The sequence below is a fragment of the Homarus americanus genome, unplaced genomic scaffold (assembly GCF_018991925.1).
Source record: "Homarus americanus isolate GMGI-L3 unplaced genomic scaffold, GMGI_Hamer_2.0 scaffold25467, whole genome shotgun sequence".
Lineage (NCBI taxonomy): Eukaryota > Metazoa > Arthropoda > Malacostraca > Decapoda > Nephropidae > Homarus > Homarus americanus.
Window position 1 is genome coordinate 5,960,583 of NW_024732867.1, and position 144,179 is coordinate 6,104,761.

A 144,179-nucleotide genomic window follows, 5' to 3' on the forward strand; every position below is an offset into this window, starting at 1 on the left:
TTTTCTATATATTTTCTTCACTATTTCTTTCCGTATTGTGTCCAAATAACAGTTATAATTTTTTTGGTTTCTGAAGACTTGTACAACAGTTATTTCCAAGACGCGGTACAATGTCGTATTTCTTAATGACAGTTCGGTAAAGTTATCGAGTTAGCAATTCCGGGCATCGTTAAAACGCCTTAAATTCTACCACAGTCAACCAATTTAAGAAAAACTATAAAACATATCATAAACCAAAATTTATACAAAAGTAGTAAAAAGACTAGGGACAAGTTTAGAGACGAGCATAAAAACATCAATAGATACAAACTAGTCTCGCTAATTTATACAGTTAAGTTATAAGAATATTTTAGTGATAAAGCTAAAGGAACAATATAGTGCTAGTCACAGAGGGCGTTGGGGTGTTGTTGACATCCCCAGTCCAGCAGCGTCGACTCTCCTCCCAAGGTACTCCAGTTGATGCTTAATATCCTTTTACACCTGAAAGCTTTTTTATGAGGAGACCGATTAATTTGGGTTTATGACATTACTCCAGCAGGATGGGCTAAATTGTAGGACCCCCTTTACACCCTGTACAAGGCGACAAAGCATTAGAACGCCCCAATAGGGGAGCAGCAAAATAGCCTGACAGGTTGTTTTTAGCTGTTTTGCCGTTCCATTGTTTATGTAATTGAAGTAATGATATAATAGTATTTGTTGTATTAGCCAAACAAAAGGGTATTACTATCGTCAAGGTTATGTAGCGAATATTATAATTTTAAGTTTTGTAATCAGTAGTTTAGGCAATTCTAAGGCACCTTTCTTCTATAGCGTTTCCGTCGGAAATTTATATTTGTCGAGTATGTTAACCGATAAAATTACCAACAATATAACTTGTTCAAAGTCATAGTGGGCAGGGCTTCGAAGTGGAGGGAAAATGTGGGTAAAATACTCAGAACAACACCAAACAAACCTTTGAAAACCTTACCTAACGTTTCCTAACTTGTTAAAATGTTAAGAATCACTTAAGAGTTTATGGATCCCTCCTCATCTGATCACTGAAAACAATACCATCACATACTAAACACTGAAAACATTAATAAGGTAAACCTTTTATATTTAGGAATTTTAAAGGTTAGGAAACGTTAGGTCAGGTTTTCAAAAGTTTGTTTAGTATTTTTGTAGTATTTTCCCACACATTTTACTTCTACTATCAAAGCCCTGCCCACTTTAAACAAGTACTGTAACATTGTTGGTAATTTTATCAATTAAAATACTCGACAAATATAAATTTCTGACAGAAACACAATAGGAACGAAAGAGTAGAATTATCGTTTTGGTCATCCAGAGATTTTTAGGATTTTAAGTTTTGGAGTCCGCAGTGTAAGACAATTCTAAGACACTTTTCTTCTAAGGTATTTTTCCCGCTTATTATTACTTTCAGAGAAAATCGCAATAAAATTTAATGGGGGTTTTGGATGGGGAAAAAAAAGAAGTTGTAATTTGCAATAGAAGTGAAGGTCAGAATAATCCAAAATGCAACCCAACCTGATCTAGCTTAACCTAACCCTAAACCTTACCTTAATTAGACTCGGATGACTCCACGTCGCACTGCCTGGCAGCTCTTTCAAGCTGTGATTGGTTGATCCAAAATCATACCTGGCAATCAACGTTCGGAGAACAACTGCACATGTGAAAGACTCAAGCGCATGTGTAATGACCGATGACCATAGTAACCAATAAAAGAACACACAGGAGCTCTGAGATGGTGATAACAATAACGAGGACCTAGAAAAAATACGGAGATTTTCCCATATTTATTGTGATTTTCTCTGAAAATAATAATGAGCTGAAAAAATACCTCAGAAGATAAGTGTCTTAGAATTGCCTAAACTACTGATTCCAAAACTTAAAATACCAAAATTCCCTACATGACCAAAACTATAATTTTACCAAGAAAAACATGACGATATTTACAGTATGTACAAATAATTATTTTTTAGATTTATACTTACTTTTTTTTTCTTGGCCCCGATGTGGGTCGGTGACCTGTGCCTGGGTAGGCTAATCCCTGTTATTATTTACAAGTTTACAGTGTTTCTTGTAGCCTTAAACATTCAGAATATACCCACCTTATGGTCAATCATACCAAAAACCCAACCTTTTACCCACTGAATCCTGGTTTCCGCATTATCAATTTCTGCATTAGCAGAGTTTTGAGAAACTAACCCCTATGAACATTAAGGGTCAGCTGTACAGTACTTGTATTTATAGTTTATAGTTGTTTATGGACTAATTAAATTAAGTTAGTTTGCTTGTTTGGGTGTAATATATATTTTAACATCACTACTGTACCTATATTATTTTTTCTTAATTTTTTCCAATCCTTAATAGGCTAACAGAGAAGCGCTTAACGCAATCTGACTTACACCTCACTGGCATGATGAGTGGGGATGAAGTGATGAAGGACATGAAGGAGCGAGCTAAGCTGCGTCGTCAACTCCTGGCCCAGCAGGTGAGAGAAAACAGTCTAATCCTGAACAATCCTTGCAGGTTAAGTACACTCCTCGCCATTGCATTATGAACGGGGTCGTGATGGACATAAACAACAAGATGAAATATTAATAAAAAAATTATCTGAGAAGTTAACAAACTTCCGGTAGTCTATAGGCCTCCCTTTTCTCTTGATACACTCCTGCAGGTGTGAAGGAACTGACTCTGCCAAGTTGTGGATTATTTGTGGGTCTAAATTATTCCACTCCTCACGAATGGCTGCCTCCAGCTTGGGAACAGAATTTGTGTCCTTGCCTTGTAGACAAAGCTTGCTAATGCTCCACTTATTTTCTATCGGGATAAGGTCAGGCAAATTGCTTGGCCAATCACTTATGAAGTCTACCTGACAGTCAACAAGCCATTGTATTACAGACTTTGCTGTGTGACATGGGGCACCATCCTGCATAAACACATCAGTGCGGCAGTTTTCAAAAGACCCGGGCAAATAATCATAAAGCAGCTCCAAGCAGTTAGATTGGTTCATCATCACATTCCCAGGTAGCACAAGATCACCAGTTCCAAAGTACAAGAAGCAACCCCACACCATTACTGACTGAGTATACTTAACTGTGCTAAAAGTGAACTTGGGGTCAAGTGAATCGCTCCCGGGGCGCCTGTACACATTAAAAGTACGACTTCCAGTAAAAGAAAACGTTGCCTCGTCACTCCACAGCACGTACTGCCACTTGGTCGTAGCCCACTGAGCGTTAGCTTTGGCAAAAGCGACCCTACGCTGCCTCTGGACTAGGGTGAAGAGTGGCTTCCTGGATGCGCGGTGGCTGTGAAACTGCAGGTCGTCATGGATGCGGCGTTGAACAGTCCTTACAAAAACATCACCTAGAAGTACAGGGTTTTTTCTCTCGATTCCCGTGCTGACAGACGTGGATTAGCATCAAGTTGCCTCTTAAGAACAGTTAACGTGAGTTGGGAATTTTATTGAACCTTACCTGGCCGTCCGCTGTGCACTGGTATTGCCAATCCGCCGTCATCTCAAAATCGTTTAATCCAAACCTGAGCTGATCGTTCACTCACACCAACAATTCTTGATATTTCCTTTACAGGCTTCTTGCCCTTATGCAGACTAATAATTGACGCTATCTGCTCTTTTGTTAAATCTTTCCTCTTGCCCATTGTGGTAAAAAAAGCAAAGAAACAACTGGTGTTGTGGCAATAAATAGGAGCATTGTCGGGGGGGGTAAAACACAAAAATCTTCGTTCACAAAATTTACACGGGAAACTGGCGAACGTTTTGATTGCTGGCTGACTTGTCCTCAAGTCTCCCTTCGCTGCCAGATTTACAGTGCCTGCCTCAGCCCCAGCTGGCTGGCGTGGAGGGGTGTGAGACACTTCAGCATGTCGGCCACCTCGCGCATAATTCAATGGCGAGGAGTGTAAATGCAAACAAGAACTCATCATTAACAAACTATAACCAAGAAAATGTGCAGTGTGAACATACTGAAAGCATGCATTTTTCCAGGCTTTTTCTTGATTGTTGCAGGGTGTCCAAAATTAAGAACAAGTACTGTACACACAGTATTATTTTTCTCTTGTAACCAGTAGTATGTACAGTCATGTGTCGCTTAACGTCCTAGATACGTTCTTGGAAACGTGACGTTAACCGAATTGGACGTTGTCCGAACATCACATTGTAGACTTTGTATTTATACTTACGTATATGTGGAATGTTGCAGTGTACTTGTACTGTACAATATTGGCTAAATTCACTAGATAATGTACACAACTAATGAAACACAGAGGTTAAGAAGGCTAATAAAATAACATAATGTCCACATTAGCTAATATATTGTACTGTAGTAAAAAAATACAGGCATAATACACATACAGTAAAACAGGTTCAGTACTGTATCATCATATGCCTGGCAACACAATCTATTTTGTTCAAGAACACGTGATGCATGTGTGAGCGCTTGCTCTAAGGCCACTTACGTCCGCTACGTCCCGTTGTCTGAACGGGTTTTTTTTATCCCCATTAGTTTCTTATTATTTTTATGGGCCACGGACATAAATGCGATTGGACATTGTTCGGACGGACATAAAGCAACGCATGACTGTAGTTACATTAATTTGTTAATTTACAATATACAGTATTGTACATGTACATTGGTGTTTGCATAGGTAAATCCTATGCAAACACCTATGCAGATCCTCGAAGATCTGGACTAAAACGGGGGACCACCTGCCCTAAAAGCCAATTGTCAGTATCTTCTGGCGAATGTACTGAAGTATAAAAACGATAAATAATAATTTAAAATTCACCAAAAATATGGTACAACACCAATGTACATGCACAATATATTGTAAATAAACAAATTAATGTAACTTCGTATATTGTATTGTATATATACCCTGTCCTGTACTGGCCAGCAGGACCAATACATAAGTTACCACAAAAAATACTGTATATTGCCAAATCAGTAAATAAAAGCCAAATGAAAGTTTAACACAGTCGCCATTTACATACACTCCCGATTCACCATGGTAGCGGAGACCAGCTAGGACCATGGTTCCCAAGCAAAGCTCCCCACCCCTATACTCTGGGCTCTCCTTCCATTTTGTGTTTGCCATTAGGGCAATTATTTCTTTTCCTTTTTTTCACTCTGTGTGTAGGATGGTGTGTGCATGTAACTGAGTAAAAATAAATGAAGAAAGTTGTGTAAGTAAGCCCTCGATATATACGAGGGATGTGTTCCTGATAACCCTCGCTTATATTGAATATTTAGTTAAATGGGAGAAATAGGATGCGTTCAACAACCCAAAATGAAAATGTTCCAGACCCATTTTCAAGACACATAAACCATAAACCAGTCCAATACAATATTATTTTTAAAATGATAGATAAAGCAAGTGTACACAGTACAGTGTACTTAACCCTCTCACGCACGAGATAAGTTTTAAGTTTGCCAGTTCCAAGATCACATATTTGAGGCCCCCAGGGAAGGCAAGACAGCGCACAGTGATTTTTTTTTTTTTTGCCTAATCAATTTCCCCAAAAAATGTGTTTTTATTGGCATAAATTATATATCTTAGACTTAATAACTGAATGCTCTGCAACATAAACCCCAAAAAAAAATATATATACAGGTACAATAATTCAAATATATACAGTATAGCTGTTTTTCGTTACTTCTAATAAACATGAGAGAAAAAAATACACACCAATACGTTCACAACTTCCTAGCTCAAAATTGTCTGAGCCAAATTTTTAAGAACTATACACTACTAGAAGCAGAATTTTATGAGCTGTCCAATGCAGTAGTCAGAGTTATGATATGACCCATAGTTTTGGAGAAAAAAAAATTCTTAAATGATAACATCGTTTTTCTTTTATCTTTGTGGGTTATTTTAGTGCCTATGTTTTATATTGATTTAAATTATATTGCATCTTGTAGCTAACATTATAATGAAGTTTTAAAATGGCGCTGATAAAATTCATGTAAGTTTAGATAATCATCCTCTTCCAGAGACTTTTTTAAGACAGTCACTATAACAAGGCTGTACATCCTGATACAGTAACGGCTTTTGAAAACTAAACATTTTCTCTGTACATATGAAAAAAATATTATATTACACAACCATCACTTCTCTAACACTAAAAGGAAATTATTTCAGGGAGTCGGGTAAGGTAAGCACTGTAATCAGGGGTTTCTTGCATGACGGCAGACAACTGGAAGTGGCAGGTCAGTCTTGAAATCCTTGGAGATCTCATGCACCAGGCGCTGGAAGGGCAGCTTCTTGATGAGTAGCTCTGTGCTCTTCTGGTAACGGCAGACCACACGAAGGGCGACAGTTCCAGGCCTGTAACGATGGGACTTCTTGACACCGAGTTGAGGCAACCCGCACAGACTTATGGACATGGCTCACACTCACGGTCTGGCTGCTGAGATAATACTGCGCATTTATCGTTCCGCTCTTCCCTTCCTGTGGGCCTCGAGAGTTGCCAATTAGTTTATTTAAAGTTTGGTGGCTCGATTTGCATCACCGTCAAGTTGGTCTTATCAAGAATATGACATGAATCGTGTCATCATGTGCAAGAGGGTTAATAATAAAAGCAGATACAGTACATCAACTTGGGTAGACAAGACGATGGAGGTGGTTGTAAAGGTGATAGTGGATGATGGTGTTGGAGTGACATCTGCAGAGTCATCAGGGTTGGAATCTATATCAGGGAGTATGACATCTTGCATAAGACTGAATTTTGCTCGCATTAATCGAATTCCTGGTAGGAATAGGGTCTTCCCACTTCGGTGAATTCACATATGCTGAACTTGCATATATCAAGGACATAATGTATTTACCCGAGAATGCGAGTTGAAAAACACCCACAACACCTCACAGCTTGGCACCAGTAGCCTGGTGGTTACAGTGACGATTCTAACCTGGCTACGATCCCATGATTAATCACTATTAAGCACTATTATATCAGTAAACACTAATAATAGTAGTAGATCCAGTGAAATATGGCAGGGAGTGAGGAGAGTTCCAACTGCAGACGATGCTCAACTAGCGGTCATTAATTCCCCTTACTTGTACAATTAGAACATACTGTATTTTACGGCATATAAGATGCACTTTTTTGTCTGAAAATGGCACAAAATATCACCCTGCATCCTATATGTGAAGTTACTGTCCCCTGCAAGCTAAGGAATCGCCAACCCGTTGCTATCTCCAGTAGGCTAAATTCTACCTAACCCAACTCCAGAATTAAAAATATTTAATTGTTTGCTAAGGCTTTATTATTATTTTTAATTAATTAAAAAATAATTATTGTAAATATGAAAGCTCAATCTATGACTACTCTGTACTGTACTGATGACGATAACCTGAGACGATTATTATTGTCCGTATGGCACTGTCAAGGAAAGTGGCTGCTGAAGGCTTCCAGGACATGGCAGAGGACGAGATTAGGGAGCTAATTGAAGAGCACGACACTGAGCTGACCGAGGAGGATCTACAGGAGTTAGTAGACTCAGGCAAGGAAGAGGAAGCGAAAGGGAAAGAGGATGAGGAAGAGCACCAAGAAATATCGTTGGAGAAGTTGGGGGAGATGACCAGGAATATTGAGGCACTGAAAAACCTGGCCTATAGTATGGACCCCTCCATGGTGCGTGCCCTGAAATTCATGCGAGGGATGGATGACGTTTTTGCTCCATACAAAAACATCATGGAAGAAATGAAAGAAAGAGACGACAACTCCCCATCACCATGTTCTTTGATCACCGAAGGAGAGATTTAACACCATCAATCACTGGCGGCAGTGAGGAAGCAGCTGAATCCACCGTCGCCCCCACTTCACCACCCGTTATGGAATTGAGTGACGATGAGCCCGATGACCCCCGTCCTGTCGCCGAGGATAGGTACTGTACAGTAAAGTGAAATTTTTATCTCTTTTTTTTTAATAGCTTTTCTTGCCATGTTTATTGTTTGTAAAAATGCACAGCACAGTACAGTTCAGTACTGTACATAGGAAGTGGAGGTGCAGTTATTCACAAAACATTTGTGTTCGTTGTCGGCAGTAGTGACGGGGAGGAGGCAGAGGGGGTGGAGGAGGCAGAGGAGGTGGAGGAGGTAGAGGAGGGAGCGGAGGGAGCGAGTTGGGAGGAGTGGTGACCTTGGACGCGGGAGCAGGGACGAGTGGAGATGCCAGCCAGTACATTACGGGTGTATTAATTGTTTTTATAGCTATTTTTGCATTTTAATATTAAATATTGTACATTACGTTTCAACAAAACTACCATTTATTTCTGAGAACATGGAAATGTAATATTTTTGCTGAAATGATGTACGTATTACAGTGGAAAGCGAAATAAAATTGTGACGAAAGCAATGACTTTCTCTTTCTTTCGTTCAAAAGATGTTACCGTAATCGCTTTTCGAATGGTTTTCAGTTGTGGGATTATAAGGCTAATGATAGGATAGAATATTATTGTAATACAGTACGAGTACAACAGTTTTTTTAACTGAAAACCATTCGAAAAGCGATTACGGTTAAATCTTTTGAATAACGAAAGAAAGCGAAAGTCATTGTTTTCGTCTTTCCACTGTAATATGTACGTCATTCCAGCAAAAATATTATATTTCCATATTTATTTCTGAGAATACCTATATTTATTCAGTCACAGTTAAGGTAAAATATACTTGTGATGTAATATTTTAATGAAAATACGGTATCGTAGTTTTCTTTTGTTTCAAATTTAATTAACAAAGATTGATGTTTCAAATGTAATGAACAAAAATTTATGTACAGTATCTATAAATAAACTTTAATAAATGAATACTTTGTTTTACATCGTCCTGTGCTACCATACCATGGATTTGGCTACTTTGGACTTGCTATGATGACACAAGAGGTCTGCCCTGGCAACTGTACCGACTCTCACAGCTGGTGGTGCGTTGGTGCATCGTTTCCATTGTTTACTGGTAGTTACTGGGAAATATTTTTCAACCTAACGAAACTATTACCCGTTTAGAGGTCGACCCCCAATTTTTTGCCAAATAATTTGGTCTTAAAAACTTGAACTACACACAGGTATATACGGTAAATAAGGACATGGGGGGGACCAGGTTTTTGGGGGGGGGGCAGCACATATACGCGGATTTTTAACATCCACGGGTATCTCTGTTACGTAACCCCCGCGTATGTCAAGGGCCAACTGTATTTGTTCTTCTGTATAAGGAAATTTCTTAGACTTAAATGGAGGACAAGAAATGGTGATTCTGCTGGTGTGTATTTAGTATTATTACAGTAAGACCTTTACAGATATAGATGGAGATGCCTTGTTACTGAAGTGTGTAAGTGTACGGACAAATTCAGCAGATATGTAAGCTGTTTCATCTTCCTGGAACATTTTTATTATATTTTATCTGGTGGAGAAAAAATTAGAGATTAACATAGTTAACCTTTCTATCCAGTTCTGTACATTTGCTTTCTTCTTTCAGCTGGGAGTAGTGAGTGCAGACAAGTTGGGTCAGGCTCTAGGTAACACTGGGAAGCTCCAAGATGACCAAGAACGTATTAGGAGACTCAGAAGGTCTCGACAGCAAGAGGAACTTGAGGGAGAAGAAGCAGCTAATATGGTGTATACAGATTCATCGACATTCCTTAAGGTGAGTAGAGGAGCCTGCTAGTTTTTACATATGAACATCATACTAAGTGCTTTTGGGTCCATTATGTTCCCAGCCAAGCCAAGCAGTTTAACTTAATGCCAAACTTTATTGGCTGCAGATTTTTTATTTTCATCCATCAGTAAATTAGTACTGTACTACTTTTATTTTACTAATGAATGTGGCCGTTATGTACATTGGTCTGAGATGTATTTTAATATCTTTCTTGTTGCTTTGATTTGACGGGAACCAATTATTTTTTTATTTGTGCTTTATATTACATTCACCATCATCTCAAATGTAAACATCAGGTTACAAAAAAATTTTCTTGACAGTAAGTAACTCATGAAGGCATTGGACAGATGTTCTTGAATCTTGGCAATAATGTTGAACCACCTAAAATGCCCATACATTTGATAATAGGCATAATTTGATTCTTTTATCCAGGTGATTAAGAATATTCAGGTTAAATTGGAATATTCACGTGTAAGTGATTGCACATCTGTAGTTTAGTTTGTGGAGTGGATGAGTTTTTTATTTTAACAACAGATATAAATTATAAAAGGGTTTATGAAAAGTAGATGAGGCAAGTATCAGGGAGCTAAAATAAATGATGGCCCGGACCAGCTTTTAGGAACATGGAGGATTATTTTAATTGGTGAGATGAAGACCTAGTTTTCAGTTCTTGGTAAAGGATGCATTGCTTAAAGATTAATCTCTAAATATACTCAGATTTTTGGCTCAAAGGCTGAAAATAGAAAACTCCATGTAGGTACAATACAGTAGTTTGAAACTCCAACCACCCTTCTGATAAAAAATTGAACAGTCCAAAATCTCACATGTGGTAAGACTTACATGTAAACACTTTCACCCATGCAAATTTAACATAGGTGCTCAGTTTTAGCCCAACTCTGATGTAGTGCAGTGGTGCATATGAAGTCTGGGTGTTGTTTTCATCTTTTCTGATGAAATACAGTACTGTAGTATAGTTCCTCTCTAACTTTGTCTATTTATTGGAGTGGACTGGAAATGAATCCTCACATCATTCTAAGACATTTAACTATGTACAGTATAGTCTCTATTTACACGGTCAATTAAACCCGTGGAGGTCCGCGTAAAACGAGGAACGCGTAAACGAAATAACAGAACATATGGGATTAATTGAAATAGAGACTGGGCCAACCCCCAAACTACACTTTTTCCGACACAATACGTACGTTGTAGTAAAAATAACATCTTAATTTTATGATGATATGTACACACAATTAATATTTAAGAGAAATATCAATAATATTAGGTTTTTTAAAACTTACGTTAGTAGAAGAGATGGCTGGGTACACGGATGGGGGACTGGTTCTGAGGCAGAGGGCAGATTATTGGCCCTCACCTGTATCACTATCCACCACAGAGGCTTGCAGGGCCTCTTTGTCAAACCCCTCAAAGTTCATATCCTCACTATCACTGACTTGGGCTGGCTGTGGTGGTTGAAGAACTCGGCAATGTTTTGTTGACAGGGCGACCTTGTGCGCACCCTGCCCGCGCCGCTTCCCGCGTAAATGATGGAAAATACCGCATAAATAAAATTTGTCGGTCTGGCAAGGTGCCGCGTAAATGACCAAACGCGTAAATGAAATCCGTGTAAATCGAGACTACAGTCATCCCTTGGTTATAGTGCACTTGGTTATCGCGGTTTTCGCACGCCTCCATCAAAATTTGCACACCTGCCGTTATAGTGCATTTTTCAAGCCGAGAATTTGGTTATCACGCATTTGCCTCCATGTATTGAGGATAAAATCTTTCACCTACAGATTGACAATAACACATTTGCTGTAATCAGACATATCTAGTTGCCTCAACAATTGCAACCCCAGTTGCAATTGGGGTTGCAATTTCAAATTCTGTGTCATTACTAAGGAATAACGAAGTCTCTGGTGCACTCTAAGATTGAGAGAAAACGGAGGACTCAGGCGTCCTGAAGCAAGAAAAAACGGACTCCTATGACGGGGTACTCAAGTAAAGAAAGCATAGCTACATGTTTTGTGGACTACCCACTGTACAGTATTGAACGTACCCTTTTCATCACTTTGTAATAAACCTAGCCATGCCTATGTGTGTTTCTGATAATTACCATAACATTATATCTTTAGTGGGTGTGAATGAAAGCGGTTGTACAAACACAAGCTCTCACACATGCCACTCAGACTGACAGATTTGACAAGTTTTACCAACCATAAAGACAGTTGAAAGTTGAAGCCTTAAACATCACTCACAATAGATCTTGAATATTCCAACTGTAATCAGACATATCTAAGTTGCCTCAACAAATGCAACCCCAGTTGCAATATCAAATTCTGTGTCATTACTAAGGAATAACGAAGTCTTGGGTGCACTCTAAGATTGAGAGAAAACGTAGGACTCAGGTTTCCTAAAGTGAGAGAGAACGGACTCCTATGATGGGAGAACAAATTAAAAAAGGCAGCATAGCTACATGTTTTGTGCACTACAGTATTGAGCGTACCCTTTTCATCACTTTGTAATAAACCTAGCCATGCCTCTGTGTGTTTCTGATATTTACCATAACATTTATATATACAGCATATATATACAGATTGACAATCCCTTATCTGAAATCCTTGGGGCCAGAGGCATTTCAGATTTCGGAATTTTTCGATTTTCAGAATGGTTAATTTATTTATTATTTTTATTTTTTATTTTTTTTATATTAGCCTACCCGGGCACAAGTCACTAACCCACATTGGGGCCTGGGTGGCGAAAATATAATAAAAATTATAATAACAATAACAATTCATAGGTCTAGGTTGTGTTTCTCACTTTTGATCTTTTTTTCATTCTTGTATTTCTTTATTATTATTATTATTTTATTATTACAGTATTATTGCTATTATTATTAATTTTATTATCTTATTTTATTGTTATTATTATTATTATTGTTATCATTATTTTATTTTGGTGTATTTTTTATTAAAATTTTTATTTACTATGAATAATTATTATTACTATTACATTTTCGCCCCCCAGGCCCTGATGTGGGTCAGTGATCTATGCCTGGGTGGGCTAATCCCTGTTTAAAAAAAAAAAAAAAATTGCCCTCCAAAAAAAACTTTCAGTTTTTAGAGCTTTTCGGTTTTTGGAATTTCGGATAAAGGGTTGTCAACCTGTATATATTTTGTGGGTCTAAATGGTCGTAAAATGGGAAAGTTGGGTTTGGGTCTTGGGTGCCTGGAACCAATTAGAATAAATCCCATAGGTTCTCTACTTTCATTATCGCATTTTTCGTTATCACGCACTCGGCGTGGTCCCAATTAGACGTGATAACCAAGGGATGACTGTATACTGTATAGTAATTATTTACAAAGAAAAAAATATGGCTGCATAAGTGGTATAAATCACTCATGTTGTGATGGTAGGCAAGGATGGTGTTGGAGGTTTGAGGACACTGTGAACCTTGTGTTTGCCGAACTCTGCCGCACAATCTCTCAGTCATTTTGTGTGTTGATCAGATACAGTTGTACGGTAATAATAATAATTCATTATCTGAGCAGAATATATGTAATCAGTTACTCTTGTCCTGTAATTATCCCAAGCCTGGTATGTATTATGTAAATGTTTTGAGAAGATTTTGTTGATGCCATTTACCTGCTTTTACACATTTTCAGTTTGAATGTATTATTGTCTTCACCAGGGCACGCAGTCAGCCAACCCTCATAATGACTACTGTCAGCACTTTGTCGATACCGGTCAGCGCCCACAGAATTTCATTAGAGATGTTGGTCTGGCCGACAGATTTGAAGAATACCCAAAACTTCGAGAACTAATCAAACTAAAGGTACAGTACCCAAGTCTTATCTAAATGTTGATAATACTTATTGGTAGAATTATTCCCAAGGTGTTACCATGGTTACAGAAGTCTTTTGTGCTTGTTCCCATACAGTGCTATTCATTTTCTTATCTGACTTACAGGACTACCTAAACTGGTACCTTGACTTGTCATTTTTTATCAGAGTTAATCCTTGGGCAAGTCGGAGAGTTGTGGAGGGTTAATCTGCTATATAAGTGTTTTCAAATTAAGGATGAAGTTGCTGGGTTTGGCATGTTGGGCATGTCTGGTCAGGTGCTATGGAATGTGTGTCATCATTATAGATACCCTGAGTACCAGACCTCCTGAGTAATGACATGTCTGAATCACAACATGAATTTATGGGAAAAAAAAAAAACGTAATTGTCATTATTATTGTTGAGGAGCGATGCAGCATGGACCACGTGGTCCTGCCCACATCACAACACAGCCACACTGTACTCAGTTTATTTGTGGCTATTACATGTACTGTACTCAGTGCAGGCTTGTCTTCTCGTGACATATAAATACAGTAATATCTCCGTTAGCACATTTTCCAGAATATTTTGAGAAGATTTTCCCAGTACCCGGAAAATTCCAGGGGGGGGGGAGTTTTTTTTCGGGTTTGAGAGATGAAAATTAGGTGCATTTTCTGGAAATTCCGAGAACAGTTTTCCCTTACCCATAAATTTCCGGGGATGAGGAATTTTTTCCTGCTTTGAGAGAGTTGTCTTATTACCCGGAAGTCATCTCTCATTCCCAGAAGTCCTCTGCACCAATTGTCCCCGCTAATGGAGACATCACTGTTAACACACATTGTGAGAACAATGACCAAGCAAGAATGTTCGGGCAAGGTCCCAAAGAGCAGAAAGTGCCTGACCATGATGGATACACAATGGTTGACAATGAATACTGTTCCTGAGATAATGCAGAAATTTGGAGTTGAATATACTGAAAGAATATTGTAAGTGTGATCCACTTCATCTCAACTGAAAGGGAAAGTGGGTCCTATACACACCTGCATAATCTTCACTACATAACACGCATTGCCAGGCAGCTGTGGCCTTGAGGTGGCTACACATGTTGCCACTGATTTATGTAATGAAACTGTAAATGTTGTCGGAGAATCATTTCAGTACTCTAATGTGACTTAGAAATAAAGGAAATACAGTAGGGTCAGGATATATCCTGAGATAGGGTCCAAGGATGTTCGCCATATACTAAATCGGATATATATTATTGCATTTAAACAATGAGGAAAATAGGGTTAGGTTCTGGAGGCCAATAAAAGTGACTACACTTGACTTAAGTTTATTTTCTTACTAACTAAAGCACCAGTGAACACTGGACGTGGCAAGAGCTGAATCAGAAAGACTGTGCGGGCGAACGTGACTGAGTGAGTGAGCAGCCATGACGCCTCTGATGAACAAATAACACATTTGTTTGTCATGGCGGTAAATTTGAAATATTTCCTGCTCGATTTCCCTTGCGAAATAAATAGATTTATCGCTATACAGTATTACCCCGCTTTACACGGTTTCACTTTCTGCGATTTCTCATTTACTCGGTACCTTACCAGAACCAGACTTTCACTTTCCGCGGTGCATCTACTCATATACACGGTGAAGTATAATTTTTTATTTTTTTTATTTAGCTCATAAAATTCATACAAATTACCCGGCCAGAATATAATTTACATTGCTGGAATTCTTACAATATGATGATCATTTTGAATATAAACCTCATGCATTTTGCATTAGATATACAAATTTTAGATCTTATGTAATAATTTGGTTTACACAAAGCAAATATTTTATCTTTTGTGCAAAATATATGAAGTTTACATTCAAAATATTCCCTGACCTGCAAGGAATCCAGAAATGTCAATTATATTATCCTAACTTTAGTCTGAGGTATTATTTATTACTAAACGTTAAAATCTAGTGGTTTCAACCAAACATTTCTCAGAGAGGTTGGAGCTAGTGAGCTGGGAAGAGGGGGGAGGGGGGGGGGGATTTGAGTCCATTATTTGAATGGACATTAACCTGGCGACTGTATTTCTCGTAAATATTAATTGTGTGAGCATACCAACATATAATTTAGATGTTATTTTTACTACAACATAGTTATTGTGTCGGAAAAAGTCGAGTTTGGGGGTCGGGCCAGTCTCTATTGGAATTAATCCCATATATTCTGTTGTGCACTTTACGCGGTTTTCACTTTCCGCGGTACCCTGTGGGTTCAATTGACCGCGTAAAGTGTAAATCGGGGTACTACTGTATACTATACATTTATCTCAAGGAAGTATTATGTAACATTTAGTGTCATCTGGAATAGTACACATAGCATGGTAGTAATAAGAACATCTCATAATGTTACCACGGTTATCACTTCGTTTTTTATTTATTTTATTTTTACATTTATAGTATAAGTACTGTACTGTATATGCAGTACATATTTTACTGTGGAGATGATAATTACTTGTACAAGGGTTTTATTAAGGTGGAACAAGAGAACAGAGCTGTCAGTATCATGTCCTATCAGCAAATGTAATTATTGCATTTATCTACATGAAATTTTTGGTGGTACAGTAAAAGTAGGTATATAAAGTAGGTACAGGTATTACAAAAATATTAATACAGTAATACCTCGGTTTAGCGGTTCTCATTTACGCGTTTGGTCATTTACGCGGTACCTTACCAGAACCGGGATGCCCGATTTCCGCGATGAATTTACTCATTTACACGGGTGAAGTATAATTTGTTTTTTACTGAAGATATTTGTTTTAGCTCATAAAATTCATACAAATTACCCGGCCAGAATATAATTTGCATTGCTGGAATTCTTGTAGGATTGTGATTATTTTGGATATAAACATCATGTAATTTGCATTAGACATACAAATTTTAGATCTAATGTAAGAATTTTGATTACAAAGAGCCAACATTTTATCTTTTGTGCAAAATATACGACGTTTATATTAAAAATATTCCTGATCTTGCTGGGAATCCAGCAATGTCAATTATATTATCCTAACTTTAGTCTGAGGTATTATTTATTACTAAAAATGTAAATACAGTGGTCCCTCGGTTAACGAGCACAATCCGTTCTAGAAGGTTGCTCGTTAACCGAAAAACTCGTTAACGGAAACCATTGGGTAATTGCTTCCAGCTCACCGAAAATTGCCTAAATTCAACAAAAAAGGTAGAAAAGTACACTTACTTTGAGGCGTGTATGTAGAAGGCTCCTGGATGATGATGATGATGATGATGATGATGATGATGATGATGGGAATTAGAATGGGGGTGGAGGAGAAGGGAGAAGAGAAGGCATTGGGGTGGAAGAGAAGTCACCCCATGGCGCCATTTCACCCATAAAATTTTAGTTCACTTGGTGTAATTCAAGATTATTTTCTTTAAATCAACACTTCACTGCATTATATATTGTCAATATGTAAAATAAATTTCAAAATGACCAATAATTTGCTTGGAAACACAGAAATAAAGCGTTTAGTTGAAGAGAGTCTCAAGCAAGATGTTACCTCCACTGAAAAGACACAAAGACTGACGCCTGTATGGTGTGTTCAGAAGCTGGATGGCGTGCATAAAACTAGTTTCATGACCTTCAATTATGTTCAATAATTGTTAAAATGACTAAAAATTTTGATATTAAACTTTTAAAATTATTGAATAGTATAAACTTCTTGATATTTGCTAAAATGGTAAGGAATTTAAGCCCTAGAACCGATTACTGTATTGGCGGACTAATACTACAGCTGGTGGACCGCCAAATGCAAGCAAAAACATATTCAGGTCGGCTCGTAAGAAACTCGTTAATTGAGGGATTGCTCGTTAACTGAAGTTAAGAATCTTATGGAAGGTAACTCGTTAACCGAAATCTCGTTAACCGAGGCGCTCGTTAACCGAGGGACCACTGAATATTGTTTTAACCCAAACATTTCTCTGGTAGGGAGGGAAGGTGGGGGGTAGGGAGGGACCCAGCGAGCGTGGGAAGAGGAGGGGGGCGGGAGCCGGAGGTGGGGTATTTTGATTGACAGATAGTGTCTGGGTGAAGTATAATATGTTTATTTACTGAAGATATTTGTTTTAGCTCATAAAATTCATACAAATTACATGGCCAGAATATAATTTACATAGCTGGAATTCTTATAACATTGTGATTATTTTGAATATAAACATCATGGAATTTGCATTAGACATAGAAATTTTAGATCTAATGTAAGAATTTTGATTACAGAGCCAAAATTTGATCTTTTGTGCAAAATATTTGGCATTTATATTAAAAATATTTCTGGTCTTGCAAGGAATCCAGCAATGTCAATTATATTATCCTAACCTTAGTCTGAGGTATTATGTATTACTATATACCTTAAAACCTAGTGTTTTATACCCAAACATTTCTCAGAGAGGGAGGAGCCAGCGAGCGTGGGAAGAGGGGGGGGGGAGTTGAGTCCATTATTTGAATGGACATTAACCTGGCGACTGTATTTCTTTTAAATATTAATTGTGTGTGCATACCATCATAAAATTAAGATGTTATTTTTACTACAACGTAGGTATTGTGTCGGTATTGTGTAAGAAAAAGTGGAGTTTGGGAGTCGGCCCAGTCTCTATTTCAATTAATCCCATATGTTCTGTTATTCCATTTACGCGTTTCTCATTTTACGCGCTACTCCGCTGGTTCAGTTGACCGCGTAAGTCGGGGTGTTACTGTACTTAGACCAGCAATTTTCAACCAATGTGCCGCAGCACATTAGTGTGCCGCGAAGCATCCGTAGGTGTGCCGCGGGAGTTTAAATAGCATTTGGATAGCATTTAAAAAAATAGCATTTGGGTACATTTTGACATTAATGGTACCTTTATGGAGTGCTTTAAACTCCTTTTTTTAAATGTAATAAATATACAAATGTATTGTTCATTAAAAGCCCAAATGGCAGTTTTAAATTCTCTCCTTAATTACGTAGTGTAGATCCGCCGATCAAATCTATCCTTAAATACTGATGGGGTGCCTCGACCATTTTGGTGCCTGGCTCACTGTGCCGTGAGATGAAAAAGGTTGAAAATCACTGACTTAGACAATTAATGTTTAACTCTTAGGTTGCAGTTATGAATATATGTACAGTATAGTCTGCATTTACGCAGTCACTTGAACCCGTGGAGGTCCGCATAAAATGAGAAACGGTTAAATGAAATAACAGAACATATGGGACTAATTGAAATAGAGACTGGGCCGACCCCCAAACTCCACTTTTTCCGACACATTACGTACGTTGTAGTAAAAATAGTATCTTAATTTTATGATGGTATGCACCTACACATAATATAGAAGATAAATATCAATAAGAGAATAATTTATTGTACCAGGTAAAAGAAAATTCAAGGTTTAACACTTAGGTTAGTAGAAGAGATAAGTCGGCATACGTGGATGGGGGCTGGTTCCGAGGCAGAGGGCAGATTAGTGGCCCTCAGGTGAATCACTATCACTATCCACCTCAGATGTCAGGGCCTCCATGACAAACCCCTCAAAGTCACCATCACTGTCACTATCACTGACTTGGGCTGGCTGTGGTTGTGGTGGGTTGTGGGCGAAGAAGTCGGTGATGTTACGCTAATGGCTAGCGTTGATGTGGTCGTGATACATCTGGATGTACTGCTCCATACTTTGGTCTAGAAGGTTATTGAAGACTTCATAGCGGTGATTGACAGGGTCTTTGGAAAGGATGAGCTTGAGTTTCTCTGCAAACTCGATGGACTCCTTTACATTACCATATGTTATCTTCTGTTCTTCTCGTGCTGCCACACCACCTGCCTCCTCACTGACGTCATCGTCTTTCAACATCTCGTCGGCAGTCACCTCAGGATCACCTCCATGATGTCGTCGTTGGTGGTCTCTGAGAAACCTGCAGCTGTAACATTGTGCAGCTTCTCTTGCAAGGTTCACTGCAACAGTCTGAGCCTCACCAGTCACAGGTTGACTCTGCCTCGCACCTGGGATACCTTGCAACACATGCCGCCAGCATAACGAATCGTTGCCACAGACAGCTGCCCCCAGCCTCCACTAAGAAATCAACAGCTTTCTTGACGTTAAAAATTTTCCAAAATATTTTAACTCGCACTTCATGCTCCGCCAACTCTTGTTCTTTGATCATCGGATCTCGTGTAGAATTAGGCACCCCAGGGGTTAGGTTAGGTTAGGTTAGTAGTTGTTTAATCAGGTGAAATAAGCAGTGGCTGATCAGGATCCAATTGATCTTGAATAACAACACCTAACCTAGCCTAACCTCCTCACTGTCTTCCTAGTCAAAGCTATTGCTACCTCTCAAACCATGTTATTCATCCTCTTACTTTGATCAGAACACTTGTAACAGACTTCACATCTAATTTCTTGGAGTAATATATTTTTTTTTTTCTAGGATGATTTAATAGCCTCAACTGCAACTCCTCCCATGTACCTCCAAACTGACCTTCAGACTTTTGATCTACGTGAACTACCAACCAAATTTGATGTAATTCTGGTAGAGCCGCCATTGGAAGAATATCAGCACACAGGTGTAAACAACGTGCAGTTCTGGGACTGGCAGAAGATCATGGACTTGGATATTGCCCAGGTAAAATCATTAGCTTGACAATACCCTGTACATCTTATTTTCTACTTTGCTGTGAAGTTTCCTTTATTTATTTTGTATTTATTTTGATATTTTTGTGAAAATCAGATTAAAAAGGTCTTCAATTGAGTATTAAAAACTCCATTTGCATTTGTATTGAATTAATCCCCTGGTAGTGAAACAGTCTGTCTGTCTGTCGGTCTCTGTCTATTTTTCAACCTCAGTTATCCATGACAGGTATTTCTTGTTATAAGGTACAGTAAAAGTCCAAAAATCCGGATGCCAGAAATCCGGACCACCCGAGAATCCGGACTTTTCGAAAACTAATTTTTTTTTTTTTTTTTTTAGCGGGCTTTTGTGTGTATGTGCGCATGCATGAGCGCCACAGCTGCACAGCGACAACAAGCGACCATGTGGTCGCCACTTTAAAACGAGCAATCAAACTGTGACAACATACCGTATATACTCGTCTATAACCCCCCCTCGTTTATAGGTCGACCCTAATTTCTTGACCAATAAATCGTTAATTTATGATATTCCTCGTTTATAGTTCGACCCACGTTTTTGAGGGTAATGGAACAACAAAACCTTCTGTAAAAACACTACGTCCTATAAACCGAGGCTCGCCGTGCCTGAAACACGAGTGCTGAAGGCAAATTGTTTACCATTTATTATTACGACACTTTACACTGAAACGCGGGTAGTTTCAACAAAAATATTGCATATTTCCATTCAAATATTTATTCAAGTCAATTAGGAGGGATTATTATTGTAATGCAGTTTTTTAACTAAACCATTCGAAAAGCGATTACGGTAACATCTTTTGAACGAAAGAAAGCGAAAGTCATTGTTTTCGTCACGATTTGATCCCACTTTCCACTGTAATACGTACGTAATTTCAGCAAAAATATTACATTTCCATGAATGTATTATATCAAGCACAGTATGAATAGAATATCATTGTAATATAACAGAATTTTAACCGAAAACTATGAAAAAAAACGAGTAACATCTCAAGAACATCGGAAGCTTAGGTAAAGTCTTTTGTTTTCGTCATGTATTTTATCCTATTTTATATTGAAATACATCACGTTTCAGCAAAACTACTATTTATTTCCGAGAATATATTCATTCAGGCGCAGTTTAGGTAAAATATACGTGTGATGTAATAGTTTTTAACTGAAAATGATTCGAAAAACCGTACCCTCTAGCCCTGTTCAAGGAGAGGACTGGGAGAAGCTGTTTGCTGCTGCAAACGATGACAAGGAAAATGATTTTGATGGATTTTAATGAAAATATTCAATTAGGATAGAATATTATTGTAATACAACAGGTTTTTAACTGAAAACCATACGAAAAGTGATTACGGTAACATCTTTTGAACGAAAGAAAGCGAAAGTCATTGTTTTCGTCACGATTTGATCCCACTTTCCACAGGTAATACGTACGTCATTTCAGCAAAAATATTACATTTCCGTGAATGCATTATATCAAGCACAGTATGAATAGAATACCATTGTAATATAACAATATTTTGAGTCCTACTCTTTCCATTTACAGAGTACTGTACAAGCCCATAATAATGGCTCCTAAAGTAGATAAACTTTGTTGTGTGAAGAGAAAGAACACGTTGAAATTGAGTGACAAACTAGAACGTGGTGTGAGCAATACTGTTCTAATGGAAACATACGACATTGGAAAGTCTACAATTTATGATATAAAAATGGCAAAGAATAAAATTCTAGAATTCACAGTTTTTTCATTAAAACAGCTCGTTTTGATAAATGAAGCATGCTATATTTGCTAAAGAATAAACTATCAAAATGTACCTGTTCATCTCTTCTTTATTCCTCCTTAAATTTGAATTTTAAAAGTACTGCCTGAGAATCCGGAAAATCCGAAAATCCGGACCGACCCAATCCCCAAGCAGTCCGGATTTTTGGACTTCTACTGTACTAGTAAAAATATTTCTTTGATTCTCTTTCAAAGAAGTTTTCCTGCTTGTGAGAGTGATTGATACTCAAGACGTTATATCTAGCCTTCAGGTCTCATATACTACTGTATACCTTTGTAGTGTGGATCATTAGGAACTTTCAGGTCACATCCTTACATAACTTTATTTTCATATAAACTTTCTGGTCATAGCTCCTTGTAACTTTATTTCCTTACAAACGTCCAGACTGCAATTACACATAACTTTATTCTTTTTGCATAATTACAAGTTCCAACTCCATGTAGCTTTACTTATAGGATGAAGTGTGACATGGACAACTCATAATTATTGCCATTCAAGTTTATGGGTTAAAAACCTTTGCCCCCAGGACCTTCAACATTATTTATTGGAACTCGTATGCATATTAGAACCATTGACACAACCTTATCCCTTTAATAGAAAAGAGGTCTGGGAGGCAAAAGATACAACTTAAAGTTTGAATGCAAGTACTTACAGTATTCCTCACTGCTACACTGTTGTGAGCGCTTCTCATCCCTCATATGACTTTACTATAATCAGGCCTGTTGAATATAAAAATGTTCCCCTAGCCCATCAGGCAAGTGAATTTTCAAACTAGCCCACAGAAATTTCCACTACACCATAATTGTTTTCAAAATGTGTGGTAATACTGTATCTTGTAATAACTTGCTGTGGTGGAAACAAACTTTGCTGCACAAAATGGATACATTGTAAATCTTATTGATGATATAAAATGTTCCATGACTGACAGGTCCATGCTTGTGGTGGTGATGGAGTGTAGCAGCTGTATGTGAGTGACTCTGACATGGATGATGCAATATATGCTCATCCTCTGCTCTATTCCTGGGAGGATTACTATCCTTTTTGTTTGAATTACTTTACCTAAACTCTTACCATTTTTCTGTGGCTGAATGTGTATTGAACTGTGAAAGGCTGGGCTTTCAGCTGACTAGTCAAACTTAGGCACACACTCCCATCATCACGGGTAAAGCAGGTTTTTTTTTTTTTATATTAATCTACCTTTTTTCATTATGAGTGTATAATATTAATTACTGCATGTCCACCCACCATCCTTTCCTGCATGTTGGTGGTGCCTCAGTGAGTCAGCTGATGAGTCGTCAGCAATATTCACACTTTCTCGTGCACATTGTTATTCATATCTATTTTTTATTACAGTGGTCCCTCGGTTAACGAGCACAATTCGTTCCAGAAGATTGTTCATTAACCGAAAAATTCGTTCACCGAAACCATTGTTTCAATGGGTTTTCGGGTAATTGGTTCCAGCTCACCGAAAATTACATACAAACTAAAAATAAATGCATTAAAGTACACTTAATTTGAGGTGTACATGTAGAAGGCTCCTGGTTGATGATGATGATGATGATGGGAATTAGAATGGGGGTGGAGGAGAAGGGAGAAGAGAAGGCATTGGGGTGGAAGAGAAGTCACACCATGCCGTCATTTCACCCATAAAATTTTAGTTCACTTGAGGACAGCAGTCCCCAGTATTGATGCTACCCTTTGTTCAGCAAACTACCAGCATCCCAGACATACTTACAGAGGTGTATTGCACGAGAGGACATCTGGGATTGAAATCATCATCACTGCAACTTTGTAATGTAAAGGGACCTGGGTTTTGCTGAATTAATTAATTGTTGAGCTTCTGTATATATCGTTTATATACGTGCACTACTGTATATGCCATTCAAAGCTTATGCTAATTGTCAAATATATGTGTTAAACTATCAAATCTTTTATTTTCATTGTCAATATCCATAGTGCTTCGTCAATAATTTTGTGAGTATCTCCTCTGTCAAACTATTTTGTTACAGCGTCAATTCATTACAAGGGAATGTCAAAGCCATAGGTGAACTGTCCTTTATTTTGTTGAACTGTTCGAACTGTTATGTGACAAGGTGTATTGAGGTCTCATAAATGCTGAACATTGGCAAATATACCAAGTATGTTAATGTTTTTTTTAATCCTTTAACTGGTATTAACATCTTCGGCTGATTTACCAAAATTGTGCTGTCATCGTCTCAAGACAATTGGCATTTGGCAAGCTAAGATACTTGAGTCACCTTAGCCAAGATATCAAACCATGAACAAGAGATTGATCCTGAAATCTCATTTACTATAATCAAGACTAAAGATAATTCAGTTTCTTTTATCCCTCTTTTTGGTTTCTTTTAAGTCAAGTTAAAGCTGAGGGACTGACCCACAATGTGATACTGTACTTCTTAGCCAGGTCACATAAGGATCAAGAAACCCATGTGTTAGTATGATGCCAAAGAAAACTATGGTAATCCTCAGCTTTAAATGGTAACTTTCACCCCACAGGACTAGGGTTTTGAAGGGTGATTCAACTATTTTCACAATATTTCTAGTGGTGATGGTAATCCTGAATTTTTAGGAACAATTCCTCATCCTTAAAATGGATGACATTGGAAACTTTCAGATTGCAACCCCACAAAGATTTATTTAATTACTAGCAGTCAAGTAGCAGTCCCACATAACTTACGGAAATTTTCTTAAAAACTTTCAGGTTGCTGCTCCACGTAGCTTTATTTTCTTGTGGTGTGGATCTTCAGAAGGCTTGGATCTCGGCCGTCAGTGTCTCCGCAAGTGGGGTTTTCGACGCTGTGAAGATATCTGTTGGATACGTACCAACATCAACAATCCTGGACATTTGAAGAATCTTGAACCAAAAGCTGTATTTCAGCGAACAAAGGTATTATTTTATTGTTTCAAAACAACACAGGAATTAATTTTAGTTTTCAGTTTGGACCAAAAAAGTATAGTCCTGGTCGAAAGTTCTTGACAAAGTCAAGGTGGATGGTGCAAAGTCAGCCCCCACCCTTACTGGACAGCAGGTCGTTGTCAGTGTTGCCACTTATGAAAAACAAAGTTTACCAAACTCATGTCTGCATCTTCCCTGTTGCAAAACCAAATTTGAGGTATGACAAAATTATATACAGTTAAAATTATTGTTTTTATTTTAATCAATACAATTCAATAAAATGTACAAAATATATAAAATATAAAAACAAAAATAATGCATACAGAGTAATCAAATGAAAATTTTTTTTTTTTAAATGATCGTTGTAGGAGTTTCGTTCGTTATAGCATTCTCAATTTTATAGGTAAAACCGTTCATTATAGGAATATTCGTAATAGGATCCGTTCGTTATAGCATACCCCACTGTACCTGTATTTATCATTTATTTTTAAGAAATGGAGGAAGATTCACAATGTTTAGATGTGCAAAATTGCCGAATCATGTGCCTAGGGGTTCCAAATTACTTAACAAAAATAAGTGCCAAATGAACAATGTTATATCTAAATTAACTACGATTCTTAAATATGAAAACAAAATTAATAAGAAAATATATATATATTTTTTTTTCAATGTATGGGAGGTTTTCAAAAATTTCTATCAAGTTTTTGAGGTTGGGGTATATTTTTCTAGATCTAGCAAGAAATTTCAAGCAGTGGTCCCACTGGTCATCGCCCCCAACACACAAACAAGCATTCAAGTAGTTCAACAATCAAGCTCTGATACTTCCATCTTCCAATAAGGACTGGGGAAGGATGACATTGTTTTGTTTATAAATTCACAAGACAATTTATCCAATCAAGCTCTATATTATTTGATATACAGCTCCTCCCTGACTTACGACGGGGTTAGGGACCCAAATCCAGGTCGTAAGTTGAAATGGTCGTAAATTGAAAATGCTTAAATAACACATAGAAAATCTAAAATGGGTGTCTCTTTTTTCTTCTGAGCACCACAAAACTCTCACTTTTAAGCTTGCCAGCCATTTTAAAGTGAATTACAAACGAAAAAAATTCAGTACACAGCACAATCACTGACGTTGGGACTCGAAAATATGTAATTTGAAAAAATTTTGGTACGACTGAGGCGGTCGTATGTCCGGGTGGTCGTAAATTGAGTAGGTCGTAAGTCGGGGAGGAGCTGTAATAGTTCACATTAACAGAGAGTGGGAATACTACAGAGGTAGACCAGAGCCGGTGTGAGACCATCCAGGCCAGACAGGTTACTGCCCATCATTGTAAACTAGGATGGCTGAACTGGCTACTGAATGAATCATTTTCTTGACAATATGTGTTATGCATAATTTTTATAATCTAAAGAATAGTTTGTTCGAATCATTATTTTATCTTTTTTTAACTGTTAATATTAACAAACGTATTGAGTGTATATAACATTAGTTAGGCAATATTTATGGTTACCTATACGAGTATAACTAATAATAAATTAAGGTCATGCTGCTTTAACCTTATTTTTCTATCCAACCCTAGTCAATGGTGTTGTGATCTACTTCTTGTTGTGACACACTTTTATATTAATCGGGTCGCACATATGTCAGCTATACTTCCTTCATGTCATCCATTGTAGGGATCAATATAAGTTTATGTGAGGTAAACCCCTTGATAAGGTCATTATCACGGAGGGTGATAAAGAATTATCTTATGAACCATATTATCCCTCACATTCTACTTAATATACAGTACTGACTACCATTCTCAGAGAAAATACAGCTTGGAGGATTCTGATATTATTGTTGTGAACCCCAGCCACCAAGACACACTCTCTCAACTGTATCTTCTGTATTATAAAGAATATGTCATGATTATCTACTACCTTCCTGTCACTCGGAATCGAGTATGACGATCATCCAGATATGATAAAATGATATGGGTTATTTAGAACGTCATCCACAGATGTTGCACGTGTGGGGGGCTACATTGTAGTGCAGGAGGGGCGGCGGCAGCATCTTTCTGGCATTGGCACTTGTCTGCCTTAGTTTGCAGTTGGGCTAACTTGAAAGAATTGACACCTTCTTGTGTGGTGCTCCTCTAAGCGCTACGGTTTGAAGTGATCGTCAATGTGATACTTTTTCAGGTTTGTCGTAAGACTATCCTTATATCCTTTTCAGTTGCCCGCCGGCGTTACATTTACTATTCGTTAGGTGACTGTAAAGTAGCTGCTTTGGCAGTCTACTGTCATCCATGCGAGTAACATGGCCAGTCATGTGTAGTTGTTCATGGATAATGGTAGCTTTGGTGTTCCTACAGTTGGTGTCTTCCCAGCATACTCGGAGGATGGAAAGTAGACTATGTTGGTAAAAGTTTTCAAGTGCCTTGAGGTGCCTCCTGTATGTGACCCATGTCTCGTTGCCATATAGCAGGGTGAGGAGGACCACTGCTCAATGTACGTGCAACTTTGTAAATAATTTCAGCTCCCTGCAGCTGAAGACACGGGTACGGAGTCCGCCAAAGGCTTGACATGCACATCTGATCCGATGCTGAATCTCTTCATCGATGTCCGCGGTGGTGGATAGGTGAGAGCCGAGATACTGAAAGTGGGCAACATTGGAGAGGGTAGTACCGCTAAGCTGGATGGATGGTGGAGGTGTGGCTGAAAGAATCTGAGTCGTACGTACATTCACCCCAAGGCCGAAGTGTGCACACACGTCTGTGTAGTTGTTCAGGATCTCCTGTAGGTTGCATTCGGTGTGAGCGACAAGGGTGAGGTCATCTGCATACAGCCCATAAGAGCCCGCACCGATAGATATAAGAACAGCACCATCCCATCTATTGTTAAAATAATAAACAACTCCTGATTTATGTACAGTGATCCCTCGGTTAACGAGCGCCTCGGTTAACGAGATTTCGGTTAACGATTTACCTTCCATAAGATTCTTAAATTCGGTTAACGAGCAATCCCTGGATTAACGAGTTTTTTACGAGCCGACTTCAACATGTTTTCGCTTGCATTTGGCGGTCCACCAGCTGTAGTATTAATCTGCCAATACAGTACAGTAATCGGTTTTAGGGCTTAAATTCCTTACTATTTTAGTAAATATCAAGAAGTTTATACTATTCAATAATTTTAAAAGTTTAATATTAACTTTTTTAATCATTTTAACAATTATTGAACATAATTGAAGGTAAAGAAACTAGTTTCTGGCGTGCCATCCAGCCTGTTAACACACCAGACAGGCGTTAGTCTCCCTCTGTTTTCAGTGGAGGTAACATCTTGCTTGAGACTCTCTTCAACTAAACGCTTTTTTTCTGTTTCCAAGCAAATTATTGGTCATTTTGAAATTTATTTTACATATTGACAATATATAATGCAGTGCAGTGTTGATTTAAAGAAAATAATCTTGAATTACACCAAGAGAACTAAAATTTTATGGGTGAAATGGTGCCATGGGGTGACTTCTCTTCCACCCCAATGCCTTCTCTTCTCCCTTCTCCTCCACCCCCATTCTAATTCCCATCATCATCATCATCATCCAGGAGCCTTCTACATACACACCTCAAAGTAAGTGTACTTTCTACCTTTTTGTTGAATTTAGGCAATTTTCAGTGAGCTGGAACCAATTACCCAAAACCCACCCGGTTTCGATTAGCAAGTTTTTCGGTTAACGAGCAACCTGCTGGAACGGATTGTGCTCGTTAACCGAGGGACCACTGTACTGTACAGCCATGTAAATGTATTCAATGCATATTATATCATTATGTCTAAATCAAATGTAAGTCTGTATATTTTCAGCCACCGGCTGCAACTCGATTAATAAACCGTTTATTATTATTATTATTATTTATTATTAATGGAAGCTGCTGACACCTTTGTTCCTGCCTGGAGTCGTCTTATGTTGAAAAGACCCTTCATCCGGTACTGGATGTTCATCCTGCCGGCTAAATTGGCACTGAAAATGAATAAGAAAGGCAGCCGAGAAAAAGGAAAAGAGAATTGGTGCCAGTCCACATCTTTGTTTTACCCCCATTTGGACGAAGAAGAACTCAGACTGGTTGTCATTGTGCAGGACACTGCCGTTCATGCCATCGTGAAGTTGCCTCACAATGGCGATGAATTTAAGTGGGCAGCCAAATTGGCTGAGGGTCCGCCTGAGGGCTTCCCTGTTGACCGAGTCGACACTGTTCTCTGCACTTTTCCTGTATCTGGCGGGCAGCAATGATCGTGACACTGGTGCCACGTGATGGTCTAAAGTCACATTGAGATTCTAGGAGGAAGTTTTCCACCTCAGGAAGAAGTCTGTTTAGAGGACTTGAGCGATAATCTTGCCAGCTATGGACAGCAGTGAGATCCTGGGGTAGTTGCCACAGTCTGACTGGTCTCCCTTGTTCATATAAATGTTGATGATGGAGGCATCTTTAAGAGCTTTGGGGATTTCCTCCTTTTCCCATATACAGCTGCTCCCCGACTTACGACGGGGTTAGGGACCCAAATCCAGATCGTAAGTCGGGATGGTCTTAAGTTGGAAATGCAAAAAAATAATACATATAAAATCTAAAATGAAATACAGTACAGTAAAAGTAATCAATAATGAAGAATGGATGCAGTGTGACTGTGCACTTACCTTTAATGTAATCAGCTGAATGCACACAGGGCCCCCATAATTTTCTATTTACAGGATACATGGAGACTATAGTAATTGGATGAAGCAGAGGTGGAGACAGGGCTGGGTGGGTCATCAATGTCACTTTCTTCAGACAGGTTTATGTACAGGGGAAACTTGCTGGTTGAAGGTATTGGATCATCTTGAGGGAATGAAGAGGCAGCACTGGTGGGGTGTGAGGAGACAGCACTGAGGGACTTCTTAAAATAGATGTCCAATTTAGACTGCACAGTTTGCTTTTTCTTTTCATTATTAATTTCTCTGTAGCAAGCAAGTGCATCTTGGATCATTCTGTCAACTTTGGCAAAACTCTCATAATTTTGATCCATGCCATCAAACATTTGCATTCCTTTATTAATTGTAGCAAATGCCTCTGCCACTTGCTTCACTGAAAACTTTTTGGGGGTGCAGGTCTTCTACATTTTGTCTCTCTTCTTCCTCTGCATCTTTGTATGCTTCTAGTTCAATAAGACCCTCGTTACTGAGCTCTTCTGCTACACTTTCAACCAACTGTTCAACATCTTCATTATCAATTTCTAACTGAAGCTGTTTACCTAATTCCACTATCTTGTTACTAATATCCGAAATAACTTCAGTTTCATTACAGTGGGGTATGCTATAACCCGGATCCTACTACGAATATTCCTGCGAGCAGTTTTACCTATAAAATTGAGAATGCTATAACGAACGAAAACTCCTACTTGAACATTATTTAAAATAATATTTTTTTTTTCTTTTTTACTAATTTATTGTTTTTTATTACAAGTAATGATATTCTTTATTTCAGGGGGTTTAGATGCATATTTATGCACTTTTTTACAATTTTATATTCTATTTTTCCAGTGTTAAGTGGTTGTATTTGGGGCCTGGAACAGATTAATCCTATAGCGAGCAGAATGCTATAACGAACAAGGAGTTCTAGAACCAGAAATTAGATTCATTATAAGCGTACCCCACTATGGAAATCCTCTAAAAGCTGTTATATATCTTTTCAGGACTTTCTTCCATATTCCATTCATGCAATGTTTGTAACCTGATCCACATTGAATATTTGCTCAGGCAAATAATTCCCTTCCACAATCACTTCATCTAATTCCTCTTTAAAAGCGTCGGCAGCACCAACATCAGGACTAGCTGCCTCTCCACTCACCTTAACATTGTGTAGACTGCAGCATTTTTTAAATCTATCAAACCACCCATGACTTCCTGTAAAGATTTGATCACATTCATCTCCTGCCTGCTCCTTAAGGCTTTCGAACAGGCTTCTTGCTTTAGCCTGTATTGTTAGAAGGCTTAAGGGTACACTCTTCTGTATCTGGTCTTCTATCCATATCACCAATAATTTTTCCATATCGTGAATAGGACCTTGTCTTTTCTTCGAAATTATAGTTCCCTTTATAGGTGTTGTTCCTTTCACTGCATCACGAATACGTTCCTTGTCCTTCAGAATAGTGGATATGGTCGAGTGCGAGAAACCTAGGTCGCGTGAGATTGTTGCTACTGTTTTCCATTCTCATGCTGTGTTATTATCTTCATTTTTATCTCAAAAGTAATTGCCTGTCTCCTTTTCTTTGGAGCACCACCAGCACTCTCACTTGTACGCTTCCCAGTCATTATAAAGTCAATTAAATACGATAATAACGAAAGTTCACAGCGCGATCAGTAGGATACGATAGCCAAACACCAACTAAGCGCTGTACTGAGTGAGTGTACCCACGCGGTGACCCAGTCGAGCCAGTCACCTCTCGCCTGGACCGAAACGTTTTGGTATAGAAAATGCGCTCTTCATTTGAAAAAAAATTTTGGTCACGACTGCGGCGGTCGTATGCGTGGACTGTCGTACGGTCAGAGCAGGTCGTAAGTGCGGATGGACGTAAGTTGAGTCAGTCATAAGTCGGGGACTACCTGTATTAGACTGAAATTAAAAAGAAAAAAAAAAGAGGCACCCATGAATTTTGTTTGTGCATTTGTATTTTGTAAATTATTGCAACTGCACTGTATCATCCCAAAGATTACTAAATGTCTTTTACCCTCATTTCTCCATCCAGTGACATTTGAAGAACCCAGCAAATTTTCCTTGCTTCTTTTTCTTATTGATGTTTTCACTTTCATTTATATCACAACTCTGTTTACACAGCAATCAGTGGGAGCTTTTAAACAGATCTTCAGGTCAACTCATTTTGAAAATAAACCAATATACCTGTAGCAGGGATTATCTGTGATGTCACTGAGGCTGAAACACCACATGGACTTTCTTAGCAGGTCAAATCATTGTGTGAACAGAAAACTTAGGGATCAGCTCTGCTGTGATGCCATGATTTGGCATCAGGTCGAGCACACTCACACAGCCCCCTCCTCATCATCATCTTGCTGGTTGATGGACCTCACTGGTTAAACATGTACTGAGAGGTAAGGTCACACAGTACTTGACAAATTCCTGTCTGAGTATTTTCCTCTCAAAATATTATTTGTCTGCCAGGCAATTGCTGGGCACACAGACATGAAAAAAAAAATTCTGACCCCTAGTCTGGGCACAACTTGGCTGCCAGACACTGCTAATCTGCTCAGCCTTCATTATACAGTCAGTCCTCGACTTATGACGGGGTTAGGGACCGACAACCAGGTTGTAAGTCGAAAATGCGATAATAATACATAGAAAATCTAAAATAGGTGTCTCTTTTTCTTCTCAGCACCACGAGAACTCTCACTTTTACGCTTGCCAACCATTTTAAAGGGAATTATAAACGAAAATTTTGTCAGTACACAGCGCGATCACAAACGTCGGGACTCGAAAATACGTAATTTGAAAAATATTTTATACGACTGCAGCGGTCGTATGTCTGGGTGGTCATAAGTCGAGGAGTACCTGTAGTCTATCCAACTTCCATTTACTTTTCTGCCTCAAACAGGATCATTTCTTTACTTTTTATAGCCTACCTTGCTTATGTTCTCTTTTTCTCATCCCTTTTTTGTATGTATATTTACCTTAAAGATAGAAGGGGATTGAGTTACTGTGAATGTGTTATATGAGGGAAATGCAGCTTGAGCACCGCTGCTACATATATCACTTGCTTACAATGATGCACCTACAGTATACTGTATGATACACTTCATATCTTTCAGGAACATTGTCTAATGGGAATTAAAGGAACAGTTCGGCGGTCATCTGATGGAGATTTCATCCATGCAAATGTTGACATTGATCTCATCATATCAGAAGAAGCTGAATATGGATCACTTGAGAAGCCAGTGGAGATATTTCATATCATCGAACATTTCTGCCTCGGTCGTCGCAGGTAAGGTAGAGTTAAAACTGCATAACATGGCTGAAGGTAAATTTCTTTTCAACTTCAATGTTACTTACATTGTTTAGAAAATTTTTCCTTGAGGTTCTTTAGATATTTACCCTCTGATTTTTCTAGGCATGACTTCACCCCTGATCAGGAAGTGGTTTAACAAGATGTGTTCATTACAGTACTCTTCTTGGAATTGTTAGCTTGCCTCCAATTACCCTGTTAAAGTTGATCATCCTTGGTGATTTTAGTGTTCAGAGTATTCCTAGCTTGCTCACCCATTTCTCAGAGGATATGAACTCCATGTCAAAATATTTTCCGATAACAAGGACCTTACCTAATTACAAGTAGTCCCAAATTTAAAAATTTTCAGTTTACAGAAATTTGAAGATACAATTATTTTTGTCTCCTGCTTCAGTTTACGAATGAAGACCCTGACGTTACAAAAAATTAATTTGGCATTTTCATAATTTTTTCATGGTTAATAAATACAGAAAATTTGCCAAAATACAGCGGTCCCTCAGTTAACGAACGGTTCGATTAACGAAATTTTGGTTAACGAATTACCTCCCATAAGGATCTTCAGTTCGGTTAACGAACAAAACAACGGAGCTCCATTGTTTCCCTTTTCCTGTGTGGTTTTATGGAGATTTATCTTGTCCACGTTTCCATTGTGGATCTACATGAAATATATGTAAGTAGTAGGCAGCTACCAAACAGGGAGGTACAGTACTACCACCTGGGAAGATATTGGAAGCATAATGTGTTGTCTAATGGTAGACCCTGCTGCCATATGGCATCACGAAAATTGTGACCAATTCCCAGGTTGCTGATCTGACTATCTGACTCATTTACACACAATTGTAGGGTCTCAATTGTTTCTTTTACATGACAACACAACATACTGTACATATAGCGTTTCTCACTATTGACTTTTTTCATTCTTGTATTTCTTTGTATTTATTATTATTATTATCACAGTGTTGCTATTATTATTATTACATTTTCGCCCTCCAGGCTCCGATGTGATTCAGTGACCTGTGCCCGGGTGGGCTGATCACCGTAAAAAAAAAAAAAATCCTCTACTGTAAACATTAGCCTTGTCAATAATTACTTCTTAGTCTGTACTCACCCCTGAAGATGTGAATTACACAAAAGCACTTGGGAACTTCGTGTTTTCTTGTTTCCCCTGGCCCCCCATGTCCTTATTTACTGTATATACCTGTGTGTAGTTCGAGTTTTTAAGACCAAATTATTTGGCAAAAAATTGGGGGTCGACCTCTAAACGGGTAATAGTTTCGTTAGGTTGAAAAATATTTACCAGTAAACAATGGAAATGACGGACCAACGCACCACCAGCTGTGAGTGTCGGTACAGTTGCCAAGGCAGATCTCTTGCGTCATCATAACAAGCCCAAAGTAGCCAAATCCATGGTATGTTATGCACAGGACGATGTAAAACATAAAGTATTCATTTTTTAAAGTTTATTTATAGATACTGTACATAAATTTTTGTTCATTACATTTGAAACTTCAATCTTTGTTAATTAAATTTAAAACAAAAGAAAACTACGATACCTTATTTTCATTAAAATATTACATCACAAGTATATTTGACCTTAACTGTGACTGAATGAATATATTCTCAGAAATAAATATGGAAATGTAATATTTTTGCTGAAATGACGTACGTATTACAGTGAAAAGTGGGATAAAATCATGACGAAAACAATGACTTTTGCTTTCTTTCGTTGTTCAAAAGATTTTACCGTGAAACAAACCTGTACTGTACATGTACTAAATGATTACAGTACTTAAATTGTTATGTCTATTGCAAATATAGACTGTTTATACAGGTATTCAAATAAATCACTATCTTCCAAGAATCCCAGCAATGTAAGTTATATTCACCCAGGTCATTTGGGTGGCAAATTATGAGAAGAGCTTAGTCACTCTTAAATAATGATAAGTAAACAGTAGGCCTTCAGCGCCAACTGTCACATCTTACCTCACCTCCCGCACTCATGCTCGCTGGCTACCTGCCTCCTTGTGTTCCCAGACAAAAGATTGGTGACAACTTTATTCTAAAGTTAGGAGATTATAATTTGCATTGCTGGAATCCTTGCAAGACAGCCAATAATTTGAATATAAACGTCATATATTTTGCTCAAGATAAAAAAATGTAGTACATTAGTGTACAATACTGTGTAGTACATTTTATAATACAGTATAAAGTTTTCAACTGTATTTTTGGGTAGATTTACATAAATTTCTTCATTTATTTTCATCCATTTACATGCACACACCGTACTAAAAGAAATAAATGACCTTAGTGCAAAGCTGGAGTGTACATGTACTAATTTCATTATGGTACTAAAATTGTTATGTCTAGTGCAAATTAGAGCATGTTGCTATTCAAATTAATCAGTGTCTTACAAGAATCCCAGCAATGTTAATTATATTCTCCCAGGTCATTTCACTGGCATTTTAAAATGGGAGAAGCATAGTAGGACTGTTAAATAAACACACAGAGACCTTCGCCTCAAACTGTCAAACATATTACCTCAACCCCCCCCCTCCCACCCCTCGCTGGTTGGCTGGCTCCTTCCCTCCCTCCCTCATCTGCTCAGCCAGGGGTTTATTTAGGCTTACAGTTTTTATCTTATATAATATCTCAGACTGAAGTTAGGAGATTATAATTTGCATTGCTGGAATCCTTGCAAGACAGCCAATAATTTGAATATAAACCTCATATATTTTGCTCAAGAGATAAAAATTGTTGTACATTAGTGTACAGTACTGGTTTTCAGTTAAAAAACTGTTGTATTACAATAATATTCCCTCCTAATTCACTTGAATAAATACTTGAATGGAAATATACAATATTTTTGTTGAATCTACCCGCGTTTCAGTGTAAAGTGTCGTAATAATAAATGGTAAACAATTTGCCTTCAGCACTCTGTGTTTCAGGCACGGTGAGCCTCAGTTTATAGGACGTAGAGCGCTTTTACTGAAGGTTTTGATGTTCCAATACCCTCAAAAACTTGGGTCGACCTATAAACAAGGAATATCATAAATTAACGATTTTTGGGTAAAAAAATCAGGGTCGACCTACAATGTTGATGTCAACACGAGCGTGGTTACAGCGAGACTGACTGAGTGAGGGAGCGCGGGGTGGGGTGACGACGCACTATGCATGTGTGTGTGAGGTAGCGGGAGCGAGCGGTGTCCAGTGTTCGGTGCCGCGCGTTATTTGAATGCACTTCAATTACTTCAATGTACAGAATATTCCTCCGGTGGGGCAATCCGCATATTTGCGAATCCGTGCATGCTAAACCCGCGTATGTATATATATATATATATATATATATATATATATATATATATATATATATATATATATATATATATATATATATATATATATATATATATATATTAATTATAGTAATAATAGTAATAATAATAATAATATAATATTATATTATATCATATTATATTATATTATTATTAATATTATTATTATTATTATTATTAATTTATTAATTTATTAATTTATTTATTTATTTATATATTTATATATTTATTTATATATTTATTTATTTATTTATTTATTTATTAAATGAGCATAGACAAAAGATAAGCATGCTGAGTTGGTGAGAGATGCTGGGTGGGTTAGCTCGTGTAAGGGCAGTTCAGGGGTCAGACACCTATAAGCAGGGTCACATACTCCAAGTCAAAACTGTAATTTATTTGGATAATGCCAGACGATTTATTCAGCACAGAGGGGGAACTTGTACGCAAGTGGTTATAGGTATATAACTATTACTGTACTTTACTGCATGTATTTTGATTATATTTATATTATTGGCATAAAATCATTGTACATACACCAAAAATTATCATTCAAAACTTCTTCCCCCTCATATCTTGGTTTTTATAATGGGAGTTTACCAACGAGAGAATATTCTTTGACTTATGAAAAGTTTTCAGAAGTGGGATCCTTTCATAAACCAGGGAGTACTGTGTACAGTACCTATATTCACTGACCCAACAAGATTTGTTGATCAGCCTGGTGACAAATATTCACTTTAGATTTGTAATTTTGTATTACTATACTGTACTTCTAAACCCGTATACTACTTCTGATCACTGTCCTGTTGGATAGGTTGCACGTATTTGGCCGTGACAGTACCATTCGTCCTGGCTGGTTGACCCTAGGACCAGGTCTCACCAGCAGCAACTTTGATCCTGACGTGTATGCTGGTTACTTTACGAATGGCCAGATCACAACGGGTTGCACCGAGCGTATTGAGGCCTTGCGGCCAAAGTCTCCACCTCCAAAAGTAAAGGGAGGCCCAGGTGGAAGAGGTCGAGGTGGAATGTCATCACGTGGAAGCTTCACCCGTGGGCGAGGACGAGCAAGATAACCAATTCTCCCCTGTGGTTTGAGTGTTCTCCTGCCACTTCTCTTGAGGATGCTACAAAGTGCATCCATAATGCCTTTGATACTATAAATAACTATTTTTATTATTGTATGTTAGAAATTCCATAGAGGTTATAATGATATACGTTAAGGTGATTTGGCTAATTTTATTATGCTTATATGACATTTTTATATCAAATTCTGTAAAGGAGCTCTGAGGCTCTTGTTGTTATGACTTAACTTAAATTTATGAAACAGGACCTCTCTGACTATTGACATTTTCATGATTTTTCACTTTTGCAAGGCCATTCCTGTCAGGGTTGGAATCAAGATTAACGTAGGCTACTTCATTAGCTGTCAGTTGTTCGTGGTTGCTGCCTTACCAGATGTGTTCTGCTGTGGTTTCTTTCTTTTATAACAGGGCCCTATGGTTTACTTGTGTTGCTTCTCACATTGCAACAACACAAAAGTTACTATTGATTTTTCTATTATTTTGACAGTTTCAGAAGTCGCCACCTGGAGTTAACCTAGATGAAAACAGTGTGCCCTATGAACAAGAGCTATTGTTAGTTATTCCAGACTACCTCTTTAACAGTTTCATTCACCAAATTACAGATGTAAAGTTAGTAAATAAATTATTAAGTGCTGGTTCTTTTGTTTCACTTTATTATTGATTGTCAGGCACTAAAAAAACAATTCTTTGGAGTTTTGAGTGTTAGGAGTCTTAAGGAAAATATTACACATGATTTCAGGCTGTACGTGAGAAACACTTGCAAAGTTCACAACATGGGGTTCAAATCATCTCATTGTAAAACTTCTTTTTTCCAGATAACTCTTATTTACTACACACTGTATACTATATTTAAATTTACTTGAAAATTTATAATGTACCAATGTGTTTGTGAAAATATATATAAAAATATATATAAATAAAGTATACAGGGTGTCCCAAAAAGCCGGTCTAAAAGGAAAACATATCTTTAACTCTTTTTTACTTCTTGCAGGTCGAGTAACACCCAGTGGCACTATTCTTTAATTAAAATAACCTAATGGCTTCGTTTGTCGAATTGACTTCCTGTTAATCACTGTATACCTTTACTGTTTATATTGATAAATAGTATAGGTATGCAGTGGTAAACAGTGCCCTGAGTGCAGGTGTACTACAATGGTAAACAGTACAGGTATATAATGGTTAACAGTACAGGTATATAATGGTAAACAGTACAGGTATATAATGGTAAACAGTACAGGTATATAATGGTAAACAGTACAGGTATATAATGGTAAACAGTACAGGTATATAATGGTAAACAGTACAGGTATATAATGGTAAACAGTACAGGTATATAATGGTAAACAGTACAGGTATATAATGGTAAACAGTACAGGTATATAATGGTAAACAGTACAGGTATATAATGGTAAACAGTACAGGTATATAATGGTAAACAGTACAGGTATATAATGGTAAACAGTACAGGTATATAATGGTAACAGTACAGGTATATAATGGTAAACAGTACAGGTATATAATGGTAAACAGTACAGGTATATAATGGTAAACAGTACAGGTATATAATGGTAAACAGTACAGGTATATAATGGTAAACAGTACAGGTATATAATGGTAAACAGTACAGGTATATAATGGTAAACAGTACAGGTATATAATGGTAAACAGTACAGGTATATAATGGTAAACAGTACAGGTATATAATGGTAAACAGTACAGGTATATAATGGTAAACAGTACAGGTATATAATGGTAAACAGTACAGGTATATAATGGTAAACAGTACAGGTATATAATGGTAAACAGTACAGGTATATAATGGTAAACAGTACAGGTATATAATGGTAAACAGTACAGGTATATAATGGTAAACAGTACAGGTATATAATGGTAAACAGTACAGGTATATAATGGTAAACAGTACAGGTATATAATGGTAAACAGTACAGGTATATAATGGTAAACAGTACAGGTATATAATGGTAAACAGTACAGGTATATAATGGTAAACAGTACAGGTATATAATGGTAAACAGTACAGGTATATAATGGTAAACAGTACAGGTATATAATGGTAAACAGTACAGGTATATAATGGTAAACAGTACAGGTATATAATGGTAAACAGTACAGGTATATAATGGTAAGCAGTACAGGTATATAATGGTAAACAGTACAGGTATATAATGGTAAACAGTACAGGTATATAATGGTAAGCAGTACAGGTATATAATGGTAAACAGTACAGGTATATAATGGTTACAAATACAGATATATAAAGGGTAGCTCAGGAAACCATAAAAGTATTCTGGCTTTATTTCTTATTTTTTCCTGCAGCTATCTAAATTACAGTATACAGTGGTCCCTTGATTAACAAACGGTTCAATTAACAAAATTTTGGTTAACGAATTAGCTTCCATAAGGATTTTCAGTTCCATTAACGAACAAAACTTCGATTAACGAAAGCCTTAGGAGAAACACACTGATCGGCTAGTCTGCCAATACAGTAATTGGTTCTATGTTTACATTCGTTTTCAGTGAAGTAAATGTCAAGAAAGTTGTTTTTTTGAATATTTTTGCATTTTTTATATTAAAATTATTGGTCATTCTAAAATTTAGCCATCCAAGCTCTGTCTACATAAAGTTTTTCAACTAATCGTTTGTGATCGATATATGTAACTTTATTCTTTTATTTTTACTCATTTACATGCACACACTGTCTTAAGGACAAAGCTGTACTGTACATGTACTCAAAATAATGTACAAAATGATTACTAAGATTTTTTTCTAGTGCAAAGTATAGCATGATTATATTCAAATTAATCACTATCTTAAAAGAATTCCAGCAATGAAAATTATAATCTCCCCGGTCACTTCTGTGATATTTTATGAACAAAAAACAAAAATTCAATCTAAAGGACATAAATAAACAAATAAATACTTCACTAGACCTTTGGCCCCAACTGTCAAACATGTCACTGTCACCTCCCCTTCCTCCCCCAGCCAAGGTTTGGTGGTCTTAGGCTTAGAGTTTTTATCTTATATAATATCAGACTAAGGTTACGAGAAATAATTTACATTGCTGGAATCCTTGCAAGACTGAATAATTTGAATATAAATGTCATACATTTTGCACAAGAGATAAAAATTAATCACCCATATCACATTACGGTAGTGATTTAAGAGTTCTTGTGTATATGTACGTACAGATTGACAACCCTTAATCCGAAATTCCGAAAACCGAAAAGCTCTAAAAACCTTGACCTACCTACTGCACTGCTCTGCACGTTAATTGATGAAATGCCTTTTCCCATCAACATTCATGGCCACAGATGACATATGGTTGCTCCAGGTTCCTACAGATGTGGGAAGAAAAGCAAGCTTACACTTGTCACAAGCTTAATTACACTCTATCCACCATATACTGCCCAACACCTCCCGCCAAACCCTTCAGAATAAGTGGAAGTATCCCAGGTTTATTACCACAATCAAGTACCAAAAGATTCTCTTCAGCAGTCATGAAGGAGGAGGACTGCTGTCTAATGCTCCAGTGATGTTATGTTTTGAAGTTTTTGTTACATGCTCTACACACTCCTATACCACAGGAATATCCTTTATTATTTATATTGTTTACTTTTACATAGAATAATTTCATATTTTTTATTTGTTTCTAAACAGTTGATCTTATGCACATACTGTACAAGGTGAGAGTGTAAGCAGGTTAAGGGTGGGTGAACTTAATTTGAAATAAGCTAGGGTGTCTAATCTTCAGGTGGTTCAATAATATTTAGAGGTACAGTATTCATAAAAGAAAGTACTGTACAGTTATGTACATACCAAACCTCAATTTATCATTAATATACAGATTAAGTATAAAACAAAATACGTATAATCTGTGTTTTATCTGTGCAATTTCATATAAACGTAATTTTTATAGCATTTACTTTGAACTTTCACTTTCATACACAATAAAATCTAACTGACCTTTACATGCACCCTACTGTTGGCAGCTGCTGGTCAAATGGCTTTAATTCCTACTAGGTCCTAATCTACCTATTGATTGAAGCCCATTACAACTACAATCTATTAGAACTAAGGCCTAATTCTAATGGTTAGATTAAGGCCTATTTCCTGTGTTGCATATAGAAGCTGCTGTCACACGTAACGAGTGGCTCACATAGTCTTATCCGTACAGTATACTGTATAGACATCCTTGGTCATGGGTGAATTATTAAGCGTCTTGTCGTGATAAAAGAGAACTAGTTACAACCACATGTGCATTAGGGATGAATATACTTTCTTATAAGTTATACCAAGATTTTTTGTTTTTTAGATTGCTGTGAGGGGGGCTAGTTTATTGGGCACCCCCTTACATCCTGTGCAAGGTGAAGCACAGAAGCATTTACAGTGCCCATCTGGGAAGCATGCAGAGTTCATGCTTGCCTTTATGACTCCTGCATTAAGGGGGTAAAACCCTGAGGGGTCATAGGTTTTGTCAGCAAGTTACATAAAGTGACAGAATGATGAGTGTGTGGGGGGGAAGTTCCCGGAACATTTCATCTGTTTATGGCAAAGCGTGGCAGGTCCCTAATAATGTCAAGTGCCAGGCCTGTCACTAGGAGGAGGGATATTTGGTCAGGGAGGGAAGAGGTGTTGGTAACGGCTGGGGACCTGTAGGAGGTCATAGGGCAAGTGAGGATGTGGTGAGAGTCGGGTTGGCCACAAAGTTTACAAACAGCAGATGAGAGCAGATAACACAAAATGCAGGCCCTGGATGATAGGGTTCTGCATGAAGTGGAGGACGGATTGGGTGGGCCTCCATAGTGGTTGGGTATTCCCTTCCCTTCCACTTGACAATATCAGCAGCTTGTGGAGTCTTCCCCCGGTAATGTCGACGTATACTGAGTATATTAGAATTAAAGTCACGTGCATCTTCGATGTCAGCGTATAGGGGGAATCGTTTCACTAGAATGTGGCAACATTTATCAGCATCTACTGGGGGGGGCACCAGGACAACTCCGTCAAAGCCAACAGTACTAATTGTTTCATAGACTTTAGGAGTCTGACACTTGATAAAGTTCCAGTTCTTACCTTTTCGGAATTGAATGTTGGGACCGTGTTGTCTACAGTGCTTCATCATCCAATTAAACCGTTCCTCGGCGGATTTCAATGAGCCCCTGGAAAAGTGTAGATTCAACTTACTTGATTGTTTGGCAGGGTGATAGGGTCCATGGCATTGGTGTTTCCACTCAGGCTAGTGTTTCCCATAGAAACATTACCGTCACTGTCATAATCACTGGGGACTGACTCTTGAAGGGTGTTGGATTCAGTATGAACAGGCGAGTTGGCGATGGCATTAGTGAGAGAGGGGACACCTCTTCTGGGGCGTTTACGTCGACTCCCCATGCTGGCAAAAACTTGCCGGCTGAGGGGAGTCGGTTCTGAGGAGGGCACCTTCGTGGGACGATCAGGAAGTCAAGAGCACCTATGGGCACGTCTGTCCCCTTATGTGGTCACACCACGACTTGTAACTCCTTTATAATCAGTAAGTCTAGAGGACATAACCCCAGGTCTCAAACTTGTGGGTAGTATCTAAAACCAAATAGCTAGATTATCCTTCACCTTCATACCCAAGTCCTGAACAATATCCACTTGGTACGAAGTTACAGGGAGTCTGCACTACTCGTATACTCTCTTATGTGTACAGGTACCCCTTGATTTACAATCTCCCTATCTACGATATTTTACTTTAATGATGGTGATGTATTAAGACCACCCCCTATTTATGAAAAAAAAAAGTTTGCATAAATGATGGTCATCATCCGGCGTGAAATATGGAACACATCTCTCGGTGCACTTGTCAGCAGTGGTCTACCTGCAAGGCGCCACTCAGCCACCTGGTACACTACAGTGCCAAGCATTGTTCCATGGTGATCGCACATGGCTGTGATTGTGTAGCTCAATGATTATCTGTTAGTATTGGTGTTGGTACTGATCATGTTTTTGTATTTTTTAACCTTACAGTGAGAAGACATCACTAATGTTCACATTGTACTGTACTGTGTTTTGGTGCTTGTGAAGTGATTTTTACTATGATTTTTGTGACTATAAAGTGCTTTGCCTCCATTGTTGTGAACATGATGTGAGTAGTGTCGGCCGCAATAACTTTATCATCCTTTGCTCTGTTTTTGTGACGAGTGCTTTTGCTGTTTTTTTGGGGGGTGAGTTTTCATGTGAAGTGAGCAGTGTAACTTTGAAAATGTCTGGGAAGGCCAAAGCACCCAGGAAAACTGTCTCTCTGAGGTAAAGCTTGACGTTGTCAAGCAAGCATGAGACTCCCCAGAGGCTATGTGGGAGTCAAAGTGACATCTCCACTCCACCTTCAAGAGTCCACTTAGCTTGGAGAGGAACGTGTTATGAAGTCCAGGCTTGTTCTTAATGATGTGGTGAGTGTTGTTTAATTGTGTTGTAGGTATAGTATTAGTGTAGAAATTTTATTTTTGGTGATACATGTGGGTGTTGGACTGGCTGGGAACATATCCCGCTGAACCCCACGTTATACCTAATGATCCTGATTTACGATATTTCAACCTGCGATGGGTTTTTCAGGAAAGTTATCCCATCATAAATAGGGGATACCTGTATAGTTCAACGAACACCTAATGCACATGTTGGCAGGCCTGCTGAATCTAAAAATTTTCCGTTATCTCACAGAAATTTCCACTAGCCCATAATTGTTTTCAAAAGATGTGGGAATATCATTATAACTCTTAAAGGCAGAAACAGTGGCCAAAACATCAGCTAGTCCATACCCTCATGAATTTGTTATACAGTATTCTTAAGGGATTTATTGCTTCAATAACCGTTGATTCACTGTCCGTCTGCATATGGGTCAGTTATTTTGGTGTGGCTGTAGTACAGTATTGTATTACACCTTTTCACATATATGTTGAGACATTGTTATATTCCTATTTGACATATTTCATAACCGAATGACAGAACACATATCGAATGACTTTCTAAAATAACTGTTCATTCATGCTAACAGAAATGATTGACAAAGGTTATGAAATTGACAGACGTGAACAATAAACCGACAGTCTATATGCAGACTGTCGGTGAAAAGGTGTATTACTATTTTATTTTATTTTTTATTTTTTTGCACATTCTGTATAAAAGATTGTGTAGCAGGTAGTAGGCAGCTACCAAACAGGGAGGTACTACCGCCTGGGAAGATATTGGAACATAATGTGTTGTCTAATGGTAGACCCTGCTGCCATATGGCATCTGCATCACCTCAGGCAGGCACATATTACGGGACTCGCTTGTTTCTCTTACTTTGACAACACAACATACAAACATACACATCTTTGAGGTGTGTATGTAGAAGGATCCTGGTTGATGATGATGGGAATTAGAAGTGGGGGTGGAGGAGAAGGGAGAAGAGAAGGAAGTGGGGTGGAAGAGAAATTACCCCATGCTTCATGCCGTCATTTAACCCATAAAATTTTAAGTTCACTGGGTGTAATTCAAGATTATTTTCTTTAAATCAACAATGCACTGCACTATATATTGTCAATATGTAAAATAAATTTCAGAATGACCAATAATTGTACTGTAAAAATGTAAATATAGTTTATGTTCAAGAGAGTCTCAAGGAAGATGTTACCTCCACTGAACAGAGACACAAACTGACGCCATGCTGGGTGAGTCAAGTGGCTGTTTGGCACACTAAAAACTAGTTTCCTGTACTTTAATTATGTTAAATAATTGTTAAAATGACAAAATTTTAATATAAAACTTGGAAAATTATTGAATAGTACAACCTTCTTGACAATTACTCAAATGGGAACAAATTTAAACCCTAGAACCAATTACTGTACTGTATTAGCGGACTAATATTCCAGCTGGTGAGCAAGCGAAAACATGTTGAGAGGAATTCGTTAATTGAATTTTTTTCGTTAACCGAATTGAAGATTCTTATGGAAGGTATATACAGTATTATGAAGGAAAAAAGCACACTCGATAATTTCTGTGCAATTCCTCACAGTTCTTCACGTATATTCTGAGAATGTCAATGGCATTTTGCCATCTGCGACTCCTGTCAAACTTGTCAAATTCGTATCAAGTGAGTCTGAGTGACTGATGAAGCTGCTGCCTCTCATTAGAAATGTATTTCAATATATAATTGTACATTTTCACTAACTCCCAAGAAACCGATGAAAATTTAAATGTGGACGTGTATCCTTTCTCCTCTTGCAAATAACGCAGGGATGCGATCTACCCAGCATGTTGAACTGCGTGTCCAGAAGTCTTGGCTACAGTGTTGCCAATGTGAAAATCAAAACGTATCCATAATCTTCTAAAAAGTATCCATAAAGTATCCACTTTTTTCTTTAACAAAATTACGAATTTCTTAGTATCTATGACAACAAAGTGAAACTGAAATATAATGGTGTCATCAATATTTTTACTGATTATAAAATGGCTATTCTTGGCTGTAGCCCAAGATTTTGAAAACATGCAGACGACAACGTGACGTCACATAAGTACGATTGCCGCACCATTCTAATTCTGAGCTACATAAAATGACGTCACTGCCTTGCGGTTCTAGCTAGTATTATTACCGACTATTCTACACTCATTCCTGTCTTGAGTATGTAGTCTCTTGATACGAACTTGACAACAGGAAGTGTGATGCATATACGTGTTATTTCATCCTAAGTAATTGTATGTATTATTTAAGTTGTACTTCTTTTTTTGTATACACATTATCTCTGATGGTTAAGAATGTTAAAAATACATCAATAATCTTGTCTCATTCCCACATGACCCACAGAAACATTCCTCACATCATAGCTTTAACTTGATCTTTCTTTAAAATTACAATATTTAGCAAATATTTTGGTTAATTTCATATTATGCAAAATGAATCCGTGAAAAACACGAATCCAGCAAAAACAATGGTGGGTCATCATATTTGTTTCTGACAGTCATCCCTGTCTAACATATTCATTATGTCAGTGAAAACCCTTTTATACACGGCATGACGAGGTGATTCACCGTCAATAAAGTGAATGCCCTTGACCGACTCACACATGTCGGTAAAGTGCCGTTCGTACTGCGGCCAGGCACATAATTCAAAGTACTGCTGTGTGCTCAAACTGGAAGAGGTGAACACTTTCATCTTCCTCCTCTCCAAGCACTGCCTCTTGGTCAGTGTGATAAAGTATAGGAGGTCACACATTAGAGGCACCTCTGGGTGGTTGAAGAGTAGGAACCCGTCCAAAAGCAACAATGATGGCCAATGCGACCTTTGTTTGTGTCCTCTGAATGGTGGTCTAGGTGTGTTTAAACCTTGCCCAATAACTTTACCTCTGTCTTCTAGGCCAATAAAATCAACCAAGTTAATGTCTGCACTATCTGTCAATAGGATATGCTTGATGTCAGCTATCATTTTCGTCATATCAACGCTACATAGAGAATTCTTGTTAGGGCCCTGCAGTGGCTCGGGCACCTTGAGGTGTGCTTGGTGATGGTCAGGGAGGATGTATTCATCTTGACACAGATACACGGTGGTGGTAGGGAGAGAAGCTATCAGCTGAGTGGCCAAAGTGGTCTTTCCTCCACCAGTTACTCCTGATAGGCCAATCACCAGCCACTTACAGCCACCGCTCTTAACAGGCTGATTCTGCGACGAGGGGACGGTTCTGGACGCCATTGGTTCTGAAAAATAAACCAGAATAATGGCAACTGGGGATAACTCACGTACTATACGTAATTTGCTAGGTTAGGGAATTTTTTATGGCATCGCATATCAATTACGTCGTTTAACCTGATGTTGATATTTGGAAACATTGCCTTTATTTTTTATTAAAGAATTCTTATTCAACTTACACCCTGTAGTACCATGTGCTAGTTCGTCGGCAAATAAAATTCAGTGTAAAATAACTATAATGGTTGCAGTATAAAATACAGTTTCAGGCTATTTACAGAAATCTTGCCTCAAATTCTAACTTTTTGCCCCTGCTCGCCTATTTGTTGCTATAATGTCTCCTAAGGGTAAAAGTGAGTCCCATAGGTATAACTGGCCTGTAGTGGATACTCTCCCCTACAACGAAGTTCCTCTTACAAGCCGAGCCACCTAGAGTCGCGCCAAGTTTCTCTGACAAGCCTCGCTGTCTAGACTAGGTGGGGGGGGATCGACACCAGCGACGCTTACTTCCGTTCTACGTCCACTGGACGTGTATATAAGCTCCCAGTCTCGCCATGAAGTCGACATTCTAGCTAGAGCCCTGCAACACGCAACACCTCCTCTAAAGAAGCTCCTGCACAGCAACTCTTCTACCACGCAGCAACTTCCCTGCACCAGACTGTTTTGTATACAGTGGGGTATGCTATAACGAATGGATTCTACTACGAATATTCCTTTAACGAACGGTTTTACCTATAAAATTGAGAATGCTATAACGAACGAAACTCCTACAACGAACATTATTTTTTTTTTTTTTTTACTAATTTATTGTTTTTTTATTACAAGTATTAATGATATTCTTTATTTCAGGGGTTTAGATGCATATTTATGCACTTTTTTACAATTTTTACAATTTTATATTATATTTTTCAGTGTTAAGTGGTTGTATTTGGTGGCCTGGAACGGATTAATCCTATAACGAACGAATGCTATAACGAACAAGGTTCTAGAACCAATAAGATTCGTTATAGCATACCCCACTGTATAATATTTATATAAGAGAACCGCCATAGCTGAGTTTCCCTTCTCACCTCCATCCTATGTGCGATTCCACATCACGAAACCCCACAGGCCTATCACAGAGTGGTAGTCATATGGAACAGTCTACCAGCTTAAGTTATGGAATAGAAAACCATGTAAGTGGATCCCATAGGCATGACTGCCCGTTAAGGACAGTGTGGAACTTGGATACAACACACGATATACTAATGAGGCAGCATAGCCGGTACTGCACTCGACCGCCTTCAGCAGGGTGAACCCAGGACCCAACCATACCCAGGTCAGCCAGATAGAGGACCAAAATAAGCACAGCCCACACAGTGACGTCAGGACTCGCTTCCACGTTGCCCCACTCAGTTTCAATCTTCCAATTTTTACCTCTCATTTTCTTTTTTCCTTCGGAGATAACCATATTTATGGAAGGTTAATAATAACGATGAAGATCTTGTGACTGAAATTTTTAACTCTTTATATACTGTACAGTAAGTACAGTACTATAATTCGTTAATGACCGAGAAAAATAAATCCGACATCAAATATTTTTTAGTACCTTTAATGTTAATCAATTTACACAAAGCATTTGAAAATAGTACATGGTGATCTCAGAAAATGAACAAGTGTTAAACCTACCTATATGAACCCCAGCTCCATGTGGAGTTTACTTTTATTATCTTGTTCTTGCTGATGCCAGACAATTTTATTCAACCGACAACCCATTGGTCACATAAATTAAGATCATAGTGAAGAAATAATAATCCTGCTAGAATATTAGCTATGTACACGTAATTATATATACAGGTGCTCCCCGACTTACGACGGGGTTAGAGACCCAAATCCAGGTCGTGGGAGCGGGTAAACAAAGTGAAAGATTACAGGGAAATAGTGTTAGGAATGATGACAAAACTAAAGCAGACAGGGAGTTTAAACCTAAACGCGGTAAAGGGAGGACTCAGAACACGACTAACTTAAATGTCTACTACGAGAACAGTAGAAGCATGAGAAACAAAATGAATGATATTAGGACATAATAGCATTCACTGAAACATGGATCAACCTAGACTCACGTGAGTTACCAGTCAAATACCAAATTACGGGTTACAAATTGTTACATACCGATAAGCAGACCAGGAAAGGAGGCGGAGTAGCAATCTATGTCAGGGATAATCTGAAGTGTGAAATAAATAGGGAAATAAAAACTGAGCGGAATACAGAAACAATTTGGATAGAATTAATCGACGGTAGGGAAAAATTAATCACAAGAGTAATATATAGACCTCCCAATCTTGCTTGAGTCAATGAGAGACTTATCTGGGATGAAATGCGCAAGGCTTCCATACACAACAAAGTCTGTGTAGTAGGCGACTTTAACCTTGGCCAAATAGATTGGACTGACCTTACGGGTAACTCAGAATCAGAGGATTTTCTCGAAACCATCCAGGACTGTTTCCTAAGTCAACATATAACCGAACCCACCCGGGGTAGTAATATACTCGATTTAGTTCGGTCGAACAGAGAAAACCTCATTAGCAATGTCGAGGTAGGGAACGAACTTGCAAACAGCGATCACAAAGAAATTAGATTCCAGCTAGATTTTCAGGGCAGACGTAAGGAAAATTCCACTAAAGTACCAAATTTCAAAAGGGCAAACTTAGACAGTTTAAAGAGGCAGCTGAGAGAAGGGGTGTCGCGCTTGGGCGTGAACCTGACAGATGACACCGACCTGATAACGAGATCTGAGATAGCCGAGTTCCACAACAATTTAAATAATGAGTTACTTAATGCACAAAGGCAGAACATACCATACAAAAAACTCAGATCAGACAACAATGACCCTAAATGGATAAATAATTATTTAAAGAACATCATTGGCCAAAGGAAGGCTATAGGTAGAAGGATAAATCATGGCGAAATTTACCTCCAGGATTATTATAGGGTATTGGCAAGTAGGGTTAAAACCGAGATAAGGAAAGCCAAGAGGAATAATGAGGTAAGGATAGCAAGGGAGGCAAAGACAAACCCCAAAGGATTCTACCAAATGTATCAAACTAAAACACGAGAAAAGATGGACCAATACGGTCAGATACCGGCGAGCTCACTGACAACGACGGAGAAATGAGCAATAATTTTAATAAATATTTTTCAACGGTTTTCACCACTGAAAATGTAAACATGATACCCGAGGTACCGACTCTATTCAGAGATAGTGAAGAAAACAAATTAAGCGAGATAGTAGTGACTAGTAGCGATGTTAATAAGCATATAGACAAACTAAAGCCTAATAAGTCACCTGGTCCCGATGAGATATTTGCCAGACTATTAAAGGAATGTAAGGAAGAGCTTAGTATGCCTTAAGCAAATTTGTTTAACATGTCCTTATAAACAGGTGTAGTACCAGAATCCTGGAGGATAGCGAATGTAATACCGATTTTCAAGAAGGGGAATAGATCGCTATCCTCTAACTACCACCCAATCAGCCTAACATCAACAGTAGGCAAATTACTTGAATCAATCATTTCAAACTATTCAAAACCACCTGGAGAAGCACACGTTGATCAATGATTCCCAACATGGCTTCACAAGCGGGCGTTCATGTCTAACTAATCTATTAACATTCTTTTCATCAGTTTTCGAATCGGTGGACGAAGGGCACAATTATGATGTGGTATATCTCGACTTTAGCAAAGCCTTCGACAGAGTCCCCCACGAAAGACTAATTAGAAAGGTAGAAGCACATGGCATCAAAGGTAATATCATTAAATGGATTAGGGCGTGGTTACAGGACAGGAAACAGCGAGTGAGCATTCAGGCACTAAGTCCCATTAGAGCAACGTCACTAGTGGAGTTCCCCAAGGCTCAGTACTTAGACCATTATTATTTATTATATACATAAACGACATAGATATCGGCATAGACAGCAACATAAGTAAATTTGCTGATGACACTAAAATAGGACGTGTTATTAAATCTGACGAGGACTCCGCAAAACTACAGGAAGATCTAAACAAATTTTTCGAATGGTCTGAAAAATGGCAGATGAAATTCAACGTGGACAAATGTAAAGTACTCAGTATAGGAGATGTAAACAGGGAAACCAGATACCAGATGAACAACGATGTCATAGAGAAATCCGACTGCGAGAGAGATTTTGGAGTAATGATAAGTAGGAACCTTAAGCCAAGTAAACAATGTGTAGAGCGAGGGGCGACCTGATAGAGGTGTATAAATGGAAGTCAGGGCTAAACAAAGGGGACATTATAAAGGTACTCAAACTATCCAACCAGGAGCGAACTCGTAACAATGGTTTTAAATTAGACAAATTTAGATTTAGGCGTGAAATAGGTAAACACTGGTTTGGAAACAGAGTAGAGGATGAATGGAACAAGTTACCAAATATCATCATTAACTCGAATACGCTGAATAGCTTCAAACATAGGTTGGATGCTTATATGAGCAATAGGGGTTGGGTGTAAACAGGACTGCCCAGTATGGGCCAATAGGCCCGCTGCAGTTTCCTCCATTCTTATGTTCTTAACTCCCATGTTCACACCAGTTCAGCTGTCATGTATTCTTACCTGATAGACTATCTCTTCTTTTTTCAGTGCATTTACAGTACTAGATGGAGACAAGAGTAAATTTAGAAGTGATGACATTGTCAGGACTTTGTTTTGATAATGCCTAAACATGACAGACTGGGGCGAGCTCAGTGATGACCCCAGTACCCAGTTGTGCAGGTTCTAAAGTGCCGCCGTAATCCGTGTTTATTTATTTATTCATGATAATTTCACCACTTATCGTGTGGTTGGTCGATCAAGTGTGTCCTGGAAACCTGTGATGTTTGGAAGGGTCACGTTACCAGCAACATCTATTGGAGGATTATATACTACCACACAACCCTTAGTACATACAGTTATTTGCACTCAACTGAAGAACAAAATGAGTATCAGCTTCACTCTTACCGTGATGTGATATGATCTGAATCGACCAATAATTTTTTCCCAACACCAGCAGAATAGCTCAGTACTTCCCACGCTATACCAGCATTCAGCGCAAGTCATGGACCAATAGGAACTATGATCCCTGAGTATTAGTGTTACAGTATGTTCTAAATTCCAGAATTGTCAATAGCAGGGATTAAAAATACTCTTATTCTAGCCACGCTCAAATTTATTGAAGACTAAGCATCAGTCCAAGAGAATGCTCTAAACATGTGTTAGTAAGCTTAGGAAGTGGGGTTTGGGCAATTCAGATGAAGTGTATAATAAATAGATTAATATTTGTTCACTGAAACTATATAGTACACTCGAAAACATGTGATGTCATGAGATACCTCAACCACATGTGCCAAATGTCATTGACCACTTACAAAAGTCACAAAACCTAAAAATATCATAAAAACATTTTACCGATATAGAAAATAGTAACTTTAGAATATTTAATACAATCTTATGACACAATTTCCCTAACTGGGATTTAAAAAAAAAAAAAACACCTTTGGCACCATTGGAGCGTAAATCCTGCATCCGAGTTGGCAGTTGACTTGACGATCCACGAATGTCAACAAACCACAAGTCCCAGGAAGGGGGTTTGGTTGCATTACTTCATCATCGTTTATTTACTGCAATTAATCCTGGGGTAAAGGCGGGGTTGGTTTTATGGAGGTACGTGTAATTTTGTATGACAATTAGGTCCACGATTTATACTAAAGTAGGTTTGAAGAAGAGGTAAAATGATAGGTTAAAAAGAAAAACAAAAAACTTCGGTAAATTTATAGAAAGGCACCATTCTGTCTTTGGATATTAAAAAATAAGGTAATTTTTCACTAATACACCGGTCGTTTTTCCGATGTTATTTTATGAGTTTCGAACGAATTTGATATTCATTTCAGCTCGAAGTCAATAGTTTTTTAGATCCCTCCACCCCACCTTACCCATCAATCTTAATGAAAATGTATTTTATTTTTCGAGTAAATCACATAAATAAAAAACCAACATCCTAACAAAACCTAACCTAACACTATTTTTCTGATGAAACTGCAATTGACATAAAATAATGTATCACAATGTTGGCACAGCTCTTTCCACCTGTTCAGCCATATCCGGTTATTCTGGTACTGAAAAATCAAATCTCCGCTCCCGACGCACCCACGTATTATTCATTGGCTAAGACAAAAAACTCTTGCCCAATTATAAGTCTCCTATCGCTATAGCCAATAAGAAACTCCTACACCACCACCCCTGCACATGAGCAAAAATGGAAGTTAATCTAACCTAACCCAATCAAACAACCTAGCCAAGCCAGTAAAATTGCAGTTTCACTATCTATTGGTTTGGTTAAGAGTGGTTAATAATAATAATAATAATTAACGGTTTATTGAAAGAGCTTGGCAGCCAGAAGGCTGAAAATATACAGTTACATATTTGGGGAATGGGTTTCGAATTATAAATAATATACAAGTAACATAAGTGATACAAATAAGATATATAATAACTAGATGGGGAAAAGCTCAAACTACAGGGCATTTCAACATAGTGACAGTGCAAGAAGTAGTATTTACTGGGAGTGAATACACTGGTCTATTACAAGTTATTGATAATTTTTACAATGGTTGGGACTGGGCTGTTCTTATAGCGATCAGTTCGTGCACGTATGGGCTGGATGCGGTTGTGGTGTCGAACAGCAATTCTCGGGCTAGGGATCTCAGGTGGTAGTAGGAGCCGGTGTCGAGGATGGTGTAGAAGCTTCTTACCAAATTTGCAGATGAGGTCGTGGTGATGGTCAGTGAGAGTCGAAAGGGTCAGTGTGTTGAGCGCTTCTTGATATGTGGAGTAGGAAGGGAGAGAATAATCTTGCATGCCCTCTTTTGCACTTTTTCTAGGTGTTTACGTTGTGTGGCATTTAGGGAGGAAGACCAGGTGGGGAGGCATAGGTGAGCTTGGGAAGTATGAATGTTGTGTAAACACTGAGCAGCTCGGGTGCAGGAACTCCGAGGGACTTGAGTCGGCGGAGGAGGTGGAGACGGAAACTGGAGGATTTGACAACTTCACTGACGTGTGGTTTCCAATTTAGTTTGTTGTCTATGGTGACGCCGAGGAGCTTCGTGGAATCTACAACCTGGAGTGTGTTCGGACCTAAAGTAATGGAAGGAGGTGGGACAATGTCGGAGGAGAGGTTAATGTGCATAACCATGGTCTTGGTATGGTTGATGGTGACATGGTTGTTGGTGGCCCAGTTTTGGAGACTGTGCAATAAATCCTGAAGGGCGGTATAGTTGGGAGCAGAATTGTTGACGCTGATCCCAATGGTGGAGTCGTCGACATATTTCCAGCGAGCGGGGGTTTCTCTTAGGGCATCATTGATGAACATAAGGAAGCAGAGTGGTCCCATCTTGGTGCCTTGGGGGAAGCCACAGGTGAGTGACTGAAAGGTGGAGACAGCCCCTCGGAAGCGTACAGCTTGGCATCGGTCACTGAGGAAGTCTGTAAGCCATAGTAAGCCAGTATTTGTGTTTTTCACATGAGAACTTATTTCTCTGGTGTATCTTGGTGTGTTTTCTTCAAATATGACCTTCATTTCCTTTGGAAATTAGTGGTTTTCAAAGAATTAACGATTTTACATTTTCCCAGGAACTTAAGATTTCCCATGGAAATGAAAGTCAAATTTGCTGATATTTATGAGCTCTTTTTTACTTACTACATTTGGTATTGATATCATTCAACTTTTCAGAATTGCTAGTTAACATCAAAGTACAGGTGCTCCTCGACTTACGACGGGGTTAGGGACCCAAATCCAGGTCGTAGTTCGATTGGTCATAAGTCCGACATACATAAAAAAAAATGTAATTTAAAAACATTAATAAATAAATAAAAAATATACAATGAAATACAGTACAGTAAAAGTAATAAATAATGAGGAATGGATAGTGTGACTGAGCACTTACCTTTAATGTAGTCAGCTGAATGCGCACACAGCCCCCATAATTTTCTATTTACAGGATACATGGAGACTATATTAATTGGAAGAAGCAGAAGAGGAGACAGGGCTGGGTGGGTCATCAATGTCACTTTCTTCAGACAGGTTTATGTGCTGTGGAAACTTGCTGGTTGAAGGTATTGGATCATCTTGAGGGAGTGAAGAGGCAGCACTGATGGGGCGTGAGGAGACAGCACTGGGGGACTTCTTAAAATAAATGTCCAATTTAGACTGCACAGTTTGTTTTTTTCTTTTCATTATAAATTTCTCTGTAGCAAGCAAGTGCATGTTGGATCATTCTGTCAACTTTGGCATAACGCTCATAATTTTGATCCATGCCATCAAACATTTGCATTCCTTTATTAATTGTAGCAAATGCCTCTGCCATTTGTTTCACTGAAAACTTTTTGGGGGGTGCAGGTTCTCTTCTTCTACATTTTGTGTCTCTTCTTCCTCTGAAATATTCTGTGCATCTAGTTCAATAAGATCCTCGTTACTGAGCTCTTCTGCTACACTTTCAACCAACTGTCCATCATCATCATTATCAATTTCTAACTCCAGCTGTTTACCTAACTCCACTATCTTGTTACTAATATCCGAAATAACTTCATTTTCATTCAATCCTTTGAAACTGTTCACATATCTTTTCAGGATTTTCTTCCATATTCCATTCATGCAATGTTTTGTAACCTGATCCCATGCTGCACTAATGTTCTTTATACATGACAAAATGTTGTACTCCTTCCAAAACTTCTCTGAGCGTTTTCTCACCTTCAGTAGCAGCAACAGCCTGAGCAAAGGTCGTGCGTAAATAATACGCTTTAAAGGCAGCAATAGCACCTTGATCCATGGGTTGGATGATAGAGGTAGTGTTAGGTGGAATATAGACTACCTTAACATCAGGGTGCATGTCGTCCAGGTGTGGTGGGTGTCCCGGAGCATTATCCAAAATCAGTAAAATCTTGAATGGAATCTGTTGTTGCAGACAATACTCCTTGGCTCGTGGAATGAAACAAGTCATGAACCAATCCTCAAACAGTGCTAGGGTCATCCAGGCTTTCTTATTACTGCGATAAAACACTGGCAGTGTGTGCTTGCTGACATGTTTAAAAGCCCTGGGGTTCTCTGAATGATAGATCATGAAGGGCTTTAGCTTGAAACCAGCAACATTCCCCCCCAACAGAAGTGTAATTCTGTCCTTGAATGCCTTGAATCCTGGCATTGTTTTTGCCTCTTTGTGGATGTATGTCCGCTCAGGCATGCACTTCCACAATAATCCAGTCTCATCCACATTGAATATTTGCTCAGGCAAATAATTCCCTTCCACAATCACATCATCTAACTCCTCCTTAAAAGCTTCGGCAGCACCAACATCGGCACTAGCTGCCTCTCCACTCACCTTAACATTGTGTAGACTGTAGCGTTTTTTAAATCTATCAAACCACCCATGACTTCCTGTAAAGGTTTGATCACATTCATCTCCTGCCTGCTCCTTCAGGCTTTGGAACAGGCTTCTTGCTTTAGCCTGTATGGTTAGAAGGCTTAAGGGTACACGCTTCTGTATCTGGTCTTCTATCCATATCACCAATAATTTTTCCATATCGTGGATAGGACCTTGTCTTTTCTTTGATATTATAGTTCCCTTTATAGGTGTTGTTCCTTTCACTACTTCACGAATACGTTCCTTGTCCTTCAGAATAGTGGATATAGTCGAGTGTGAGAAACCTAGGTCGCGTGAGATTGTTGCTACTGTTTTTCCATTCTCATGCTGTGTTATTATCTTCAGTTTCATCTCAAAAGTAATTGCCTGTCTCCTTTTCCTTGGAGCACCACCAGCACTCTCACTTTTACGCTTTCCAGTCATTATAAAGTCAATTAAATACGATAATAACGAAAGTTCACAGCGCGATCAGTATAGGATACGATAGCCAAACACAAACAAAGCGCTCCACTGAGTGAGTGTACCCACAAGGCGACCCAAGACACCCCTCCCTCTCGCCCGGGACGGAAACGTTTCGGTATAGAAAATGCGCGCGTCATTTGAAAATATTTTTGGTCTCGACGGTCGCAGTCGTATGTCCCGTATGGACGTACGGTCAAAGCAGGTCGTAAGTACCAATGGACGTAAGTCCACGTAGTCGTAAGTCGGGGTCTAGCTGTATATCACAAGTGTTGTCGAATTACCACTAGCTGTCCCGCCAGTCTCCGGTGATTTCCCGACAATTGAGGTCAGTGAATAGACAAAACAACAGGAAGGTAGATTTCCACACTTGTGAACTGTAGTCTTCTTTAATAATCACGAGGTCTTCACAAAACTGTTCACAGGATATGTCTTCACAACTGAGCTTCTCACTTCATATATATACTTTTAAGTGGCAGTGCTTGATGTAAACACTTCTTGGCATGTTTTTTTTTATTGCTGGAATCAGGTATACAGGTACTCCTCGACTTACGACCTACTCGACATATGACCACCCGGACATACGACCGACTCAGTATGACCCAAATTTTTTCATTTATGTATTTTCGAGTCGCAACGTTAGTTATTGCGCTGTGTACCCTACTGACAAAATTTTCGTTTGTAATTCCATTTAAAATGGCTGGCAAGCTTAAAAGTGAGAGTTTTGTGGTGCTGAGAAGAAAAAGAGACACCCATTTTAGATTTTCTATGTATTATTTTTGCATTTTCAACTTACAACCAATTCGACTTACGACCTGGATTTGGGTCCCTAGCCCCATCGTAAGTCGGGGACTGCCTGTATACTGTACACAGATATAATCTGAGAGAATATATTGTGAATTCTCTCCAGGAAAGTGCTGTGAATATCACTTTGAGATTACAGTCCACTTCTGTTAAGTGTTAACTTCCCTGTCTAGTGGTATGAAGTGAACTGCCCCTCTCTGGGGCGTGAGAGAGTGATAGCGAGCGAGCGGTGTTTACAGAATCAGCTGACACCAGCTCGACCCCTGTGATAGATGCAACCTCAGTGATCTGGTCGTAAATAACATGGTGAATCATTTGGTGAATAACTTGATGAATAACTTGGCGTTATTCATTTGGGTGTACATATACACTGTATTTATATAAAGCAAAGGTGCCCTTACACCATTTGGCCACCTCCAACGGAGTCTTTGCGGCTTAAATTCTAGGTATTCCTAACCATGTTACAATAGAGTCAAGGAAACGACAAATATAATAGCAGGTACAGTATAATGAAACCAGGTATGGGTATTAGTTCAGAAGTAATGTTTGATACAAATGCAAGATGATGGTGAGTAGGCAATGTTGTGATTGCATTACTGCTGAGCTCACAATAATCTGGTGCTATATGATAACCTTTTACTAAATGTTTACATACACCCTGACATATGAGTATTACACTGGTTTGGTTTGGGAAATAAAAATATTGTACATTATTGACATTGTGTGTGAAACACTAACTTGTGAGGTATTGGAGTGTATTCTCTGCTGCAGAGCTGTAGAAGCATTAGTTTGTTCTATAGCTAGTTCACAAGTAGCTTTTGCAGCCCGGGTGAAAGCGAAAGCATAGGCAGGACATACATGTAAGTATAAGTATGTTGACTAATAAAGATTTAGGACTTCATGCTTAGTCACAGCAAATGACGAAAAATCTTCTGAAACCACAATTAATTCAGTTTGTTAAGAACCAAAAGATCATATGCCTTCAATGGAAATGGTTCCAAATGCCATGCATTAAACTACTGTGATTTTAGTGGAATGTGTATTAGTATTTCCTCAAGCATTATGGATGCCTCCAATAAGGGGTAATAATATTCCATGTCATGTTCCTGAAAGATAGGAGTTAGATGATACAGTAGACCCTTGCCATTCCTGAGGGATAGGTTCCAAGAAATGGCCCGAATTGGCAAAACCGCGAATAGCCACTAATATACAGGTAAACCAATACCTGTACTGTGTATGAGAAACTTAAGTCACAATACTGTTCTTACATTCTTATGTGGAAGTCTGGAGCTTGATGAAGTGGTGCACTGTACATAGGGAGACATCTGGTTACTGAAGCATAGGTGGATCATCAGGATCACTGGTGGAAGAGGGTGATGCAGTGGTGGTTGGTGGAGTGGCGGGCGACCAGGAGGTGGTGCATGGGTGGGATTTGGCGGGTGGTGAGGTGGCAGGTAGCTGGGAAGAAGAGGAGGGTGGAGCGGCAGCGGTAATACCTGGTTCTTTCTTGGAAAACATGGTGATTGGTGACTGTTTCCTCTTGGCTTTGAGGTCTTTAAACATATCCTGGTCGGGAAACAATACCTGGTTTATTCTTCAGACCAACATAAGGCTGTGTTCCATGGAGAGGTTGTGGTCAACAATGAAATCATTCACCACCTTTACCTGATGAAATAGTTCACCAAAACTTTCCAAGCTCCAACCTTCCTGTTGTAATTCCATAATGTGTTCCTCTTCATCTTCCTCGGCACTTTTTACCAACTCTTCCAAATCCTCTTATGTCAGTTCCTCTCCATGCACGTCATCTAGTTCTTCCACATCTTCAACACCCAACTGACTTGCAACACTCACAATGTCATTCACATGCTTTACAATGGACAGAAATCCCTGAAAGTTATTCACACACTCAGGCCATAAGGTGCGCCAACAAACATTCGATGTCTATGGTTTGAGTCCATTGAATGCTTCACAGATATTGGTAATGCAGACTGCAATGCTGTACTCCTTCCAACACTTTCTAACATCAAGGTCAGGGTCTTCATTCATTGCACTACAGATACGACCAAAAGAGCGGCGTGTATAATATGCCTTGATTGAGGGGCTGAATAAGAGCAGTGGTGTTAGGGGGTAGGAACACGACCTCTACACCTAGATGGCTAATGTGTAAACTTTCTGGGTGGCTTGATGCATTGTCTATCAATAATAACACCATGAATTCCATCTTGGAAACAAGGTATTTTTCCACTTCCGAGATGAAGCATTTATGGAACCAGTCCAGGAATGCTTGCACCGTTACCCATGCCTTTTTGTTTGATTGCCAAAACACCGGTAAAAGGTTCTTGTTTTTTCCCTTTAAAGCCCTAGGGTATGCTGAGCGGTAAATCAAACCAGGCTCTATCATGTGGTCAACCGCATTGCCACAGAAGATAGCGTCACTCTGTCCTTGGCTGCCTTGAACCCAGGAGCACACCTCTCCTGCTTGTTTATGTACTTTCTACCAGGCATTTTCTTCCAATATAAACCAGATTCATCAGCATTAAACACTTGCTCTGGTCTATAGCCTTTCTCTTCTATTATTTTCTTTAGCTTGGCAGTAAATGCACCTGTGGCTGTGTGGTCATCTGATGTGGCCTCCCCAGTCAGCTTCACATTATGGAGAGAGAATCTTTTCTTAAAATTCTTGAACCAACCTTTACAGGCACTAAAAGTTGGTTCAATCACTGCACTAGCCCTTTCACCACCTGTTGACTCAAAAATGAGCATAAAGACTTTTAGCCCTTTCACCTGTTGGCTCAAAAATGAGCATAAGACAGCCCTTTCACCACCTGTTGACTCAAAAATGAGCATAAAGACTTTTAGCCCTTTCACGAATCACATTGCTGTCGATCGGAACATTTTTGCGGTGCTGGTCCTCAATCCAAATGTTCAGTACTTTTTCAGTTTTCACAATGTTCTTGTCACGATTAACTTGCACCGCTTTAGCACTTGCAGGAGCACTCGCTTGAACAATATCACAAATTGCTTGTTCATTCTTTCTTATATACCGCACTGTGGATTCGTTCACACCAAACAAGCGACCAACCACGGCAACACTCATCCCCTTTTTTAACTTGTCTAATAATTCAACTTTCTTTGCCAGGGTCATCACTGACTTTTGCCTTTTATGTTTCACTCCACTAGCATCACTAGCACTGACACTAGGCAATCTTTTAGGGGCCATTTTCACAAAGAAACAGGAAAGTTTTGAGAGTATGACACAGGATGCTAGGTCACGGGTACTGGGTGAGGGCAAACAGAGCGAAATGAGACGCCGCTGGCGTGTGGGGTGACTCGTTGCGCAGAGGGAGAAGGCTCGCATGCTAGCCACCAGAGCCCCCAACTGCTTACCGCGAATCGTCGAAATTGTGAATCATAAACCCGTGAATGGGAAGGGTCTACCGTAGTCAGATTCAGCTCTTATGTAAAGCAGCAATACGTTGACCACCCGACAACAGTTGTGCATCTACACGACCTAAACCTGCATTCACTATATCACCTATGAGCCTATCATTGGTAGCAGAGGCTTCAGCTGAATGCATGTAGTATTCTGTGAAGCAGAGTAGCCATTCTAGTGTAGGCACTGACTGTGTGAATCCATGGACAATACTGTACATGCGAGTTGATTAGTTTTGTCAACAATAGCATTCTGAGAGTTCTGAGTCTGTGCCGCCTTGTAGGACTGCGCAATGGCCCTGTTCTGTTTCTTGACCGCTTCTGAAACCGCGTTCATTCGTTTCTCTAGTTTAGCTACATCTGCGGTTGCCGTACAAAACAGGGTGTTACTTATTAACCCAAGAAAATTAAATAGATCACGTTTTTGACGCTGATGAGAGTGCACATTCTTCCCATTGTCTTCAGGAGACGTAGCTAGCTTTCCTTCAAAGTGCATTACGTGCTTGAGTAGACTTTTCAATCGGGCGTTTTGAAATGAGATGGTTTGTCGAAGGGTTGTAGAGATGGTAGACTGTTATTCGAGATTGTAGGGTTTCGTGATATTATGTTGTCTAGCACTCAGGATGGATGGAAACTCTAAGGTGGTGGTTTTCTTATATAATATAAGTTATATGGTAGACAGTCTGGTGCTGGAGATGCCGTGTGGTGAGGAGCTGCTCAGTAGACACGTTCGGTGAGTAGCGTGTTGAAGGAGGTAGATGTGCAGGAGCTTCGTTAGAGAAGATGTTGCCTGTTGCTGGCCTCCAGGTTGAATGAGAACGGGACAGCGAGGAGCTTGCTTGGAGGAGGTGTTGCGTGTTCAGGAACAGAGAGCAGAATGAATCTTAATTGGAGAGACAGAGCTTATATACACAGCAGCCGTGAGTAGACCGTGGGAAGTCGCCGGTCTTTTGACTCCGTTGCTAGGGAACGGTAGTAGCTGGTGGCTGGTTGCTAGGATACTGTGGCATCTGGTGACGCCCCCTTGGGCCGCTAGTTTGGTTGCTAGGGAAGACGTAGCAGGTGGAATGCGGCTACGCAGTTGTAGGGGAGACGTCCACTACAAGATATCGCAGGGTGTGCATAGCTGTTTCAATGTGGCTGTTGTTACAGCACTCCATGCCAACAGGAGTACAGTAGTGATATCCAAGCCATGCCTGAAAGGGGTGAGGATAATTAATTTTTCTTGTTGCTGATCACAGTTTTTGATGATACATATTGTCTATTGTTGTGTTGTGTTGAGCAACTGTCGTAGTAGAAGTAGGATGTAATTGACTGACATTAATGGTTCCTACTAAGTCTTTGTTGACTTTTTTCATTTGTTTACATGTACTATGTCTGTGACGTTTGTTGTTGGCTCAACTACTGTACAGTACTTAGAATTTGTTTCCACGTTCTTTTGATCTAATCAGGTACGGACCTGTGAATTTAGGCAAAAGTTTTGATATGCGATCCGGCACTTTTTATCATTACTGCATCTCCTATTTCTAGAGTTACAGGCTTTGCGTTTTTATGTTGCTTGCAGATCATTTCAGCACGTGAGACTGCTTAATGTTTTCGTAGTTTCTCATGGATACTTGTGAAAACATTGATTAGCTTCTTGGCATAGTCATCAATGTTGTACACAGGATTGTGGGGTTCCTGCTAGTTGATCATAAGGCAAGCATTTATCGGTACCATAAATTATGAACTATTCTAATAAATTTAAGGTACTTTTAATTACATAGTATATTAAATTAGGTTAATTTGGTCAGTCACCATTCATAAATTACTTTTTTTTCTTTCTTTTTTATCCTTTTCACTACTGATCTGCTCGTTAGCTGTTTGAGCGGTTGGTGACATCTCTGTTACGCACCGTTGGCAAGTACTGAGCATGCACTGGCTCCTGAATGTATCTGAACCTGCTCCATTGTTGGCCGTCACAACACTCTGGCAGATTGTTCCAAGAGTTCACAATTCTTACTCCGAAAAAGTTTGCCCTCACAGTTTTCTGGACTTGTGCTTCTTCATTCTTGAGCTGTGAACCCTTGTGGGGCAGGCGTCTGCCAGCTTCAGGTATGGACACCTCTTGCCTGTCTGTAGTATAAGTTAGGCAGTTGCAGGCATTCGAATCTCTCTGGATAACTGAGGTACCAGAGTGCAGGCACCAGTCTGGTGACCCTCCTTTGAACAAATTCAATCAACTGACAGTCCCTAGCATATCTCGGGGACCAGACAGGGTCACAGTACTCCAAACAGGGAAGCACCTCACTCTTGAAGATTGTTGCGAGGGACGGACCATCTAGATATCTGAACGACCTTCTTGAAAGACCTACTAGTTTAGTTGCTTGATTCACCTTCTTCTCACAATGGCCCAAAACTTCAGTTCATTGTCAACATACACACCCAGATTATTTTTGCATTTGGTCTCTATTAAGGCAGTTTCTTCATCCCGTTGCGACATGCACTCCCTGCTTCACTATTGTAATGAAGATCAGCTGGGACGCTGGTTTCCCTCCTACACTCTGCGCACTCCTCCCGTTACATGCTTGTCCTTAGGACACAGGTCATCGACCCACAACTGGGCCAAGGGGTGAAAAATTAAGGATAAAAAGAAATAAAAAATAGAAAAGATTGATTATATTAATCTACACCACGAAGATGCCGGAAAAACAGCTTTTTGAAATGAGACATTGTATGAGTATGGAAACACAGAAGAAGGCAGAGCATTCCACAGTTTGGCTGTGTGAGGAAAAAAGGATATACTATAATGGGTTATTCTAGTGTGACCCACAGAGAAATGGTGGGCACCGCAGGCAGACAAGTGTTATGAGCCCACAGCCTTGCCGGCGGTACACAGGATGCCAAATCCACCGAACATTGCCCGTTAAAGTTCCTGTAAAAGAGATAGAGTGAAGCAACATTGTGGCAAAGAGAAAGGGAAGAAAGATTTTCAACTAAAGGAGGAGAGTTAATAAGACGATATGCCTTTGATTCCACCCTATCTAACAGTTGGACAGAAGAGCCACCCCAGATATGAGAGCAATACTCCAAGTTATATACTTGAAGCAACTGCTCAGGAGTGAAGTGGCTACAGCATCTGTACAGCATTCCCAGCTTTTGGGAGGCAGCTTTAGCAATGTTGAGGATGTGTGGCTTCCATGACATATGAGAGGAAATGGTGAGGCCTAGCACATATATTTTAGAATTTGGCCGAATGATTGCATCCTGAAATGTGATTGGTGGGGGATCATCTAATATGGAAAGTGTAATTGGTAAATACTGAGTTTTATTACAAATGAATTTAACCAAGTTTCTACCTCCCCATTTGGAGATGCTGCACAGATCCACATTGATAGAGGAAATGATATCAGCTCTAGAAACAGATCTAGTTTGAGAATTAGGAGGAAGGGAAAAATGTGAAGAAGGGTGAAGAGTAGAATCATCAGCTTAAGAATGGATAGAATTAGTCGTAGTGTGAAGTAAATCATTGATAAAAATACAAAACAACCATAACAACACATATTGGCCCAGCAAATGACGCGGACTGGGTCCATTTTAGCAGTGGATGAGTAAACACGGCATACAGACTGAGAGAAAGGGAGACTGGATAGGAATTTGCCACATCCAGATGCCGATCCACACCAACCGAAATCCGGATCTGAGAGATCTAGAGGTGTGAGAGTTTATTGTATTACTTAGTCTTAGAACACCATGCTATTACAGGGAAACATATACCAGCATATCAGCTGTGAGTATCGCTGGTTCACTCACATATATAACAAGCACTAATTCTGATGATAGTAATATTTATGGTTTCGATACTCAACCCGGGGCAATTGCATTCCCGATAACCCATCTACAATAATGTACACAATAATCATTAACACATACAGTCAGGATGAGTACACCAGGCTTACACTGCTGGTATTCAAACAAATGCTATCGATACTCGATAGCAACAACATACACAGTGCAGGAAGGCAGGTCAAAATGTGCAAAGTCAAAATACAAACTCTCACAACACATGTCTGGTAAGGGGAGACATGGATCATTCAACATGGAAGGTGCCCAGTTACGTTACACTATCATTTGGCACATAAGATGTTCAACTACTTTAAACATGAACATTGATATATTCAACTGAGTTAAATTCACTTAATATAGTGGTGTGAGGCACTACAGTATACCTGGTATACAAGGAAGGCGAGTCAAAAAAGGGACTGCTCTTACTTGTTATACTGTATAACCGTGATGGCACATCAAGAACTTACGTACACATTCATTTAACTCGATTGCAGTATACATTGGACTGAAAATCAGTGTTCTGGGTTAGATCAATTTCCTAAGGCTATCGCTTACAATCTAATCAGTGTTCGAGTTTGCAATGCAATAATTAAACTACAAAAAGTGCGTAGACTGGCATTCTCACTTTGGTCAGTCAGCATAACCCTCACAGAGGTCTGTTGACGCCCGGCTGCTACGATTTCGAGCCTTGAGCGGTTGACAGGTTCCTCTGAAACGATTAATTACATTCTTAAATATAAAACTGACAAAAATTTCAATGCAGTCATCAGTTTCTTTGGTGATTGTGAATCAAAACAATATGACTTGAGTGGCGAGTAGAACTCTAGTACGTCCCGCAGGGCAATGTCCGTATATTTCACTCTTCCTTGTAAAACCTCCACTCGACTTACTTGACAATTTCACTAAAATTAAATTCAGTTGAAGCTTTCAACATCACTCACAATGGATCCTGAATGTTTCAGCTGTACACAATCATTCATAAATTTAAATCTACAAACAACATGAAATTTATTAACTTTCTGAACGGACAAATAGAGAAAACGGACATCTCAGTAGAGTACTGAAGTTGGCAACAGAAAATGGATGTCTCGGTAGGGGGACGCAAGAAATATGTTACAGCTACATGTGTTTTGGGCTATTGAGCATAATATGAATAATCTGATTTTATGTTAACTAACACGTATGACTGTGGTCATTGCACAACCAGCCAACACAATTTTCCTTTCCTTGTTCATGGAGAATGGTGTTTACTGTATATTTGGATTTCATGATGAAGTCATTTGTGAACTCTAGGGCTCTGTAGCAAGCTCAGAGAGGCTTGGCTAATGTAGTGCCTCTGATGAGGATTAACTGGAGTTATACCCCAGCTATCTGCAAATCTTAAGTTTCCCCCATAGACCATGTGCTGTACTGTACAGTAATCAAAGCTATGGGACCTATTAGCTCCTTGCAGAACAAAGGCTTTGTTTACACTGTACAGTACTTAGAACTTCTAAGTACTGTACAGTACTAATGAGGCAGCATGGCCGGTACTGCACTCGACCGCCTTCAGCAGGGTGAACCCAGGACCCAACCATACCCAGGTCAGCCAGATAGAGGACCAAAATAAGCACAGCCCACACAGTGACGTCAGGACTCGCTTCCACGTTGCCCCACTCGGTTTCAATCTTCCAATTTTTACCTCTCATTTTCTTTTTTCCTTCGGAGATAACCATATTTATGGAAGGTTAATAATAACGATGAAGATCTTGTGACTGAAATTAACTCTTTATATACTGTACAGTAAGTACAGTACTATAATTCGTTAATGACTGAGAAAAATAAATCCGACATTAAATACTTTTTTAGTACCTTTAATGTTAATCAATTTACACAAAGCATTTAAAAATAGTACATGGTGATCTCAGTGATCTCAGAAAATGAACAAGTGTTAAACCTACCTATATGAACCCCAGCTCCATGTGGAGTTCACTTTTATTATCTTGTTCTTGCTGATGCCAGACAATTTTATTCAACAGACAACCCATTGGTCACATATAATAAGATCATAATGAAGAAATAATAATACTGCTAGAATATTAGCTATGTACACGTAATTATATATATATATATATATATATATATATATATATATATATATATATATATATATATATATATATATATATATATATATATATATATATACTGTATATATATATATATTTTTTTTTTCCATCATGACTACTTATTTATTTATAATATATATCAACTTTCCAAGTAGTTTTCATGTAACTGTTTTCATGTTTGTTTTTATCTTTGGAACCCTCTGCACGCATTATCCTTTTGTTTGTTTACAGAATTGATATAGAATCCCTAGAATGAATTCAGGAGAATGACAGGACTAATCCCGGGCATTAGGAACCTTGAGTACGGAGACAGGTTAACACCCGTAATATTAAACATCTTCCCTTGAAGAGGGTCGTCGTGTTTCAACCCGAGTTTTAAACTGAATGAGTCCTGAGGGATACCGCAGTACTGTACTTAACGGGGTGGTGTGGCGGTAAAATTAACAAATTTCAATAAAATTAATTTCGAATATTGGAATTAGTTAATTTTACCGCCACATCACCCCGTTAAGTACTGTACTCCGGTGTCCCTCAGTACTCATTCAGTTTAAAACTCATGTTGAAACACGATGACCCTCCTCAAGGGAAGATGTTGTTTAATAATACGGGTTAACATCTTAAATTGCAATCCCTCGAGACGTAAAGTGAGGGGTGATATGATCGAGGTGTGTAAATTGAAGTCAGGGCTAAACCAGGGGACATTACAAAGGTACTCAAACTATCCAACCAGGAGCGAACTCGTAACAAAGGTTTTAAATTAGACAAATTTAGATTTAGACGCGAAATAGATAAACATTGGTTTGGAATTAGAGTAGTGGATGAATGGAACAAGTTACCAAACCTCACCGTTAACTCGAATACGCTGGATAGCTGCAACCATAGGTTGGATGGATATATGAGCAATGGGGGTTGGGTGTAAATGGGACTGGCCAGTCTGGGCCAATTGGCCCGCCGCAGTTTCCTCCATTCTTGTGTTCTTATGTATGAAATGATCTTATTTAGGTGTCTAATTCTAAATAATACATATATTTTGGCTGAGTCAAGTACAGTACCAATAAAATTTCTAATTAACCATGAGTAAAAAGGCAATGAATTGCAAAATATGCACAATAGACAGTAGTGGCAGGAAAATATTGGTACTCAGGGGCGTATCAAGTTATGAAACTATCTCCTCTTGTTATTCACTCCTCTTTCATTACTTCTAGGAATCGTTGTAAGGCTATTCTTTGTAGGGCCAAGCGGAATTTTATAAAAAGAAAGACCGCTTTCCCGACTTACTCCTCTTCTAGTAAATCCTTTTGGTCCTAAACCAAAAACATCTGAAATAACTTCTGTACTCCCTCTCTGCATAACTACCATCTTCAAGCCTCAGGTCTGATACTCCTACTCTCGTTTTTAATTTCGACCTTGCATAGCTGTAAAACGCCTTTGGGTTTAACTTGACCTCGCTTGCAACCAGCATTTGGAACTCCTTTTCAGCCCTTCTTCACTCTATCTTTGCTTCTAGGAAGTGATCTGAGAAATTTTTATAAATAATTCCACTTGCAAGATTGTTAGGAGTGTTCTTAGTCCAGATATGATCTATCACAGTGGCAGAGGTGGCAGTTACTCTAGTGGGTTTGGTTATAGTGTTGAAGAGTTTAGAATGACAGGTAGCAAGAAGGTCTAATACTAAGGTGTCGGTTTCTGATTTTAATAGATCAAGAATGAAATCTGTAATGTAGCAATGTTTCCTCTCTGAACTTATGATAGTGATAAGCTCCGAAAATTTATCAAGAAAATTCCTTGCTTTATTCACTAGTAGGAAACAGACCAGAAGTCCAAGCTAAATACTCTTATTACTGTATGATGGGGCCCCAGCGAGAGCAATAATAGGCATAGACTGAAGATTGTAAGTAATGAGAAAGATATTAGAAACGGGGTCCTCAAGATTCGCTTCCAGCTTATAATATATTAAGATTTAACTATAATCTAACCTAATCCTGTCTCTGTAGTGTTAGGTTGATTTATCTTCAGGTGATCTAATTAAAACTATACATATGGCTGAAAATGTACAGAAAAGAGAGACTACGCTAACTGCGTCCCTCAAAAAACTGACAGGCTGAGTGACGACACATTAAGAACGACTGAAGAAGCTCACAGACGATACAAGAATGATATGAGAGAAGTCTGTAAGTTTATTAGATTAAACTTGAGTAAACTTAATGCAGCTAGAAGACATACAACGAACCTATACATTGATTCTAAACATAGGACACATGCGTATATACATGTGGAACTTGCTGGAGGAATAAATGGTTCATTCTCCGTCAATATACAGTACGGTAAACCTTTGATCGCTGCCTGGTGTATTCACTATTCAGGAAGAATTAATAATGTTACCAACCCATACAGAGTCAATAGTACAGTGCTGTCGGACAAAGGTATCAAGCCAAAGAGTGGAAATCTTGAAGGTACTCGTATCTGAGTCTATAACAGCTAAGGATACCTGAATAAGCGTAAAGATTGCTGTATACCCCGCCCATCTCTACTCCGGCTCGCGTGAAGTATGGCAACAACACGCGGCACGCCTCGGGCCCTCAGTCACTCCCTGACTGTGGTACGGAGAGGGTGTGCGACATTCACTCGCTGCTATACCCATGTGACGGTTCGTCTCTCACCAGGATTTTAATGTGTTGTGATTTTGTATTTATGGTGAGGAAATCGGAAGTGTTAGTGCTGTGTGTATACGTTGTGTATCATCGTTACGTGTGCGCTAAAGATGCATTTAGTGTAATTTAAAAGTGGTTGAAGAGAATTATAACTTGTGGAGTCATATCTAGGACAGTTTCCTTGAAGCTATTTGGAAGAAAAAGAAGTTGATTTTATACACTGAGTGAATTTCCGTGTACTTTAAATAGTACTGTTGCGTTAAAGAGAACCACAACACTTAAAAGTTATACATTGTGAAGTAATACGGCATCACAGATCTTATCCGCTTGCCTGAAGTGAATCGTCGACGAATGCATCATGTAAGCGAGTTATTCTTTCACGCCCTCATAACCCCCACGATGGGTAGGCGGGCGGGGTGGCTGCTGGTGTGGGCGGCGGTACTGGGGTGTGGTGTAGGCGATGTGGTAGCCAGAGGCAGAGTGTGGGTGGACGACACAGGCGCTTACAGAGACCTGGTTGTCACCATACATCCAAAGTTCCTCCCCAACAACTGCTCGTCGTTCTTCACCAACTTAAAGGTAAGTAAGTGTTTGTGGAGGCCTTCCTTCCCACGCCACGTTTTGTATCAGACTTAAGGTTGGTTTGGTAGGAAGGAGCGGTACGACCACTGCATTCAGCAATAGTTGTTGAATCCTCTGTTGTGGCATTTAACAAGTTGTGTGAGGACGGTGTAGCTCAGGTAAGATCATGATAAAATTACCCCGGTAAATAAATATACAGTACCTCTCTAATTTACCAGAGTCTAGTCAAAATAAACATCCACGAAACAAATGTGAAACTTTTTTATAAGGCGTACCTGAGGATAGTTAACATAAGAATGGAGGAAACTGCAGCGGGCCTATTGGCCCATACTGGGCAGTCCCATTTACACCCAACCCCTATTGCTCATATAAGCATCCTACCCATGTTTGAAGCTATCCAGCGTATTCGAGTTAATGATGATATTTGGTGACTTGTTCCATTCATCCACTACTCTGTTACCAAACCAGTGTTTACCTATTTCGCGCCTAAATCTAAAATTGTCTAATTTAAAACCATTGTTACGAGTTCGCTCCTGGTTGGATAGTTTGAGTACCTTTGTAATGTCCCCTTTGTTCAGCCCTGACTTCCATTTATACACCTCTATCATATCGCCACTCACTCTACGTATCTCGAGGGAGTGCAAATTAAGATGCTTTAACCTGTCTCTGTACTCGAGGTTCCTAATGCCCTGGATTAGCCTTGTTATTCTCCTCTGAATTCTTTCCAAGGATTCCATATCCATTCTGTAATACGGTGACCAGAATTGAACTGCGTAATCGAAGTGAGGTCTCCCAAGCGCAAGATAAAGTTTTGGGATGACCTCGCTAGTCTTGTAACTAACACTCCTTTGTATGAACCCAAGTACTTTATTAGCATTGTTTCGAGCAAATACACATTGTTTACTTGGTTTAAGGTTCCTACTTATCATTACTCCTAAATCTCTCTCGCAGTCGAATTTCTCAATGGCATCGTTGTTCATCTGGTAACTGGTTTCCCTGTTTACATCCTCTATACTGAGTACTTTACATTTGTCCACGTTGAATTTCATCTGCCATTTTTCAGACCATTCGAAAAATTTTTTTAGATCTTCCTTTAGTTTTGTGGAGTCCTCGTCAGATTTAATAACACGTCCTATTTTAGTGTCATCAGCAAATTTACTTATGTAGCTGTCTATGCCGATATCTATGTCGTTTATGTATATAATAAATAATAATGGTCCAAGTACTGAGCCTTGGGGAACTCCGCTAGTGGCGTTGCTCCAATGGGATTTAAGGTAAGGTTGGTCGTGTAGTCACTTAAGAAATAATTAACTTCATGGTATGTACACCCACTAAAAATTATTCTGCTTATCTGTCATATTGTATCACGCCGAAAGGGTGCTGAATAATTTATTAGTGGGTGTACATGTATGTATCGTGCATGTATACATGTTCTTATGTTCTTATGTGTGTGTATGTATACAAGTATCATGTACTCCCACTAAAATTATTCGGCACTCTTACGGCGGGATACAATATGACAGGGTATAAAGCATAAAATCCAAATCAAGTGACGAAACAAGGAAAATATACGGAGGAAACGGCAAGGTCTTGATTTCTGTGACTTCGTGCTAAATTCATATTTCAGCTGGACCACTGGTACTGAGTACTGCCGTAAGTGCGCAGCGAAACTTGCCTTTTAATTTTGTTTTCTCGCCGCAGTCACCGGCCTTGCAACTGTGCATTATAAACGTACGGTACATAGCAGTGAAGATCTAGTTAAGAACTTGAGCGACGGAAATATACCGAATAACCTTTTTCCTCATGTCATTACCCAAATATATATCGTACTGCACCCACTATAGGTTTCTCCGCGAGAAATTCCCGCAGGCAGCCAAAACGAATTTTTGTCTCCTGAAACTAATATACTGTAACTAAACCTAACTAATACTTCGATATTATCCGACCCTGGTTTCCTCACTTAGTTGGGTTACCTTAGGCCAGGTTCAGTTAGAAAAAAAAATAGCTTGTTGCGGATCCTACACATTTTAAAAGTTCTAGCAAAATTTATTTGCTTCTTTGAGGGCAAACGTAATATGTAGCCTGTTATATTGTTTATGTAGTATTCCCCTTTTATTCGGAGCAAGTGGTTTAGCATGGTTATTTGAATGCGTAAAACGAATTGTCTCACTTCATTAAAACAGTTTTATATACGTAGGTAAGGAAACATCAAGTTTTAGATATACTGTATAAACATTGTTGCTTTCGTGTCCCTAAATATCCGAGCAAATGTGACATTGTGTGATGGCATAAAATAATGAATTTACGACAGTTTCAAAAGAGAAATAACTTGTGTCGTAAGATCACAATTCCAAGGAAGATGTCATGTCACAAGCTCTCACCAATTACTGCGTTTGATTTGGTAGAAACATATGACGCTGGGAAACTTTGTCATCGTATCACAACAGCTCTTGAGAAAAATGGCTGTCGTTATAAGCCAACACCGTTGGTGGTGTAGCCAGTGTATAAAAATTATGAAATTTGCTGCGTAGTCAACTCACAACTCTTAGAATATGTTGTGTAGTTAACTCGCAACATTTGTTGGAGTTTCTGGTGTAGTCAGCTCCCAACACTGGTGGAGCTTCTGGTGTAGTCAGCTCCCAACACTGGTGGAGTTTCTGGTGTAGTGAGCTCCCAACACTGGTGGAGTTTCTGGTGTAGTGAGCTCCCAACACTGGTGGAGCTTCTGGTGTAGTGAGCTCCCAACACTGAGGTTGGTTGAGGATGCCATGTGTGAGGTTAGTCGGGTGTTGTTGAGTCGGGCAACTCCTCCAGTTGGTTGGTACCTGAGCCCTGCGCGTGTCTGGATCTGCAGGATTTCCTCTTTGATGAAAAAAAAACAACTATTTTTCGTACCTCACATGACAGCATTTGAACCTGTACTTGATCATCTTGGCTCCTTTTAATTACACAGTTTTTTTTACAATAAGTGATGCCTTTAACTTACAATAATAATAGTTTTTTTTATAAACGTATGCAGTATTCTTCGTATACAATTTACATTAGTTCGGTTAGCTAGGCTAAACTCCAAAGGTTAGACATAGGTATTTTGAAGAGAAGGAATGTTTAAAAAGTCTGAGTAGTATATACTGAAGACACTTAAATTTTAAGATTGGCTTTAGAAGGCAATCTATGAATTAGGAACATACAGTGATGAAATATATCGTTGTCTGTTTGACATGGTGCAGTCTGAAGCCCGATTTCCACTAGCCCATTTTGACGACCGTCTCCGATGTCACATATCATTGATGACGGGGGAGATAAAATGTATACAAACATGGTCGATGATAACCTTCGCTGTGCCTTCCTCACAGCTACACACGCGGGCCCCAGCTGGGAGAATTTTTTTGTTTAACAAATTTATTGGCAGAGCTTGTAGTACAGTTTGCCTATTCCGAGCAATTCAGTCAGGTCTTGACACTGAGGGTGGTATCACTTCTCACTGTCACGCAGGACAGAGGTTCACACACAAAGAAATACATCATATTCATTAACAACTATAAACGTATAGAGGTCAGATTCATATGGATAATGTCACTGTTCACTGCCATGCAGGACAGAGGTTCGTACACAAAGAGTTGCATAATAATGATCACGGCATTTACTAATCGGGAAGCCACTTGGTGTTGAATTTGTTTTACCTTATTTACCAAATGGTCACACATTAGAGGTAGCCATGCCCGAGGGAAGGAAGCCAATGGCCTGTGAAGGATAATTTTGTCAGGTTATTTTGAAGCCCAGTACTATTCTCGAATCTACAGCTTGGGCTGGTAGATATAGACGTTATGTGGAGAGGGAGATGTAGATTGAAGTCTACTTCATATTATTTATTTATTAGTCAGTTATTTATTATTGATCTATTATTCATTAAGGGTAGGTTGGCATAACCTTATATCCACAGAAAATAAAAACTAAAACACATTAGAAAGGGGAATAAAACTCCACAAAATAAGCCTAATTTTAAAGTCTGTATATTATCGTTGTATTGATTTTTTGTTTATTATTTCCAATATGAAAGTTTATTATGTACCGGTATATATTTTAAGTGATGGTGTTATTAAGCTAAATTTCGTTATTTGATTATTTTTTAACATGACGTTTACAAATTTTAACAACATACAAACGGACACCAGAACTTTCCGTCTGGATGAGGGAGATAAAATCAGTTATCTCGCCCGAGTCGACAGGCATGATAAAAACCGGCACCAGACATTACCTGATTCACACACGACGCTCACCAAACGGGCCGGTATGGCGTCATCGATTGCTAGGTGATGTCAGAGACGGCCGTCAAAACAGGTTAGTGAGAATCGGGCTTTAGATCAAGATGCATTACATAATGCAGTATATATATATATATATCAGTATATGAAATGTCTAATAGAGTTACTTTACATTAAAATAATATTTTGGCTTTTAATTCTGCTTAAATTATCATTACATTACATTTTGTGACGCCCGGAGTTCGTAAATATTGTCTGTTGTAAGAGAGACTTTGCTTGAAGCACCTAAAAGGGTAAATATAACTAACATGTCATTAGCGTTTCCTTAAAGGGGTTAATACAAGTACAATCGTTGTTAAATTTGTTCAGAGAAACAAAGTTCAGTGTTGCCCATTCATCCAGTGGCCACGGGTTATATACCGAAGTGCTGTATCACTGGGATTTATATTTTTCTTTTCCAAAGTACATGTCAGCATTAACTTTCAGGGGATGTTTATATTTTGGGTTCAGCTGTTACCACTCTATCGACGGAGACCTAACACGAGCGTTCAGGGGTTTTGCTTTGTTGTCATCACGTGCCATGGTCGGCTGCAGGGTTTCCTAGCACCTAGCCTAATATTTGAAAAAAAATCTTGGGTATATTGTTCATTGGTATTTATATATATATATTTTTTTTTTATAAAGTTGTTGCGAAATTATAATAAAGGCATTTTGTCAGTGCATTACGTTTCGTTTGTTGTGAAGCAGTGGCGGCGTTAGTGGTGTGTGTGTGTGAAGGGAAGACCCAGCCATCCTCACCATGATCGTCGTGTTTGCTGTTACAAGACTATATAAACAATGAAGCAGTCACAGGAGAGACCCACAGCCCCTCCCTCCAACCACGTGATCATAGGTATGGAGAACTGGAGGCTGGCCCTTAAATATCTCCAGTAGTGGTGTCCTGGCATATTAATCTTTGTGTCAGGTGGAGGCACCGAGGCTGAGCAGTATTCTGTATAAGGTACAGACCTGAGATGAGGAACACAAATCGATTGCTAAAATTTTTCCGTCAAAACAGTATGAATCTTTTACTGGATAGCAAGTGATGGTAATATTACATTTGGTTTACATTATATGTCGTGTATAGGCATGTAACAGTGTCTGATTAATTATCTTTATGTAAATTCAGTAACACCAAGAACGTGAAAAACTGATAGTAATGGCGTGCACATCAGTATTTCTTGTTGACTGGGTGTGTTCTTGTTGCTGAAAGGCGAGGCTTGCAGGGCACTACGGTAATCCCCGAGCTCGGATTTTCAAAGGTTTGGTTAGGATGTTATTCTCAGGGTAGGTTAAGGGCTAGGGGAGATCACATGAAGAATAGGCACTCCAGTATATTTCACTTTAGAACATATTATTTAGTCTAACCTAGGGTGTTAAATCATCAGATGAAATAAGTTGGGGTGCCTAATGTTCATGTGATCCGCTAAGGGTAGCTTATGTTACAGTCACAATAGGTATACTGTAGTTGGGAAAAGGTAATTAGGAATATGTTAGGGGTACGTTACGTTGGGTGATACAGCAGGGGTAGTTAGGGAAAGTTTTGTTATGTTAGGTGCCCGTTTATTAGTGATTAAGGGCTTGTTAGGTGTTGGTATATTAAGTAGTGTACTGACAGGGCTCGCTCATGGCATCCATTTGTTGATCTTTGAGCTAGATGCTTCCTCTCGGCAGTTGTGTACGGTCGAACAGTACATGGACGATGGTAAGCATACACTTGAACATAATATTATTGAATGTGACACCGTCAAAGACTTCAGGCCACCTGGATTATTGTATCATGAACTATGTAATTACTACATTGAATCAGGAGTGCTTGATGACATTCTTGCTGTTTATCCAAACTTTGCTGCTGACCCACATTGATTAGTCCTCAAATGGAATATGACTTCTACTGTTTTTGAACCTCTGTCCTGCATGGCAGTGAACAGTGATGTCACCCACGTGATTCTGACCTATATATACTGTTAATGAATATGATCTATTTCTTTTTGTATGAACCTCTGTCCTGCATGGCAGTGAGAAGTGATAGCACCCTCAGTGTCAAGACCTGACTGAATTACTCAGAATAGGCAAACTGTACTGCAAGCTTTGCCAATAGAATTGTTAACCGTTGTTAACCGGTATAGACGTGTGAACTGCTATATACCCGCACATTTTGTAAACATATGCAAACATTTAATAATGCAAAAAAGTGTAGACACCCGCTTGTACTCTTGAACACCCAACAGAATATTTCCTCCACATTTGGCGTCGTCACAAATCTCTTTGTGCCGCGTCTGACATTGATCAATGGCTGGTGTCACCACAGTGAAACCAAACAGGCCAAGACGAACGAGGAATTGCACAGATTTGTTCCTTCTGGACAGGCGCTGAAATACACACACTCTACGTCACAGTGACACGGGAAACGACCAGCTTTAAAGTCATTTGGTAGAGGTCGGAGGCTGGAGACTTTCAACCTTACTGGGTTTGATAGACAATGTCTTCTTATCCTCAGTTTTCCTTAAGACTCGTAGCTTGTGGTGGTCACTGGTGTCTGGCTCGAGCGTAAACGACGACTGGGGTTTAAGGGGGAGCCGAGGCGGTGATTTCCTTAAACCTCTTTCCTCCGCTTCTCCTACATGTGATGTTCTGAATTATGTTGTTCAAATGTACTTTTAATGTGAGTACAAGGTAATGTGATGATGTACTTTAATCTTGGTTGGGTTCGTGGACTGTCTACTGTTCCTGAATTTGCTGAAAAGGAATATTTCTTAAGGTATACTATTGTTCGTCTCTTGTTTTGTTCGTTATAGAGGACGTATTAGACGTGTATTCCCAAGAGAAACGTCGCCATTTGCCCTGTTGCGTTGTTTGGGGAGAAGTGTTCGTGGGTGGGTGGGTGTATGTAACAGGAACCTCCGTATTTTGCTCTCAGGGAGGAGGGAGAAGAGGATTCATTTGCCGTTTTATTGTGTTGTCAGCAGCTTCGTACATGTCTTAAAAGGGTCGAGACGGATCTCTGTCTGTGTTGGGATTGTGTATATCCGGACGTCCAGTTTGTCTTTTTGCATGTATGTGCTGTACGTTTGTGTGTGTGTGTGTGTGCGCGCGCACGCACACAGGGTGGTGTAATGCGTCTAGTGTGGCAGCATTGTGTTAGTGTTAAGGTGCAAGCACTGTTTGCTCGCTTTCAGCTGTGGCGCTGGCTAGCCCTCGTAGTGAACAAGAAGCAACTTGCATAAGTCTTCCCCACCCAGTATACAGTGGGTGCCTCGTGGGCCCAGGCTAGACGAGCAGGGTATCGCAGAGCAGCAGTGGGCCCCAGAGGGAACGTCGCATAGGCCCACTGGCATGTGGACACGTCCTGGCGCTTACCAACCACTGCCCCTCTGCCTTGCTGGTTAACCTTGGTAGGTATAAGGCTACGGGAGTAAACCCTGAACGAAAAATCTACGGTGTAGCTCGGCATCAGGCAGACATGCTTACAGAGCTGCAACAAGACCCCAACAGCGTTATAGGTGGAAGAGGTGGCCAACATGGGAACCCAATGACTACACGGACGGATGAAGGCAATGCATGATGGACAGGCTACAAAGGCGAAACTCAACAAACTGGGCTATCATCAGTCCATTGCAACTCTCCCCCTCCCCAGTCGTTGCAACACTTGCACCACTGGATCAGGGAAAGGGAAAGCCAAAATGTGTGGTTGCAGTCTGTGCTCCTGCTTCACCACATAAATCAACACACGTGCAGGCATCATCCAACTCATCATACTTCTCATCATCATCAAATCCCTATGCCCCACAAAAGTCCTATGGCGATGGACGAGTGGCGACGGGGACAGGCAGAGATGATTGCCGGGAGTCTCTAGACATAACTCTGCACATGGGCGGCACAGATAAGATGGTCGTTTATGCATTGGGATCTAGGCAGCAGTGCAATCCGATCCTGTCTATGTGGCTGAGCGTCCCTCTAGAAGACCCACTCTGCTCACCCCACATGGGAAGGGGGCTAGAAAAGGTGCCCTTAACATAGCCTTGTTAAAGAACCAACCTAACTGGGGAACTACACCCAGTAAGGTCATCCTTATGCTGTCGAAAACTATCTTTAATCACAGATCAAAACAAAAACAAACTATACAACCTCCTATGGTCGCTGTATGGAATGTCAGGACCCTTCTGGATACTGGCACAAATGAGTGTCCTGAGAGAAGAACTGCCCTTGTGGCAAAAGAGCTGGCAAGATATAACATCGACCTAGCAGCCATTATTGAGTCCTGGCTCCCAGACTAGGGTCGACTCACAGAACGGGGGTCTGACTATACCTTCTTTTGGAAGGGTAAGCCTGCTGCTGAGAGAAACTGCATTGATGGAGTTGGTTTTGCCATACAGCAATGCATCCGACATAGGCTAACTGAAATGCCTGTTGGGATCAACGAGCGCCTCGTGACGCTCTGAGTCCCACTGAATCACTCACGCCATGCCTTCTTCATCATTGCATACTCCCCAACACTGGATGCAGAGGATGACATCAAGGAGGCATTTTATGCCGACCTTGACAAAGTGCTAACCTCTATCCCCAGAGAAGATAAGGTTGTGCTCCTTGGCGACTTCAATGCCATAGTTGGTAGAGATGCTGACATTTGGCAGGGAACCATTGGGAGAAATGGACTGCTGAAGTGTAATCCCAACGGCCTACTCCTCCTCATCAAGTGTGCTGCACACAACCTCACTATCTCCAACACCTTGTTTAGGCAGGCCGAGTCTCTTCACACCTTAAACATCCAGCTTAACGGCATTACCCTTTGTAATGTTACCCACTTTCAGTATCTCGGCTCTCACGTGTCCACCACAGCAGACATCGATGATGAGATTCAACATCGGATCAGATGTGCAATTGAAGCCTCTGACAACTTTGTACCCGTGTCTTCAGCTGTAGGCAGCTGAAATTATCTATAAAGCCTGCTATATGGCAGCGAGACATTGGTCACATACAGGAGGCACCTCAAGGCACTTGAAAACTTTCACCAACATAGTCTACATTCCATCCTCCGAGTTCGCTGGGAAAACAAGAGAACAAATGCCAGTAATCTCGCTGACACCAGCTGTAGGAGTATTGAGGCTACCATTATCCATGAACAACTACGTTGGACTCGCCATGTTACTTGCATGGACGACAGTCGACCTTGGCAGCTACTTTACAGTCACCTGACGAATAGTCAAAATAATGCTAGTGAGCAAACTCGAAAGGTGTCAGGATAGTTTTATGACAAACCTGAAAAAGTGCCAAATCGACCCCCCTCATCTGGTAGACAATTACTTCACACAGTAACGCTTGGAGGAGCACCACATGAAAAGGTGTCAATACTTTCGAGTTAGCCCCACTGCATACCGAGGCAGACAAGTGCCAACGCCGGAAAGACGCTGCCGCCGCCCCTCCCACACTAGATGTAGCCCCCCACACGTGCAACATCTGTGGATGACTCTGCCGGTCCCGTATCAGCCTCTCTAGTCACCCCAGAGCTCACCAACGAGGTGACATCCTTAATATCTCATATCATTGTATCATAGCTGGATGATCGTTATACTTGATTCCAATTGATAGCAAAGCAGTAGTAGTAGAAGCCCAAAAGTTATGTTACAGCTTGGTTGAGATGTTGATTGTCCTTCTCTCTTCTTAGGTCTTCATTGCTTTGCCTCAGGGGAACGAGAGCATCGGCCCCAAAGCCGACAACAGTCACAGATATCGACTTTGATGCAACAGTTACTGAATGCCGCATAGATCTGCGTCTCAACTGACTCGACACAGCTAGGGTAGCTATTTATGTATTTCGATAGCTAATTTTAAGGTAATAAAATGGCGGCTATTTGGGGGAGGCTGGAAGTCACATTTGAAAAAAAAGTTATCAGTGTTAATTTCATTCCTAAATTAGTGAAACACCCTGACTTAACCCCAGCAGAAAGAGCACTTCTTGCACTTCCATCAAGACTGGGAAGGATGGGACTAACCAATCCAGAGGAGATTGCTGCCACCAAACATCAAAATTCACTTAAGCTCACTGCAGCCCTTACGGACCACATAATAGCCCAGAATGCAACAGGGGAGGTGGATACCAGTGAAGTAAATAAGATTCGTAGGTCCATTACGACAGATCGACAGCACTGCCAAAATGATAAGTTGCAGCAACTGTTGCTGCAGTACCAGAAAATTTGAAAAAAAAAGTAGCTATAGCGCAGGTGGACGCCTCGAACTGGTTAACTATGTTACCGATAAGGGCAAATGGTTTCAGTCTTAATAAACAAGAATTTACAGATGCCATTGTTCTAAGGTACGGTCGGCCAGTAGAAGGTTTGCCCTCCCAATGCGTGTGTGGCTCTTCCTATGATGGCGATCACGCCATGGTGTGCAAGAAAGGGGGCTTCTTATGCATGAGGCATGACGAGGTAAGGGGCCTCACAGCAAATATGTTGAAGGAAATCTGCCGGGATGTCATGGTAGAACCGACCCTCATTCCTTTGGATGGTGAGATCTTCAAACATAGGACTTCAAACACATCTAACAAAGCCCGTGTTGAAGTCAGTGCTCGAGGATTCTGGACGCGGTGACAGCGAGCTTTCTTTGACATCAGGGTTTTTGATCCCATGGCCGCATGTCACCGTAACCTAGCTCTCGATGCTGCACATAGGAGGAACGAGAACGACAAGAGAAGGGCATATGGGGAGAGAATTCAAAACGTTGATCAAGGCAGCTTCACTCCTTTAGTGTTCACAACCTCTGGTGGGATGGGACCAAGTGCAAGATGTTTCTACGCCAGACTCGCGGAGGTGATCTCCGAACAGAAGCAGCAGCCCAGAAGTTATGTTACAGCCTGGATGAGATGTCGACTGTCTTTCTCTCTCCTTCGGTCGGCTTTGCTCTGCCTTAGGGGAACGAGAGCTTCTGCCCCAACTCCGACAACTGTTGCAGATATTGACTATGAGGCTACTGTCACTGAATGCCGCATAGATCTGCGGCTCAACTAATTTAACACAGATGGGATAGCTACTTATGTATTAGGATATTTAATATTAAGGTAATTAAATGGTGGTGAAGGTGTGGCTATTGGGGGAGGCTGGAGGCCATTTAAAAAAAAAAGTAGTTGTGTGTGAGAGGAGGATGGACTGACTAAACTCAGTATTGGTAAGGAAGGTGTTCATAAATTAATATTAACATGTGAATATTTACATATATATAAGTATGCCAAATTTTTATTAGACAGTATGACACAACGGACGAAGGATTTTGACAACCCTACCGAGACAACAGGAGCCGCAGTGTTCATTTTGACACCCATCGGCCACCACCGTGCAGATACTAACTGTAGCGAGTGTACGTTTTTACACCATATTACTTTCTCATTTTGTACTTTTTTATTCAATGTATGTCTAAAAAATGTAACCCATTTACTTTTACCCTTAACGAAATTAAAATTAAGTGAAATACAAAAGTTACAGAAAAGAATTATTACAAGAATATTAGACACCAAGCTGTAGGTTGAGAAATTCGAAAGAGGATACAGTATATTTATGGTTTGGCAGAATTTGAGATTTTCGTGAACACTAAACTGTGCCCAGAAGGTGGTGGCGTCACGGCCCTACTTCGTACCACAAGACATGTACGTCCGTCATGCATGCGTCACCAATACGTCACCCCAACGTCATAGCAGACACCCACACCAGCTGACATGTCAAACCATCAGGACACTTCCACAACAGACATAGTATTCACCGTTCACCTGTACAGTTAACTTTTGTCTTCTTATGTCTGGTGTTATTGTTAGCAGTGCAGCTGTTCCTTACCTGTGGGAATAAATTGTCACCTCGAGAAGGTTCCCATCGCCTGCTAGTGCGTCTACCTGTTGCTGCTAGTCTCTTTAAATTTGCATATAAGCACCGTCAGTTAGTAGGAGGAGGATGGGGGGGGGGGGTAGATCGGCACGGACATTCTATGATTAGAGATGGTTTGGATTCGCAAGATTTCCTAATGTCACACAAGAATCCGGACGTGTAGCAAAAAACTTTTTCTCGATTTAGTAAAGGTAAGTAAGAGTTTGGGTTGATGAAGTTTTCTCTGTTGAACAAGAGTTAAGATCGTCAAAAGTCTGTCATTCAATTAATTTAAGGATTCTTCGAGGTTCAAATATTAGATGATATTCAAAACTCCTTAAGGTTTACACGGCAGCAGTAGAGTCTCAGTGCTGTTTCGACGCCACATCGCCCACAGTCATTTGGTTGCCGGATGAGGCAGTTGTTTTCTCACACTGCTCCAGCCAGCTAGTGGGGGGAGGGGGGGGGATATTGTAACTTAAGAAGCTTCTAGATCGGGAGCCCATGGTCCACCAGCCGGAGCATGATGACTTAACATGGTAGTTTTCTTAGGTGTGTGTGTGTGTGTGTGTGTGTCACTGCCTGCAGGTGGACTACGTGATGACAATTAGACGTGATGAAAATCAGAGGTAAGAGAGAACAAGATATCTTGATGCAGGTGTCATGAGTCAAGCAAATGTCACTGTCCAATGAGTGTCGTAGGCTTGATACGTGTCGTGAGCCAAGTAGCAGTGTGGCAGGTGTCGTGAGCGAGGTGTTACAGGTGTCAACAGTGAGTCAGGTGTCGTGAGGGAGACAGCAGTGGTGAGGAACGTGGGTGTCAACCATGGGAAAATTCGGCCCCTGGTATTTAGTGTGTGTAGGCTGAGCCGGCCACACACACCACACACTACCAGTAACAGCTCCACTACCACAACCATACTACCTCCACCACAACCATACTACATCCACCACAACCACACTTCCTCCACCACAACCATTCCATTACTACGCCACACTGCAAGTAACCACCACCACCACCATTGTTTACATACACGCTGAACCAATGTGAACTCATTGTGACGATTTGAATGAATTGACATCAACTTGTATCTTGTCTGTCTTGTCTATGTTGTTTACCTCATCTTTCATGTGTTATCTATGTATGTATGTATGTATGTATGTATGTATGTATGTATGTATGTATGTATGTATGTATGTATGTATGTATGTATCTAATCACTGTACCATAACATCAACACCACCACCTGGGACTGAACACTGAGGTATACAATGCTAGATGTAGTTATTACCTCACACACACACACAGTCTCCACTTGTCCCTTTATCCTGAGAGAGAGAGAGAGAGCAGTTCCTATAGATATACGCTTAGTGTCACTCTTGCGGTGTACCTGTAGTGTCGGAAGATCAGGTGGCTGTACCAGGTGTCAGGGCATGGATCAGGTGGCTGTACCAGGTGTCAGGGCATGGATCAGATGGCTGTACCAGGTGTCAGGGCATGGATCAGGTGGCTGTACCAGGTGTCAGGGCATGGATCAGGTGGCTGTACCAGGTGTCAGGGCATGGATCAGGTGGCTGTACCAGGTGTCAGGGCATGGATCAGGTGGCTGTACCAGGTGTCAGGGCATGGATCAGGTGGCTGTACCAGGTGTCAGTTAGGTGTGGACGAGTGTTACAGTACGTGACACGTTGGCTGTAACGCGTAACTTTTGTAATAGAAAGTTATTTGTTGGTTTATTCATTCACTCAGTCAGGGGGAAAGAACTGATTTGGTAATAAAATGTCGCTCGTGTTTTGCATTGTGTGAAAGTCTCTCTCTCTCTCTCTCTCTCTCTCTCTCTCTCTCTCTCTCTCCGGGCCTCCAACAGAAAAGAGAGAGAGAGAGAGAGAGAGGAACCCTGTACACTCCTGACGAGGTAAGTGCTGGGTGACGGTGTTATTCGCGCCTCGGAGGACCTTGGGTGAGGAAACAGATTGATAAAAGTTGCTCCTGTCAAACACTCACTTTCCTCAGGTGGGAGCCTGTAAGTCTAACATTCTTGACCTTGATCGACGAATTCTCAGATATGCGAAAGTTGTTTTTATATCACACGAAGATCAACGCTAACCTAACCAAACGCAATCTACCCAAGCATAATCTAACATCATATAACATAACTAACCTAACCTTACCGAAAGTAACATAAATCTAACTTTGTCATGTGAAATAAGCTGGGGTGGTTAATATTCACGTGATCCTTGATAGCGAGTCTCGATAAACTGTTAAGACACCACTCAATTAGTACAGTACGTCTCCAAGTTCTCGTTACAGGCTGTCAACAAGGGACTATTCCTCTTTGTTATTCAACCAGATATATACTGATACATTCTCCCCGCGGTACAGATAGCTACTGTATGTGTGCTAGTGTACCAGGTGCTTACTTTTGGATTATAGGTATGTGATCAACGTTTCAGGTGTGATTAACGTAGCAACTGTAACTAGCCTCACTATCGCAGGTGTGTGTAATCTATAATGCAGATATGTGTAATTACCAGTTTTACTACCCCCAACACACACGTGATTCCACCCCCAGCACACCTGATTACACCCCCTAGCACACACCTGATTACACCTGTCTCTGGTAATGAGGTATTGTACTCGATGTCTTCAGATGGGGAAATTTTTCTGGTCGCAGCTTCCAGACTTAACGTATTTAGTTTGGAGAGGAATGTGAATCAGCTTGTTGTGTGTGTGTGCGTGTGCGTGTGTGTGCGTGCGCTTAAATAATGACGGTGGTGAGGAAGAGTAGTGGTGATGGTGATATAGAGAGATGGTGACATAGAGGAAGGAAGGAGAGACGAACAAAAAGACTGAGAAAGAAAGGGAGAGAGAGAGTTGGGGGGGGGGGTGTAGAGACAGTCTGAGAAACCAAAACAGGTCACAGGTGTTCCTCATGACTCCTTAACCAGATTCTCTCGCGAGGCTCCGAGGTAAAACAGTACCTATCTCCCCACTGAGGCTCTGAGGCTCGACACCTGCGTACTGTTACTCTCAACCCCTACAAGTGAAGGTGTCTGATCCCTCCTACCCTCCCCTTAAGACCTTCCCTCACTTATTACCTTAAAGTCGGAACAAGTTATTCACGGTACAACCAACCCTCAGATTTGTTGGTAAATGTCCCATAAGACTTAATTGAGTGAAGCAACGAGAACAGAGGAAGGGTGTTGGTGGTTGTGTGGGATGGAGGATGGTGGCGGGTGGGGAGGGAGGGAGGGATGTGTTAAGAACATAAGAATGGAGAAAATTGCAGCTGGCCTATTGGCCCATACTGGGCAGTCCCATTTACACCCTACCCATATCGTTTATATATCCACCCAACCTATGTTTGAAGCTATCCAGCGTATTCGAGTTAATGATGATGTTTGGCAACTTGTTCCATTCATCCACTACTCTATTTCCAAACCAATGTTTACCTATCTCGCGCCTAAATCTAAATTTGTCTAATTTTAAACTATTGCTCCGAGTTCGCTCCTGGTTGGATAGTTTGAGTACCTTTGTTATATCACCTGACTTCCATTTATACACCTCGATCATGTCGCCCCTCACTCTACGTCTCTAGAGGGAGTGCAAGTTAAGATGCTTTAACCTGTCTCTGTACTCAAGGTTCCTAATGCCCGGGATTATTCTTGTCATTCTCCTCTGAATTCTTTCTAGAGATTCTATATCCATTCTGTAGCACGGTGACCTGAATTGAACTGCATAATCCAAGTAAGGTCTCACAAGCTCAAGATATAGTTTTAGGATGACCTCTCTAGTCTTGCAAAAAAACACTCCTTTGTAGGAACCCAAGTACTTTGTTAGATTATTTCGGGCAAATACACATTATCGGAAATTGTCATGTAAATAGAAAAGAAATTACCATTGCAATAAATATATTTGTCAACTAAACATAATCCTGACAGCTCTGTCCTCTTGTTCAATCTTAATACTGTACAACCCATGTTGTACTGCCTCCCTCATTATACTTATGTTTTTCAATTCCACTGTAGCTTATGTATAATACTTATAATATAAAAATAAATAAATAAAATAAATAAATATTGAAGTAATAACCGTGGTAACATTCTGAGATGTTCTTATTACCACCATGCTATTGTACTATTCCAGATGATACTAAATGTTACATAATACTTCCTTGAGATAAATGTATAGTATATATCAGATACCTACAGGAGAGCTCGGGCTCTCAACTAGCTCAGCCATGTTAATATTGTTATTATTTTCCACTCTGTATCTGTGTTTTTCTGGCTAAATATACTGTCGGATTTCTCTATAACATTGTTGTTCATCTGATATCTGGTTTTTCTGTTTATATCTCCTGGACTAAGTACTTTACATTTGTCCACATTTAATTTCATCTGCCATTTTTATACTATGCTAAAAATTTGTTTAGGGCGGTGGTGAGTGGTTATGGGGGAGGGAGTGTGGTGGTAGTGGTTGTGGGGTAGTGAGTGCGGTGGTAGTGGTGAGTGGTTGTGGGGTAGGGAGGGTGGTGGTAGTGGTGAGTGGTTGTGGGGTAGTGAGTGCGGTGGTGAGTGGTTGTGGGGTAGGGAGGGTGGTGGTTGTGGGGTAGGGAGGGTGGTGGTGAGTGGTTATGGAGGAAAGGGTTTTTTTTTCTTTTTTTGGAGAAAGGGGTAGGGGGTGAAAGAAGATTAGAGGTGGGGGAAGGAAGTTATAGTTCGGAAATTGAAGAAATTTAGGAGGGGGTAAGAGAGGGCGGGCTGGCAGCCTAGCTAAGCTAATAGTGTGTTAGGGTTGTGTCATGGGTTAGTTATTGTCTGTCGGTACAGGCACTAGACATCCTACCCTATCCCATATATGGGTGTTTTGAGGGCCTTATTTCATGTTCTGCCGACCCTACTGGCGGATGCTGATTTCGGGAGTTTGTGGATATATGCAGGCCCAGTAGGGTCCCTCTGCTTTTGTATTCTATCTGGGTATTATTGGTTACTCATATATCCTCCTCCCTATCTCTCATATATCCTCCTCCTTATCTCTCATTTATCCTCCTCCCCATCTCTCATATATCCTCCTCCCTATCTCTCATATATCCTCCTCCCTATCTCTCATATATCATCCTCCCTATCTCTCATATATCCTCCTCCCTATCTCTCATATATCCTCCTCCCCTATCTCTCATATATCCTCCTCCCTATCTCTCATATATCCTCCTCCCTATCTCTCATATATATCCTCCTCCCTATCTCTCATATATCCTCCTCCCTATCTCTCATATATCCTCCTCCCTATCTCTCATATGTCCTCCTCCTATCTCTCATATATCCTCCTCCCTATCTCATATATATATCCTCCTCCCTATCTCTCATATATCTCCTCCTATCTCTCATATCCTCTTTCCCTATTTCATATATCCTCCTCCCTATCTCTCATATGTCCTCCTCCCATCTATCTATGTCCTCCCTATATATCCTCCTCCCTATCTCTCATATATCCTCCTCCCTATCTCTCATATATCCTCTTCTCTCTCATATATCCTCCTCCCCTATCTCATATATCCTCCTCCCTATCTCTCATATATCCTCCTCCCTATCTCTCATATATCCTCCTCCCTATCTCTCATATACCCTCCTCCCTATCTCTCATGTATCCTCCCTATCTCTCATATATCCTCCTCCCCATCTCATATATCCCTCTCCCTATCTCTCATATATCCTCCTCCCTATCTCTCATATATCCTCCTCCCCATCTCTCCTATATCCTCCTCCCTATCTTTCATATATCCTCCTCCCTATCTTTCCATCTTATTCTTTATCTTCCCTTGTTTTGGTCATCGTAGTCGAGAGGTTCAGCTTCAGTCATCTTCCTTAAAGGGTTTAGTTATCGTGCCCAGTAGGCGGAGGTTATTGTAACTAATGGTAACTAAATGTGGAGCCAATAGACTGCCCCCTGAGGCTTGGAGTAGCTCTCATTAGTCTAGTGTTGACCCAGGTGTAAGGAAGACGCGATGGGCAGGCCTATAGACTCGGTGGGTCAGTGAGAGAGAGAGGTGTGTGTGTGTTCTACTACAGTTCCCGCCATTACCATGAAAATAGGAGGGAGTTATCCTAGAACTGCCGATTACCAGGTGAAGAGGACAGTGGTTGTGTGCTGTCTGCGCCGGGAGGAGGTTGTAGTGGTATAATGTGTTGTGTTGTGTACTCTCTGGTTTTGTTGTTTGGTTTGTTCTGACTACTTGAAGAAAAGCTAACAGGCCTTCGTGCTAGATGTATAGTGTTGGTCCAGCTCATTTATTAACATACTAACATACTTTTGCTATCAAATGATGCACTGTATTTTAATATTTTATATTAGATTTTGTTTTATTCATTATTTTTTTCTCTTATAATTGTGTGAGTTACATGGACGACTTGTTTATAATGAAGTGTGTCGCGGGTACTCGCTGTACAGGACTGAGGAGGAAGCGGTAGGTGGGCGGGGCGCAACAAGGGGGCAAGTAGGTTCCTCCAGTCTTTGTCCACGGCCGAGGTCTGGCTGGGTAGATGACTATCACCCTGGTCAAGGTATGTCTTTCGTTCTGTAATGTGACCTGGTGCTGTTGTAGCGGCCCGGTACTGTGACCTGGTGCTGTTGTAGCGGCCCGGTACTGTGACCTGGTGCTGTTGTAGCGGCCCGGTACTGTGGCCTGGTCTGTTGCCCCGTACAACTTCCTGGTATTTTCACCCATTATTTTATTCCGGTAGTTTCTCTCATGCCCCCCTCGTACTGCTGCTCAGGACAGTGAAGGTAATCTGGGGCCGGTAGCGTCACCGGGTATCCTGCCTCCCAGTACTGTGACAGATGCGCGCGCACACAAAACATACCCGTCACGCCTTGGGCTCCCTACAGCTTCGCCCGCCTCCTTCAGTTTTTGTTGTCGTGAAATTCGTGAGAAAAAGAAAGTCAGGAAGATGTGTGGGGATGAGTAACACGGAATTGTGATCTGTCGTACTGTTAGTAGAAGCTGTAGTGTAGTGTAGGCCTACTGGAGTATTGAGCGAGAGTTTGTGCTATAATGTTTAGTGGTTGGGTTATTCTCTCTCTCTCTCTCACACAGAGGAAGTAGTGAGGCTTCCTAGCACCACTCACTACCCAACTAAGGCTTCCTGTATAAACGTCGTAGAATGGATTTATAATGTGTTTGACGAATAAGCAAAACAAACGATGACCAGGAGTTACTCTGGCAGCGACAAACTGCACTAAAATTAAACCTTCCTCGGTCGCCAGAAGCATCCATCAGCGAGATTATGAAGGGTAGGACACTTGGTTAAGTGGAGGAAGGAAGATGATCTATTGAAAGTTCGTCATCTAAGAACGACATAAGACTCGTAAGTTGGTGACCTTATGAATTACTGTATATATTTAAAAACGACTAACTAATTTTTTTATTTTTTACCATTAGTGTTGAACGATGGTAAGTATATAGTGTATGTTGATGTTAAATATTTGTAGTGGATGGTGTGTGTAGTGTCACTGTTTACCGGGGTTAAATATTATTGGTGTTCCTGCAGACCCTAGAAAGTCGCAATACCTCGGGGCCCTTGTAGAAACCAACTGTTAGTACTTATAGGTCCTGGATACGGCAAACCTCAAGACGTGAGGATCCTCGAGGAAGCAAGTGTGGAGACCTCTGGATCACCGTTACCACGAGAGCGTCAGTACCGGCTGTGCGTCGTCGGTCAAACTAATTAAGACTTCATCCATAATCATAAGACCCAACGCTGCCACCCACCACCCACCCAGCCTGCCTGTCTGTCTGTCTGTCTGTTGGATACCAACTAGCCTGCCTGACTGTCTGCTGGACATCACCCAACTTGTCTGTTTGCTTGTCTTTCTACTGGACAGACAGCTGTCTGAACCATCAGCTATGTGAGGCACCACCTGTCTGAAGCACCAGCTGTCTGAAGCTTCAGCTGTTTATGGTACCAACTGTCTGAAGCACTAGCTGTCTGAGGCACCACCTGTCTGAAACTCCAGCTGTCTGATGTACCAGCTGTCTGAAGCACCAGCTGTCTAAGGCACCATCTGTTTCAGTCTGGCCACTTGTTATCCTCCCAGCCAAAGGTTCTCAGGGGTGGTTAGCTTTCCAGTGACTCGCGGTATGGTGTGTCAGCGTTGATGTGTGTGTATCGTGACGCGTTTCTGCTGTGTGTTGCTAGCCATAGTGGTGGTAAGAGTACACACACACACACACACACACACACACAGATAAGTTTTTCTCCTATAACTGGAGGTGTGAGAATGTGTCTTAACAGGCTCAGTTATAATACGACTCAGTGATTTTCTCAGAAGTATCGCGCCTTTATTTTTTCTCCCATACTCGAGATGTGAAAACGCGTCTCATTGGCTCGTTGGAATTGTGAGAACGCGTCTGATTGGTTCGTTGGAATTGTGAGAATGCGTCTGATTGGTTCGTTGGAATTGTGAGAGCGCGTCTGATTGGTTCGTTGGAATTGTGAGAGCGCGTCTGATTGGCTTATGGAGTTGTTACAGAAAAAAAATTCTCATTGTCACTGGAAAAAAAACTAACGTACGATTCTTTAAGACTGCTGGGTGGATGGTGGAGCCTTGGGTGGTTGGTGGAGCCCTGGATGGGTCGTGGAGCCCTTGGTGGGTGGTGTAGCCCTGGGACTATGGTAGAGCTGTAGGGCTACTGGTATACCTTACTAAGTTTTAACCAGGAAGATCTAAATATAAAGAAACGAAGTGAAACAAATAAGAAAATTTAAATAAATAGATAAACAAATGAATAACTAAACATTGGAACACCGCAAAATATGTTTATTTAATTTTGTAAAGTGAAATAATTGTATTTTTTTTCTAGGGTGAAATAAACTGGAGATAAAATTTCTTTCTGTTCGTCCTGGGAGGGAGAAATCTGCCGCCTCTTTTAAGTCAGATGGCGGACGTTTTACCTCGACTGTGTCCTTGTCGAGATTCTCAGGCCCCAGATTCTCAAACATCCACAAGTTAATATTTTTGCCTTTATTTCTTATAGAGAGAACGTCTATAGATTAAGTCCTAGAGTCTCGGTGAAATTTTGACGCCACCTTTGTTGTGGGTGGTCAGTCAGAGGAAGGAAATATCACGTAGGTGGCCCAAAACAATGGTGTTTTGTCGGTCGTCTTTTGTGTCGCAGCTTAACCGAGGCGGTAGAGCGCGTTCCCAAGTCCCCTTTAGCTCCGGGGTTCATGGGGATGGGAGGAATGGGATAGGAGACGGGTAGGAGACGAAAGAGGTGATTTTAAATTAGGAGCCCCTGAGAATCCTGGCTTAGGTGAGGTATTGCCAAATTAGCAGGCAGGTGCGTCAGGTGACTTCTGGGGGTTTGAGGGTCAGTTTGGCTTTTGTTTTACTGGGGTTAACGGAAGTCTCTTTATCTCATCCCTTACAGACCTCCATTAAGTACACAAACCCCCCTCTTATCCAGCCCCCCCCCCCCCATCTCCTCCCCTATAAGCTACAACAAGACTACTGAGGACTGCGCTAGTTATGGCCATCAAGGCTTGTCATCACTGCTGTTAAAACCCGACCCAAAAAAACGCGTATACTGTATAGGGTATTAGTACTTCCTTAACGGGTCATAAGGCCGTGATATTCGGGGTCTTGTGAGGTCCCGTTTACCCTTTTAAATGCGGATGGCAGATCTACTTCCGGTAAAAGTGCCTTTATCCAATTGTGATGGGGGGAGGATTAGTTATGATGTTTTAAAAGAAGGTTTTGCTCTCTCTCTCTCTCTCTCTCTCGTGTTTACACTTCACATGACCGCACACTGCCCGGGGTGCACCTCCTGAGGGCGTGCAGGTCATGGTAGCGGCCGCAGCTGTGTCGTTACCTGCGTCAGCCTGCGGAGGTGGTGAAGCAAGTGGGGGTAGCACAGAAGGGGGTGGAGCTGCGGCTAGTTAGATGTAATGTTCACCTGGCATTCCGCAGCTCGCTCGCCGCACCCGCCCCGCAAGCTTCCTTACTGGTGATCCGCAGGCGGTTCTCTGTGTATACCACCGTCGTAGATTTTAGCTAAGGTAGTTGGTAGTGAGTCTGTCTGTCTTTCCTTCACCACCGCCATTACTGTCATCAATCATTTATCACTGTCATCAATCATTTATCACTGTCACTGTTATTGTTCATCACTGTCACTTGTTCCTCATCACCAGTGTAGTTCTTCACCATCAAGTACTTGTTCTTCACCATCAGGTACTTGTTCTTCACCATCAGGTACTTGTTCTTCACCATCAGGTACTTGTTCTTCACCATCAGGTACTTGTTCTTCACCATCAGTTACTTGTTCTTCACCATTAGTGGCATTATCCCCGTGTGGTTGTTGTGGTGGTGTTATAAAGAACATTAGCCCAGGCGGCTCTACACCACCAGGTAATTTTCAATAACCTGGCCCAGTTATTGACACCTGGTGGAAGACAGCGCCATTACAAACTGACCTCGTGTTGTGCAGTGTTGGGGTGTGTTGTGTTGTGGTGCTGTATTGTGTGTGTGTGTGTGTTGAATTCTGTTGTGTTTATGTTGCGAGATGACACACACACACACGTAATGATCATGAGCCGGCACTCAAACAAGCTTTAACTACCGTCAAATGGCCACGTTAATGAGGCGGATAATTAGCGAGTTCCCTGTTCGTCATTGGCCAATCAGTGATGCCCCTCTCACAGAGCTTAAAATGAACTGATTTCTTGGTCTCATGTATGTATGTATGGTTTTATTGGTATATATTGGTGGTTTAATTGATTTACTTCTAGGTTTGACCGGTAAATATGCGTGTTTATGTATGTACAGGCATTTGTGTGTGTACAGTGTGTGTGTGGACGTGTTTGGCTTCCTCAACATTGACTGATACAAGTATTAAATGTTTGTATTTTCTAGTAATTTGGGTATAATTTTGTGTTAAACTGTGTGGTCACTGATGGTATGTAGCTCGCGGTCGTGTTGCTGCAGCGTGTGGTGGAGTGAGACAGGAGAAATTAAGTGAAATAATGGAAAGAACAAGACGTGATGTCGACACCCATTACCACAAATTGGCCAACCTTCGCTGCCGAGCATGAATGACGTCACCACTGTTCGATATGATCATTGGTCACTGTCCGGCACTCGTCCACCAGTAAGAGACTAGAACTTAAGAAATTTCTCTCTACTTTCCAACTACTTGTACTAAACAGTATTATACTATTGTGATTATTTGAGTTTTGTACTGTAATGGCTGTGAGACCATTTCACGGTCGAAGAAATAGGAATTGTATTTATGTAATGATTCAGGAAGAATATAGTTTGTATTGACTAATGAGTAATATCACAAGTAATGGTATGTGGCAACTCTTCCAATCGTCCACGCCTCCTACAGTAATCTATCCATGTTACTTAATGGTATTGTTATCAGGTTTGTTTTAAAACGTGTTAGATCAATAAGATTGGCACTCTGGCGGTACACACTGATGTTGTTGGAGGTTCTGAGTGATCACTGTCGACTGGGTGACGTGAGGGAACCGTCCAAACAGTGACTGATGGATGCCTGCCACCATGACCGCCTTCCACACTGTTTATTTATTTTAGATGGAGAAAAATGGTGTTTTGAAGGTCGGAAGAGAGAGAGAGAGAGAGAGAGAGAGAGAGGCTGACGTAAATTAGGGAGAGAGAAAGAGAATTTGATTAACACACACACACACTCTCTCTCTCTCTCTCTCTCTCTCTCTCTCTCTCTCTCTCTCTCTCTCTTACACGCTTTCTTTAATAACTAAAACAGTCACAAAAACATTTAGATCACGTGAGTTACCTGAGATGTTTAGCGAGTTATAGTTAGTACCTTGAGATGGTTGGTCAGTGAGTTTAGTGTTGTGAGGGAGGCTACTGAGTGTTGTGAGGGAGGCTACTGAGTGTTGTGAGGGAGGCCTGACTGAGCTACTGAGAGGCTACTGTTTGTGAGGGAGGCTACTGGAGTGTTGTGAGGGAGGCTACTGAGTGTGTGGGGGAGGCTACTGAGTGTTGTGAGGAGGCTACTGAGTATTGTGAGGGATGGAGTGTTGTGGGGAGGCTACTGGTGTGAGGAGGCTGCTGGGGTGTTGTGGGGAGGCTGCTGAGTGTTGTGGGCTGAGGCTACTGAGTGTGTGAGGAGAGGGTGGGGGAGGCTACTGAGTGTGAGGGAGGCTACTGAGTGGGGAGGCTACTGGTGTTGTGAGGAGGCTACTGAGTGTTGTGGGGAGGCTACTGAGTGTGAGGAGGCTACTGAGTGTTGTGAGGGAGGCTACTGAGTGTTGTGGAGGCTACTGAGTGTGTGAGGTGAGGCTGCTGGTGGTTGTGAGGAGGCTACTGGTGTGTGAGGCTGCTGCTGTGAGGCTAGGCTGCACTGGTGTTGTGGGGGCTACTGAGTATTGTGAGGGAGGCTACTGAGTGTTGTGGGGAGGCTACTGAGGTGTTGTGAGGGAGGCTACTGAGTGTTTGAGGGAGGCTACTGAGTGTTGTGAGGCTACTGAGTGTTATGTGAGGAGGCTACTGAGTGTTGTGGGGAGGCTACTGAGTGTTGTGAAGGCAGGTTTATTTCTAGAACGGTTTGTCTTTTAGCTGTTGTTTGTGATGATATGGTAAAGCGTGTCAGGTTTTCATTGCTGAGCCTTGAACTGGTCTCGGGGTTTCTAGTGGATGACTTTCACTACCAGGGATATGGTGGTGGTGATGGCGACAGTACTGGTTATAATTGATATTGTAGAAGGAGTGGTGGTAGTAGTGGTTGTGGTGGTGGTAGTAGTGGTTGTGATTGATTGTGGTGGGGAATGTTGGTTGTGGTGACAATAGTGGTTGTGATTAAGTGTCTGGTTTGAACGTATAGTGTCTGGTTGAATGTAGTGTGGTTGAACGTATAGTGTCGTGTTGAACGTACAGTGTCTGGTTGAATGTAGTGTGGTTGAACGTATAGTGTCGTGTTGAACGTATAGTGTCTGGTTTGAACGTATAGTGTCTGGTTGAATGTAGTGTGTTTGGTTGAAAGTATAGTGTCTGGTTGAACGTATAGTGTCTGATTTGAACGTATTGTGTCGTGTTGAACGTATAACGTCTGGTTGAACGTATAGTGTCTGGTTGTGCCTCAGTAGTTGGGAAGCTAAGATTTTACCCTATCTAGACACGTTCACTTACTCCCACTTAGACACGTTCACTTACTACCGCTTAGACACTTTCACTACCACTTAAACACGCTCACTACCACTTAGACACGTTCACTACCACTTAGATACGTTCACCTACTACCACTTAGACACGTTCACTTACTACCACTTAAATACGTTCACTTACTAACACTGACACGTTCACTCACTACCACTTAAATACGTTCACTTACTAACACTGACACGTTCACCTACTACCACTTAAATACGTTCACTTACTAACACTGACACGTTCACTTACTACCACTGACACGAGAGAGGGCCCCGTGAGGAGTGGAGAGAGGGCCCCGTGAGGAGTGGAGAGAGGGCCCCGTGAGGAGTGGAGAGAGGGCCCCGTGAGGAGTATACAGAGGGCCCTATGAGGAGTGGAGAGCGGGCCCCGTGAGGAGTGGAGAGAGGGCCCCTTGAGGAGTAGAGGCCCCGTGAGGAAGGAGTATACAGAGGGCCCTATGAGGAGTGGAGAGCGGGCCCCGTGAGGAGTGGAGAGAGGGCCCCTTGAGGAGTGAGAGAGGGCCCCGTGAGGAGTGGAGAGAGGGGCCCCCGTGAGGGAGTGGAGAGAGGGCCCCGTGAGGAGAGAGAGGGCCCCGTGAGGAGTGGAGAGAGGGCCCCGTGAGGAGTGGAGAGAGGGCCCCGTGAGGAGTGGAGAGAGGGCCCCGTGAGGAGAGAGAGAGTGGGGGGGAGGGAGTGTAGGGCCTCCAGGTGATGCCAGGAGACATATAGCCAAAGTTATGAGTTTTTAGCGTCAGTTTCTCATATGTAATGGCCTGACCGAGTGATTTTTCATGGTTTAATTTAGCGATTGAGCTGTGTGTGTGTGTGTGTGTGTGTGTTCTCTTCCCTTCCTTCTCTCTCCTCTTCTTCCTCTCTTCCTTCTTCCTTCTCTTCCTTCCTCCTCGGTTGTCTCCCTGTTCTGGTATTCAAATTTGATGACGTGGAGGTAAGGTGATGGCTGATGGCTGGCTATAGGAGATGGCTGATGGTGGGAAGGGTGAGTTGGTTGGATTAGGAGAGAGAGAGATAGGAAGAGAAGGAGGGAGGTGAGGGGGGAGGAGGACAAAGTGAGGGAAGGAAGGAAGGAAGGAAGGAAGGACGGAAAGAGGGAGTGAATGAAGGAAGGGGGTAGGGAGGAAAGAAGGTAGAGAGAGGAGGAGGTAGGAAGAGAGGGAACAAGGTTGGTGTTATCAAAGGCATAAATACATTTTAGGTGGTGTACGTCAGGTGTTATCAGGGGCTCGTGTCCTGCCCTGATTAATAACACCTGTCCTGCTGCTGGTGGTGGTGCTGGTGGTGCTGGTGGTGCTAGTGGTGCTGGATGTCATGGTAGGGAGGTTATGGCAAGATGAGGTAGGGAGGTCAGAGGTGGGTAGGGTGAGGGCAGGTAGGTCACTATACGCGGGTCTTCACTGGTAAGAAAAGAAAGCTTCATAGTATCATGGTCAATTGGTCATCCTCCCCCGCCTCCCCCTTCTTGTGTACTTTGTTTAGTCCTGATAAGAAGGTAATGTATCGTCTACTGTCATTGTCTGCCTCCACTCATCTTGTTTACGTTGCTTAATACTGATTTTGGTTTGTTTATCACCTGGTGTTAATTGAGTTAATTGTTTACCTCTGTTTACATTATCTCCTGTATAAATCACATAGGTATTGTTTTATTATTATTGTTTATATTGTGGCTATTGTTTGTGTTTTGGGTAATTGATGTTGATTGGCTGGTGGTTTGGTTAGGTTTGGTTAGGTTCGGTTAGGTTAGGTTAGGCTCAGGTCTTATCAAAACTGGGGCCTATTTGACAGTCTATATTCATAAACTGTTTTTTTAAAGTTCTCTCCTCTCTCATACGACTAACTGGAGGGAGGGAGGGAGGGGGCCGGACTGTAACTCGCCTCCTTACCTTGTTAATTATTGCTGCAGAGATAATTACAGGTGTGGTACAAGTGAACAGGTAACAGTGTATATAGGAGATGGGACACTGACAGACGGGGTGGATGGGACACTGACAGACGGGGTGGATGGGACATTGGGACACACTGACAAACGGGGTGGATGGGACATTGACAGACAGGGGTGGATGGGACACTGACGGACGGGGTGGATGGGACATTGACAGACAGGGTGGATGGGACACTGACAGATGGGGTGGATGGGACATTGACAGACGGGGTGGATGGGACATTGGGACACACACTGACAAACGGGGTGGATGGGACACTGACAGACGGGGTGGATGTGACACTGACAGACGGGGTGGATGGGACATTGGGACACACTGACAGACGGGTGGATGGGACATTGGGACACACAGACAGACGAGGTGGATGGGACATTGACAGACGGGGTGGATGGGACATTGACAGACGAGGTGGATGGGACATTGGGACACACTGACAGACGGGGTGGGTGGGACATTTGGGACACACTGACAGACAGGTGGATGGGACATTGGGGCACACTGACAGACGGGTGGATGGGACATTGGGACACACTGACAGACGGGTGGATGGGGATATTGACAGACAGGGGTGGATGGGACATTGACAGACGGGGTGGATGGGACATTGGGACACACTGACAGACGGGTGGATGGAACATTGACAGACGAGGTGGATGGGACATTGGGACACACTGACAGACAGGGGTGGGACATTGGGACACATGACAGCAGACGGGTGGATGGGACACACACTGACAGACAGGGGTGGATGGGACATTGGGACACACTGACAGACGGGTGGAGGGACATGGATGGGACATTGACAGACGAATGGATGGGACATTGGGACACACTGACAGACGGGTGGATGGAACATTGACAGACGAGGTGGATGGGACATTGGGACACACTGACAGACGGGGTGGATGGGACATTGGGACACACTGACAGACGGGTGGATGGGACATTGGGACACACTGACAGACAGGGGTGGATGGGACATTGGGACACACTGACAGACGGGGTGGATGGGACATTGACAGACGGGGTGGATGGGACATTGGGACACACTGACAGACGGGTGGATGGAACATTGACAGACGGGGGATGGGACATTGGGACACACTGACAGACGGGGTGGATGGGACATTGGGACACACTGACAGACGAATTGGATGGGACATTGGGACACACTGACAGACGGGTGGATGGGACATTGGGACACACTGACAGACGGGTGGATGGGACATTGGGACACACTGACAGACGGGGTGGATGGGATGGGGACACAATTCGACAGACGGTGTGGACATTGGGACACACTGACAGACGGGGTGGATGGGACATTGACAGACGGGGTGGATGGGACATTGGGACACACTGACAGGGGGGTGGATGGGACATTGGGACACACTGACAGACGGGGTGGATGGGACATTGGGACACACTGACAGACAGGTGACAGACGGGGGTGGATGGGACACTGACAGACGAGGTGGATGGGACACACTGACAGACGGGGTGGATGGGACACTGACAGACGAGGTGGATGGGACACTGACAGACGGGGTGAATGGGACATTGGGACACACTGACAGACAGGTGGATGGGACATTGGGACACACTGACAGACGTGGGTGGATTGAAAGAAAATGTTGATGTGTATAAGTGACCTATTTTTGTGTTTTATTTCCTTGAGTACAATGACTTAACCCCTTGAGTACAATGCCATCGTATTCAAGTAGGAGAAGCACTAGTAAGTATCCTAATTTATCTCCTTGAGTACGATGACTTGACACCTTGAGTACAATATCTTCGCACTCGTGGAATTAAGACTGTGTACCTAAGAGTGTTGATACATCTTACTCTCTGGGTTTATTTATTTATGTGTGTGTGTGTGTGTGTGTGTGTGTGTGTTGTAATGTTGTGAGGTTGTTTTTTAGGTCTCTCTCTCTCTCTCTCTCTCTCTCTCTCTCAGTACCAAAGAATATGTTGTTCATATTTACGATGGAGACGTGAGGGAAGCCAGGGGAGGGGGGGGAGGTGAGGCATCAGTTGTGAGCCTCTTCCCTTCTAACCAGACGACGCCGGGTAATATATCACTCACGTTTGTCTGTCTCTCTGCAAGTTTCTTAGTTGAATGCATTTCTATATTACGTGATCTACACTATTTAATGCACGTCTGCTGGATCATTAAGTTAATTAGATAGCATTAATGAGATGCATATTATGTGACAGTGCTCGGGTGGGTTTTATGACCTTTCCTATTGGTGTTTTCTCATGACCTGTGACCTCTGGCGCGTATGGTGACTGCTCTCCTCGCTTTGTTCCGCCATCACGAACATTTGTTTAAACTACCACTGAGATATGATGCTCCGTAGGCTGTGAGTGTTTCCCACGCCAGTCTACACTCTTGTTTTTGTCGTCTTGAAGTCATACCGCCAACATGTTTCGTAAGACTTCGAGGTCAACCTTTGGATGTATGCGACGCTGCCACGGACGGTGACTGTGTGTGTGTGTGTGTGTGAAGAATTTGTATTAATATTGTTAATTTAGTAAGGACAGAAGGCGTACTTTACACTGTGGAAGTAATTTATTTTTATTTTCATTAATAGTATTAGTAGTAGTGGTGAGAGTCTGTTTCTAGCCTGCCATCCATCGTAGACTCCCACAACCAGAGTCTAGGCACCCATTACTGCGCAATACAACAGACGCCGCCAACCCGGATCTAACCTCCCGCAGCTGGTCTTATCTATTATACTATAGCGCTAGGCGAGTGTGTGTGTGCAGCCAAAACGGTATAATCGTTTTTCATCAAACTTGGTGGAAAAATCGCAAAAAATTCGTAGAGTGGAACAAACCTGGTTCCATATCGATGGTTTCTTTAGGAAGGCATTAATTAACCATTTTATTTACGATGGAAAACGATGCAAGTCTACGGACTTGGCGCACCCTAATTAACCATGCAAGTCTACGGACTTGGCGCACCCTCATTCGCTGTACACTAGCCAAGCACGAGCGTTCAAACTTTCACTGGAAACGAAGGTGCCCGCGATCACTTGTTCCCTACTATCGATCGAGCCTGGGGTGATACTGATTAAACTCCTGTCTGTCTGTTTGTGTCTGTCTGTCAGTCTATTGCCATTCTATCCGAGTCTGTTAGTAGAGGAGTGAAATGTTGTCTTCGCTTCTGTATGTCGTGGTGAGGTCTTGTGGTACTCAGTTTGGTTTGATATGCAAGTGTCGTATAGGTGTCGCGTCAGAGCATATGCGGTGTGTCTTTGAAGTGTCTGTTATGCCAGTTTAATAGACAGTGATTTTGGTGGTCAGTTGTAATTATTGTTGTTTTTCTTGGTATTATTATTAGTTGTAGTAGTGGTGTGTGGCTCTTCATATGACGTCGATCACGCCATGGTGTGCAAGAAAGGGGGCTTTATATGCATGAGGCATGACGAAGTAAGGGATCTAACAGCAAATATGTTGAAGGAAATTTGCCGTGATGTCAGCGTAGAACCGACCCTCCTTCCATTGGACGGTGAGATTTTCCAACATAGGACTTCAAACACATCTAACGAAGCCCGTGTTGACGTCAGTGCTCGAGGATTCTGGACCCAGGGACAGCGAGCCTTCTTCGACATCAGGATTTTTGATCCCATGGCTGCATGTCACCGTAACTTAGTTCTCGATGCTGCACACAGGAGGAACGAGAACGACAAGATAAGGGCATATGGGGAGCGAATCCAGAACGTTGATCACGGCAGCTTCACTCCTCTAAAGTTCACAACCTCTGGTGGGATGGGACCAAGTGCAAAATGCTTCTATGCCAGACTCGCGGAGGTGATCTCCGAACAGAAGCAGCAGCCCAGAAGTTATGTTACAGCCTGGATGAGATGTCGACTGTCCTTCTTTCTCCTTCGGCCGGCTTTGCTCTGCCTCAAGGGAACAAGAGCATCGGCCCCAAAGCCGACAACAGCTGCAGATATTGACTATGAGGCTACAGTCACTGAATGCTGCATAGATCTGCGGCTCAATTAACTCAACACAGCTAGGATAGCCACTTATGTATCAGGATATTTAATATTAAGGTAATAAAATGGTTGCGTAGGTATGGCTATTGGGGGAGGCTGGAGGCCATTTAAAAAAAATCGTAAGAGTAGTAGTAGTAGTGTTGTTGTTGGTCCAGTTCACCCGAGTAGCCTTCTCCACCGAGCAGTATAGTGTAGCCCGCCATCATGTTTACTCTGTCATAATTCAGCTATGATAACGTGTAACAGCTACTTCACCGTTCCCGCTGGATATATTACCTCTATTATTGCACGCTTAATTAACCATTGGTGTTATACTAGACCACCTTTACCGCCCCCAAAAATATCTCTCTATCACCGACATAACACCACTGGGCTAGAGTGGCCGTTCTCAACTACACGAAATGATCCCATCTTGGCGTATCAGCTTATTGCCGCTCTTCCTCTCCTGCCTCACTCATACCCCCCCCCCCCCAATGGTGGTATTTCGATGTCATCATAACGCTAACCTAACCTAACCTGCCTATGTAGTGTTAGGGCGGTTACTCCTCGGGTAAAATAAACTGGAGTAATTATTCTTCACGTGGATTTATAGTGTAACGTCTACACAGCCGATACATTACATGGTTACACTTTCACTACACTAATCCCTATACCCGGAAACACCCACAGCCCTCGTCACACTCCCTCTATCAACCTCGGCCGCTGGGGGAAGGGAGTACACGCAGTTCGACCAGTATATTACACAAGACGAGGAAATTAGTGGTAGTACCTCGCGCACACACCCACACACACACACCCACACACACACACACACACACACCTACACACACACACACACCCACACACACACACTCACACCCACATAAACAATACCATCACCAGAAGTAAACACAAAACAAAAGACGACGGTCGATTGTGTGGCAGTAATCACAGGCGGAAGCTGGGCCCGTTTGTCTCCTGTTTTACGACAAACAGCCTAACCTAACCTAACCTGACCTACAATAAAAAAACACACGATTGTTTGTGCCAGCCTCGACAGTGATGACAATGGATAGGTGGGGTCCTGTGCCTCCGGGATTAAGATCAATATTACAAAATAACTCCATGAAATTGTTTACCAACGTTCACAAACGGAAGCTGGAGCAGTTTACCTCTTGTGTTCGGGAGGGAAAGGAAAGAATTGTTCTCTGGAGGACTGCTGGCGGAGAATGTGATCCCATTGTTGTGTTGTGTGAGCGCGGGCGTGATCGTGGGCGTGGCAGGGAGGAGAGGAGAGTTCTATTACCAGGTGAGGTATGGTAGGAAGTAGGTGATTGAGTAGAGTGGTGCTTATTGGTAGTGCAGGTGATTGGTTATTGTGTGGTGTTGGATGTATTGGTGATTGGCTTTGTCATCGTCATCACCCAATCACCATATATGTCACCATCACCCCTTGATCACCATAAACCCCTTCCTTCTTTCACCATCTCCTCCCTATATATGGAAAAGGGATTGTGGTTGAAGAGACGGTGGGGGGAATGGGTAATATGCAGTGAAATGAAGGGAGTCTCGTCAGACACCTACTCAGAGGACGAATTACACCACCTTAACTCATTTCCAATTCCCATTTCTCCCCCGACACCTGAGTCTTCTTGTCGATAATCACCGGCGATTATTTCTACCCAGGGCTGTGTGGAGGTGTGTGGTACTGGCTGCTCTCATCCACTTGTCTATCTCCTGTGGGTGTGGAAACAGGAGGGTGATTGAACCTCGACTCTCATTCTCTCACGTTTGCTGTGGGTGTGAAAACAAGAGGGTATGGGGAGGGTCGGATCCGAACAGCTAAGTAGAGGAGGGTGTATTGTATGGTTGTAGTGGGAACTTTTAGACAGAAAGACAATAGACGGTAGACAGGCGGCCACAGAGCGATGCACGGGAACCCAGCAGCGTGCAGGTGGTGACCCCCCATGATCTTACTGTATACTTGACAGGTAAAGGCATAGGTGTGAGGAACCCTGAGATATGTGGGTCAGTTTGATGCTCTGCCTTCACCTAGCACCCGGGGAGGCAGGTAACGTGTGGGCCCTCCCTACACTCCCTCGCCGTCACCACCACTACTGGGTGATGGAGAGGAGAGAGGGAGAATAAGAGGTGAAGAAGGGTAAAGGTGATGGAGATAAGAAGGAAAACAAGGAAGTGTAACTGAACAAAGGAGAAGAAAGAGGAGATGGCTGTTGAAGAAGATATAATTGATGTAGGAGGGAGATAGGGAGAGAGAGAGGAAGGGAAGGAAGGGAAACAGACGGAGAGGGAGGAAGGTAAGGAGGTAGGGAGGTAGAGAAAAAGAAAAGGGAAGATGAAAAGGAGGTAGGGAAACAGGAATGGAGGGAAAAGAAGAGGAGAAGGGAAGGGGAGGGAAAGAAAATAGGAGGAGATAGAGTTAGAGAGAGAGAGAGAGAATTGGTGGTGGAGACAGACGTCTTTGATGTGTTGCTTACATCTGTCTGTCTGTCTATGTGGAGGAAGAGGGGACAACTGGTAGAAGAAAAGAAGGAAAACACGGTTAAGAACAAGGGGGAATAAGAGGAAAAAAAGAAAGAAAATAAGAAGAAAGAGAAGTAGAAGAGAAATGAAATAAAGGAGGAGAGAGGAAACACGCTCTCCACCCACCTGGCCAATACTCTCGCTAGCGGTGAATTATAGCGAGACAAGCCGCGTCCTTGTACATCACCAGGTCAAGGGGTCACATGGGGTGCAGGTGAAGGGTAGGAGGTACAGGTAAAGGGGAGGAGGTACAGGTAAAGAGGAGGAGGTACAGGTGAAGGGGAGCAGGTACAGGTGAAGGAGAGGTACAGTTGAAGAGGAGGAGGTACAGGTAAAGGGAGGAGAATTACAGGTAAAGGGGGAATTTGGTGAAGGAGGAGGAGGTGGGTAAGAGGAGGAGGTACAGGTGTGAAGTGGAGGAGGTACAGGTAAAGAGGGTACAGGTGAGAGGGAGGAGGTGCAGAGTGCAGGTGTGAGAGAGAGTCTGTGAGTGAAGGGGAGGTGCAGTGAGGAGGAGGTACAGGTAGGGGAGGTACAGTTGAAGGGAGGAGGTGCAGGTAAAGAGGGAGGTGGGTAAAGGAGGAGGTACAGGTGGAAGTGGAGGAGGTGCAGGTAAGAGGAGGAGGGTACAGGTGAAGGGAGGGTGCAGGTAAAGGGGAGGTGCAGTGTGAAGGGAAGGAGTGCAGGTGAAGGGGGTAAGGAGGAGGTACAGGTAAAGGGAGGAGGTACAGTTGAAGGGGAGGAGGTACAGGTAAGAGGAGGAGGTACAGGTAAGGGGAGGAGGTACAGGTAAAGAGGAGGTACAGGTAAAGGGAGGAGGTGCAGGTAAAGGGAGGAGGTGCAGGTAAGGAGGTGGGTAAGGAGAATTTACAGGTAAAGGGAGGAGGTACAGGTAAAGAGGAGGAGAATTCTGGAGTGAAGGGGGAGGTACAGGTGAGGGAGGAGGCACAGGGCAGGAGGAGGTACAGGTGAAGAGGAGGAGGTGCAGGTGAGTCAAGGGAGAGTGCAGGTAAAAGAGGCAGGTGAGAGGTGCAGGTGGAGGAGGTGCAGGTGAGGTGGGGAGGTGCAGGTGAGGAGGTGCAGATGAGGGCAGGTGCAGGTGGGGAGGTACGGAGTGGGGAGGTGCAGGGTGAGTGGAGGTGGAGTGGGGAGGAGGTGCAGGTCGGGGAGGTGCAGGTGGGGAGGTGAGGGGGTGTGGGGAGGTGCAGGTGGGGGGTGCAGGTGGAGGAGGAGGTGCAGGTGAGAGGGGTGCAGGTGTGAAAGGGGAGGAGGTACAGGTGAAGGGGAGGAGGTACAGGTGAAGGGGAGGAGGTACAGGTAAAGGGGAGGAGGTACAGGTGAAGGGGAGGGAGTGGTAAGAGGTACAGGTAACACAGGTAAGTACACCCTTACCTCAGCATAGATTTCAATTAACACACAAATCAACAATAACACAACAACACAAAATAACGCAACACAACAACGCAACACAACACGACACAGCCATGACTACTCGACATGTTAATTGTATGTATGTATGTATGTATGTATGTATGTATGTAGTTGGAAGGAGCAACTTGAAGGATGAGCTATTCAAACACACACACACACACACACACACACACACACACACACACACACGAGAGCTATCATTACCCGTGTCTGCATATCAGGAGAGTGAGGCGGAGTGGTTGGTACATCCACTAAAAGGAGCCCGTGTGTGTGTGTGTACCCGGCCCTTCAACACACGGCTTAATCCATTTCACCTCTCTCTCTCTCTCTCTCTCTCTCTCTCTCTCTCTCTCTCTCTCTCCCTTCTTGCTTTCTGTACCTTTCTTCACCTACTGTCTTTAGATACCTTTCTCTTCCTCTCTATCTCTATTTTCTTTCAGTTATCCTTTCTCTCTCTCTTCCTCTGTCTGTCAGTCATCCGAATATCAAGAAAACACACACACACACACACACACACACACACCGGACATTTTTACAGTCTGATCAACCTCATTTCATATCAACGCCATCTATTATACGTATCCTAAAACATAACTGTATATACCTTGCAAATATATATATTACGTATTTCCTTTTCAAACTTTCTAATCCCAAGTCACATCTATATCACTGCGCCAAATTAATCCTATTCGTTAACCCCCAGATAAATCTCCTTCACCTCGACAGTACTCCTCAAAAATATGTGATTTCTCCCATATAAATCACGTATATAGTCTTAAAACTTTCTCACTTTTTAGTTCCAGATCATGATTCATGTCGTATTTACCTTCTTCGATGTGTGATAAGGGTCCTGGGCCGTCCATGTTTATCTAAAAGAGCACAAGAAACACCTTATTAGAAGAGGTTTTGGACAGGTTTAGAGTGTGGTGTAATGAGAGGTGTGTGCTGAGGGTCTGATAATGAAGTGATTACTACATCTATAAGTTAGGAAAATGGTTGGTATTCTCTCTCTCTCTACTGTTCCCTCCTCTATTTTTCTTCTTATCTATATTCTTCCCTTCTCCTCTCACCCTCTCTGTTTCTCTTTAAACTCCTTCCTCTTGTACCTGTATCCTTGCTTCACTCTTCTACCTCCTTTGTTTATCCTCCTCTCTCTCTCTACTCGCCCCCCCCCCCTCCCCTCACATTAATACATTAACCTGAGGGGTGTGGACTATCATAGGACAGGATCTGACCAGCAGGAGGGGACATAACGCCAGCTGCGACCCTTCACACCAACACACGCAGGGACACCACCTCCCTCATGTGCTCCGATGATAAGGTCTCCTGCGTTACACCCAAGGTGGCCGATAGCCCTAGCGAGGAGTACCCAGGCTGCCCGCACCCCGCTGCCTCACGCTCAGAATATGCTCCCACACCCATCTCACCTGCCCTGAGTCATACTGGGTGACAAGCAACCATATTTGGTCAAGGCGTTAGTGTAACTTATGTTCGTAAATTTTATGTAATAATAATAGGTAATAATAATAATAATAATAATAATAATAATAATAATAATAGCTAAAAATAATAATAATCGTAAAAATTTGAAGGACAAGGTAGTAGGACGTAGGTAGTAGGCAGCTACCAAACAGGGAGGTACTACCGCCTGGGAAGATATTGGAAACATAATGTGTTGTCTAATGGTAGACCCTGCTGCCATATGTGACTAAGGCCCAGGTTGCTGATCTGACTTTCTGCCTCATTTACACACAATTGTTTCCTTACTATTGACAACACAACATACATACTATACAGTACTGTATATCGTTTCTCACTCGTGATTTATTTTTTTTTCATTTTTGTATTAATGGTTATTATTATTATTATTAATATTGTTATTATCATTATTATTATTATTATTATTATTATTATTATTTTACTGCTGTATGATTATTTTATTTATATATTTTATTATAATTTTTATTTATTTTTTTTCTTATATTTTCTCCCCCAGGCCCTGATGTGGGGTCGGTGACCTGTGCCCGGGCGGGCTAATTCCCGTAAACAAATAATAATGATAATAATAACAACAACAATAATAATAATAACAATAATAATATAACTGGTCTTATTTTTTCATACAATAATTCAAACAAGAACTAAAGACACAGGTACTGCACACAACCACAGGCACACACATTTCAACATAACAAGAGTAATTAACAATCGCTGTTAGGAAGTTACCCATCATTTCTTCTCGCTCCTTCAGACATACACAACAATCACTGTATTCACCTACTTCGGAATAAATATTTCTTTAGTTTTTGCTTTACACACGTACAGTATACTATGTATATGAGTATCTTGCTTAACACAATACAGCGGGTATAAAAACTTGAAACAATGGCACATTCTATGTATCGTAAACAAATGAGCATCGAGTCATTCACAACAACAACAGCAAATCTTAATCGACATTCCGCACATCGTACTCAAATAAGCCTCGAACTCTTCACGACAATTAAGCCTCTATAAACGTATAAACAAACCAACATGCCGTGTATCGTAAACAAATGAATATCGCGTGCATCATTCACAACAAAAAAGGCGTGTACAACTTTCACTGGCGCCAAGTAACGTATACTACACCTCAACCCGCCCGCCGCCTTGCCTCCCTCCACCCAGTCATCAATTACTCCTGTGATGGCGGGAGACCTCACCAAAAACTGGTCGATTCCTCAGATCCCGTAACTCACCATCATTTACATACCAGTCTGAACCTGAAGAAGTGTAATTGAGAAGAAAGAAAAATGGATCCGGAAAATAACTCTTTCTTTTTTTCTCCTCGTGAAATATTTCTAGATTGGCGACAGAGACAAATTACAAGAAACAGACAGACAGGCAGATAGATAGATAAAGGGCACATACAGTAAATATGATCACACTAACGCAGGAAACAATTGGAACGTGTTGTTTATCAATAATTTACCAGATTGTTATTATTGTTGTTCCTTGAGGCTGTCGTAAAGTGGTGGAGGATAGTTGACGATACTACTACTACTAATAATAATAATAGTCTATGATAATCGATACATACATCGCCTTACATGCTGTACAATACCTCATAAGTTTACATAAAATCAGAGAGCACAACACACACACACACACACACACACACACACACACACACGATAGAAGACGCAATTTCCATAAAGTACATATTTTGATATAGACAAAAAAGTTTATATACAATAATTCCAAAGTAGTGAAAGTATCCTACAACTAGTGCCTTAACCTCCACAGTTACACAACAACAATCATTTAAAGTAGCCACTAAGCGTCTCTCACTGTCACGACGTGTTCCTATAAGGAGTAAAGTCCCGAGTCTCCTGGTGGGGGAGGAACCGCTACTACCTGAGGACGATTATACGGTATTACAGGTTAGAATATACACGGGGCGGAGGTCTTGTGTACTTAAGATGTCATTACTGATGGTATGTTAGCCCGAGGTGACTGATACAAGGTGTGTGTGTGTGTGTAGAGCGTGGTGGTGTGGGGAGGTGTGAGGAGAGCGTGGTGGTGTGTGGAGAGCGTGGTGGTGTGTGGAGAGCGTGGTGGGGTGTGGAGAGCGTGGTGGGGTGTGGAGAGCGTGGTGGGGTGTGGAGAGCGTGGTGGTGTGGAGGTGTGTGGAGGGAGGCGTGGTGAGTGTGGAGTGTGTGGAGCGTGGTGGTGTGGAGTGGTGGTGTGGAGGCGTGGGGAGTGTGTGGAGGCGTGGTGGTGTGGGGAGGGTGTGTGGAACGTGGTGGAGAGCGTGGAGGTGTGTGGAGAGCGTGGTGGTTGGTGTGGAGGCGTGGTGGGGTGTGGAGTGGTGGTGGTGTGGTGGTGTGTGGAGGAAGCGTGGAGGGACTGTGGAGAGCGTGGTGGTGTGGGGAGGTGTGTGGGAAGCGTGGTGGGTGTGGGGTGTGTGGAAGCGTGGTGGTGTGGGGAGGTGTGTGGAGAGCTTGGTGGTGTGTGGAGAAGCGTGGTGGTGTGTGGAGGTGTGTGGAGGCGTGGGGGTGTGTGGAGTGTGGTGGTGTGGTGGTGTGTGGGGCGTGATGGTGGTGTGTGGGCGTGGTGGAGTGTGTGGGGTGTTGGTGGTGTGGTGGTGTGTGGAGGTGTGGTGGTGTGTGGTGGTGTGTGAAGCATGGTGGTGGTAGAAGCGTGGTGGTATTGATGAAGCGTAGTAAGTCATGTGGAAAAGCGTATGGTGGTGTGGGAAACGTGGTGGTGTCAAGAGAAAGCACTTATTGTTGGTGTGTGGAGAGCGTGGTGTGGTGGTGTGTTAGAAGCGTGGTGGTGTGGGGAGCGTGGTGGTGTGTAGAGAGCGTGGTGGAGTGTGATGGTGGGAGAGCGTGGTGAATTAACGGAGGCGTGGTGGTGTGGGAGGTGTGGAGAGCGTCGGTTGGTGTGTTGGGCGTGGTGGTGTGTGGAGGCGTGGTGGTTGTGTGTGGTGTGTGGGCGTGGTGGTTGATAGAGGCGTGGTGGTGTGGAGGCGTGGAGGTGTGGGGGGTGTGTGGAAGCGTGGTGGTGTGTGGAGGCGTGGTGGTGTGGGAGGCGTGGTGGTGTGTGGAGGCGTGGAGGTGTGTGGAGAGCGTGGTGGTGTGTGGAGAGCGTGGTGGTGTGGGGAGGTGTGTGGAGAGCGTGGTGGAGTGTGGAGAGCGTGGTGGAGTGTGGAGAGGGTGGTGGTGTGGAGAGCGTGGTGGTGTGGGGAGGTGTGTGGAGACCCTGGTGATGTGGGGAGGTGTGTGGAGACCCTGGTGATGTGGGGAGGTGTATGGAGAGCGTGGAGGTGTGTGTAGGTGTGTGGATCATGTCATATATGTTTAAGATATAAATGAAAGTATTATAAGTAAACAAAGGCAAAAAAAACAAGTCATAAATTATAATAAATAGATTTAAATCAGTGTAGCCTCTTGTTCCATTCGACCCCCATTGAAGATAGTGTGTGTGATTCAGTACCTTCCTTGTCTTACAGTCAGGTCCGTATACCAGGGATTACCACAAGTCAACATAACCCCTACACCGTGTTATCTCAATCAGGTCCCGGGCGTCAGAAAGCCTCGCCCCTCCCCTGCGTCATACATTTATATCACCCGATCAACAACACAACTAATTTGCATTATGGTGAAGGCTCTCCTTTTAGCCTAACCTAACGTAAGCCACATATTCTTTCCTAGACGTGCGTGGGTTGGTGAGATGGCAGGAAGGATGGGTGAAAATCCCTGGGGCTTGGTATTGCAGATCCGCCCCTCATTTGTTAGTGGACGGCACCGTAGTAGGGTCCTAGCTAGTAGGTACAGTACACGCATTACTCAGCCTCTCTTATGCCCTGGTGGTCGAAGGTGTGATGGATACTGTAAATTGTTTTATGTTATGGCTAGTTAGATAAGTTATAGCCCCGATTAAGGCCGACATCGGAGCTATATATATATAGTCTATCATCCATATCTCGCAGCCATCGTTCAGGTGGATCAGGTTCAAGAGAGGGAAGAGTGTTGTCGATGGTCCACGTGTGTTGGCCAACGCTGGGTCACTCACTCAGTTACACGGTTGTACAGTAACTTGCAGTAGTTTTATGAGCCAGCGCGGATCCGAACAGGGTGGCGAAGGTTGTAGAGTGTATTAGGTGTAGTCCTGCAGGCGGGGGTCACACCAGGGTGGAGCAGGTCAAGCTGTTGGTTGAGTTGTTGAATGTTGGGTCGGGTGAGACATATACGGGCGGTTAACCTCTGTACTCCAGTGTGTTTTGTTGAGAGTGTCGTCATCCCACCTTGAATTTAAGAGCGTGACATGACTCAACATATTCAGTTCTATATAATGGAGGTGCTAATCATAATTAAATCAGGGTTTGATGTATTGGCTAACAGTATTTTAATATGGGAGTTTTGAATAATCTCCCTCTTCCTCTCAGTCTTCCGTAAAATTGGATAAATGCAAATCTTAACAGAGGGGAGGTGCTGCCAGGGTGAAGCTACGCCTCTCTATCGTGGAGTGGCTGAGGATGCGAGTGTGATGTTACAATTACTATAACATAAACCTGATGGTGGAATGCTTTTATTGGACGTTAAATCAGATTTTCATGACCCCGCCACGCAGTCAATATACAACCAGTATGAAATTCTGACCTAGAACTGTTCATGGAATTGTGTTTGTTTTTCCGAAGGCTTGCTATAATTACTTTTTAACGGCGTACAATATTCGACGTGGCATTGGTCGTTTGTCAGCTATTTATTCCCTTACCCTGCGAGGTCCAGTGTAATTGCATCCATTGTTGTGTTCCACCAAAGAAGGTAATATAGTAATATTTATACGTGTGATCCATTATTTACAATACATATAGAGATTCTTACTTTGTTTTGATGATATTGCATTGTATATAACATAATTGATCTAATGGATTGTAATTAAAACAAATAATAACTCATATCATGTTTGTTAATGTACTCTGGTGGGTAATAATGGTGTTACTGATGACTTGTGATTGTGAGGGAAGCTGTAAGGAAAACGCTACTGGGAGATGCTGACGAAGCTCACTGTATGACACTGTCAACTCTTAACAGATTTTTCATTGTCATCTTAATTTCAAGGCGATCTAGTTATTCTTTTTTTTTTACTATAATTTCCTCCTTTGTGTCCATCATTTAGTGGTTTACCGGTGAACATGTCAGAGATTTGTGCCACTCTTCGTGACCTGCGTGTGTAGGGGAGCGTGAATTAAGACTGTGACATTTTTAACATTGATGGATCCGAGAAACATTATATATTTTTTAATTCTCTTTAACTTAAACTTGTGTGAATTTCCGATAGTGAATTAGCATAAAAAATGAAATTACTTTTCAATTGTGTGTTTTTACTTGGGGTATTTTTGTCATGGTAAAAGATAATTATTTAAGAAGGCAACTCAGTACAAGTCCTTCAGCCTAGTGCAGTCAACCTGGGTCTTTACGCTTTGACATGAAGTTTTGAATAGGCTGAGTCATCCGTTAGTCCCGCTGGCAAAATTCTGCTAGTGTTAGTTATCACATCTTGATAGTTCCGGTAATTAAAGATTAAATGACAACCTAATGACCTGGAGAGTCTTACAGCGGGAGTTGCGTAGTAGTAGTAGGAGTTGAATTATTGCAGATTATATAATACGGCAGTAAGAATGAACTAATATTAACGAATAAATGGAGCCTGAGTGTATTATACAGTATATATTTGTTCCTGATCCCGGCCACTCTGCATTTTAACTGGAAAAGGTTTAAAAATGGAGATAAAATATCATGTGCTATTTATTATTTAGTTGTATTTGGTGAACGAGCTATCAAAATATTGTACAGCGTTAGATAAATAGGAACTGCTATATCTCGCTTGCACGGCCACTGTTATGTAAAGTCTCCTGCAACTGTTGGTCGTGTTGCTGGAGCCATATTGTGCCTGGACTGCAGAAAACAGTGGCGGTATGTCACTGTCATTCCTCCTATGTGCACACGACACACTCTTCTGCGTCAGTGAGCGTAACAGTTAACGCGGCACAGACTCCGTGATTATATCCTAAAGCTTACTCATCTCTTCCCCTGCAGTCTCATGGCGTCACATACCTAAATACTTCTGGTTAGTCGACAAAACTATTTATATGAATGGCTTTTGGTTAATAATAATAGTAATACTTACATAAACTTTATTTGCGCCGTAAAACTGAACGTCCAAAGCAATTTCTTAGTTAAGAGTTATTCGTCCAGTAGGTCAGTTAACTCGGCCATGAAGAGCAAGTGCCACAAAGATATTTATTTGATACTTTTATGAACGTTTCCACCGAGTTGTTATTAGTGTGTGTGTCACTTGCTGTTGTCTGGTGTAATAACTTTATTTTAACTTACCAAATAATGTTGGGAAGAACTATTATAACTTCATATTACCGTAGCAAATAATGTTGGAAAGAACTATTATAACTTCATATTACCGTAGCAAATAATGTTGGGAAGAACTATAGACTACATCTCGTGCTGTACTGTACATCACCGGTCATTTGGACAAAATTAGCCTTGAATTTCATCCTTCCAAAATGTAAAGTGAAACATTAAGTGAGGTCCCTAGCGAACAAGTTGAAAATAAATTCACAATACGTAGGGGATGGTAAAACAAGTAGTTACTGAACAAAAGAAGACAAAAAAAATACCAGAAAGTAAAAAATAAATGGTCTTCCTGAGAGCTAATAAAACGAGAAACAAAAGATTGGGGATTTGTTTAAATTTCTTTTACGTTGGAACTCATTTTTTCCCTCCCGGCCATCACACCATTAGTGACGGCTGGACCATGGTTGACAAGCCTGGCGCTACCTGCTATTGTCTCCCTCACCATAAAATTAATCCCCCCTTTTCTTCGCGATTGTTTTTTTTTAACAACGTTGTGGTTTAAAGTGTCAGTTTGCATTAGGTTGGAGGTGGAGTCATTTAAGTTACTATAGTCTCGTGGGTGTTGTGTTGGTCAGTGGCAGACAGAAGACCCCAGCCACACTAAATATTCTGAACGTTAATTTTGTGCCCTGGCGTGGTGTCAGATGAGCGTATCGGGTTATGGTAGAGTGTTGCTGTAATGCTATTGTGGATGTGATGTTATTGTTCATACTTACGTCAGCCAGTTAGATGCGTCTGTGGAAAAAATATGCGTGAGGTTTAAGGATACGTCCGGATTTCAGAGTGACTAGGCTCTGTGTTAGGGTACTGGGAAGTAAGATAGTAAGGGTTTCAGGTGCAGTAGACGGACAAAAATCTCCTACTGGTCAAAATCACACTCTTTACTTTTTCAGGTCTTATTGCATTAGCTTAGCTCTGATTGGGATTGTTGTTGTTATGTTATTGCTGTGCTTCAACAACTACGGTAAGGTCTTTAAGCGGGTAACAAGGTTAGTAATAATACACTAGTCCAACAACAATTAGAAATTTTGAGATATAACTCACTCTTCCACTGGAATTTAAATGAGTTGGAATCTAAAAACATCCTCAGGCCAAAATGATGTGATATTACTCTATTCATATTTTGTATTTATATTGTTTATTTCACCGAATTATTTAACGGTATCGCTACGCTGTAATCACATGATGCAGGTAGCGGTATGTACCTCGTAGGTAGGAGAATTAATAGTCTAGCAAGGTGTTTCCATTTGGAGTCGGTAAGGTCGCGATGTGATGTCCTCAGGTGATGCCTTGGCAACACTGCGGGAGCCTCTTGAGTTAGGTGCTGGTTTCTCAAGAGATCGTACGTTAAATTTTCCAATAAGTGGAGTTGTGAGAACCCTTCTAGTAGTCTTACTTAAATTACGACACAAGAAATTGAACATAAAGCTCCACTGTATCCTGATGTGTGATCTCTTTCGGAGGGAAAAGTAGAGGCAGGAAGCAGTGAGCGAGGGAGGTGGTAGGGTACAGTGCCAGCGTCGTGACTTGGAGTAAATTGAACAGAATTGCACTGGTGTCACTTTCTAAAAAAAAAAAAAACTGCGGTTCGGTGGTGCCTTGCTGACTTGGCCCCTGCACACAAAGTGGCCATTTTTAGAAAGATACCTCGAACATGATTGTTTACTCTTGTTTATTATTATTAAGCAGACGACGTGAAGCTAACTTAAAGATACTAGAAGCACTTAGTTGAAGTAGTTGGTGTCGTCAGGAAAATAAAGTTTGTCCGTTTTTCTTTTTTCTCTGGTTGGTTCAGCCTGATCCAACAGGAGTCACAGGTGACGTCCGTCCAGGTGATATTGGTAATGGCTCGAGCCTTTTGTCTGACCTGCAGAAAGAAAATATGAAAACTCGGTGGATTAGGTCAGCAAAAACTACCAGACGCACCAAAAAATATATTAAACAGTCCGTCAGGAAAGAAGAGTGTTCATTGAATTACCACACCCAAAAAGTGAGTCAGTTAATCAGTGAATTGGACAGGACAAGCGTTCATTGAGTTTAACACTCGTAACAATGGTTTTAAATTGGATAAATTTAGATTTAGGCGCGAGATAGGTAAATATTGGTTTGGAAATAGAGTAATGGATGAATGGAACAAGTTACCAAACATCACCGTTAACTAGAATACGCTGGGTAGCTTCAAACATATGTTGGATGGATATATGAGCGATAGGGGTTGGGTGTAAACTGGACTGTCCAGTATGGGCCAGTATGCCCGCTGCAGTTTCCTTCATTCTTATGTTCTTAAAAGTCTGCCAATCACGGAAGACGTGCATAATGCAGGCTAAACACAAAGCCATAAAGAACTCCAATACGTGAACCAGAGTCACCCTTTAAAAGTGTGTCGTGTGTCTGTTAGGGAGAAGGAAGGACCACACGCCCTGTCCACCGCCACCAGGAACACAACGACTCCCGGAAATTGAGGTGTCCTTGCCTCAGAAAATTACGGGGTCTTGGCCCAGCGAGGAATACTGATGTGGGTAATTTTCTTTTTATCCTTTTTGTTCGAGGATTGGGAAAGACTACACTACTGTGTGTGTGTAATGATAATAATAATAATAAACGGTTTATTAATAGAGTTGCTGCCGGTAGCTGAAAATATCCAGACTTACATTTGATTTAGACATAATGATATAATATGCATTGAATACATTTACAGGGCTGTACAGTACATAAATCAGGAGTTGTTTATTATTTTAACAATAGATGGGATGGTGCTGTTCTTATATCTATCGGTGTGGGCTCTTATGGACTGAATTTTGTTGTAGTGGCGGACTGCGCGAGTTGGGTGGGGGGCTGCAGGAGGTGGCGATGGCGAGGGTGGTGCAGTAGTCCACTGCCAAACCTTTCCATTGCTTGGTGGTGGAGGTCACTGAGGGATGGCATTTCCAGGGTGGAGAGAGCGTTGGTGTAGCCGGAGTATTCTGCGCCTAGCATGATTCTGCAGGCCCTTTTCTGTACCTTCTCTAGCTGACGTGTGTGTGTGTGTTTGTCAAAATGTATGTTAGTGATGGAGGTCCTGCTGCTTTTTGTTGTTCATAAAGCAGCTCACACTACCTACCTACCTACCTACCTCCGCCCGTCCCTACCTATCCTCTCCATTTGTAGGTGAGACAGTTTCCTTGACTGGACCCCCTGGTGTAAGCCGTCAGATGTTCGCCCTAATTATCGGGTGAGTTAGGTTCATTAGTGCCTTAATTACTTGTGATTGGTGGAGCTACCTGAGAGTCGACCACCACCACCACCAGGTGGTGTTGGTGATCCAAGAGCGGCCGTGTTTACTGAGCTCCTGTCTCGTTCTTCCTGCGTTATTATTATTATTATTATTATTATTATTATTATTATTATTATTGTTAAATTTTTAATCCCTGAAATACAGGGATTACCTTATAACTTCCTTGGTTAATTTATGTTACATGAAGTTCAGTAAGACCAACACCTTGTTGCTGCCAGCTACCCCCCCCCCCCTCTGCGTGTTGCACCTGCAGGAAGGTGTGACAGGCGCTGCACATCTGCCACACCTTGCACACAGCTGGAAAAGTACCCTCCTATACGTACTGTGATGCCCCACGACTCTACCGTCCAGGGAGGGAGAGGTGCATGTTTCAGTTTGCTGGTGTGAGTGTGTGTTTGTAATAATAATAATAATAATAATAATAATAATAATAATAATAAACGGTTTATTATTAGAGTTGCAGCCGGTGGCTGAAAATATACAAACTTACATGTGATTTAGACAATGATATACGTTCAATACATTTGCAGGGCTGTACAGTGCATAAATCAGGAATTGTTTATTATTTTAACAATAGCTGGGATGGTGCTATTCTTATATCTATCAGTGCGGGCTCTTATGGGATGAATTTTGTTGTAGTGGCGGACTGCGCGAGGTGGGTGGGGGACTGCAGGTGGCAGGAGGTGGCGATGACGAGGATGGTGCAGTAGTCCACTGTCAAACTCTGCTAGAGCATGGTGGTGGAGGTCACTGAGGGATGGCATTTCCAGGGTCTGTGTGTGTGTGTGTGCTTCATCAGTTTATTTATATTTGTTAAGCCGAAGGAAACCTTGCTTCTACACATACACCCTTATAGAAGACCCCCTGCCTCAAGTGTATAGCGTAACTAAAGCAACTACGAGACCTCCCTCAAGTACATACATACATACATCTCCACCAGCGTCCTGCTGTACTGATCCTCATGGAGTTCTCCTGGGGGTATATGATGGTCCTGCAGTTGAGGTGCTCGAGGTGTCCTGCTGATGATATACAAGTTCTTCCTTCGCCATATCCTGCAGTAGAGATCGTCGTGACAGTAGAGGCGCTGGTGGCTCTCTCCTGTAGAGTTGTATGAGGACCGTGCAGGGACCCAGCCCACAAGCATCACGCCCCTACAATAAGAGTGGAATAATTATACCTTTATGCAAATGTGGAGGCTGGAGACACTCGCCCCTTGAGCGACCTTTCTCTTTCTGGAGGGAGGGCGTCGCCAGCCTTCATCATGGAGTCACAAAAATTCGTACGTTAAATTTTACCCGCAAGTTTGAGAAATAATCGACCACAACACAAAGATGGTGACGTCCAACCCTCGCTTTAAGTAACTGCTCCGGCCTCAACACTTGCGGTGAAGAACAAATTAACTCGAGTTGTTCATTATGTGTTCTAGCTCCACGCCATGCACGGTCTTACGGAGGTGTGAGGCCCGTGACAAAGAGTTCGATTAACACAATTCTCAGACACTCGTAAGGTATTTTTTTTTATATTAGGGATACGAGAATGTAGACAATTATGATAGAGTCTTTGTATAAGTTTACTCCTTCACATTGGCCGTCTCCGTTGTACACATTCCTTAAGTGAATCAGTCAGAAAACTTTTCATGTCTTTAATTAAAAGTAAAATTTTTAACTAAAACTTCAGACAATTCATCTTTGTGCCTCAGTGTAAGAGTAGCGGTTGAGCTCGTTCTTACATCTCTAATTTAGTGACGAAAAAATCAATTTGCGAACCCTTGAAACTTCATCTTGTGCCGCATGTTAGTTTAAAGAAGTCAAGAGAATGGCTGCTCACTTCTCTTAATTATGTCGTAGCTTCAGTGACCAGTTAGTTGTGTCTGTTCTCACGTCTGTAATTAGGGGAGCATTAATGAAGTGGAGCCCAATCTTCCTCCTCTCCTCCCCCCCTCCTCCTCTCCTCCTTCCCCACTCCTTCCATCCTCCTCCCTCTCCCCTCCTCCCCCCTCCTCCCCCTTCAGGGCCGCGATCGTCTTTTGTTACGGATAATGGTTATGTTCAGGGTGTGTTAGGGTTGACTGTCCCGACGGTAGTGTTGGAAACGCCTATGAGGGATCTGACTTCATGTTATTTACTTACCTTATGTTTTTAGGAGTTTATTATTATTATTATTATTATTATTATATTCTTTATTTTGAGTATAGATTTACATTGTTATTTCGTTATCATGTATGCTCGAGTGTGGGGTGAGCATTAATCAGGTTTACACGATATATGGAGGATAATATTGGTGTCATTCGCTTGAGCTGCTCCATAAGGGACGCGACTCGGTAGCTGAGAAGGGCGAGGAGCGGAGTTTATCCTCGTATATGGTGTTGGATCATCAAGGGTGTCGTCCTATAACAGATCTGATCCCTTTGTCAGGCTTGAAGGCGATTTTCATTCATTATTCTTTTTCTGGAGTTTCCAACGTTTATGAATATTCTTGTTATAATGTTATTACTGCGCTTCAACTAAGGTCTTTAAGCGCGTTACAAGGTTAGTTATTACAATATTCTATCAATAATTAAAAACTCTTGGTTGATTTTTCTCTTTACAAGAAATGTTTTGTTTTCTTAAATGATAATACAATAATGTAACATAATATTATGTTGATATTAGTTGATACCGATCACAATGTTTATTAGGGAAAGTTGTGTACGTATTATTATTATTATTATTATTATTATTATTATTATTATTGTGTTTACTTATTTATATTATTACGTTTATAAAAATCCAAATTGACTCTGGTGATCTAAGCAGCCGTGCTCAGGACCTGCCCTTACTGGTGACCTCTCAGTACTGCACATAATGGCCGGGAAGAGATCCCAATACTTCTCACAATTTACCTTGAATAATGTAGGTAATTAATGAGAGCAGAGATGAAGGCTTTGTTGGTGCCATACTCGTTTTGTGTGACCTTTCTTCCCGCGGGTCACTTACTGTCTCTGGGCAGTACACGTAAGCTCTCTCTCTCTCTCTCGCCTGTAGCTCTCGTGTCTTCTCCACTAAAAATAATCTTGAGGTAATCCAATACTGATAATAGTAATGAAATAAGATCAAGTGTAATTTAAACTCATTTCAACCAGGATTCGGCGTGTCGTTATCCTATTGAGAGTTGAGTACAATCTGGACCGTCCATAAGAGGGTTTAGGATCTTGGCCAGGACGGTCGGCGCGGCGCTCTCGTGGGGATGGACCCATGTCCTTATGTATCCGGACACAGACTTAGATGTCCTAATAATTCTCTCTCTCTCTCTCTCTCTCTCTCTCTCTCTCTCTCTCTCTCTCTTGTATTCAAGGAGAATCATAAAGACCTTTTTTTGGGATTACCCCACCCAGGCACAGGTCACTGACCTACATCAGGCCCTGGGGCAAAATATAATAATAATAATAATAATAATAATAATAACTAGTAAATATATATATATATATATATATATATATATATATATATATATATATATATATATATATATATATATATATATATATATATAATAGTTATAATTATAATAAAATACAAAAATGCACACAAAAAAGATCTATAGTGAGAAACGATATACAGAATGTATGTTGTGTTGTGAAAGTAAGAGAAACAATTGAGACCCTGCAATTGTGTGTAAATGAGGCAGAAAGTCAGATCATCAACCTGGGACTTGGTCACAATTTTCCTGATGCCATATGGCAGCAGGGTCTACCATTAGACAACACATTATGTTTCCAATATCTTCCCAGGTGGTAGTACCTCCCTGTTTGGTAGCTGCCTACTACCTACAGTCAAGGTTAAAAGTTCCCACAACAGATTAAGGTAAAGGGCTTCTTCCATACTGAAAGTTCACGTAAAATCTAAGGGCTTCCCGACAAGGTGAAGACTAAGGGCTCCCCCGCCAAGTGAAGACCAAGGGCCCCCCAGCGGCTGAAAACTAAGGGCTCGTTCATTTACGTGAAAACTAAGGGCTGCTAAGGGTTCTTCTCACACCAGATCAGGGTCAAGGAATTTTCTACTAGATGAAAGTTAAGGGCTACCCTCACACCAGGTCAAGGCTAAGGGTTCTTCCACTAGATGAAAGGTAAGGACTATTCCCACCGGTGAGCCTTGAGAGAGAGAGAGAGAGAGAGAGAGCAGGCGTGTGGTCCAGCAGGTAAGATCCAGCCCCGAGTATAATTAACCTCGGTAATCACCTGGACGATCCATTACCCAGTGTGTTATGTGTCATCAGCGCAGAACAGGAACAAGATGTGGCCTCCTGATAACTCTGTGTGTGTGTGGAGAAGAGAGATAGAGAGGTAATGGGGAGGGAGAAGAGAGATAATGGGGAGGGAGAAGAGAGATAATGGGGAGGGAGAAGAGAGATAATGGGGAGGGAGAAGAGAGATAGAGAGATAATGGGGAGGGAGAAGAGAGATAGAGAGATAATGGGGAGGGAGAAGAGAGATAGAGAGATAATGGGGAGGGTGAGAGATAGAGGTAATGGGAGGAAAAGAGAGAGAGGATAATTTAGAGGGAGAAGAGAGATAATGGGGAGGAGAAGAGAGATAGAGATAATGGGGAGGGAGAAGAGAGATAGAGAGATAATGGGAGGGAGAAGAGATAGAGAGATAATGGGGAGGAGAATATAGACAGAGAGATAATGGGAGGAGAAGAGAGGATAGAGAGATAATGGGAGGGAGAGAAGAGAGATAGAGAGATAATGGGGAGGGAGAAGAGATAGAGAGATAATGGGGAGGAGAAGAGAGATAGAGATAATGGGGGAGGAGAAGAGAGATAATGGGGAGGGAGAGAGATAGAGAGATAATGGGGAGGAGAAGAGAGCATACCTATATAGCCATAGAGAGACAATGAGTATAAGAGAGATGGTATATGCAAATTTGGGAGAGGAGAAGAGAGATAGAGAGATAATGGGGAGGAGAAAATGAGAGACAGAGAGGTAATGGGAGGAGAAGAGAGATAGAGAGATAATGGGGAGGAGAAGAGAGATAGAGAGGTAATGGGGAGGAGAAGAGAGATAGAGAGATAATGGGGAGGGGAGAAGAGAGATAATGGGAGGAGAAGAGAGACAGAGATAATGGGAGGGAGAAGAGATAATGGGGAGGAGAAGAGAGATAGAGAGATAATAGGGAGGAGAAGAGAGATAGAGATAATGGGAGGGAGAAGAGAGATAATGGGGAGGGAGAAGAGAGATAGAGAGATAATGGGGAGGGAGAAGAGAGATAGAGAGATAATGGGGAGGGAGAAGAGAGATAGAGATAATGGAGAGGGAGAAGAGAGATAATGGTAATAAAGTAGATAAATAATAGATAGACTTTAAATATAGAAAATGATAGATAGATAAAGATTGAGATCAGAAATAGTGTAAGTGAGATAGAGTGAGCGAGTGAGTGAGTGAGTGGCAGGAGGTCAGCTACGTTCACTCACTTGACGAGTCGTGAATTTGAATGTGTGGATGGTGATAGTGGTGGTGAGATGATGGTGGTAGTGGTGGTGGATGAGATGGTGGTAGTGGTGGTGAGATGATGGTGGTAGTGGTGATAGATGAGATGGTGGTGATAGTGGTGGTGGATGAGATGATGATAGTGGTGGTGGATGAAATGGTGATAGTGGTGGTGGCTGAGATGGTGATAGTGGTGGTGAGATGGTGGTGGTAGTGGTGGTTGATGAGATGATGGTGGTTGAGAGGTGGTGGTGGTGAGATGATGGTGGTAGTGGTGGTGGATGAGATGGTGGTAGTGGTGGTGAGATGATGGTGGTAGTGGTGATAGATGAGATGGTGGTGATAGTGGTGGTGGATGAGATGATGATAGTGGTGGTGGATGAAATGGTGATAGTGGTGGTGGCTGAGATGGTGATAGTGGTGGTGAGATGGTGGTGGTAGTGGTGGTTGATGAGATGATAATGGTGGTTGATGAGATGGTGGTAGTGGTGATGGTAATGGCTGAGTGATAGTAGTGGTTGATAGTTATGAGGGTAGAGGAATGGGATGGTGTTAATTGTACTCAAGTAGTATTGGTCACCTAACCTAACCTAACCTGACTAAATCCAGTGTTCTGAGAGGAAAATCAGGGCGTTGGCCGGAGATCAGGTTGGTTTGTGTCCTATCTCTTATGAGTCAATCAGACACCCTTCCCGCTCGTCCACTTACGACAATAAAAAAATAATAATCTTAAGAGTCTTCAGATGTTGAAGCCTTTTAATTCCGACTCCACCAGGTCCCGGGTTAAGGAAGTTTGGTAAGGACGCACCTGATTGGTTAACTTAAATAAAAACAGAAATATAAGTCCGGAAATGGCATCAAAATTACACTTGAGACTTAAATAAGAACATAAGAATAGAGGAAACTGCAGCGGGCCTATTGGCCCATACTGGGCAGTCCCATTTACACCCAACCCCTATTGCTCATATGAGCATCCAACCTATGTTTGAAGCTGTCCAGCGCATTCGAGTTAATGATGATATTTGGTAACTTTTTCCATTCATCCACTACTCTGTTTCCAAACCAGTGTTTACCTATTTTGCGCCTAAATCTAAATTTGTCTAATTTAAAACTATTGTTAAGAGTTCGCTCCTGGTTGGATAGTTTGAGTAACTTTGTTATATCACCTTTGTTTAGCCCTGACTTCCATTTATACACCTCTATCATGTCGCCCCTCGCTCTACGTCTCTCGAGGGAGTGCAAATTAAGATGCTTTAACCTGTCTCTATACTCAAGGTTCCTAATGCCCGGGATTAGTTTTGTCATTCTCCTCTGGATTCTTTCGAAGGATTCTATATCCATTCTGTAATACGGTGACCAGAAATAAACTGCGTAATCCAGGTGAGGTCTCTCAAGCGCAAGATATAATCTTAAGATGACCTCGCTAGTCTTGTAACTAACACTCCTTTGTATGAACCCAAGTTCTTTATTAGCCTTGTTACGAGCAAAAACACATTGTTTACTTGGCTTATTGTTCCTACTTATCATTACTCCTAAATCTCTCTCGCAGTCGGATTTCTCTATGGCATCGTTGTTCATCTGGTATCTGGTTTCCCTGTTTACATCTCCTATACTGAGTAATTTACATTTGTCCACGTTGAATTTCATCTGCCATTTTTCAGACCATTCGAAATTTTTTTTTAGATCTTCCTGTAGTTTTGCGGAGTCCTCGTCAGATTTAATTACGCGTCCTATTTTAGTGTCATCAGCAAATTTACTTATGTTGCTGTCTATGCCGATATCTATGTCGTTTATGTATATAATAAATAATAATGGTCCAAGTTCTGAGCCTTGGGGAACTCCACTAGTGACGTTGCTCCAATGGGATTTAGTGCCGTTAATGCTCACTCTGTTAAATGTCCTGTAACCACGCCCTAAGCCATTTAAGGATATTACCTTTGATGCCAGGTGCTTCTGCCTTTCTTATTAGTCTTTCGTGGGGGACTCTGTCGAAGGCTTTGCTAAAGTCGAGATATACCATATCATAATCGTGCCCCTCGTCCAACGATTCGAAAACTGATGAAAAGAATGTTAATAGATTAGTTAGACATGAACGCCTGCTTTTGAAGCCATGCTGGGAATCATTGATCAATTTCATATTAATAATAATAATAAACGGTTTATTGAAAAAGTTTGCAGCCCGAAGGCTGAAAATATACATTGGACACAAATGACTTATTACATACATTGGTGGTTTAACAAAAGCCTTCATTAGAGAAAGGTGAAGGAACATATACAGTGAACATACAGATTAATGTCTACACACGTAGATCATGAGAGCTGAGATGTTGAACAGCAGACACGTAGTGTAGTAACTCCCTCACAGATGGCGTTATGAGGGGCATCACGTGGAGTACTAGTTCCCTCACAGGTGATGTTATGAGGGGCTTGATGTGGTGTAGTAATTCCCTCACAGATGGTGTTACGAGGGGCCTGATGATGTAGTAGTTTCCTCACAGATGGTGTATGAGGGGCCTGATGATGTAGTAATTTGTGCTTCTCCAGGTGATTTTGACTAGAGTTTGAAATGATTGCTTCCAGTAATTTGCCTACAATTGATGTTAGACTGATTGGACGGTAGTTAGAGGATAGTGATCTATCCCCCTTCTTGAAAATCGGTATTACATTCGCTATCCTCCAGGATTCTGGTACTACACCTGGTTTTAGGGATATGTTTAACAACTTTGCTAAGGGCATACTAAGCTCTTCCTTACATTCCTTTAATACTCTGGCAAATATCTCATCGGGACCAGGTGACTTATTAGGCTTTAGTTTGTCTATTTGCTTACTAACATCGTTACTAGTCACTACTATCTCGCTTAATTTGTTTTCTTCACTATCTCTGTATAGAGTCGGTGCCTCGGGTATCATGTTTAAATTTTCGGTGGTGAAAACTGTTGAAAAATATTTATTCAGATTATTGCTCATTTCTCCGTCGTTATCAGTTAACTCGCCGGTATCTGACTGTATTGGTCCAATCTTTTCTCGTGTTTTAGTTTGATACATTTGGTAGAATTCCTTGGGGTTTGTTTTCGCTTCCCTTGCTATCCTCACCTCATTATTCCTCTTTGCTTTTCTTATCTCGGTCTTAACCCTACTCACCAATACCTTATAATAATCCGGAGGTAAATTTCGCCATGGTTTATCCTCCTACCTATAGCCTTCCTTTGGCCAATAATGTTCTTTAAATAATTATTTATCCATTTAGGGTTATTGTTGTTTGATCTGAGGTTTTTGTATGGTATGTTCTGCCTTTGTGCATTAAGTAACTCATTATTTAAATTGTCATGGAACTCGGCAACCTCAGATCTCGTTATCAGGTCGGTTTCAACTGTCAGGTTCATGGGTGGGGTGAGGTCGGTGTAGTTCACCCCCAAGCGTGATACCCCTTCTCTCAACTGCCTCTTCAAACTGTCAAAGTTTGCCCTTCTGAAATCTGGGACTTTTGTGGAATTTTCCAGACGGCTGTCCTGAAAATCTAACTGGAATCTAATTTCTTTGTGATCGCTGTTTGCAAGTTCGTTCCCAACCTCGACATTGCTAATGAGGTTTTCTCTGTTCGACAGAACTAAATCCAGTATATTACTACCCCGGGTGGGTTCGGTTATATGTTGACTTAGGAAACAGTCCTGGATCGTTTCGAGAAAATCCTCTGATTCTGAGTTACCCGTAAGGTCAATCCAATCTATTTGGCCAAGGTTAAAGTCGTCTACTATACAGACTTTGTTGTGTATGGAAGCCCTGCGCATTTCATCCCAGATAAGTCGCTCATTAACTCTATCAAGATTGGGAGGTCTATATATATTACTCCTGTGATTAATTTTTTCCTACCGTCGATTAATTCTATCCAAATTGTTTCTGTATTCCACTCAGTTTTTATTTCCTTATTTATTTCACATTTCAGATTATCCCTGACATAGATTGCTCCTCCGCATCCTTTCCTAATGTGCCTATCGGTATGGAATAATTTGTAACCTGCAATTTGGTATTCGACAGGTAACTCACGTGAGTCTAGGTTGATCCATGTTTCAGTGAATGCTATTATATCGATTTTTTGGGACATACCAAGGCCTTAATATCATCCATTTTGTTTCTCATACTTCTACTGTTTACGTAGTAGACATTTAAGTTAGCCGTGTTCTGAGTCCTCTCTTTGCCGCGTTTAGGTTTTAACTCCCTGTCTAATTTAGTTTTGTCATCATTCCTAACACTCTTTCCCTGTAATCTTTCACTTTGTTTACCCGCTCCCACTGCAGTCTCCTCCACCCCCTTGCCCATATTTTCCCCTAGTAGTTTGAAGACTTCGATATCTTTTGAACTGCCCCCTCTAGAGACCCAGCCAGGGTTGCCACCCCATCCTTAGACAGGTACACCCCATCCCTAGCATAAAGGTCCCTTCTGCCGTAGAAGTTGTCCCAGTTGTCAATGAATGGGACTGATATTGACTTGCAATATCTGTCAAGACGGCCGTTGACACTAACTGCCCTTGACAACTATCCATTGCCAACTCTCCTTCTAGGCAGGACACCACATATGATAGGGATCCCTCCCTTAGTCCTAATACAATCTATAGCTGCCTTGAACTTATCAAGAAACTCCTCGCTCCTACACCGGCCAATATCATTGCCTCCTGCACTGAGGCAGATAATGGGTTTGTTCCCATTACCAGACAAGATATTGTCCATCCTGTCAACTATATCCCCCACCCCAGCTCCTGGCAAGCACACCCTCATCCTATTTTTATTTTTACCACAAAAAGCTCTGTCCAAGTACCGTACCTGTGAGTCGCCAACAATTAAAGTTTTTGTACCTTCCTTGTCAGCCCTGTCCCTGACTGTACTAACGTCCAATTCGTCTATCAAGGGACTGAACGAGTTGGTACACTTAGCTGTTGTTGTCGTTGTTGACATATCCTTGGTGCGTTTTTTCACCACCAGTTTGGTCGTCCCTCTCCTCACAACCTTCCATTCGCCTGAGTTTTCGTCAGACACAGGCTTTCCTTGTCTCGCCTCTTCCTTCATTCTCGTCATCTCTTCCTTTAGTTTCAAGTTCTCGTCCTTGGCCCTCTCTATTTCTTCCTTGGCCCTCTCCAACTCGGCCCACAAAAGCACACACCCCTGACCACAAGTAGCACTGGCCATAGTATCTGATAATTATCCCCGGGAGCTAAGCCTGCCGTGTTCTTTCCTCTAGTGAGTTCAGAACTCAATTGAGTGAGGTCAGAACTCAAATATGTTCACTAAAACCAGATAAAATTAAGGAAGATATAATTAAGTTAATTTTCTCCCTCCTATCTGGTACTAAGTGAAGGTATCTCGTTAAGGTAGAGTTTCAAGTGTAATATATTTTTCACTGGGGAGTCTTTGACGATATGGAGGTAATATATCTTGTAAATCACGCTTCTGACTCACCTGGGCCGGGTCATGACGGGAACAAATGCAGGGCAGGTAATTAGTGGTCGTCTCCCGTCTCTTACACGGTCCTAATGGCTCCCTGAACGACGTGTGCCCACCCCCTCCCCGCCTCGCCCCGGCATTAATTAGACTTACCGATCACATTTGTCCTCATTGTCTCTTGCTCGTCTCGCTCGCCATCCGATTCTAAGCTCGGATTCTCAAGAGTTCCGTACGTTCAACTTCCCCCTGAACCGAAGATGGGAAAATTTGTTGTTCTGGTTCACATAAGTTACAACAGAAAGAAGCAATAGCCTGAACTGATGATGTGAAAACTTGTCGGACTGATTCACTTAAGTTACGACACATAAGAGTGAGTAACGTTAAAATATTCCGTCTCTGAACTGGAGGTATGAGAATAACTGACTCCGACTACGACACAAAGATGAATTCTGAAAGATTAGCGGCCTGGTTGAACTCTCCTCTGATGTGAAAAAATGCATCTAAGTGACTCGATTAAAATGCGACAGGAAGATGAGTCGTCAAAACCTCTAATGCTAAATGTTGCCTGCAGGGAAATGCATCTAATTGACTCACTTATACACAATAATGAATTCGTAGAGGGTAGGTTGAAATTTCCTTTGAAGTGGAGATGTGAAAAGGCATCGATCGCAGTAATTTACGTAAAAGCACGACACAAAGACACCAATATTCCCCGTGAACTTGGCACCCGGGAATTTATTTACGTAATTTACTTCAGCTACGAGAGGATTATGGTAGCCGAAGTATCATATATATAAAATAATATTAGTAACAGATTAGTAACACCCTTCTTAGTTGTCATATCTCTCTCGCTTTGCTTGACAAGACGTGAATTAACCCTCGGAGTGCGAGGAGCCTGGGAACGTGAGGTGGTCGTGCTTCACCTGTCACTCACTTGTCGCCACTGAGGAGCCCGTTCACGTATAGGTTTCCCATGGAATTGCCTCCTCGATAGTCATTTGTTTCATTTATTGGCTGGAAGCATCTGACGTATATCCGCTGTTTAGGGTTGGTCGCATCTGGTGGAGTTTAAGTTAAATCTCCTAAGTTAAGCATAAATGGTCATATAAAATAATTGATGACGACGATGATGATAAAACAAAAAGGAAAATACGTGTAATAATAATAATAATAATAATAATAATAAAACTTATTACCTTTATATAACCTAACTGAAGGCTCTCGGTACTGAAACAAATTGTGTGTGTGTGTGTGTGCGCGCGCTTTATAAATTTATACATTCACAATACAGTCAGAGCCGCAAACTTTATATCTAGGAAATCATGGAAGAGAAATTGGCTTTATAACTTTAAAAGGAAAAGTTGGATGGATGCCCCGTGTGACATTTGTTTATCAAGAGTCGGGTCAGGAGGAGGCCCTGGGATGTTGCTGATACCTGCCATCAATCTGAACAAGTTTAGATAAGAAACTGTACAAGTGGGAAGGATTGTGTTGTGGTGTCTTGTGTGAGTGAAGGATTGTGTTGTGGTGACTTGTGTGACTGAAGGATTGTGTTGTGGTGACTTGTGTGACTGAAGGATTGTGTTGTGGTGACTTGTGTGACTGAAGGATTGTGTTGTGGTGACTTGTACTGAAGTGAGTTGTGTTGTGGTGACTTGTGTGAGTGAAGGATTGTGTTGTGGTGACTTGTGTGACTGAAGGATTGTGTTGTGGTGACTTGTGCGAGTGAAGGATTGTGTCGTGGTGACTTGTGTGAGTGAAGGATTGTGTTGTGGTGACTTGTGTGACTGAAGGATTGTGTTGTGGTGACTTGTGTGAGTGAAGGATTGTGTTGTGGTGACTTGTGTGAGTGAAGTTGTGTTGTGGTGAAGGATTGTGTTGTGGTGACTTGTGTGAGTGAAGGATTGTGTTGTGGTGACTTGTGTGACTGAAGGATTGTGTTGTGGTGACTTGTGTGAGTGAAGGATTGTGTTGTGGTGACTTGTGTGACTGAAGGATTGTGTTGTGGTGACTTGTGTGAGTGAAGGATTGTGTCGTGGTGACTTGTGTGAGTGAAGGATTGAGTTATGACTATAGAGAGTCTTCTTCACGCCCCCCCCCCCTCTCACTTCCTCAGCAGGGCGTGTCCAAGGGTGGGAAAGGAAGGGAGGGGATCTTCTGCGCTAGCCGCTTCCTCTTCCCCTCCCATCCTCAGTAAGAAATGACATATGGGATAGAAGGAAGAGGGAGGAAACGAGAGAAGGGTTCTTTTGCATCACCCTCTTCCTCTCCTTCAATAGGGCGTGTCAGAGGGAGTGAGACGAAGGGGAGGGGATATTTTGCAAAGCCTCTCCCTCTACCTTCGTCAGAAAGGCGTGTTAAAGGGATGTGTTGGTCACACTATATATATATATATATATATATATATATATATATATATATATATATATATATATTTGTTCTTGTATTGATAAGTGGCAGGGCTGAAGTAAACACTTTGTTGGTTTTGCTTTATTGTAGAAAAATATAGTTTCACATGTACAGTACTGAGTTCAGTTGAGAGTATATTGTACCTTCTCTGCTCAGGGAAGTGTCTCAGTGCAGTTGTATAGGAGAACACTTAAGTGAGGTGTTCACTGGGTAACAGGTGATATGATAGTCTCTCTCATCAGGGAGAGGGAGTTGTCAGGCGGGCCTTAGGATGCGCGTCAGGTTGTTGTTGTTGAAATGTGTTGACCAACCTTGACATCGCCTGCTCCCCAGAGGAAATGTCAACTCACCAATTGATTCATGAACTCATGGATGAATGACTTGGTGAATATATGGGTAATATACATTTGGGTAAATATTTATATAATACAAATTGTGCTGTTACAGGGAGAGTTAGGAAGATGGGTTTTACCTCTCTCTCTCTCTCTCTCTCTCTCTCTCTCTCTCGCCTTTAGTAGGGTGTAGTAAAGGTAGATAGAGGAAGGGAGAAGTGTTTTGTCTTGCCTTCATCACCTTCTACAAGAGGGCGTATCCAGGGAGAAGGGGCGGGTACCTCCTACACCAGCTTGACCATCTGCTGTTGGTGAAGATTGTGTACTGAGGATACGACATAGTAACCTAACCCAACCCAACGCAACCCAGCCTAATCTAACCTAACACAACCTAACCTAACATAACCTAACACAACCTAACCTAATATAACCTAACCTAATCTTACAGTGGAGTTTTAAGTAGAAGGTGGAGGTTAAGTCAGGAGGTAGGAGGTAGAGGTTAAGCCAGGGAGTAGGTGATGGAGGTATCAGTGGAGTTTTAGGTAGGAGGTAGCGGTAACTGTGGAGGTTAGGTTAAGTCAGGAGGTAGGAGGTCAAGGAGGAGGTCATCTACCTCCGACTCGGCCTCAGATATCACGCCTCAGCCACGGCCTCCACCCCTAACTGTCTCATGGCCTCACCTCTGGTCTCTCTCTCTCCTCTTCCTCTCCCTACCTTCCCTTACACCTCCTCTCCCTCCCATTCCCTTCCTCACCCCTTCCCTCCCAACCCCCGCCTCCCTTTCCTCTCCATATCACGCTTCGTTGATACACCTAACCTGACCTAACCTAACCTAACCTGACCTAACCTGACCTGCCAGCGTGTTACCTGTCACGTGTGTGGAAGTGGGGACTGATCATGACTACCCTCACCCCCACCCAACCACCCTCACACAACCACCTCCCCCACTTACACCCCCCCCAACCACACCACACCCCCACCCCACCACCCCACCCAACCACCACCACCTCTTACCTGCCTCAAATGGGACACATCTCCTTGCTTGTGTCTTCTCCTCCCGTGGCGAACATTCGTCTGGCGTAGTTAACAAAAAAACGCGTAGTTGTGGGATTTTTCCTTCGGGAGGTGGTGGTGGGGGCCTATGGATCGTGAGAGAGAGAGAGAGAGAGAGAGAGAGAGAGAGAGAGAAGAGACTACAACAGTGTACCATGCGAGTCAAGTCCGTCAATAAAGGCCCGTGGATAGAATACATCATATCCGGTGGCCGGTCAGGTAGTAGTGGCAGGAGGAGGAAGAGGAGGAGGCGGCAGGTAGTGGTGGAGGAGGGAGGAAGAGGAAGGAGGAGGCGGCAGGTAGTATGGTGAAGGAGGAGGAAGAGGAGGAGGCGGCAGGTAGTAGTGGTGAAGGAAGAGGAAGAGGAGGAGGCGGCAGGTAGTAGTGGTGAAGGAGGGGGGGGTGGAGGAAGAGGAGGAGGCGGCAGGTGGTAGTGGTGGGAGGAGGAAGAGGAGGGAGGCGGCAGGTAGTAGTGGTGAAGGAGGAGGAAGGGAGGAGGCGGCAGGTAGTAGTGGTGGAGGAAGGAGGAGGCGGCAGGTAGTAGTGGTGGAGGAAGGAGGAGGCGGCAGGTGGTAGTGGTGAGGAGGAGGAAGAGGAGGAGGCGGCAGGTAGTAGTGGTGGAGAAGAGGAGGCGGCAGGTAGTAGTGGTGAAGGAGGAGGAAGAGGGAGGAGGCGGCAGGTAGTAGTGGTGGAGGGAAGAGGAGGAGGCGGGTAGTAGTGGTGGAGGAGAGAGGCAGGTGGTAGTGGTGAAGGAGAGGAGGAAGGAGGAGGCGGCAGGTAGTAGTGGTGGAGGAAGAGGAGGAGGCGGCAGGTAGTAGTGGTGAAGGAGGAGGCGGCAGGTAATCCCAGGTAATCGCCCCCTCACCACTCTGTGTAATGAACAATATTAGCGAGCAGGTAGTGTGTGTGTGTGTGTGTGTGTGTGTGTGTGTGTGTGTGTGTGTGTGTGTGTGCGTGCGTGTGTGTGCGTGTGTGTGACAGTATATATTTATTGAGTCAACCTCACCTGCCCACAAGAATGTTTGGGTAGACCCTCTTCCTAGTGAAGGAGAGGGGAGGGGGGATGAGGAGGGGAAGGGAGGGATGAGTTAGAGGAGAAGGGGACAAGAAGAAAGGGTGGTGATGGAAGGGAAGGGGGAGGGTAGGAGGAGAGCGAGATGCAAAGAAAGGGAGTGGGGAGAAAAAGAGGACTGAGAAGGGAAGCAGAGATAATGGAGAGGAGTGATAGCAATTGGAAAAAAGAGAGAAGGTTGATAGTGAAACAGAAATGGAGAATGAAGGAGAAAAGGGTAGATAGAGAAAAGGGAGGAAGGAACTTGGTGATGTGTGTGTGTGTGTGTATGAGACGTACAGCACAGTAGTAGTGTCGCCTACTGACAGTTACTTCCAACCACTAATTCTATTATGGCCGTCCGTTTGGTTCACTGTCTCCCCCACTCACACCTACTAGACCACCCACAGTTCACCAGTATACTAGACCACCCCACAGTTCACCAGTACGCCCACTAGACCACCCCACCACCCATTTCACCATAACAGACCCCCCCCACCACCCCACATTCACCAGACGCCCACTAGACCACCCACCACCCCACATTTCACCAGTACGCCCACTAGACCACCCCACCCCACATTTCCACCCACTACCCCCCCATCCCACACCCACCATTTCAAGTACGCCCACTAGACCACCCCACCACCCCACATTTCACCAGTACCCCACTAGACACCCCACCACCCCACATTTCACCAGTACGCCACTAGACCACCCCACCCCACATTTCACCAGTACGCCCACTAGACCACCCACCACCCCACATTTCACCAGTACGCCCACTAGACCACCCCACCACACAGTTCACCAGTACGCCCACTAGACCACCCCACCACCCCACATTTCATCAGTACGCCCATTGGATCCTCTCCCACAATAAACCCGTCAGATCACCCATTCCCCCACCAACATGCCGCCCACTTCAGGTACTCCGTCGGGTAGGTACTCCGTCGGGCAGGTACTCTGTCGGGTAGGTACTCTGTCGGGCAGGTACTCTGTCGGGCAGGTACTCCGTCGGGTCGGTACTCGTCGGGTCGGTACCCGTGTGCTCCGTCGGGTAGGTACTCCGTCGGATCGGTACTCCGTCGGGTAGGTACATCGTCAGGCAGCTCCTCCTCCTCCTCCTGTCGCTGTCCCCGCCACGTACTCTATTAACCGTCAGAGGCCGCTGCTTCCCCTGTCCAGAGGGGCGTGACCCACACACCCAGGCGGAGAGGGAGGTGTTGGTGATGGTGAGGAGTGTTGGTGCTGGTGAGGTGGTGGTGATGGTGGGGAGGAGTGGTGGTGATGTGGTGAGGAGGGAGGGTGTTGGTGATGGTGAGAGGAGTGCTGGTGATGGTGAGAGGTGGTGGTGGTGATGGTGAGGGAGGTGTTGGTGATGGTGAGGAGGGGTGTTGAGGTAGAGTGGTGAGGAGGGTGTTGGTGATGGTGAGGAGAGGGGTGTGGTGATGGTGAGGAGGAGGAGGTGTTGGTGCTGGTGAGGAGGAGTGCTGGTGAGGAGGAGTGTTGGTGAGGAGGTGTTGGTGATGGTGGGAGGTAGTTGGTGATGGGGAGGAGGGAGTGTTGGTGATGGTGAGGAGGTGTTGGTGATGGTGAGGTGGTGGTGATGGGAGGAGGTGTTGGTGAGGAGGTGGTGCTGAGGTGAGGGAGGGTGTTGGTGAGGAGGTGTTGGTGAGGGTGTTGGTGATGAGGAGGGTGTTGGTGCTGGTGAGGAGGTGTTGGTGAGGAGGTGTTGGTGAGGAGGAGTGTTGGTGATGGTGAGGAGGGGGTGTTGGTGGTGGTGAGGGAGGTGTTGGTGATGGTGAGGAGGTGGTGATGGTGAGGTGGTGGTGAGGAGGGTGTTGGTGGGAGGTGGTGGTGATGGGTGTTGGTGATGAGGAGAGTGTTGGTGATGGTGAGGGGTGAGGTGTTGGTGATGATGAGGTGAGTGAGGAGGTGGTGATGGTGAGGAGGGTGTTGGTGATGAGTGAGGAGGTGTTGGTGATGGTGAGGAGGGGTGTTGGTGATGGTGAGGAGGTGTTGGTGATGGTGAGGAGGTGTTGGTGATGGTGAGGAGGGTGTTGGTGATGGTGAGGAGGTGTTGTGGTAGTGGTGAGGGAGGTGATGGTGATGGTGAGGGAGGGGTGTTGGTGATGGTAGGAGGTGTTGGGTGCTGGTGAGGGAGGTGGTGGTGAGGAGGTGGTGAGGAGGTGTTGGTGAGGAGGGTGATGGTGAGGGAGGTGGTGTTGGTGAGGAGGTGATGGTATGGTGGAGGAGGCGTGATGGTGATGGTGGGGGAGGTGGTGAGGAGGAGTAGGTGAGGAGGAGTGATGGTGATGATAAGTAAAATACCATATCAGCCACTAAAATCGTCCATTAATTTATCCCGTTCCTCTTATCAGCAGATCCGTATTAATATGTCTTTAATCTGCGTCAATATTTCCGCCTCTGCTGAGCTCCACCGTCTACAGCCTTCTTATTTATATATCTTTTTATAAGTCTCTGGTAACCTACTATAAGATTTTACTGCCCTCCCCGACACATCCTAACCACCAGTCATGATTCCCTTTTGGGCTCTCTCTTCTCGCTAACAAGGCTCTTTTGTTGACACACACAGAGAGAGAGAGAGAGAGAGAGAGAGAGAGAGTAACGCTAGCCAAGAAAAGTGGTCGTTAGAAAACAGTAAGGTGTCCTGCTCTTCGCGCCCTGTCGTATCCTGGCGAACAATGGGGCCAGCGCATACCTCGGAAAACAGTATTCTCCGGGTGTAGTTAAGACACCTGAGAGACCGTGACGTGAGTGTCTTCTTACCCCTGACTCTCAAAAAGCTTCCGTGCGTTATACCACCTCCCTTCCCCAACTGACTGATGCTAAATGGACGTGTCTAATTAAAATTACAGTCTCAACTCAATTTCCATCCCATTTGGGGGAGTTATTTTTCGTGATGTAAAACAATTCAGACAGATAGATGCGTTCGTACGTCACCATTTACGAGGAAGATTCAGCGTACGAAACTTTTGAGAATCCTGGTCGTGACTGCGAGTTGGGTGGCGTCGTGTAGGGGGCGACTGAGCCCTTACTGTTTTCTGGCGGAACAACGGTACAGGAGGATGCTGCACTCCACGGGACTCTTGGTGGTGGTGGTGGTGGTCTTGGTACCGCTGTTGTTGTTGGCACTGCTGCTGTTGTTGTTGGTACTGCTGCTGTTGTTGTTGTTGGTACTGTTGTTGTTTGTTGTTGGTTTACTGCTGCTGTTGTTGTTGTTGTTGGTACTACTGCTGTTGTTGTTGTTGTTGGTACTGTTGTTGTTGTTGGTACTGCTGCTGCTGCGTAAGTTTGGAAAAGATGATGATGATGATGATGGATAAGAGGGTAATGATGATGATGATGATTTCTCTCATAAGGCATCACGTATCATACCAAATCCGTCCTGAACACGAATGACACGAGACAGGTGCGCTCTCTCTCTCTCTCTCTCTCTCTCTCTCTCTCTCTCTCTCTCTCTCTCTCTCGTATCATTATTACCTGGTGAAATAATATCAACAACACCTCCTTCATCTCACCCGACCCACCGTTACCTTAAGCACCCTCACTACGACACTGCCTGCAGGTGTTAGTCCGTCTGTTGTGGTGTATAATGATGGGTGTTTACACTTAAGGTGGTAATAAGATTTGTTTTGTTTTGTATCTCAGTAGTCGGTGTTTTGGGGGGAGGGTGTTTGTATTGGGATGTTTGTGTTTTATTCTGGATTTTGTGTTTTTTCTCTCTCTCTCTCTCTCTCTCTCTCTCTCTCTCTCTCTCTCTCTCTCTCTCTCTCTCTCTCTCTCTCCCCTGCTAGGTCTTCTCCTCTTCCTCCTGCTCCTCCTCCTGCTCCTCCTCCTCCTGCTCCTCCTCCCCCTTCTCCTCCTGCTCCTCCTCCTGCTCCTCCTCTGCTCCTCCTCCTCTTCCTTCTCCTCCTCCTCCTCCTGCTCCTCCTCCTCCTTCTCCCCCTCCTCCCTCCTGCTCCTCCTCCTGCTCCTCCTCCTGCTCCTCCTCCTCCTCCTCTCTCCCTCCTCCTCTCCTCCTCCTCTCCTCCTCCTCCTCCTCCTCCTCCTCCTCCTCCTCCTCCTCCTCCTCCTCCTCCACACCACAATCACTACTTACAATCTTTTAACGTCTATTTACCTGCGTCTCAAAACACAATTAGTGTATAAAGCGGTTGCAGGTAAGATATGAAACAGAATAAATTAGACAATAATTCAAAAAAAGATTAAATATGCAAGTAAAACGAAGAATAAGAATTTATATATTTTTCCTCTTGTTCACAGCATAAGTATTAATTGCTCTTGACCTGAATATGGAAATTAATATTCTTTACCTGTCTCTGTGTGTGTCCGACCGTCTGTGAGTCCGTCTATACGCCCGTCTGTCCATGAACCACCGCGGGAGTTGTCAACATATCTGAAAAAAAAATAATTGATCTTAAATGAGTTAGTTAGTTGTGGCTCCTTTCCAATGACACACTACAGGGGATGTGGCCGCCTGTACTGACGAGTGTGTTATGATCTGTGTTCATTGAGAAACATCCACACAAGTATAGATGCAGGTGTGACAGACAGGTGTGACAGACAGGTGTGTAACAGAAAGGGAACATTCACACAAGTATAGATGCAGGTGTGACAAACAGGTGTGTAACAGAAAAGGAACATCCACACAAGTATAGATGCAGGTGTGACAGACAGGTGTGTAACAGAAAGACATCCACACAAGTATAATAGGTGTGACAGACAGGTGTGTAACAGAGGAACATTCACACAAGTATAGATGCAAGTGTGACAGACAGGTGTGTAACAGAGGAACATTCACACAAGTATAGATGCAGGTGGCAGACAGGTGTGACGGACAGGTGTGACAGAGGGAACATTCACACAAGTATAGATGCAGGTGTGACAGACAGGTGTGTAACAGAAAGGACTTTCACACAAGTTTAGATGCAGGTGTGACAGACAGGTGTGACAGACAGGTGTGAAAGGGAACATTCACACAAGTATAGATGCAGGTGTGACAGACAGGTGTGTAACAGAAGAGAACATTCACATAAGTATAGATGCAGGTGTGACAGACAGGTGTGTAACAGAGGAACATTCATACAAGTATAGATGCAAGTGTGACAGACAGGTGTGTAACAGAGGAACATTCACACAAGTATAGATGCAGGTGTGACAGACAAGTGTGACAGACAGGTGTGTAACAGAGGGAACATTCACACAAGTATAGATGCAGTGTGACAGACAGGTGTGACAGACAGGTGTGTAACAGAAGGGAACATTCACACAAGTTTAGATGCAGGTGTGACAGACAGGTGTGACAGACAGGTGTGTAACAGAAGGGAACATTCACACAAGTATAGATGCAGGTGTGACAGACAGGTGTGTAACAGAAGAGAACATTCACATAAGTATAGATGCAGGTGTGACAGACAGGTGTGTAACAGAAGGAACATTCATACAAGTATAGATGCAAGTGTGACAGACAGGTGTGTAACAGAAGAACATTCACACAAGTATAGATGCAGGTGTGACAGATAGGTGTGACAGACAGGTGTGTAACAGAGGAACTCACACAAGTATAGATAATCAGACAGGTGTGTAACAGAAAAGACATTCACACAAGTATAGATGCAGGTGTGACAGACAGGTGTAACAGACAGTTGAACAAAGGAACATTCACACAAGTAAGATGCAGGTGTGACAGACAGGTGTGACAGACAGGTGTGTAACAGAAAGGAACTTTCACACAAGTATAGATGCAAGTGTGACAGACAGGTGTGTAACAGAAGGAACATTCACACAAGTATAGATGCAGGTGTGACAGACAGGTGTGACAGAAAGGGAACATTCACACAAGTATAGATGCAGGTGTGACAGACAGGTGTGTAACAGAAAGGGAACATTCACATAAGTACAGATGCAGGTGTGACAGACAGGTTTGACAGACAGGTGTGACAGACAGGTGTGACAGACAGGTGCAGTAATTATAACTTCGTACCATGACCTGAACTATTCTTAGACTTTAATTAAAACTTTTGAAACACCTGAAGTTTATGCTTCCCAGCTTATGTCAGCTAATGATTAGACACATTCATGCTACTTGGGGCTGTTAAGTTGGGTTAGGTTAGGTTAGGTTAGGTTAGGTTAGGTTAGGTTAGGTTAGGTTAGGTTAGGTTAGGTTAGGTTAGGGTGTTCAATCATCATACGAAATAAACTGGAGTGTCTAATCTTCAGGAGATCTCCCATAAATATAATGATCTTATGGTAATGAGCGTGGTGAAGAGGTAAGGGGAGGAGGGGGAGGTGTGGGGAAGAAGGAGGATGGTGTAGTAGGGAGGAGGAGGAGGGGGATGGTGTGGTGGGGAAGGAGGAGGAGAGGGTAAGGATAGGCGAGAGGATGGAGAGGGAAAGAGGATGGAGAGGGAAGCAGGAGAGGAGAAGGGTAGTGGCAGGTGAGAGGAGGGGAGGGGCAGGTAAGGGTAACAGTGGGCTGAGTAGTGAGTTTACGGAGACACATGAGTCCCCTCTCCCGCCCCTCTCATAGGATCTTTAGTGCTTATTAATCTTGTGGTCTACCAGCATCCGCACCTTCCACCACCACCAACACCACCACTACCACCACTATCACCATCACTACTACCACCATCACTACTACAACAACCACCATTACCAGCACCCGCACCCTACCACCACTAACACCACCACCACTACTACCGCCATCACTACTACAACAACCACCATTACCAGCACCACCTACCACCACTAACACCACCTACTACTACCGCCATCACTACTACAACAACCACCATTACCAGCACCGCACCCTACCACTACTATCACCATCTACCACCACTACTACAACCACCACTACCAGCATCCGCACTACCATCACTACTACAACACCATTACCAGCACCCGCCTACCATATCACCATACCCCACCGCATCTGCCCTACTGCCTACCATATCACCATCACTACTACCACTACACCACCACTACCAGCATCGCACCGTACCATATACATCCGCACCCCTACCAACACCACAACCTCACCACTATCACCATCACTAACAATACCACTATCACATCGCACCTACCACCACTACCAGCATCACGCCTATACTACAATCGCACCCTACCACCAGCATCCGCACCCTACCACCAGCATCACCCTACCACCACTACAACACCGCACCCACCACTATCACCATACTACTACAACCACCACTACCAGCATCACCACCACTACCAGCATCCACACCCTACCACCACTACCAGCATCCGCACCTACTACCAACACCACCCTACCACCACTACCAACACCGCACCCTACCACCACTATCACCATCACTACTACAACCACCACTACCAGCATCCGCCTACCACTACCAGCATCCACCTACCACTACCCAGCATCACCCTACCACCACTACCAGCATCCACACCCTACCATCACTACCAGCACCCGCACCCTACCACCACTATCACTACCACCGCTACCACCATCACTTCTACCACCATCACTACCAGCACCCTACCACCACTACCACCATCTTCTCTTTGTATAAACCTAAATCTATCCATTCCACGCACTGTAAAAATATATTACGACATTATTTAAGAGGATAATACAATAAAAGTTCAGGTCCTAAATTTAAGCTAGTTCAGGTACAGTAACTCCCAAGTGGTTACAGGATTACAGATAGACACATACAGTACATAAAGTAACTAGTTTATGTTTGTGATGATAGTAGGGGGGGGGGTGTGGCTCCTTAAGTAGACGGAAGCAAGAGTCTTTAAAACTTAGACAGGTGTGACGGTGATCAGGTGACAGTATGATGGAGGGCAAGGGAGGGGTGTCGTTCTCTCTCTCTCTCTCTCTCTCTCTCTCTCTCTCTCTCTCTCTCTCTCTACCACACCTTTGAAGCCCTATTTGTGGTGTGTGATGACCAAGTGACAGGTGAAACTGGATTATAGAGAGAGAGAGAGAGAGAGAGAGAGAGAGGGAGGGAGGGAGGGTGGGTGATGTTGGTCAGAGAGGGGAGGAGAGGGCTGTTGTGGGTGAGAGGTAGAGAGGGAAGGTGAGAGGTTATGAGAGGTAAGGTGAGAGGTTGACAGAACTGGACAGACGTGCCCTTAGGTGCTCTTGACTTCCCGCAAAGGTCCCCTCCTTAGACCCGACTCCCCTCAGCCGGCAGTTTTGCCAGCATGGGGAGTCAACGTAGTAGCCTCCTCTCTCAATAATCCAATCGCCAACTCGCCTGAACCATACTGAATACAACACCCATCAAGAGTCAGATCCCAGTGATAATGACAGTGACGATAATGTGTCTATGGGAAACACTAGCCAATGTGGAAACACTCTGGGTGGAAACTCCGAGGCCAATGACCCCAGCACCCTCCCCTCTGCCAACCAGCCAAGTAAGCTGAATCTACACTCTCCCAAGGGCCCATTTAAATCAGTCGAGGACCGGTTTAATTGGATGATGAAGTACAGCAAAGAGCACGGCCACAATATGTTTGAAGCTATCCAGCGTATTCGAGTTAATGATGATATTTGGTAACTTGTTCCATTCATCCACTACTCTGTTTCCAAACCAGTGTTTACATATTTCGCGCCTAAATCTAAATTTGTCTAATTTAAAACCATTGTTACGAGTTCGCTCCTGGTTGGATAGTTTGAGTACCTTTGTTATATCACCTTTGTTTAACCCTGACTTCCATTTGTACACCTCTATCAGATCGCTCCTCGCTCTACGTCTCTCGAGGGAGTGCAAATTAAGATGCTTTAACCTGGTCTCTGTACTCAAGGTTCCTAATGCCCGGGATTAGTTTTGTCATTCTCCTCTGAATTCTTTCCAAGGATTCTATATCCATTCTGTAATATGGTGACCAGAATTGAACTGCGTAATCCAAGTGAGGTCTCCCAAGCGCAAGATAAAGTTTTAGGATGACCTCGCTAGTCTTGTAACTAACACTCCTTTGTATGAACCCAAGTACTTTATTAGCCTTGTTACGAGCAAAAACACATTGTTTACTTGGCTTAAGACACATTGTGGTGGTTAATCTTCAAGTGATCCAAGAATGATCTTAGAATAGTGAATGTGAATATAATACCTGAGTAGTTAGTGTTCTTAACTAGCTAGTAAGGATTAGTTAACTATATAAGTAATCAGCTAGGTTTAATTTACCAGTTATATTAGTAGGCCTAGTTAACTAGTTATTAGTATTGTTAGGCCTAGTTAACTAGTTATTAGTATTGTTAGGCCTAGTTAACTAGTTATTAGTATTGTTAGGCCTAGTTAACTAGTTATTAGTATTGTTAGGCCTAGTTAACTAGTTATTAGTATTGTTAGGCCTAGTTAACTAGTTATTAGTATTGTTAGGCCTAGTTAACTAGTTATTAGTATTGTTAGGCCTAGTTAACTAGTTATTAGTATTCATAAGAGATGATAAACAAATGAGTCGTTCAAGTCGATGTAGTAATTGAGTTATATGATGTTATTACTCGTCTCAAAGGTGATGCTTGTGGTGGAGAGAGGAGGGGAAGGGGAAGGAGGGAATTGGGGGGAAAATAGAAAAGGAAAGGAGGAAGGGAAGGACGTAGGACTGTGAAAAAGAGGGCGGGGAGGGATCACAGGGACAGTTTCCGCTACAGGAGGGAGGGAGGAGCCCTGCCAAGGTGTCCAGGAAGTGTCTCATTACCTGAAGATGATGATGAGGGGGTAGTGGGGGAGGCGGAGGGGGGGGGGTTGTTCCTCCTCATACACCTGTCCCTACCCCCCCACACACACCCTCCACCCCTCACGTATTTTATTATTATTATTATTATTATTATTATTATTATTATTATTATTATTATTATTATTATTATTATTATTATTATTATTATTATTATTATTATTATTATTATTGTTATTATTATTATTGTACTGCAAAGGGTTAGAAATCTTTACAACAGCGTAGTAATTTGTATTAATACTTGCCTGTATATCGGTGTTGTGATGTAAATATTTATAAAGAAAGTTAAATCTACTGTATTGATCGAGTAATGACGTGTGATGTGTTTACTAATGGGAGAAACTTAGGCGATTTCTCCTCAGTTTGTTTATAACGCGAAGAGTTGCCAGATACCGTTACCATACGCCCATGGGGATAGGGTAACCTGGTGGTGACGCAGGGAAGTGTGTGTGTGTGTGTGTGTGTGTGTGTGTGTGTGTGTACATATCAGGAGAGTGTCTTAAAAACATTCTCACCCCCTATCACCAGGAGGCCTATCACTGCTGGGGGAGTACCTTTACGCAGGTAGCTCACCAGTTGATGACCCCAATGGAAGTAGCTTTTACAGGGCTCCATAGACATATACTTTTACGAGACCTCCATGAAACTAGGCTTTTAAGGGGCCCTCGTGGAAACTAGGCTTTTAAGGGGCCCTCATGGAAACTAGGCTTTCAAAGGGCCCTCGTGGAAACTAGGCATTTAAGGGGCCCTCGTGGAAACTAGGCTTTTAAGTGGCTCTCGTGGAAACTAGTTTTTTAAGGGGCCCTCATGGAAACTAGGCTTTTAAGGGGCACTCATGGAAACTAGGCTTTTAAGGGGCCCTCATGGAAACTAGGCTTTTAAGGGGCCCTCGTGGAAACTAGGCCTTTACTGAGCCCTAAAAACAAGTAATCTTACAAAGGTTCTCTTAGTTAAGCATGGTGGAGTGGCCTTATGGCTCACCACTGACAATATATGCTCAACCATTATGAGCATTTTTGTTCATTTAACTCAATATATTATGTGTCTCTTGGTTTAACACTAGAGACGAGAACAAGGTAGACTCATTATACCTGTAGCCTCGTGTGTGCTGAAGCCTAGTGGTGGTGAGGTTTGTATGGTGAAGACAAGTGATGGTGTGGGTTGTATGGTGAAGACAAGTGATGGTGTGAGGCTTGTATCGTGAAGACAAGTGATGGTGAGGCGTATATGGTGAAGACACACACACACACACACACACACACACACACACAGGTAAAAAAACAGGTACAGTACATGGATGTTAAAATCTCGAGTGGATAACAAGCCAGACATACTGTATATACACAACATCTGTGCTCAGGTGAACACTACATCCACGCTAATTACACTTTACCTGGCAGGAAGAGTTGGGGGGGGGGGCGTCTCGGGTACCTGGGCCTTGACTGTCATGTTTACGTATTTTACCTCAAGAGTAATATTTCATTATCTATCTGTCTGTCTATCTATCTATCTATCTATCTATTTGTCTGTCTTTCTGTCTGTCTGTCTGTCTGTCTCCCACATTAAATATGCCAGCACCAGCACCAGTCATAAGAGGGCTGAAATGAGTTTCCATCCGGAGTTAATTATTTCCTAACTTGATTATGTAAAACAGTAGAAATGGCCGGTGTGAGGCGATTTCCCTGAGGCGTGTGTATTAAGGGGGGGTGGTGTTGGGGTGTGTATTAGGGGGGGGGGAGGGTGGAGTGTAAAAGGAGGTGTGTGTACCACCCCTCCCCCACCCCCCACCCCCATCCCCACCGAGCCAGTCCCTATTTTAAAGCGACTAATACAAATGGCCGCCATTGTCTTGGTCGTAATTCAGGATACATTTACGTCAAAGAAAATAGAGGTTTCTTGTTAATGGGTTTTTG

The 144,179-nt window shown here is 42.1% G+C and overlaps 2 protein-coding genes across 2 annotated transcripts; one reads left to right on the forward strand and one right to left on the reverse strand.

The window, feature by feature from the left end:
* Positions 1-342: 342 nt before the first annotated feature.
* LOC121869165 (N6-adenosine-methyltransferase non-catalytic subunit-like) lies at positions 343-37,925 on the forward strand. Its single transcript, XM_042370359.1, has 8 exons — positions 343-447; positions 2,374-2,494; positions 9,490-9,657; positions 13,358-13,501; positions 19,944-20,138; positions 24,653-24,838; positions 32,682-32,854; positions 37,019-37,925. Exons 2-8 carry the CDS (start codon positions 2,420-2,422, stop codon positions 37,278-37,280), a joined length of 1,203 nt encoding a protein of 400 aa, XP_042226293.1. The 5' UTR covers positions 343-447; positions 2,374-2,419; the 3' UTR covers positions 37,281-37,925.
* A 7,274-nt stretch (positions 37,926-45,199) lies between these two features.
* LOC121869166 lies at positions 45,200-52,184 on the reverse strand. Its single transcript, XM_042370360.1, has 2 exons — positions 51,999-52,184; positions 45,200-47,015 (listed from the first exon to the last, which is right to left on the reverse strand). Exon 2 carries the CDS (start codon positions 47,008-47,010, stop codon positions 46,264-46,266), a length of 747 nt encoding a protein of 248 aa, XP_042226294.1. The 5' UTR covers positions 47,011-47,015; positions 51,999-52,184; the 3' UTR covers positions 45,200-46,263.
* Positions 52,185-144,179: the final 91,995 nt, after the last annotated feature.

Excerpts from the sequence above, each read along its gene's own strand:
- LOC121869165 (XM_042370359.1), top strand. The coding sequence starts at position 2,420 with ATGATGAGTGGGGATGAAGTGATGAAGGACATGAAGGAGCGAGCTAAG. Across the intron at positions 20,139-24,652 it reads TGGACTTGGATATTGCCCAG|GTTGCTGCTCCACGTAGCTT; the intron begins GTAAAATCATTA and ends AAAAACTTTCAG. Across the intron at positions 32,855-37,018 it reads TTCTGCCTCGGTCGTCGCAG|GTTGCACGTATTTGGCCGTG; the intron begins GTAAGGTAGAGT and ends CCTGTTGGATAG.
- LOC121869166 (XM_042370360.1), bottom strand. The coding sequence starts at position 47,010 with ATGGCGTCCAGAACCGTCCCCTCGTCGCAGAATCAGCCTGTTAAGAGC.